Genomic DNA, 121,896 nt, shown 5'->3' on the forward strand with positions numbered 1-121,896 from the left:
TATTTATTCCTTGCACTTCGTTGATACTATCAAGATTTTAGGGGAGCTACGATAGGAATTTTCAAATTCCTGTCGTAACAATCATATTGAAATTTGGATTGTTGTTTATCAAGGAATTCTGAAGCCATCCCATTCTTCTTTTTCAAACTGCTCATCCAATATCCTGATCTAATATGCTCAGACTCCAAAGAGAACTTTCTCAGAGGCAAGAACTCGAAATTTAGTGCAAATGCACTTGAAGCAGTTTAAGCATTCTTATTTCATGCTCTTACAAACTGGTTCATCAGATACAGCTTTATGTGAAGTGAAGTAACCATCCTTAGGACCAATCAACCAATTTTTCACGAATATTTTTCTATTGAGGTGTATAAGGCCTTGAATGGGTTGAGCAAGCTGAATTCTGATGGGATCCTTCCACTTGTTCAGATTACGAACCTAAGGGGGCATAAATTCAAATTAAGAAAAGACAGATGTAGAATAGATGTGCGGAAATTGGCCTTTAGCCAGCGGGTGGTTAATTGCTGGAACAAACTTCCATCTGTCGTTGTGGAAGTTGATAGGTTGAATAAATTTAAGGAGGAACTGGATAGGCATTTGGAGGGAATGGTGTGATTTTTTTTTTTTTTTTTTTTTTTTTTGGTTGATGCTGCATAAGCTCATACACTTGCTTTCTTGCATCACATGCCACTACTACTACTATCAGACTGCATCCGGATGCCCACAGCTTCTTCCACTGCTAACTTCCCAAACAGCTTTAGTATAGTAGCGGAAAATAAAATCCCCACAATATAATCAGGAGGGTTCTCCTTGTAGAGAAGGGAAATAAATTCTTAACTTAAAGCGAAACGTGTTTGATATTTCAGGGCAATTGCAAGATATTTTTTTTATGATGTTTCATTTTTTATGACATTTATGCAGCTATTTGGGAATCTTTCCCACCATTCCAGTGCAGAATCCCACCTTGATGTCCCTAGAATATTTTTATATTTAAGAGTCGAATTCGTCTAGTGTCAGAGGCGCGTGCAATCATTACCCCCCCCCCACACTTTTTTTTCCTTTTTTTTAAGTCTGTTGCCTCCACTGTGTTGTTAATAAAACCTCGCTTATTTTCTCTGAAATAATAAACGTGTAGTTACTGTCGAGTTCTCTGTTACTTTAAAAATTATACAAATAAATATTCGAAGGAATAATAATCCACTGGTGCGAAGCTACAATGTAACGCAAGGCCAGAAATAGCAAATGTTTAAATTCATTTCGAAATATAACACGGCATGTTTGTAACTGAAACAGAATTGGAATACGGAAGCATCATATTTATCAGACATAAACAACATTCGTTCGTGTTGCAATAACAGCTGTGTCGACACTTTTAATAGGATGTTTCTAGAAAATGCCGATCCTCCCAACGGATATTATATCAGAATAGAAACTTGAAAACTCATGCGATTGACAAACGGAAAAGTTTCGTAACAAAATGTACACAATTACAAAAACAGGGCACTACTACATTATTACACTTAATGTGGTTAAATACAAGTAGTGCGCAATAGAAGCACGTTTTGAACGAACTACGAAGAAAGGAAAGAAGGTTTGAACGAATTACGAGGAAAGGAAAGAAGGTTTGAACGAACTACGAGACAACGCGTCGTGTAGACCCTCCCTTTACGTTAATTAATTAATATCAATTCTTGGGAAAGAATTATTCCTCGTATTCCGAAACTTCACTATCTTCTGTTTACAATTCCATGGGCATGGACAAGGATATTCACTACTTACCTTGCAGGAATAGCAGATATATTTACTACCGCAAATTGGTAAACAAAATCCTAGGATTTATCGAATTTCAGGCTCTGGCAGTAATATATATATAAATATTAATGCTTTTTAGGAAATTTGAAACTCAGGATCTCGCGCTATTTCAAGAATATTTCCCTATTTTGTAGTATTCACGTGTATTCGAACATACAACGATAGTGTCTCTTAACTCGCGTGCTGACGCGTGTTATGGTCAGTATATAATAATAATAATTCCTAAATTTTATTTCATGGCATGAATTTAGTAAATAAAGATATTTCATATCTTTATTTACCAAAATGTAAAAAATAGCTAACATTCAGTTTTTTTTTTGTTTTTTTTTTCATAACTCGAATAGCCGTTCTCTGCATGGATTATGTCCATGTATTGCGTAATTGGCATAATTAGTCAGTAATATGGGTAGCATGTGATCGAGAAAAGTGTATAGGTTTTGAAGCATGGTGCCCGGATAAAATTGCATAATTGTCATATTTGTTGGTGGTTTTTAGGAACGTCAGCGACTTAGGCCATTTTTGTAAGTACAAGTGTATGATTACGGCTGATGTGTACGTTGTGCGGTAGAAAAACGGGAATAACTCACAGGAAACGCTATTTCCTTTTGAGAATGGCTAACTACAGCTCCAACTGAAAAAGGCATTTAGAAACTCCTACGGACTCGAACCCAGATCTATTCAAGCGAGTGACGAAACCACTATACTGTGACGTGACGGAGGTCTATGTATTGTGGAGTAAGGTGTTGTTAATATGTGCAGTAAGGCGTTGTTAATTACTCAATATATACCTTGCGTTCTTTATTTTCTCAATTATTATTTATTTTATTTGCCATTGTAGTGTTTGGTTTCATTATTTACCTAAACCTAATGAATAGCAAATAAATGTTTATTTAGTTTTCACAGAATTCGCGTCTTTCCTTCTGATCTTTAGACTTTTTTTTTTTTTTTTTTTAAGTTGTTTCATCAGTGGTCGCTTAACTCTGAATCGCTTGCGGTGGCGCAACTCTGTTAAAATTAGTGACTGTGTGTCTAGTAGCAAAAGTCGGCTATTACCATTATGACATCGACTCCTTAAAATGCGCAAAAATAAATAAATAACAAACAAATTAAAAAATAAAGTTGATTAAACAGAGGCAAATAAAAATAAAGTAGATTAAACACAGAGGCGCATGCACAGAGGCGCGTGGCACCATGTCATATGACATGGTGCCACGGCTACATAACTATCAAGTTAAGTAGTAAAATGCTGTTTGATTATAACATCGAAATTCAGTCTAGGCTTATTTCTCAATAGGGGTTATAATGCACGTCACTTTTTTTTTTTTTTTTTTTTTTCTTTTACATTCTTTGTTTGTCCAATATGATTTACTTAAAGATGTAAACAAAGTTAGAGTACAAACCGTAAACAGATCTTTGGTTATGACGTTGGGAACTTTCCGTTCAGCATCAAAATGGAAAAGTACATGTTTGGAAATACCAAAATCCACAGTGTTTTGAAACGTTATCAAGGATATCCACCAGAAATGTAACAAATAATGAGAGTAGGCCACCCATCAAGTCAACTTATAAATAGATTAAGATGGGTGGGGGAAAACGGAGGAGCATCGGTGAAATAAAAGAGCACTAAATTCGATTCTGTGTGCATCAGTATCATTTAATTATATTCATAACGGTATTTTCTTTTTGTTCAAGCAAAGAGAAAGTAACATCCATCCATAAACGTTATCAATAATCTAAGATTGAGAAATTGAAGCAAAACCATCAGTATATATTGGAATTATCAGATAATTTAAAATGCAGAAATCTATAAAAACTATCTATAAAAAAACAAAGCCAGAAATGTCACAATACAGATATTTCTTAATACATTTAATCTCTCGCATACCATCAAGAGTACAGTACGGAGAGGCACCAGAAATGCAATTTAAAGCTGTCCAGAACACGGAAAATGCACAGAACTATGAATCAGGTTTTCTCCAGAACAGACATTGCAGGAAGTGTGGGCGAGTTGAATGGTTTAAAACTGCAATACAGCATAAGTATCAGACTCAAACTGCATTTTTCCTGACGTTTATGAAAGAAGGATGCAATTCTGAACCAACTGATGAACACAGACCGGACATCGACGGCAGAGGGCTTAGTGGATATGTGGAATTGTGTATATGTATAGGGCGGCACCAGGGACGTCTGTTCAACTGGGTCTCGTGTCTCTGTGAAGAACAGAATCAATTGTAAGAGGACCAGAAATATGTTGGCGTACGTTTGTGTGTGTTCTGTTATGTTCTGGCCTCTTGGCCACCCAGAAGCATCCGTCATCTGGACAGATAATTCTGGGTACTCGTCCACACTACGGGAAGGTGGACCAGTTCCAGTAGAGCATGTACTGTCTCAAAAGAGATAGTACGTGCGTCTCAACAGTAGTCTCAAAAGAGACAGAGGCTTAGTTCAGGCAATTTCAGCTGCACTAACCTCCATCGCGCACATTGGCGCTTCGAAAAAAAAGTTCAGATTACAGCACACATGTGACAAACGATGGTTCGGTCGAGACACGAAAGGTATTTTCATGAGTAAATACAAAAGTACAGGAAATGGCAGAAAACCAGATCGCTATTTGACTACACAGATCACAAGATATAAAAAGTCACGTTTCTTAAAATGAAAAAGCTAGCACATCACCGAATTATGAAAGGTAGATTGTCACTATCTAGAAGGACATATCCAATGCATCGCAAAGACGTGAAACTAGATACAAATTTGCTTTAGAAATGAAAGTCGCAAAGTCTTCCACATGTCATTTGATCAGGCTAATACGAGTCTTGTTTCTTCTTGGAGCCAATAGGCCAGAATTTTCCCTCAATCCACCTAGATCAGGAGAACCCGATTAAGGTTTGTTTGTTTTGTTTGTTTGTTTGGGGATTTTTTTGGCGCATGGGCGTCTATGGCCATAATGCGCCATACATAGGTTAGTATTTATGCTATTTCTTTATGGATCGAGAGTCAGGAAACTGATTGTTGACTAGCTAAAGGAGGTGGTATACATTGATTGCTTTGGGAAAAGTAAAAATCTTTGCGACATCTGTTTTATTGCCCAAAAGTGAACTAAGCGTTAGTGGTTCTTCAGTTGTGGCTGGATTGAAGTGATTCTGGCGTTCTATTGCAAATTTTGTGCATTCCACAAGGATATGTTTCACCGAAAGCACTGTTTTACAGTGATCACACTGGGGGTGAATCTCCCCTCTTAAAAGGTAACCATGAGCAATATTAGTGAGACCTATACGGAGACGAGCTAGTATTACCTCCTGTTGTCGAATTGCACTGAGGCTTGAAGGCCATTGCTCAAGATTTGGCTTGATACTTCGAAGCTTATTTTCAAGTTGGTTTTGCCATGTTGATTGCCACTGGTACATGCATTTTTCCTGTATTATTCGTCTATAATCTTGATGTGGAACTCTCCACTGTACATCAGGTGGTAAGTCGGCCGCTTTTGTGGCATTGTCGGCTAATTCATTTCCTGGAATTCCCATATGTCCTGGGACCCCGATTAAGGTGATTAATAAGCGACCCCATAAGGCAAACGCCGGCCCAGATGGCTTTCCGTTATTCATGGCGAAGTTGTGCGGTGTATTTATAATAATGTGTTTATTAAGATCCGAAACAGGTATTATACAAAGCCAGTTCCCAAAAATACAAACACGAAAGACCAGAAAGACTTTCGCCCGATATCAATATGGCACAAGCCGACCGGGCTAGCCAGGTGGGTTAAGCGCCTGCCTGGCAACCCAAAGGTCGCGGGTTCGAATCCCGCCTCGGACTTGGATATCACGATGGTGCCGCACCTCCGGTTACGGTTGGATTTCACGGCCACGATACACGAAGGAAGCGGGAAAAAAACTGGTTCCTTCATGTATTGCTCACATCATACGAAATAAAAATACGGCACATAATCTTAAAAATATTTGAAAAACTAATCCACAAAACAATAGCAAAACCACTCTTTTTGCACATCAGCAAACACATTTTTATACAGTCATTAACAGGATATCTATCACCCCTAATCTTCTTATACAAGTTCTAGAGTACGCTGAACACAAAATGCTAACGGAATGTCACATACCTAGAAATAGTTCGTCCTTAACAAGGCTTCAATACCGACTCTATTTTGAATCCCTGACGAATTCTATAATTCATTATAAAAAACAACACAATAAAATAAAAATAACTACCTAAAAGCACTCAACTATTTTACTATACCTGACAGTCATTCACCAAGAATACCAATTGGATTTCATCTTAACTAGAGGGACTCCTCTCTCCAACCCTATTTGCATTGGCATTACAGCCACTTACTTTACTTCACCTTTCTTTACTTCACATTAGGCTTGTCTCTTACGTTGATGATAAAACTTTTTTAAAGTCTTATATGTAAAATATCCAAGTCAAATAAGTAAAATATCCAAGCTTGGAAAATATGCGAAGTAAACTCTTCCGTCAATTGACGGAAGAGTTTACTAATAAGAAACAACGAAATGATGTTAAAGTGTCCATCAATATAATTTGTTAAACTTGTCAAAACCCACAAAGACACATCACAACTGAGAAGCAGCTGGTCAACATGACATCGTTACGATGTGCAGTACATTCCCGGAGAACATTATTGAAATGTATAATTCTTTAAATTTTGAAAGGATTGTCATAGACAGGATGTACAAAAACACCATGGTAGCTGAACTGTATAAAGTGATAACATTTTAATTTACTAGTAACCAATAAATATGAGACTTTTCTTTTGAAGCCGATGTATTTTTATAAGATGTATTGTTAAACCAGTATCAGTTGATGTTATGTATTTAATAAGATGCCCTGCTAATCAAACAGGCTTCCAGGGGTAACGTTAATTAAAATTAATAAATAATAAGCTTTGGCAAAACTTTCGTTCCTTGACGATGCAAATAGGGTTGGAGCGAGGACTTCCTCTAGTTACGATGAAATCCAATTGGTATTCTTGGTGAATAGTTAAGTACCTTTAGGTAGTTACTATTATTTTTTTTTTTATAATGGGGTATTCGTCAAGGATTCAAATGAATGAAAGGTTTTTATTCAACACAATGATTTATCTTCATAAATCATTCAAGGGCTGACCTGTAAATCGTTAAAAATTCCAATTGTGTCCACAAGGAACATATGATTGAGGCGGTTTATTTGGTTGAGAGAGAATCGAACCATTAATGTTTGCTGCTCTGTGATCCTGCTGTTATTCTTAGGAAAGATGATAATATGGCTATTTGGTTTGTCAAATAATAAGTTTAGAGAAGGTAATTATATTTCGAGTTGTGTTGATCAGTTTCCATGAGATCATCCCACGCAGCGATTATAGGATAACCCTAGGGATATCGTTACACAGGTTTACACATAATACAGTATAAAAAATAAGATATCTCTATACATATGCAAAAAAGAAGCAGACGCAGACTAGTGAAATAAGCGGAAGCGTCTCGTTGAAGTCGTTTATCATCACCACAGCTGATGTTGATTTAAAACGATATGAGTAATGCTTAGTGCACAATATCCTTTTCAAATAACCTTGAGAAGGATAAGAGAACAGATTTACAAATTCTTAAACAGTTATCTGATGTATTTCAAGGTTACGTTCAACTAGGTCATATTCAACACGTGGTTACACGATATGATGAAGTACCACATCATATATATTTCGCGAAATCAAAATGTCATGTCATACACAGAAGATGGGAAACAGCAAGCAGTTATTTTGCAAGTCACCGTTCTGCATTGTTTTTAGAAGGAAATGCAATGTGCTTTTTTATAGACACTTCTCCTCTTACCCACCCCCGAAACTTTACTTTGTGCTAACTATTCATATCAAACAATAAATAAAATTTGAATGAATCAGAAAATTCTAGGTAACGGCCATCAAAATTATCCTAAGCAGACAAGAAAACAAATTGGTAAACCAGCTAGATATGAATGAAATGTGAACCAATCGTTGGTTATTTTGGCTCGCAAAATAAAACGAAGTTCTGGAACCACTTTATTCACATCTGTGGCGCTCATTACACGAGTTCAAAAAAAAAAAAAAAAAAAAAAAAAGTTTGAAAAACGGACTGCCGATTGCCATGGCGAGTTTGCCGCCACTTCCGGTTTGTGCTACACTTTGGAATGTCTCTGGGAAATTCTGAAAGGGCCAAATTTAAAACCGGGAGCAGAATTAATTTATATTATTATTTTAACATCGCTCTTGTCGCTCACCATCGTATTATATTTTTGTGTGTACCAGTGGGTTCAGGGTCGATTTGCATGATGTGCGAACTGAAAAATCGGGAATAATTCACGGGGATCCGCTTACGATACTCGATTGAAAAGGGCTTTAGAAATTTTTCAGTCATGAAAAGTAACTGAATCCCAACGTCTCCAAATCGGCGGTAAGCGGTGTATCGTGCCAACTAAACTGCTCCAATGGACTGTTACGTGCGGAGAGAGAGAGAGAGAGAAAAAAACAGTAAAAGAATAGGCGCAATAGCATAATTCAGAATGCACCCCCCCCCCCGCCAAGGAAACAAATCCATTAAAGGCAAATGCTATTTACCTTAAGTGACCAGACGTCCCGGATTATGCGGGACAGTCCAGGATTTCAGTCGTTTGCTCTGCACTGCAAACCGTCCCGGATTGGACATATATCCACCATAATGCAAATCATTTGCAATATGTTTGCCGGGAACCATTGGTACAACTGAAAGAGTTTTTTCGTTGGTAAATAAGTTGTGGACGTCAACAAAAAAAAAAAAAAAAAAAAAACTGACCATAGAAACGCTGAAAGCAATACTACAAAATAATGAAGAATTCTTATGAAAAATTCACTCAGCGGGAAAATACATTTAATTATATTATTTAATTTCTCTTGTTTTTATTGTTAAAAGGAGTATTTTTATTATTACTATTATTTCACAGAAAAAGCCTAACCTTTTTTCACTAAAAAAGAGGTATGGGCATCTGCTGCCCCTAGCACAATTCGACCACTCTTTTCTAGTAAGTTTTGGCTCTTAAAATGGGCCATTAACAAACAAACTTCCTCCATAGTTAAGGACAACTGAAATGGCCGATTTGATAAAAATTCACAGGCTTCCCACAACTGTAAAAATTATCACTGGCAAGATTTCGGCACCATCATTCTGACCTGTGCGCTTGGAGAGTCCATCAGCCCTCCCTCAGAGCGACTCCAACTCTGTGCCCACATCTTAGCCGTCTCCACCTATCCGATAGGTTTCTGCTGTTTCAGCTACTTTCACATGTCCAGTCTTTGGATGTTGACCTTAAGTTTTCTTGTGACAGGGAATACAGACGCCGCATCCTTGAATTGTACTTCCCTGTCCCTGATCCTTCTCTTCGAAGCTCGCCTTAATGCCGCAAGCCAACGGCATTAAGCAATATGACATGAAAATAGCTTACTAATCTTTCAGTTATCCACCTATATTTTCTTTGTACATTGTAATATACAGTATATAATTGTATTATACTTTGAGTGGTGAGATGTATTTACTTTTATTCGTCCACATATGTATTTTCTTATGATTAATTTATTAATTTCTATTTCTTACATATTGTGCCATTAGTGTTAACCCCTGGCCTTGTGGCCGTGAAGGTCAACATTGCAATGTATCCATTTTTATTGTTATTATTGCAATGAAGATTTCTAAAAATGATTAAAAACATGACCCCCTCTAATAAGTGTTTTTACCCTCTTCTAATAACACCTATTTTTCTCAGTTCATGTCCTTCGTGCTGTTCCTCATGTAGCGTAACACGAGGGGTGCCTTCCTGACTTAAAATATAATATTTCAAAATTTTAATATTTCTTAATATCCTATACATTATATTTATTATCCTATTTTTATTTGGTCTAAATTCAAAACATCGTTGTAAATTCAAAATGAAGGTTGATTCTCTACAAGAGAAAATCACAATAAATTAGCATTTGTCCGATTTTACGACTATTAGCGGATCTCGGTTACACAAGTTGGCTGTCCAACATGAGGGATACCTATACTGAATTTCAAACTTTCTTTGATAAAAAAAAAAAAAAAATATATATATATATATATATATATATATATATATATATATTAATAGTTATATTAGTGATAAAAGGAAAGCAAGAAATAAAGCAAAGCAAGAAAGTTAAATGACAATAACTAATATTTATGGGTTAATGCAGTTGCAAGCAATCATGCAATACACCCACAATGTCTACAGAATATCAATAGAAAAAGTAAATCAATCCAATAATAAGAATACCATCAAGGACTTAAGAAAACGCAAAAAAAAAAAAAAAAAAAATTATTATTATCGAAAATATTTCAAAATTTTTCTTAATTAATTATCTTCATTCGATTTATTTATATTCGATTTATGTTCGGCCTATACTGGTTTATATTTGGTTTAGATTTAAATTACTTAGCATATATTGATCATCACAGAAACAGAGAACTTCTTGTCGTTTTTTGCCTTCATTCTGGGTGGTTGGCCCCAGTTGAAGTCATCTAGATTGTCGGTAAAAAGCGATAATAATAATAATAATTTTTTTTTTTTTTTTTTTTTTTTTTTTTTTTGCGTTTTCTTAAGTCCTTGATGGTATTCTTATTATTGGATTGATTTACTTTTTCTATTGATATTCTGTAGACATTGTGGGTGTATTGCATGATTGCTTGCAACTGCATTAACCCATAAATATTAGTTATTGTCTTTTAACTTTCTTGCTTTGCTTTATTTCTTGCTTTCCTTTTATCACTAATATAACTATTAATATATACAAAAGCTTTGCTTAGGTTAAGTATACACTACCTATGATTGCTTTTTCTATTATATTTCTTTTTTCTTAACTGCATTGATTGATCTTTCTTAATTTTACCTTCATGGATTTATGATTGCGCATCTTGATTTTATTTTATATTAACTTTGCTTTTATTTTATTTTATATTAACTTTGCGCTTAATCCTTAAATTACGTTCTCTGTCGGGTCAACGATGATTAATATATGCTTACATTTATATTTTACTTATATTTCTTACCTTTGATTCTAATATTTCAAAATTTTTCTTAATTAATTATCTTCATTCGATTTATTTATATTCGATTTATGTTCGGCCTATACTGGTTTATATTTGGTTTAGATTTAAATTACTTAGCATATATTGATCATCACAGAAACAGAGAACTTCTTGTCGTTTTTTGCCTTCATTCTGGGTGGTTGGCCCCAGTTGAAGTCATCTAGATTGTCGGTAAAAAGCGATAATAATAATAATTTTTTTTTTTTTTTTTTTTTTTGCGTTTTCTTAAGTCCTTGATGGTATTCTTATTATTGGATTGATTTACTTTTTCTATTGATATTCTGTAGACATTGTGGGTGTATTGCATGATTGCTTGCAACTGCATTAACCCATAAATATTAGTTATTGTCTTTTAACTTTCTTGCTTTGCTTTATTTCTTGCTTTCCTTTTATCACTAATATAACTATTAATATATACAAAAGCTTTGCTTAGGTTAAGTATACACTACCTATGATTGCTTTTTCTATTATATTTCTTTTTTCTTAACTGCATTGATTGATCTTTCTTAATTTTACCTTCATGGATTTATGATTGCGCATCTTGATTTTATTTTATATTTTATATTAACTTTGCTTTTATTTTATTTTATATTAACTTTGCGCTTAATCCTTAAATTACGTTCTCTGTCGGGTCAACGATGATTAATATATGCTTACATTTATATTTTACTTATATTTCTTACCTTTGATTCTAATATTTCAAAATTTTTCTTAATTAATTATCTTCATTCGATTTATTTATATTCGATTTATGTTCGGCCTATACTGGTTTATATTTGGTTTAGATTTAAATTACTTAGCATATATTGATCATCACAGAAACAGAGAACTTCTTGTCGTTTTTTGCCTTCATTCTGGGTGGTTGGCCCCAGTTGAAGTCATCTAGATTGTCGGTAAAAAGCGATAATAATAATAATAATAATTTTTTTTTTTTTTTTTTTTTTTGCGTTTTCTTAAGTCCTTGATGGTATTCTTATTATTGGATTGATTTACTTTTTCTATTGATATTCTATATATATATATATATACACTATATGTGTTTTTTTTTTTTAAAGTATGATATTTTATTTTATAAGTTTAGTTCAAAGAAGTATATGTATTTAATTTATATTTTGCATGTGAATATTTTTTTTATAAACAAAAAGAAAATGTGTATATTGTTTCTAGGGGGAGGGTTGTAAAATCTCCCCCAATGTCCCGCATTGGAATACTAAAGATCTGGTCACTTTATATTTACGGGTTCTTGAAAATTCTGTAATTTGATAAAAAATGATTAAGTATAAGCGTGCGCCCACACCACACATACAATATATACAGGGTGTTCTGATAACGGTGACTCAAAATTTACATAAGGGTTCCATACACCAGAACAATAAAATTGTTCATGTGTGCAAGTGTCCTTTCATTTTCACTTGATCCCTTTTAGTATCAGATTGGGACACGGACTTTCTTGCACTGTATGGCTAATCTATTATCTCCTATGGCGCTAGTGTCTAGTGTGGGAACTGAATGATTAAAAATTCTAACTTATGTTTAATTATATTTTTCTGTTCTACCTCCAGTTCACCTTGGAACCTCAATAGGCTGTTGCTGTACATTTAAATTCTAGAACAGAGGTCCTCACTTCCCTTCCAAGGTCCACAAGCTATCTGCTTCTCAATAAATTTATTTTATTTACCTTTTTCAACATCAGAAGATTCCATGTAATGAGGGTTTTCTTTTATTCTTCCCCAAACCAGGATAAGTCCGGTTATTTACTATAGAGCCGTGCGTGTATTTCTCTTGAAAGATGAGACATATATTATCAACATAACAAAGTTTATTTCACCGTATTACATCATACAGAAAATACAAACACTAAATAATTCATGATTATACTATTTCCCATAACCTTTTTCTACTCAACAAAATTAATAAACTCAGACATATCTTTCTTTTCTATTAAAGCGCTTTAAAATAAACAATATTGGGAACTTATCTCTTTCTCTCCTTTTACTTATCTGACTTACTTCCCTAAAGTATCTTACAACCGCCGGCCGGGCCAGCCGGTGGGTACAATGCCTACCTGGCAACCCAAAGGTCGTGGGTTTGAATCCCGCCTCGGGCTTGGATCAAAGTACTGCAAAAACCTTGGGAGGTGCATTATGGCCACGGAAGCTGATGCGCCAAAAACTACAAAAAAAAAAAAAAAACTTACAACCTAACATGTATTTACATACACATATCTATAATTACCTTACATTCCATCTATCTCCTGTTATATGGCAACATCAAATTTCTCATACAACCTTCCCCGGCCCTTCAAAGCCTTCAGTGGGTTATGAACAAACTAGTGGGTGTTTCCTCTGAGCACAGACTACTTGTTAATAACAATAACACCTCTAATACATTCTTTTAAATATGCTTCTAGTACAGATGGGTCTCTCTCTCTACTATTGTTCCCCCTTTTCTTTAAAATACAGTATTCAGTTCAATCTATTCATTGTCTAACACTCCTATTCATTTTTCCCGTCTCACATCGTTATCACATCTCTAGACTGCGTTCTTTGTTGGTTCTCTCCACAATAATAGGGTTTTGCTTCTGGGATGCTGCTTTAGCCATACCTTGGAAATCGAGCCGATTTTCTTCTGAATCGTTTCCCTCACTCTACTATTATTAATACCCACTGAACTGAGCCATTTCCAAAATTCTCCCTCCAAAAAAATTTCCCCACACACCTCCAACACCAGTCTCACTCCCCAAAAAAATTGTCTCACTGTCCAAAGATTCTCTCTGACTCCCGCTTTCACTCTTGTTTCTCCTTTTTGTTCATCTCTCTTCCTCCTTTTCTTGACCAATCACCATTAATTTCTCTTTTTTCATCTTTATTGTTATTCGCCCAATTCTTTTACCATTATCTCGGTCCACGTTCTGATAGGTCGGGCTCCTTTAGTCATAGCGGGGACATTTGGATGCTTTGAAATTTCTGGAACAGTTCTTCTGACCGTCCCTGTTCACTTACCCCTTTCATTACGTCTTTTTGAAGTGACCGCCCTTGAAATTTATAAGAGAGCACTTCGGGGTCGGTCTGTTTATTCATCGCTATAATATCAGATCTTGGCTTGCACTAGAATTCCGGGCCTTTCTTCTTTGGAGTCCTAACCCTTTCTTGGGGGGGGGTCTCTTTGTTCACTTTTTTTCAAGTGCAGCTCTCGCTCTATTTACCGTAAACAAAGCGGCTTCTAACTGACACTCCTATTGTTCAGTTTTAGTTCGAACTGGCCCCCTATTGCCAATGCTAATCCGCTCATTTCCACAAACAACTGTGGAAATGCAAGCAAATTGCCTAACGCTGTCTGTTTAAAAAAAATTTCAAAATTTCACAAAAATTTATTATTTTTCTGGAGTTGTAAGATTGGGATCTTACACTGGTGCATCAGGGCACTAGCATGTAACAAAAAGAAACTAGACTATCCAGAGAACAATCCTCCTCACCACAAGAGCACACCATTTCCCTTTCAGGTCCTTGCTGGCTTCAAAGTCATCAGACACGGCCTCTTCCAACGCCCAAAGAAAAACTTGCCTGCTATGATCTCCAGAATTACACTTTACTTCACTAATGACTATAAGCAAGAATGTAAAAGACCGACTGAAGATATCTACCATCTATGGCAGGAGCAGTGGGACATGACCACTAAAGGGGCTATCACTAAAAAAAGTTTATTCCAAGAGTCAATATTGCAAGCCCGAAGTCTCCGTCCTGGTTTCTTGGTCCTGGTCCCGCCACTTTCTTACTAAATGGCCATGGATCGTTCAAACAGAAGTGACCATTCTGGGTGATGCTGCCAACCCCTCTGCGCATCTTTCTAGTTTCGCCTAAAAAGGTGAGGGCCACAATGTGCCCCCCTACCTCGACTCACCTTTCATAAACCCCAATCTGGTGGACGCCTTCCACCCATGTATAACTATACTCCTCCCCTCTGCGCTCCCCAAAGCATTTTTTCTGGACGCTCCCTGGGAAGCTCAGGCGACCCCCAGGCTTGCCCCTCCAGAGTACTTATTACTACCTGCTACCTGGCCCGACTCCACGCACCGATGGACGGTAATAGCGGGTTGGTGGTATTTCACGGGCTCCTCTGGCTAAGCGATTAGATGAACAATATTACAACACATCCCATCACTAACACTACACAGTGTTACAGTTTGTGTAGTGTTAGTGATGGGATACCGTTACAGTGTTTGTATACGGCATAGCTCACTACAAGGAGTTCAGGGGAGACCTCTGGTGCCGCTTGTGATGGAACACTAAAATATTAAGTCCTTTTTTAAGGTTACAACAATTTTTGTCTTTGCACTTTTCAGTGATGTGGTAAAAGAACCTCACAAGTCCCCTGCAGATCAATCGAATTTAGTCATTAATTAAGGCGGGTGCATATTGCGTCTGTCAGTCTACTAAATAAGTCAAACAAACCTTTCATTCGGAAATTAGATCGCATTTGGGAGAGGTTGGGATTAAATCTGTTAGAGGCGAGGCCTGTACCATAATAGCAAGGATAACAGTAAGAATGACAATCCGACTACATGTTCAGGAGATCAGGACTAGTTGTGCAAAGAAAAGAGGTCTGAAACCAAAAATTATAATTTGATGTTTTTCCACACATAAATGAAGACGATTTAATGAGCAAAATTTACAGACACAGTTCAGTAAATATTAAACAGGAAGATTTTATTCGCGAAAGTATAGTTCGATTTTCGATGTCTAACAGAGGAAGGAACTCGATGGTGGAAACTTTTTTCTCGATCAGATGTAACAGAGAAAGGACAGGAAGGAACCCAGTGTTGGAAACTTTTTTCACGACCAGATCCATCCTTGAAACGCAACAGAGGATGTTCATAGGTTTGTCTAGTTATAGGTTCAAGCGATTTCATCTAACACTCTTGCCATATGGACATACTGCGAAAGGATGCACCAGTAAGGACATGTTTGTGTGCAATGTGCAGGGAAAGGGCATAGTTACTTAATGTAATATTCAAGGCAACAATCCAGTATGTGTTAATTGCTTGGCTAATAAAGTTAATTCTACCAGAGTACTTATTATTACGATCTAAGGAATGCCCAATTTATCTGAGAATGCCGAATGGTCAAAGAGCGGACTGAGCGTTGTATGTGAATACAACAGATGTCAAGAGGTGGAATTAGCATTTGCTAGAAAAGTTGTGAATCATACTTGATATTATAAATGCAATGAAGTGAATCATACTTGATATTATGAATGCAATTCTAATGCAATTAAGTGATTTCTTAGAATTCGGATCACATGCAATGAATTGGTATTACTTAAGGAACGATCCTATGCTGGATCTTAAACACAGATCAGCAATTTCTCTCATTTGGAAGTTGTATGGACTTACTGATTGGGGCTTGTGATTTGTAGGTATTACAGAATTGTGTAGTTTTGTAGTTCAACTGGAGCTTGAATTTGATCCTGGAACAGCAGCTTAAAATTGATTTTATGATTTAATGTAGGACAAGAATTGAAAGACTTCTTGGTATGATATGATATAGATTTTACAAAACGTTGTAGTTGGATTGGATTTTTTTTTTTTTTAGGAGCATTAGCAACTAAGGGCATATTGCTCTGGGAATATGCGGTAGTCATTCCCTGACCTTTCCGCATCCTCTGTATTTGGTGGTGACGGGCTCAAACCTCGGTCTGATCAAGAAGCATGTGCTACGCACTGCTGCTCCTTCCCACCTGGCTACGAAGGCACCAGTTGGATTGGACCATGAAGCTTATTCTGAGGCAATATAGGATTTTGCAATTAGGTTTAAGGGTATTGGCATATCATAGGATGTTAATTGTATGAACCTTTTCTTTAGTTGTTTCAATTATTATTTGAGCAAAATTTTAAGAATTATTTGGTGGAGCGAGTTATTATTTGAATGAAATGAACTGTATTAGGATCTGTGAATTGGATTAATAATGAGCTGGGCTTTATTTTAATTCTTTTATTGGACGTTAGTATTTTGGTGACCTGAGTTTTTGAGTAAATTTAAGACATGATTTGTATTGGGATCTCTGAACTGGATATATAATGAGCCAGATTTTAATTTTGGTACATTATTGAACATTAAATCTTTGTAAATTTTAAATCTATATGTTACTGTTTGTAGGATATCGTGCTTCATTCTTTTCGTTTTCTGTGTGATGTTTTAAATCTTAATCTGTTTGGCAGGGGCCGCCTAGTACAATAAATAAAAAAAAAAAAGTGGTTCTAAACAATGTATTTATTAAATCTTTATGGTTTTCACTTGTAAGTAATCGCAGTGGATTAACATAGAATGGTGAACATAAATATTTATTATATATAATATTGTTAAGTATATATTAAAAAAGGCCTCCTTAGCCGAGTGGTCTTAGAGGGTGTGCAGTAGACACGCTCTTTGAGTAGACCAGATTCAAGCTCCTGACTGCTATTGGGAGTATTGGCAGATTTTGCCATAATTTCTATATTGGATCTCTCTCTCTCTCTCGTGGAGAACTGGCTTTTAGTAGGCATATCTCAGATTTTGAAATAAACTCAAGACGAGTTTTTTATATACGATAAGGTTTTTTCCCCTCAGGTTGGGCAGCCTGGGGACACAATCTCGTCCATCGGTAATTGCACATCCATCAGAGGAAGTGCATCAGTATTTCACTTCCTCCTCTGATGGAAGTCTTCCTCAGTGCGGAAAGGTATTAGACGGTAGAACCTGACCCGAATCCATGTGCCTACATGTTCAAGTCAGTAAGTCAGGCCGCGGTATATGCGTAGCTATGGCCTACCTTCCCGTGGTGTAGACGGACTGGGCAGGCTTTTCAGGTGCTTTCCTGGTGACAAAATGGCCAGAAACAACTAAACAACACAACACACATTTCTGGCCTTTTATAGAGTTCTGTAATCATCACAGTTTACCAAGGAGGAGTTGAACTGACGTTCAGGTGCCGTCGTACATAAGATACCATACATGTCTACATCCCTACTGTTTGCCAGATTTCAGAAGTTGTATTGTAATTATTTATTTTAAGTTTATTTTTTGAAAATTTCCGTTTTGATTATAATTCAACGTAGTATGATAAATATCAGAAAAAAAGCATTTTTCTATGCTAGGCATAGCCAGCGAAACACGTGATACTGGTCCCATGCTAATGGTCAATTGCTAAGATGATTTTATTCAGCATTATTGTATGTGCATACTTAAGTTACTATTTGTGGCTTCAAGAATTTACCTGTTAACTTCAAAGGTTCACACCAACCCTGATACTAGATTAACAATAAAATAAAGAAAAAAACGTAATAGAAATGTTACTTTTACTGCAAAACACAGCACTAAAAATGTATTGTACCGTACTGTACTGTACAGTATAAGCAATACAGGGTGAATACTCTTTGCATATAAAGTACAGAGTATTTCAGTCTAATCCATTTTGCTATCAAAAGTAACATACTGTGGAGTAGCTGAAGTTGAACAACAACCATGAATCGAATTTGTGGTTTCAAAATTCTTATTCATAAGATCAAGATAAAACGTTCGTAAATCGGCTTTTCACCATTTCATTCGGTTTTCTTGTGGTCTATCGACAGTGATTGGCGCGAGTTTCCCTGCTGAATACCTCTCAGTTTTCCATGAGTTCTAAAATCTGTTATCCTCTATTTTGAAAACTAAAATTTCATAGTCAGAGACTCAGGAATATTAGTTTATTCTGATATTCTTTTTAAATGAAAATAAACAGAGAGGAGAGAGGAGTATCAGAAGCAAAAATAATTTATTAAAGACAGCAAAAGAAGAAACTATGCATGTCGGTCTTTCTCTAGTTGTTTCTAGAAACTCATAAGCGAAGTTCATAGATTGCTTGCACTTTTTTTTTTTTTGGTAGTTGTTGGCACATCGGCTTCTGTGGCCATAATGCACCCCCCAAAGCTTTTGCATTTATGCTGATCCAAGCCCGAGGCAGGATTCGAACCCGCGACCTTTGGGTCGCCAGGCAGGCACTTTACCTACCCGGCTAGCCCGGGCGGCCGCTTGCACTTATGTATTCTTTCTTGATAACGTAATTTAAGTCAAATACGATTAAGTGATTATTTGACAAGATAAATGCTTGAATATTACTTCAAACTTCGTAATTAGATAGTTTAGAATTCTTTTACTCTTGCTTAACGTTAAAAAAGAAGTACTGCCCTTAATTTGTTTTTTTTTTTAAATTTATATATACACGGTATTCATCGGACTGCGCGTCGTATGGTTTCCTGAAAAATGCTATCTAAATTCATCTGCATTTTATGGAAGAACGTGTCAACCCTATGGCATGCGCATCTCTTGTTAATTGCATACCTACTGATGTGGAAAAAAAAAAAGAACTAATAATATTATTAAATAAATAAATGAATAAATAAATAATTTTAAATATATGTAATAATATTTTTTTCCAAATATCTCTTTCTAAAATGTCGGTGCATCTTATGTCAGGAAAATACGGTATATAGATTTCAGTACCGTGTGCACGTGTGTGTAAACACTTTTTTTTTTTTTTTTTTTTTTTTTAGTGATAATTAATGATATTATTATTCGTTAAATTTTTAAGCATGTTTCTTCATAATTGTATCTGAAGTCCCTTTTATTTCTGGGGTAGCGTACGAGAGACATATATATATACGGTGAATTTTGGAAATCAGTCTTATTTTTAGGGCGCAGTGCATGACTTCGAACACTATACAGCTTTTTTTTCTTTTTTTTTTTTATGAAAACCCCAAACACGAAAGGTATCAAAACCTATAGTACTTAGTACCGTGCATGGGTTGAAGGAGAAGTATGGGGAGGGGGGGGGGGGATGCCGGAAACTTTGCTCTAGAGACTAAACATGGGTTTCACCACTTCAAAGTGGTGGTATTTCACCGGTTGATGAACGTCATCTACCACCTACAGCTACACCACTTCCGGCTAAAATTCTTAACAGCCTCTGGTTACACATTCTAATCTTTACTTCCTGGTCAATTGTTTGCTTTAAATCGTCACACCCAGAAGGCTTTGGTTGGATCAGTTGGTATACATGTCTTTTTCTCCATCTATGGGGAGAGAGACAGGAATTCTAGGACAGCGTAAGACAAAACTTCCTCCATTAGGTAATGAAGCGCGCGCGCGCGCGCGCGCACGCACGCACGCACACACACACACACACACAGTTCTGATAATGGTAGGCCAACGTTCAAACAATTTTCTTCTGTAGGAAGGTACATATCTGCAGACTGTATTAGCTCCAGCCTTATATATATATATCCTTGCTAGAACCTTGGGGTAAGGGTGGTAATTATGTTCCTGGTTTTTAGGGTTGTCTCTTATGGTAGCAAAAAGGCAGTTTCGGAGGTCATTACAGGCAGGATAATTATAACATGCTCCCAGTCCTAAAGAGTATCAGAAGGGTGTGAGAAAGATAAAGTCATAGGGCCAAGGCGCCTTTTGTGGGGACAGGTCATCAACCACCGATGACTGGGCCCACATAGGCCTGAGACAGGCCGAATTCTCCCACTAGTCCCCAGGGTGTTAGTATCAGCAGTCCCATGCCAGGCGGTAAGAAGACCAAACGCGGAGTCAGCCGTCATGATTGGTGGGTGTTGCTGGGAAGCGACGATCCACCGGTGGTGGAGGAGTGACTCTGCCCTTTTAGTATTCTTTGTCACGAGTTTAACAAGGATAGACAAGCCGATCTCTGGCGGATGGAGTGGGAGGACTTATCTATTGTATCACAGCGCAATATAACAGCATAGTGCACTGTTTTTACTGTGCTATAAGTGCGTGGTAAATAAAGTGTATTTTTCTGTATGCATTAAATAAATAAAAAAAATTTCTGTTTATACTCCGGGACGACCAAACAGTCAGGAGTTAACAAGATAGACAGAATACAAGAAACAGCACCGCATTCAGCAGTCACGGGCTTGAACCCCGGTCACTCAAGTCACGTGTACTTATATACCCGCGCGCCTGACCACTAGGCTACGGCGGCCTCATCAACCATACTATAACAAAGACGGGAAGAAGTTTTGGCATATATCCCTCGTTATATCATCACATGTATGGGAAAATCGATCCAAATTTACAAAATGTTTCTCAGAAATGCATGGTATTCGTAAAACTGGAGAGTACCATATATATATATATATATATATATATATATATATATATATATATATATTAAACTGCAGTATTGAAGGACGAATATATTTCTCCACAAGGAAATTTCAGTTATAATATGAGTGCGTACATACTTTAAAACTTGACCTTGTACTTTATTCATGGTACCGTAAATATCCATTCTAAATGCAGATCAGGGTGGTACTACTCATAGAATCCTTTCTTGCAAAGTAGTCGAAGTAATAATACATTACGAAGGAACTATTCTTGAATGAACATACGCGGTTGAGTAATTTTTTCTTACTTTTTTATGATGTGTTGTTTGAAGGTGATCATCACGTAGATACGGTACCGTTACTCGACTCACAGACTTTACAGTGAACTAAGATATCAAGAACCCTCATAAGACCTTAAAGCGCACAGGAGTCAAGCCCAATATAGTCAAAATTAGGCCGGATCCTCAGGGAAAATGATTTGAAGAGTTATGAAATTTGTGCGATGAGTGACGACAACAACGATTTTCCCAAAAAAATTCATTTTGAATTTTCAAAATAGTCATATCAATTGGCATTACTGCGTATATTAAGCAGCTGAAAATCCTTATATTCAATTTTTTTCATGATAACCCAAAACACGAAGGGTGAAAGAGCCATAAGTATTTCAATACCATGTATGGGTTGGAGGCTCAAAGGTAGAGATACCTATCAACATCACACTTTAATTTCCGTAGAATGTAATTTTCGGGAAATATGTGAAGGAAAGCTATTCTAGAGATGAGAAAGAGAAAAAGTTAATTCTGGAATTTGACAGTGAATGGATGCTGACTAGTTCAGCCACGAAGAGAGAGGTGGAATTATAAATGCAAACTCGGAAGAACAGTACCCATAAGACAGGAATGCAGCAAAAAAAAAAAAAAACTGAACCTCTGTGAAAGAGTAGAGAGGATCTGTAAGAGAAGGACCATTAATTAACCTAACTGCCCTCTTCTGGATAGTCGAAGCTTAAAAGTTTTAGGAACACCACCCTAAATGTATGAATAATATTCCATAGTAGGGGATTTGAGATTTATACAGTAGTGTTCTATCATCGGAAAATTATGGATTAGAATTCTAGTCAATGGAAGAAGGTCATCAATAAACAAGAGGAAATGACTAAGAGAAGGAACCAAACTTTAGAAAACACCAGCGTTGAAAAGTTAGAAGACAGAGCCATATATCATCAATCACAGTGAGTGGCTGGAGAGAAAACTGGCTACTCGGTTGCAAATGCAGAAGACAAATCTTAGGATGGTAGTTTGTTTAGAAGACCTTTATACCAAAGATGATCAAACGCCTTGAAAATGTAATGAATAACTGAGTTTCACCAACTTTTCCATATACAGTAATTTATCCAAAGGCGAGTAACATAAGACAAAGTATTTTCAGTGGATTGATCAATATGGAATCCATATTGGTGATCAGGGTTTCAAGGTTTTAAGAGTTGGCGGTTGAGGGAAATTTCCATTACTTTGGAAAGAGAAGAGATTAGCACAGTGACATGATAACTGGGAGGGAGGTATTCGCCATCCTTTTTTAGGAATAGCTCAATATAAACAAATTTTCATGCAGAACGAAAAACATTGATGAAGTAAAATAGTGTAAAAAGGAGATACAAAACGAACAAGCGCTGAAGCGCAGGTTTTTTTAAAACAAGTGGTGAAATATAACCAGGACCTAGAGACTATGTGCTTAGATTGTTCAGGATTCTTCTAAAATCGTCTTATTGAAAGATCGTCTTATTGATGATATTGTTTGCTACTTGCCATGGAAACGCCATGTTGGTCCTTCACAAGAAAGACAAACCGCTTCTGAATCTGTAAACAGCTACCTAAATGCATTCTATAAGTATGCTAAATTTTTTGGCCTGTCAGTCAATCCAGAGAAGTCCAACTATCTCATCTTTACGCCAAGTCGGATGACTTCTACTGATGCTGCATCTTCTCTACTCCCGGTATTGGCAGGAAATGTCCTGACTCCCACAGATAGTGTCAATTTCCTAGGAGTAATCCTTGATGCCAATCTCACCTATAAAAAATAAACCCAAGCTCAGTATTCCAAAGCCCGGAGAGCGTTCTGGGGAATGAAAATTGATCTATGCAAAACGCACAATAAGAAAATAATCAAGAAGTACCTCACAACTTACTTCTGTAGTGTACTCTCCTATGCCGTGGAAATTTGGTCGGCGGCACCACCCACCAGCCTCAGAAAACTATGGGGCCTCGAATTCTGGGTGCTGAAGTGGGCCAACTTGTGGTCGCACCAGATCTACACAACATCTAAATCTACTCTCTGCTGCAACCTGCAATATACGCCCATAGTCCACAGAGCCCATGTGCTAAAAATAAAGTCATTCCTTCATCTGTGCTCAGCTAAGCAGGATCACATCAACATCTGGAACACGGTTGGTTGGCGTTTGCCAGGCAGACATCTCCGTAGTACTCCCTCCTTATGCTCAAGGCTCCAGCGGTTACAGAATTTCAAAAGACGCTTCCCTAATGTGACTCTGGATACTCTCAACTCGCTCAACATCGACCTGTGGTCTGTAGACAAGGCATATCGAGATGGCATCTTGTCCCATCTTGCGGTTTGTAAAGGACATTTATGTAAGTGTCGATCTTAGTTAGTCGATGTCATTTCATGTTCTGCTCAACTTGTAGTCCTTTTTCGCTGTAATTACTACTTCATTCATTTTTACATTTTGACTATTATCTTTGTTTTGATCTATTAATTATTATTTAGTTATTATTATTATTATTTATTTATTTATTTTTATAAATCAAAATCACTTGTATAAACAACTAAATGTAAGATTCCTCTGGCTTTTTGTGTAAGGAATCACTAGTGTATAAAATTTATGTTAATAAAGAATCTTATTATTATCACCATGTGTTTGATGTGGTGGGAGGTGATCATCCATGATCATCGATGCATAAGTTAGATCGGTGTTTCCCAACCTTTTTTTTTACCATGCCCCACCTAAGTCTTTCTAAAATTCTGATGCCCCCTATGTAACATATTTTTTATATTCAAAAATTGAATTATTCCCTAAATGAAGCCTAATTACAACTTGTTCAGGACACAAGACTTAGGTTTTAGGAAGAAATCATTAGGAAATTATTAAGAAAAAAACAGTAAGTAAATTTTCTAAACATATAATAGACAACTAAAATTCAAGTACAAAATAATTTATATGAAAGATTTTTCTATAATATTTTAATTTTTAATAATTATTATTTAATTGTTTAATAATTTCAACATTCCATGTGAAGTCACTTCCAGATGAGGGCACTAAATTTAGTGAGACCCATGTGCTTGATGCTTGCCGCAGAGAGATTTTATATTGGGCTCCAATTTAGTCAGCTTCAGTCTCAAGTCTCCCCATTTTGTGATATCCAGTCGATTTCTTTTCTTTAGTAACAAATCATTTATGGCACTAAATCCACATTCAGCTAAATATGAAGATGGAAACGGTAACAATAGCTCTCTTGCAAAGTTGGTTGAATTCGGGTATTTAATTTCTGTTTCATCACAAAGCCATGCCATCGCTCCTTTTATATTGAATAAAGTTTTAACTGACTCATCATTTTGCATTTCTGAGAGGAGTTCTTGTTACTGCATTGATACATCAGACAAATCCATTAACATTGATTGCATCATCCAGGTTGGAAAATCAATTTGTTTTAAATCAGAGGACAGACAATAACAAGTACAGCAGTATCAGTCACTTCACATTTTTGCAGCCAACGAAACTGTTCAAAATTTTTGTTACAATTCAATAAATGTAATGAAACCAAATATCTTCTCTTTTGCATCGACGAGAGTTTTATTTGTTCCTTGAAGTTGTTTATTTAATATATTTAGTTTTTCAAAGATATCGGCTAAACAACTCACAAATGCTTTACCATCGACCGTTAACAGATGCTTCATTTCAGGTCTGTCACTTAAAAAGTCACTAATAGTATCAAATAGTTCCATAAATCTTTTCACAAGCAGTTCCCTTTCGAGAACCACCTTACTTCAGTGTGAAGTAAAATTCTCACATGGTCTGCATTTTGTTCTTCACAAAAAAGCTTGAAGAGACGCTCACATTTGGCATTAGCTTTAATAGCATTGACACACTTTATAACTGATTTTAGTACTTCATTAAGAACAGGCGAAATATTTTTAGCTACCAAGTTTTCCCTATGAATAACACAATACACAAGAAGCATTTCTTGATTCTCATCTTTCATCAATTTTAAGCAGCCATTTTTCTTGCCCATCATATTAGGAGCACCATCTGCAGCACAAGATGTTATATTTTTCATTGGTATATTACTGTCATCTAAGTAATTTTTTAGCTTATTATATATATATATATATATATATATATATATATATATATATATATATATCTTTGGAGGTAGTGGTGCTCTCTAATGATTTACCGAATAACATTTCTTCAGCAAAATTACCTTTATCTTGCATAAGTTATCAGCACGGCTTCACTGTCTCTCAAAGTTGATTCATCCATTTGCACTGAGAATTTTCTTGTTTTCAGCTTTCCAACAAGTTGTATTTCAATATCTTCACTCATTTCATCTATTCTTCTGCTAACAGTATTGTTATTGAGTGGCATAGCTTTCACGTCTTTGTCATCTTTTTCCGTTCTGTTTAAAGAAATGCTGATATTGATGGTTTGATTAAATTCTCTCCTATAGTATGATTTTTCCCAGATTTAGCAATGAGTAAAGAAATTTCATAACTAGCCTCGAGAGTACGATTGACAGTTGCAGTATGAGCAATAAACAGAGACTTTAATGTTGCTCTTTTTTCAAAATTATTCTTTAAAGTTTGAAAGTAATTTAAATCTGAATTTACACGAGCATTATGTTTCGCCTTCAAATGCGCCTCAAGACGACCTCGCTTCATTGATTCGTTGGGCAAGCATTGTTGGCATAAAAGACAAAAAGGTGACCTTTGATCGTGGACAGCGGGTATGAAACCAAATTTTAAGTATTCCTCTGAATACTGACGAACTTTTTTTTTTACTTGCACTACTCATTTTACTGTGCAACTGAAATGAAATAAATATAAGATAAATCAAAAACTAAAAATAAACTACGCATTAAAGTTAATTTAATTTTATTTTAATATATCAAAAGTAATTATTAGTACGCTTCTGAATGAATAAATCACACAAATTACTGAATTCGGGCTATTAAATCTGTGGTCTCTGTGAACAAGCAGATAAGTCTAATTTGTCAAAAATGTGATAAGTGCACTATAATCAAGTATTTATTATTTACTATTATGTGACACGCAGATATCCTCGTTATTGTAGTTTTAGCGTGAGTAATAAATATTTGTATATTCGAATATATGCGTGTTTATATGAGAGTGTGAAGTTTATTTTTCCTCTCCCGCAAATTCGAGTTTTTGGACTTATTTGCTTATTTACTGAGACCACAGAAATATACATATACGACAAATATATACCATTGTGTATCACGGTTCTTCATTAATAATAATTCTGTGCGCGGACAAAGTAATTTTTTATTTTAATCTGAAATCGCCAAACCTATCCAAATGTATAGTCACGACGCCCAAACGAGCGTTTCTATGAAAGGAATTACCTATTTCATATAACATGCGGAGTTTGCAGTAGGCTACAGTAGACACTTTGCTTGCGCATTGCGCATGCCATAAGCAATCGTCCAATACAGTACGTACTATTCCTTCACTAGGCATAGTAAGCAATACTCTCCGAGTAAACTGTAGTTGATATTACTCCAAACTTTCAAGTGCGGCTCTATAGAAAGTAGAATTAACGAATGCTTATTTCAAATTGAGATACCAACAATTCTTCTTTTGTACAAGTTAAATCATAGTAGGCGGTTGTTTTAAACTTTAGACAAGCAATTTTTGAATTGCCCCCCCCCCTGAACAATCAAATTTTCCTCATGTGGGGCGTGGGACCCACGTTGGGAAACACCGAGTTAGATGATAAGTAGGATACTAGTAAGTTAACTTTATCTTCAGCTGAATCCATAGCAGAAGAATTAGGTTATAACAGAGGCGAAGGCGCCTTCGTAGTCAGGTGGGCAGAAGCAGCAATGCATAGCACATGCTTCTTGATTAGACCGGGGTTCGAGCCCGTGACTACCAAATACGGAGAATGCGGAAAGGTCAGGGAATGACCACCGCATATCCCCGGAGCAATATGGCCTTAGTTACAACAAACAAAGGCGAAGTATGGTTGGACAGAAATTGATGAGTCTTCGAAGCAAGATTAACTGAACCACACTTTAAGCAGTTACAGACAAGCACAGATTGTGTGCTTGTCTGTAACTGTGTGTTTGCTGGAAGATATCACTATTTGCATATTATGATAATAAGTATTACAACTTATTATTTTTTCAGGTTTTTATACATTCTGTTCCGCTGTGTGGAGGAGAGAAAGGGCCTTAGGATTATTTCCTTAGGTAATTATTATCAGGCCTTTTCTCCCAAAACTTCAGAGGAGATGGATTTTGCACGCATGATGGTGGCGCCACTCCACATTGTTTGACTTGATTTATTATTATTTTTTATTTTTATTTTTTGCTGAACATGTGGAGGATAATGCCCAAATGCCAAACTAAACAGTTTTAAATTAGTAAACGATCCCCGCTGTGTCTGTGTGGAAGTGAAGACATGGTCTCACATAATGTACAACTGTGAAAATTATGAGGATCTCCGCTGCCTCCTGATGACAAAGCTGACTTACTTCCCTCGCAACAGGGAATCAAACCTGTTGGACTCGCAAGAGGAGTATAAGGAGTTGAAAAAATTCGCCCAGGGACTGTTCACCCGAAGGAGGACACTTATTGCTATCTACAGGGATCAAGAACAGGCACCACGACTAAACTAACCATTCTTGGACTGATACAAGACCTTCCTTTGGGACTCTATAGATTTTTTTTTTTTAAGCCACGCTCCCTTGCGTGGCCCTTTGCCTCCACTCCCCGCGCGGGAGGGGGAGGTAACTTCTGGTCTCCTCCCCCCTCGCCGCCCCTCTCTTCCCTCTGGTGGGGCATGGGCCTGCTCCACTGATTTGGGGGTCATCTTCTCTATGGACCCCTTATTTTTGTCTTTTCCCCCCAGCCTTCAGTCTCCCCACCCCTCTCTCTCTCTCTCTCTCTTTTAATTATAATTACTAGTGTCTGAACCATTGTTAAATTGCATGAGCCCTACACCCAAAAACTTAACATTTATTTGCATAAATAGTACTTCATTTTGGCTGACCCATAACTATAACGGTTTTTTTTTATTATTATTTTATTATTTTTTTTTTTTAGGTCCTTGCCACCGAAATCTCAGGAAATTAGGTGGCAGGACCTGCCAGAGTAAATAACTCTAATACTGGTGTACCTGGTCTGCCTCCACGAGGCAGAGTGTGGACAACGTTGAGTCCCATTGGGGCCCAGCGGCTAAATGACCAGAGGAACAACGGTACACGACACTACACATGTACAAAATCCATACACTTTTAAACCTCTGGCATTGACAGTGTTCTGTTTCACACCCACAATGTATAGCCCGCGGAGATGGGGGAAACCCCTGGTGCCGTTTGACACTAAACACACTCTACACTCTACGATAACACGTGCTGCGAGCTGTGATCCTGCAGTTATTTAAGGGTGTACCGTGACAGTTAAGTCTTATTGTTGACTAAGCAGACGGTCGCCTCTGAAAGTTATGGTTGTTTTTATCGCTTTTAATTCCATATAGTGTAATTTCATATTTTATTTTTAATTGTACAATCAGTGTGTCTTATTTATATATTTTTACAAAATTTTATCCAGTCTTATATTATTATTATTAATATTTTAATAAAGTTTCAGTTATAGACAGTTGGTGTGTTGCATTGCAGTCATTATGAGTCAGAACTTTCCCAAACCCCAGAGGCCTATTTGAAGAAAAAGATATTGGAATAAAATATTTCTTAGTGGCCATTCGATTATTATTTTTTTTTTTTTTTTTTTGGAATTCGATTAATTAATTCGAGTATATCATGTCTATAGTCCAAGCTTACAATAACATAGCTTATAAAAAAAAACATAAGGACATGCTAAGAAGAATGGAGAAGTTTTTAAATTAATCCAGCTATATTTATTAAAATTTACCAAAATGTGCATAAAAATTTACTATATATAGGTTAACGCCCACCATTCTGAGCATTAATCATACTAACTTGGATTATTAAAAACTGTAATAAAAGTTTGATCAAAGTTACTTTATGTACTTAGCTGAGATGTTGCTTTACAAGTAAGTTTATGTATATTTTATGATGTAAATTGAGAGTGAATTCAAATTTAGAGGAAACTAAATTTTAAAAAAATAATTAGATTTATTTCTAGGGACTCTTTCCAACATCAAAAAGAACTATTTGTAGAACTCAGATCTAAAATGACATCAGTACACAAAGTTTACCGTTACTGAAATACGATTAATTTTTATAGCTACACAAGAGGTAGTTAATTAAAGATCGATACGCATTATTTCTAAGAATACCTCACGCTATGAGCACAGCTTATTTTTGAATCAGCGTGGTTTCTGTATAAAATGTTTTCACTGAACAGATAGTTAAAAACAGAAAGTTGATAACAGATGGCACCACATTACACTTTGAAAAACAATTGTAAGTGACCCACATTTTCCTAAAAATAAAAATAAACAAAATAACACAACAAAGCTGTATATTAATAGCTGATCGTAGGGCAAGACCCCCTCCTAAGATACTTTTACTAAGTATTTATGAGGCTTCATATATCCAGATGATACTCTAATACGGTTATTACTCAAGGGGTTCGCAAAAAATAAAGGATTGTTCCCAACCTTTATTCTTCTCTCCTTAAGTTTTTGAAAAGACAATACTAGCCAAACTTATTGAGCATTGTTTTCATCACAGACCTTGCCACCTTCACAGCGTTGTCCCTGGGAGAACTATCTGGCATCTCTCATTGTGGAGTTATATTTCATAACTGGGTTGTCACTCATTGTATCACCGGGGTACCTATCTACCTGCCCACCAATGAGAAGCCAACAAGCCTCAAAACGATATAAATAAATTTTCTCTTTATACGTAATATAATAAAAAACTGAAATAAAATAATTTAACTAAAATTAAACAGTTTCTGACCGACTACGTGTCAGTACAGGAGTAGTGGCTTTGTCGTTTAATGCAGTTTATAAATTTCTGGGTTCGAGTTCCGTTGTAAACCGGAGGAACTTCTGATCTTTTTCTGGGTTTGAGAGAGAAGTAGTCAATCAAGCAGAAGTGCACAGTTTTTCCTTGTGAATTATTCCGGATTTTTTTCTACCAGTAATTAGCGTTGAGAACATGCGGAAAAAAAGATACCACACACAGACGCAGAAGGCAATATCCAGTTTAAAATTCTCCGAGAGTTGAATTCTGACTGAAGGCCGGCTCATATTATCAATGTGTTTCTAAACTCGTTTTGGAGAACAAAGTGCTTTCGAGTTCGGCTAAACAGAAGAATCACGATTTTTGCTCTGCATCAAGTTTCTCAGGGAATATTGATTTTACCAGGGTGCAAGTTAAAAATACTTTAAGGTATGTAGTTGAAAACAAGATAAAAAATTTAATTGTTTTTTCCACAAAGGAAATAATATTGTCCACCATAGCTGAGTGGTCAAGCACAAGCGTACGGAAATCCACGCATTTGGAGTAACCGTGATTCAAACCCTGCATGACTACTAAATAACAGGGTGCTGTTTATTGTATTCTCTATATCTTGTGAACTCCTCTGACCGTGTGGTCATCCCGGAGTTTAAGAAAATTTATTTAAAAATGTTCTTGTTTATACTCCGGCACGAATCAGGTCAGTGGAGTTTACAATAAATCAATCACTACAAATGTTAATCTCATTTAGCAGTCACGGGCTTGAATCCCAGTCCACTCAAAGAGCGTGTGCTACTGCAGGCGCGCTCCTGATCACTCAGTTACGTTTACTCTTGTTTCCACTCCAACCAAACACTCAGACTGGAACGAAGTTTAACCCAATGTATGTTGAAATATCCAGCAAATTATTTTCTACTGAAATCTTTTTTTTTATATATAGGCCCCAAAAAAAGGTATTTGAACCTATAATACTTACTACTGTGCATGGTTTGAAGGTTGAGAAGATGAAAGAAGATACTTGTTGACATTAGACTTGAATTTCTGTAGATCATTTTCAGGAAATACGTATGAAGGTTTTTCCAGCAAACGGGAGTTGAAGGAATAAATGAGGAAGAAGTTAAGTTGGTTCCATGCTTTTTAAATTGTACAGTAAAAGGGTGCTGACTGGTTGCGGCACGTGTTCTGACTGGCTTGGAAGAGACAGTGGGAATTACAGAAGCCAATTCAGAAGAACAGTGTCCAGGGAAGTATCTATAGAAAAGGCATGCAACAGAAATAGAATGCCTATGAGACAGAGAAGAAAGACTTTGAAAGAGATGGGTGATTAATTAACCAAACTGTCCTCTTTTGAATGGGGTCCTGTAGTTTGAGAGAGGTTATGGGCACCGCCCCAGATGTGGGAACAATATTCCATGGGGCGTATTTGAGATTTGTGCATAGCTGTTTAGAAGAAAAGTAACGCTGAGAACGAAAGAGATTTTTTGATGTAGAAGAAGCAATATTTGTGATGTGCATATGCCAACGGAGATTAGAAGTCAGGGTAATCTCTAGTAGAGATATGTTATCTAGTCTAGAAGTCTGAGTGTCCTCGAAGACAGGCATGGGGGCAAAAGAATCCTTTTTTGCGAGATATAAAACAGACAGCTTTAGAACGATTGAAACGAATTAAGTTATTTTTGTCCCGCTGGAGATCAGCATTTAAGGAATTGGTAGTGGATATTTGAGAAGTTGAAGCTGTTTGGGCAAGGCTTCTCAAACTGGAAGGTGGAATGAAATGTGCTATCAGTAAAACTATAGATAGGTTTTCCAGTCAATGGAATAAAGTCATTAATATATACAAGAGGAAAAGAATGGGAGAAAGAACTGAAACTTAAGGAATATTGGCGTTTGTGGTGAAGTTAGAAAACAGAGAGCGTGTACCAACGCCAGCAGGGAGCGATTAGAAATAAAACTGGATAACCAATTACAAAAAATATGATTAACTGTGAAGAAACTCTTTTTATTTACTCTTAATGACAAAGACAGAATTTCCAAGTTGCTGGTTGCAAGTAGTTCTGACACTGCAGTTGAAAATGTCATTTATCCTAAACGAAAACCGAACTTGATATAATCATATTTTTATTACAGTGATATTTGTTTTTCAAAGTTTGCCTTTTCGATCATATTTCTTTATACACGAATTTATAATGAATGACTACAATTTACATTTTTTAATTGTATCAGTTTGTGACAAATTTGAAATACTGTCATAAGGTCTAAAGCACCGAAGTCTCATTTTGTATACTAACACTTCAGACTTCGAGTTTTAAACCAACAGTTAATGATTGATAGAAAAAGAAACGATTTGTGATTAAATACAAGAAAAAAGACCAAATTAATTGTCTATGAAAAACGGAGGTGGGTGCTACATAGTTGATTAAATTAATGAGTAACGATATTCTTTACATATATTCATACTACTAACTTTCATAACGTCAGATGGAAGTTTGTTTCAAAAATAAATTACTCTAGCTTAAAGAGAATTTTCGCACATCTATCCTGCAACCATTCGTGTTCAATTACAAAATCTCGCCCAGTGTGTGTTGTCCAAGAAAGAGCATTTAGTTTACTCAACCCATTTGAAGTCTTTAATCATTTCAGTCAAGTCTCCCTGCAGCTGGCTATTTTCGAGATGCTTAATGCAACAAAGTTGTATGGAGAAGTTCTGACACCTGAAACTCAACAGTTTAAACAAACCAAACAAGAGGGGGAAAAAACTAAAAAATTAAGAAGCAAATTAACATGCAAGAGCCAGTACGCACCCAGGGAAGCACGGAATCCTGCAAAGCTATGGCGCAACTGCTGCACTAAACAAAGCTAGAAAAATCTACAAATGCATCGATCCATAAGCGATACCAACTAAGAAAATTAAAATAGCACAAAATAAAGTTTTGTAGAACTGTAGTGATGACTTATATTCATTTTGGTTTTCCAAAATTTTGCAAATAATTTTGGCTCCAAAATGGGAGCCAAAATGGAATTTTGGCTCCAAAGAGGAGCCAAAGTGAGCCTAAGTGAACTTGTTTTAATTGCTTGGTTTCAGTTATCACTTCAAGTAAACTCGTTGCATTTAGGACAGATTTTATAAAAGTTATAAAGGTGTTCAATTTGAGACCATTAATTGATTACATTGTGATGTCTTTATGTTTTGATTTAAGTACATTATCTCGAGCGTGCCTCCGTAGCCGAGTGGTCAGGAGCGGGAGTGCAGTAGCACACGTTCTTTGAGTAGACCGGGGTTCAAGCCCCTGACTGCTGAATACGATCGATCTGCCAATCCGCACTGGACCAGCGTGGCAGATTATGGTCCATTTCCCTCAGCATGAATTGTTGAGGAGGCTTCCATCCTGCAGTGGGCTGATAATGGCTGCACTTTACCTTTTACATTATCTCGTATGTAAGCAGCTGTTTTAGAACTCAGCACATGTTCCATCCATTACACTAATTTTTAAATTAAAAAAAAAGTGTGTGCCGAGCATGCATAGTGGAAGTTAAGTGAAACTTCTTTAGAATCTTTTGAAACGTTTATTTTTTCAATGTTAGTGGTTTAATATTTTACAAAATTTATTACAGTTTTTGCATAGCTCTCCTTTGTACTCAATGGAGGTGATTTCGGTGGTCGCATTCCGCGTATACGTGCTCTATACGCCTTACAACGCTTACTATTAGTCTTCCGCATGTTGAATTATAAATCTTTTTATGAAATACGGTGCAGAATGACGAAAGAAATATTTTGGTTTTTAAATTTTTAAAATCCGACTACTAGGAGCTGAGATAGCGATTTAGGCTGACTCCAGCTTATGGGTACACCTCATCACTGCGTTGCGGGCATGGCCAAATTCGGGACGGATTCAAGCAAAAGAAGTGTGTTTTTTAATAGACTTTCATTTTTGGCTAGTGAAAAAAAGTTAGGTTTGTTAAGCCAGTAATTTGGGGTGGATTCAAGCAAAAGAAGCCGCTTCTTTTGCTCCGGAGGTGTACCAATAACTGGAGCATAACCACGATTTAAAACGTAAACCCGACACACGTTTGATCGAGTTACACCGTGGCCGCGCTGTAGGGGTACTAACTGTATCATGCATTGCTGCTACGTATTTCATTTCGTGTCGAATTTTCGTGGCGATTTTTGTCAATCCACGGATGCAAGTTACTTCCATGCAAAAACTACCTGGGGTTCGCCTAAAGATGTTTCACTTCAAAAATGCTGTCTCAAATTAATGCTTCGACTTCATTATTTGAAAAAAAAAAAAAAAAAAAAAATATATATATATATATATATATATATATATCTGTTCCATCTGTAGAAGACGGCATATGGATATTGTGTCTAAAGCGTACAAATTTATAAATATACTATGTTGGTATTCTTCTGCATTGCCTAAAATTGGGCTCTAGAGCATTAATTTAGATTTATCATTTGATGAAGACGTTTCTAAATGCGACATTCTCCTTTCAGTTTGAAGAAAGGAGTACTAAGCAGTATCGACCAACACTTTGTATATTGACACTGTCGTGAATAACGCGATGATGTTAGGCACGCAATTTTCTCTATAAGTTATGTTACAGACGTAATCTGTTATAACCAGCCATCAGAATCGTTGTTGAATATATGTTCCCACGATCTCAATGTCGAGTTTTGCATTCTACAAAGATGTATCATTCGAAAGGCCTTGACGAGAAATAACATTTATGCTATTAACCAGAATTTATAAGATTACTTTTGTATATGTTAGATACAGCCTCCTTTCTGTACGTAACGGTGAACAAATTGGGTTTCTACTTAGTGCATCCATCTCGTATTGAGGAGGTGCATCACCACGAGTAGCCTTGGTATTGCGCTACTCTAAATAAAAGTACTGCTCCAGTGGAGAAGTTCATTTCCAACGGAAAAATATTCTCCACTAGTGCAGAATTAAGTATTAAGCAACTACACTTAAATACTTAATACTCCACTAGTAATGCACTTTTTATTTAGGGTAGAGCAATACCAAGGCAACTCGTGGCGAATCCCCTCCACATTATGAGATCAATGCATTAAGTAGCAAACCCAGTTTGCTCACGTCACCGTACAGAAGCAGGCTGTGCCTGACGTAATACAATGACTTTTTATAGCTTGAAGCTTTGCTCCGAACTTAATTATGTATAGATTAATTTAATTGCGAAAATACTTAATGAATGAGACGATGATCACGTTTAGCAAACATTCTTAATTAGGCCTCTTCGTGAATGTTTTAACCACGATAATAACTATGTATTGTACAGTACTGCGTAGTGTTTGCTAGTATGCAGGATCAAACCTAACTGAAAACGAATGAGTTTTTCCTACTTTTTTAAATTCTTTTTTGAAAAAAATTAAATAAACTGATTACAAAATGGGCCATGAAGCTTCAGAACATTTGCAAATCTTAAGTAAAAGTAAACGGTGGCAAGCGTTACGAGTCAATGTGAAGACTAAGAAATCAAACGGACTGAGTTGAGTTTCATGGTATCCATGGCCATCGAAATAAATACAGATGGCAATGGACTACGTCCAAAGTTTTTCAGAATCACAAGTCAGGTAACCCTTACAGTGATAATTACCTCGGGTTACATTAATTAAATTAAATGCACAAACGAATAAAAGTAAATGCCCATTATGCAATGCACATTTATTTAACTTATTCAGGTTTGTAAACCTGAATAATTTTATAGCACTCTGTCTTAATTATATTACATTCGACTACTGAGATTAGAACTGCCACCTTTTTTCAAATGACTGACTCGAAGATCATTTCTCGGGGGTAGTAAAGACAATACTAAATTTTTTTTATACACATATTTCAGATTACTTTGTAATTAAAAAATATATTTCTTAACTGTTATTATAAAAAAATAAATAAATACTGCAAGGTCCAACGATCTAATTTTGCGCAGATTTTCAATTTCCACCTTAACGCCATAGTTTAAAATCACTGCGGTAAGTGTTACAAGTGTTTTTTTAAGCTAACACATTCTTAAAAAAAACAAAAAAGTAACATTCACATCAAAATGACATTAAAATTATTTTTCTCTAATTTTTCCAGTTTCTATGAACTGGAAAAATTACAACAAAATCCGGAAACGTTTGACAGGTTATTATTTGCTGTCCAACGTATACCTAGGATGAATCATATTGGCACGAGGTATACCAGTTTTTTTTAATTATTTTACTATGTTGGATAGTAAATAATCGATTTAATAATGATTGTCAAAATATTTCGCAGTAGCACTCCTGTTCAACTTATTCACTTCTAATTTCGATAACATAACATATCTGTACTAGTTATGTCTCGGAGAAACCCATCTGTGCAACATGCTTAACCAATAGTGCGAATATATCGTGGCAATATGATTCGCACTAAGCAAATTTTGGCACGCTGTATGCTGAATAATAGGGGAAAGTTTTCTATAACCCATTTTCATTACATTTGGCGTATAAAATCGTAAATAAGTTAAAATCTAGTAAATATGTTTTTTTTTTACTGAATTAGCAAATTAAGCTTACAAACTGAGTTTTAAAGTCCATCACATTTATCCGAAGAAATGTAAAGAATTATATTCATGGGAGTATGCATAAATGAATAATTATTACTTACAGTTGCAACGCGGGCTGACTCGGTTTGTCCATTATTTAAAACGTTTGATTCACAGAAGCTGGTGTCAGAAAAGTCCTTATCTACATAAACTGCTGAACTGACACATTGAAAAAACTACTTTTCTGTTAGCAGAAAAGTTAAATTCTTCGATATCAATAATTGATTTAAAATAAAAAAGACCTTACGAGCTATCGGAAATTTTCAGACTCGACATCTACTGTACGCAGCTAACTAGTATAAAGCACTGACATCTGGGAACTTGATTGATTATTGTTCAGAGATGTCGCTAGTGGAAAGTATTTATTTAACTGGACAATTATTAATTTTACAGTGATAAATATAAAATTAATAATTGTATTATTAATTCAGTTGAAATACAGTAAAACCTTGATTTAACGGGGTAAAGTTGGGAACAATCAGATTTCGATTGTCGGTGAATCTGATTTTTATCTAAACTAGGAAGTAATTTGCTGAAGTTGCCAGAATACGTATTACGAATATTACGATACTCTACCATGAAATAAAAAAAAAACATGAACTGATATAAACCTGTCCGTTACTGCACGTACCAGTTGAATGGCGTAGGAGAGCTTCAAAATTTGTTTTGTTGTATAGTGGCATGGAAACTCTGATCGAAGTTTATTCAGACTCTGAAGAGCTCTCGAGTACTCTTGAGAGCTCAGAGTAAGGAGTCATCCCTTCAGATGCCTCCTTACTGATGTCTGATATGTTCTTCCGACTGATAGAAGGTGGTGATTAGGAAAATCCTGGCGTTCTTGTGCTTTCTAAGATGAGAATCTTATAAAGGGCGCAAATGCAATGATCAGGCCACATCTTGAGTACTGCATACAAGACTGGAGGCCTCATTTTAGGAAGGATGTGGAGCTGCTGGAACGAGTACAGAGAAGGGCAGCGAGATTAGTGAGCAGAACAAAGGGGATGCATTACCAAGAAAGGCTTAAGTTCTGTAAATTGCAGTGTCTGGAGACTAGGCACCTGCGAGGTGATCTGATTGAGGTGTATAAGGTTTTGATCGCCCTGTGACATGGATGTTCTAGAGAATTCTCTGTGGCTATAGTGGTCTAGGAAAGAGCACCTCCTAAACTGCAATTTCATGCATCTTAAGGACATAGACAATCATTATGTCCTTCAAATGCTGTTGTGTTTCCATTAATTTTGCTGTGTGACTAAGACCTTATTTGTTTACTTATAATAATCATCATTACTTTCACCTTATTCAGTTATTTATATACCTTATATTAATATTAAATCACTTACTAATTACGTATTGCAATAATAAATTTTAGAGCAGAAAGCCCCAAACTGTGATGTTGTTTAGTGAAATTGCATCATTACTACATGTTGGATTCTAAAACAAACCAAAGTTTGTATGTTATTTGTTATTATATATGGGAAATGTGCACGGGCTCCTTTCACCTGCACTACAATAAAGAGTACAGTATTTATTCATTTAATTATAGAACCACTGTGACGAATTCAAAAGATAAATGAAGGGCTGTTTGTGAAGATTGACATCACTTAAAACTGTAAATTACGTGTTGTTGTAAACTGTAAATTACGTAACTTATAATAACTCCCAATTATGCTACGCCTATATTAAATGGGAGGCGCAGCATAATTCTTTGTAAAAAATAGGCTCAACATAAACCCTTTGGAGCGCTACAGTCAAAATATTGCATCACCAAACTGCATGAACTCTTATTGGGAAACCACTCCTGAGAAGTAGTTAGCCCTCGTGGGTAGCACAGTTGGTATAATTACCGTCATTCCCACACTGAGTACAAAAGGCCTGACAATGGCACGGGGAATTTTATAGGTCTTTTTCATAACGTGGCTGAGTTAATTCTCAGGCGAGGGTAGTATAGTTTTTATTCTGGGAACTCCTGTTTTGCTGTTTGCTGCTAAGCTTTTGCAGCAAATCGACCACAGAACACTCGCAATTTAGAGACATATTATACAGGGTGTTTCAGTTAAACGTTTCAGAACTTCTAAGAGGGGTAGGGTACATCCTGACAACTCGAAATCATATAGCAATGTGGGGTCGGAAATGCTTTCCTGAAGCGGTGTTGTACACAGAAGTCGTCGTGCGACGTCGTGCAGCACAGATTCGATTTTCGGTCAATGTATGGGCCGGTATTATGGGAGATCACCTCGTCGGACCTTACCTGTTACCGTGTCGTCTAACCGGACCTATCTACTTGATCTTTCTGCAGCAAGTATTGCCACAACTTTTGAGAGATGAACAGATTTCTGAATCGACGCAACATCGTGTGGTTCCAACACGATGGAGCCCCTGCCCATTATAACGGAGATGTTCGTAACTACCTGGATGTCACATTTGGTCAACAGTGGATCGGACGTGGTGGTCCCGTGCGTTGGCCTGCTCGGTCACCCGACCTATCATGTCTTGATTTTTATTTCTGGGGTCATATGAAATCGCTAGTTTATGACACCCCTGTTGACAATGCTGAGGAGCTGGTTGCAAGAATCGCAGTAGCTGCCGAAGAAATTCGAAATTCGCCTGGAGTATTCCAGAATGTTCGGATGTCCATGCGTCGGAGATGTGAGGCGTGCATTGTAGCCCGTGGAAGAAACTTCGAACACTTACTTTAATCCATGTACCTTTTGCTTCTTTTCATGTATTATTAAAACGATTTCTCACTTACGGTCTCTTTTCTTTATGGTGCTTCTGTGTACAACACCGCTTCAGGAAAGCATTTCCGACCCCACATTGCTATATGATTTCAAGTTGTCAGGATGTACCCTACCCCTCTTTTACAGAGGTCACGTGATAGATAGATCTACTTGCTCTCTACTTACTCTTGCTCTTCAATAAATGCCTCATGGAAGGCATATTTCCCTCTTTTGGAAGGTTTCTTTGCTCCGTCGGACCAATTGCGCTGCTTGCTAATCTAGGGAAGATCTTGGAGCGCGGCGTATGGCTCTTCGACTAACAGCTCTGTTTCAATAACAAAATCTCTTTTCTCCCTGTCAATATGGCTTCACCCCAGGTCATCCTTGCGAGGAGGCCTTGTCTGACTTTGTCTGGCACATTATAAATTCTAAATCCAAGTTTGAACTAGCTATTATGGTCGACTTCGAGGGCGCCTTTGACACTCTCTGGTGGGACAGCGCCCTTGAACGTCTCCGGTCTGCCAGATGCTCCTTTCATACGTACAAATTATTTCAAAACTATTTCTCTGACCGCTCAATAATTGTCAAATCCAAATTCCTCCACGTCTCTAGGAAGGTTTTTCGAGGGTGCCCCCAAGGTTCAGTCCTGGGGCCCCTTATCTGGAACATTGTGCTTCAAGGCTGGCTGGGCCACTCTCTCCAGAATTGCAAAATTTTTGCTTTCGCCGTTGACCTGACAATTGTGGTCTCAGGCAGTTCTCGTGCAGTGTTGGAGGTGAATGCAAACCGGATTTTAACTGACCTTTCCTCCTGGTCATTGGCTAACAAACTTAAAATTAATCCAGCAAAAACAAAAATGATGCTTTTTAAATCCAAATTGGATCTCAGGCGGCTTCCCCAAGTCAAAAGTTTTGGCAAGCTGCTTCCTATAGTCACTGAGGCAAAACTCCTTGGGGTCATTATTGACCATAAGCTTTCCTTCTATCCTTATCTGATTCACATAAGTACCAAAATCAAAAAGTTCACAGTGTCAATTATTCGAATTTCCAGAGGGGGAGTGGAGTCTCTCTAGGAAGTCACTCTTTCTTTACTATAATGCTGTGTTCCTGCCCATAGTCACCTATGCAGCAGGAGCTTGGTTTCATCGTGCCACTAATTCCAAAATGAGTTTAAAACTGAATTCCATCCAGCGGAGCATGCTCCTCTCTATTCTCAGAGTCTGTAGAACAGTTTTCACCGCTGCAGTGCAAGTTATTGCGGGGTCCCTCCCATTGGATCTATTTGTCATCTATCGTGGCATCTGCTTTCGACACAAAAAACAAATACCTTCAGAATTACTTGGTATCCAGCTAAATTTAAATGAAGATCTTAAAAAAGAGAAATCCAGATGGTTTAACGAGCTAATTAGCATCTGACAGATGCTAATTAGCTCGCACTTGGAGCGACGACAAGAAAATTCCTGCCTGATGTGACCTTCTTACTCTCTAAATCGGTTAAAACCTGATGCTCTTTAACTATGCAAACTTCCTTTCTGATAACAGGACATGGCTCTCTCAATCAAAAACTCTTTCAGTTTCGCTTGCGTCACATCGATCTCTGCAGCTGCGGGTATACAGAAGATTGGAGTCACGTGCTCTTTAACTGTACAGTCTACGACGATCTTAGGGTGAAGCTCCGAACTGACGTTCCAGATCTCTCTCCGGGGAAAGAGGAAATGCTTCTGCATAATAAGAATCATCTCTCAGCTCCTCAGAACTTTGCCTCCGAGGTGTTTGCTCGCAGAAGAATCAACGCCAGATTAGCGCACCAGAACAATCCACCAAATCCAACTGTGTAAGCGGGACAATAATTTGCTTCTCTGATTTATTTTCTTCTATGGATCATGTTTGTATAAATTGTCATTGCACTGATCCTAAAGGTCATCAGCTCCACATCTGAATTATTCTGGATACAAGAGTATTTATTGAAGACTACCCTTTTTTTCTTTCTTTTATTATTAGTTTGTTATTATTTTATTTTATTCTTTTATTTATTTAGTATTTTTTTTTTTATCGCAACGTGTCTTCTTTTTTTTTTTTCTCGCTAATGTTTTTTTTTTTTTTTACCAGCACCACGGGTTGTGTTTACTTTATTATTATCATTACTATTATTTTCTTCTCTTTTTATTACTATTATAATTATTATTTTTTATTTATTTATTATTATTTTTTATTATTATTATTTTATTTATTTATTATTATTTTATTTTTTTTTTCTTTTCTCTCCTTCCTTTTTCCTCTGGAATGGGCCCCGGAGGAATCTGGCCCACCTTTTGGCAACATCAGGTGGGTCAGAGTCTCTTTTGAGCCGTTACGTGCTCTACTGGAACTGGCCCACCTTCCCGTGGTGTGAACGAGTACCCAGAATCATCTGTCCAGGTGACAGATGCTTCTGGGTAGCCAAGTGACCAGAACATAACAACAGAACACACACAAACCTACGTCACACACATATCTGGCCCATTTGTAGTGATACTGTTCTTCACAGAGACACGAGGCGGAGTTGAACAGACGTTCTAGGTGCCGCCCATTACATATACACATGTCCACTTGATAGATAGATGTACCAGTTAAAAGTAGGATATAAAGGCATATGTATTGAATAACAGCTAGATAGTATAGAACAGGCCTTGATCTCTTTACAAGTGGTGGGTGTAAGTCAATGGGTCTGTCAATACCATTGACTGTCAGTACCCATTGGCTTATCAATAATCAATGGTGTAAGCCATATAGCAGAAAGAGTGCTACACCCAAAATTAACTACTGTAAACGCCGTATGCCAATAGATGACAGAGGCAAATGCGCGAGTCATCCTAACTCAGGCAGACGATCATTGAAATTTCCAGAGCATGTCAACAGTTGAAATAAATAGCGAGAGAAAATTGCAAAGACACTCTTAATGAGCTGACTCGAAAGAGAGTTGAGTAAACAAGGACCAATTACTTTTCTAATGGTAAATTAGAAAAATGCTTCATAAAATCAGTTACCACGGTTGAGCAGATGCTCCTAAGCCGAAGTTTTCTCCCGCAATGCACATCACTGCCTATTCTGGTATAGAAAATGGAAAATGGAAGCATTAGAAAGTATAGCAGTAGCAGAACGAGATGTGGCATGGTGAATCACGTTACACAGTGACGTGTCTGACGTCCATCTGATAACGTGTAACGTTATCAGATGGACGCACCCGTATGTGGTGCCAACCCAAATAATGGCTTCATCCAGATTGTACCGCACCAAAAAGTTCGGCGCTGGTAGGGTGATGATGTGGGCTTGTTTTACATGGTTTAGATTTGGTACACTGTCATTAATAAAAACTATTCTGAATAATTCTGTCTGGTATTTTCCATTTTTTGGTAATTCTTAGGAGACGGATTGTATTTCATATCACAAATTCGACCAGTAAAATAGAGTTTTGAGGAAAATAATGTGGTGACCTTTCCATTTTTCCCAGAACTCAGACCTGAATTCAGCTGAACACCTTTGGGATGTTTTGAAATAAGTGAAAACTAGAACAAGACATCTTTCAAGAAGAGAACTAGCTGCAGCCATACGAGAAAAAATGGAGCAAGACTCCAATTTCCATACCATCATCATCAGCCATTTTCAATCCACTGCAGGATGAAGGCCTTTCCAGCAACTTTCCAGTTCCTTCTGTTTTGTACAGTGGCCTTCCATTTACTGCCCATGAACTCTTGAATTTCATCTGTTCATCTCCGTTGTTGTATTCCAGGTTTTCTTTTAGCTCCTCTTGGGTACCATTCTGTTATTTTCTTAGTCCATCTGTCATCATGTCTTCGAGCTATGTGTCCTACTCAAATCCATTTCAGTTTCTAGTTTTGATAAGAATGTCCTTGGCTTGAGTTTACTGCCTAATCCATGTGTTTCTCTTCTTATCCAACAGTCTGATTCCTAATATATTTCTTTCCATTCTTCGCTGTGTAGTTTTCAGCTTCTCTTCCATTCTCTTTGGTGAGTGCCCAAGTTTCATTTCTATAAGTCATGGTGGGGAGTACACATTGGTTCGTTATTTTACGTTTCAGACAAATTGGAATATTGCTCCTCAATATGTAACCATATTTCCTGAATGCTATCCATCCGAAATTTATTCTTCTCTTGACTTCCAGCCATTTATCATCATTACAGCTAATGACTTATCCAAGATAAGTATATGAATCCACTTTTTCAATTTCTGCGCCTTCAATGATTATATCCCTTCCTGTGGCATACTTGTTCATTATTACTTTTGTTTTAACCATATTCATCTTTAGTCCAAAATCCTTACTAACTCTGCATAACTGATTAAGATTTTCCTTTAATTCTTTGGGATCGTGGCTTATTATCACAATGTCATTTGCAAATCGTAAATGGTTTAGGTACTCTTCATTCACATTGACTCCTTTCTGTGACCAGTCCAATCTTCAGAAAGCTTCCTCAAGGACAACAGTAAACAACTTCGGAACCATTGTGGCTCCTTGTCGAACGCCTTTCTCAATTTGAAATTTGCTACTGTCTTTGTCTAGTTTAGTACAGGAAGTAGCGTTCTCTTCTATTTTCTTCAAAATCATAATGTATGGAATGTCATGCCTTGTTTTTCCAGTGCTGAAAACATTGCCTTATGTGATATGGAGTCAAATGTCTTTTCGTAATCCACAAATGCCAGGCATAATGGTGTTTTATATTCATTTGCTTTCTCCATTAGCTGCGATATTACGTGAAGGTATCCATAGTTGAGAACCCTGTCCTAAAGCAAGAAAGCTGGCTTTAGGACAGATTCACAACAAACACAGAATTCCTAACAATTTCCATATACCAGACCGCAACTAGCTTATAAAAATTCTTCCAGTTGAATCCAGACCTTTTCTTAATGATATGGCAGAACAGTAATTGTAACCACTTTACTACACAAGAGCTTTTACTAAATGAAAACGTTCCACTTATAGTTATAATATTAAGTTAAAATAGCAATTATAAGTTAAAAAAAAGGCACCAATAAATGAGAATACATTCCGCGAAACCAAACTCATAAATATGACTTTAGTGCACTGTCAAAATATAAATATAATTTTAGTGAGCGGTCAACAGAACGGTGAGGACAGGAACAAGCTCGAACATCATTTCGTGTTGTTTACCCTGAGTAGAAATTGAAATCATGAGATAAGCTAGTATGGTTATTATTGTTTGGTATGGTAAAATATTTACCATACCAAAACAATGGTAAAACATTGTTTTAGTATGGTAAAATTGGTATTGCATGTTTAGTACGGTAAAAATAACAGGTATTACCTTTAATTTCAAATTATTACTGTATTTCATCATCAACTTTGTGGCTATATCTGGTATAATTTCATACAAATCGCAATTCAAAAATATTTGCTCAGTTAAAACATTAAATTTATGCAGTTAAAATTATGTTTCAGATAGTTTCAGTTATTCCCTATTACTGATATAATGGCACGAGGTCGAAGTGTATAAATAAATTCCTCAAATCAAAGAATAAAAGACTCAAAGCTGTATTTTATTCCCAAATTATTTCCAAACCTGCTGTATATACATTATTGTTCAAGACTACATGTACACAAAATATTGCAATATTATGACGTTCAAAAAATAAATATTGCATTAAAGAATTAAACTTTTAAAAAAGAAAACAAATTATATGAGAAAAATAAAAATTTATTTTAAAATGATATAAAAAACAAAACAGTAAAGCAAAGTATACATATCGATTGTGCTTTGATCAATAAATATAAATACGTATATATTTGTACTTCTATGAAAACCAAAGAAATTTGCTTTCAGGAAAAACAACAACATATTTTTGTACTTCATTCTAGAAGACTTCTATAATATAAATTCAGCAATTTTGAATAAATTAAAGTAGGCATTACATTAACATTAAAATTTGTCAATGTTTTCAGTGTGCAGGATGACATATTTTAATGCTTCCTTCAAGTTCACTGTGTGTTGCTTGAATAGAACGAGAACTTCTTGTATAACGATGGTACTCGAAGTCTCCGCATCCAGAAAAAAAAGTTTGAGATAGATATAGAGATTCAATACCATCGTTACATGTAGAGTAAAAATTTTTATATAAATTTAATTATATTTATCCAGTCTCTATCTGTCTGAATATTTCAGTGTATTGCTTTAGCGCCCATTAAATGTTAGAAGGCTATTATTTGTAAGTTATGTATTATCGCATTTCTTATGCTTATTAATGGCATCAATTCAAAACCATCAAGGGGAATGTACAGAATTATTGCATATAATGCGGAACTCATTATTATTATGCATGATTCTCTCTCTCTCTCTTTCGCTGTCTTTGTCTCTATCTCTCAGAGGACCAGGACCTTTTTTACAAGTCAAGGCAGGACAGTTTGACCGATAATTGGTCTGTGATGATTTTCTATATAGTATTCTGTAGTTGGACAGGTGTAAATATTATATAATTTTATTTTTAATGAAGTACTGTAATAGGATATGGACATGGATAAATTTAGTGTGTAGGTTCGTTGTGAGCATAAGAACTTGCTTATAACAGTACTCCTACATAAAAGCCTTTCATGATATCTTTATACCAGTCCCTTCGCTATAAGCATATTAAGAAAGCAACTGGGTCACAACCTGGAGTTTTTTAGGCTTCAATTACAGAGGAAGGGTTTTTCATTTCAACATTAACATACATTTGTTTTAATAAATTTTTGTTAATTCTGGTTCTAAGTTGCTTTTCACTTGTAGTATCCCTAATAGATAAATTCTTGCGTAATCTCTAAAGAGTCATTGTATGGAGGGATCTGAATGGAGTATATTCCAATCTTTCTGCGCCTCTTGAAGAAGCTGGCGGAACAGCAATGTACCGCAACGCGCTAGTTGTAAGAACAGTTGCACGAATTCTCTGCTAGTGATTAAAGTGATATACCAGGACGCACTCTTACACAAATAAAGTTTCGGTTGTGAGTGTCTGAGGTTATAGCGGCTAAATTATACAAGGGAGTGATCTGAAATTTTGTAGCGATGTTTGCTGTGAAGAGGAAGAGAAATCTGCATGTATTTAATTCGAATATGATAAACATTTCTTTAGAAATATGCCATTATTATTTTCCCATATTCTTAGTGAAGGTAATACAGTGGGACAAATCTCTGGGAAAATAAAGGTGATATTAAACTTTAAATTATAAGAGTGAGATTTGAAAAGAATCAGGAGAAATTATAAGTGGGGCCTAGTTAAAAGATGTGGAAACTGAACTAATATGTAATGTATTTGACCGAGAGCAAACGAATAAGCTAAGCTTCAAGCTCCTGAAAAGCTGATTGGTTATTTGTTTGAGAAGTGGTCCGAACCATGATCCCAGAGCACCTTATGCTAATCTTTAATAAAGATGTCTGCTGTTTATGTAATAGCGGCCACCTTTAAAGATTGTACCCTGTCTGAAATGGAATAAATAATCTGCCTTTGTCATCCGCAATGTGCACTGTTATTCATAATTACAGAATGCTAACCCTAAAATTTCTTTAATTAATTTTCTATATCCTTAACAATATTCTGTATATACTGAATTATATAGTATCGGTGTAAATACACCATAGTTAACCCATAAACTTGAGCTACGTTTGTAGCGTATATACTGAATATAATGAACGGCTTAAGTTTCGGTTATTTAAAATGTGCGCCCAGGTAGGCTACTGGCTGTTTGTTTTCGTTTCTGTAAATTACACTATGGTCAGTTTCCCAGTTGTTGGATGAAAAATCAGAATTTCTGGGATAAAAGTCCTTTGAAACAGATGAGGGGTCTCTCCACTTGTCACTCATCTGAATTCGAATCTTGTCGGTGACTGAAGGAACTCTTCAAGGGGTCCCATTCTATCCCTGCTGTAGTCAACCGAGTTCAGGAGAGTAGGGTTCACCCATTACTTCGAATTTTTCCGCCCGCCCTTTTACTAACATAACACTGGCGCAATATCATTAAAGACAGAGTTTCCTAAATCTTTTATGACGTTAAAACGTTTTTACTGGCGTTATTCCAAAACTTTTGTAACGAAAAACCGTCATGTGAAAAGCGTTACGGTAGTGACATCATCTTCAGCTTCCGCCAGAAATGAATTATTGTAACTTGTATTATTAGAATCATACTTGTATGATGGCAACAATAATTTATCTTCTACTGGACCAAATTTAATGAAATTTTGCACGGAGCTTCATCTTAGCTCTATACTAGAGGAAAAACTTTCAAACCAAACCTTTGAAAATTGCAGTAATTTTTTCAGGATAGTGGAAAATATGAACATGTGATCAAGGAAATTTTCTCCCGTAACAAACGGGATAATGTGGACATATAGCATATCGTTGGAAAGCTAAAGAATTTAGAAACAGAAATATTAAGGTTTTAAGATACAAAAAAACTTTCAAAAAATGCGTTAATTAGAAAACGCATCTGGTTTCAAGTCGCCTGGTTTTTCAAATTGAATGTAATTTTTTTTTTTTTTACAATTAAACTCTGAGGGAGGTTGGAAAAGAGTTCTGCACATTTATGAAAACATTCTTCAACTTGGACATATCATCAGATCTTTCGATAAATAGTACACGTAATGGAACAACTACATATGGTGTATTTAGTCGTGAACTAAAATCTCTTAAATGTAAAAATTATATATCCTACTTTAATCATCACAGACCAATCCTTTCAGTAACCGATATATAATTATTATTAATAAAATAAAAACACTGTTATATTGTTAACCATGAATTTTATTAATATCTGAAAATTAAAACGTTTTTAACGCCTGCCGATGGCTCTTAAATGTAAAACACGTTAAATATGCTAGTTGTAGGACACATTATGTATCTGGTACAGAATTTTTATATAAGTTTTTATAATGCGATTTACCTAAACTGAAAATATTCTAAGATCCATTATTTTACAAGTTGTATTCCCTGATATAGAATAATTCGTTATTTGAGCTTCTCAGTTTCTCATATATAAAATTTAAACATAATTTACAAAAAAAAAAAAGTATTTATCCGTTATTACATGTTTTAATATGTTATATTTTTAATGTGCTTCCTCTGCTTTATCAAAAATTTCGAGACCCACAAATTTTTCTGCAGTCTATAGGTTAGTCGCCACCCACCGGTGGGCCATAGAAACGCAGGTCTAATTTGCTGATGAAAAATGCGAACGTGCAACCTTGTATCTGCTCGACTATCACAGCTACGCTGCGCAAAAGTCCATAGAAATTCGTACTAAGTTGATGACAATATAGATGGGCAGTGATGAAAATCACTGTGCTAATCGGAAGAATTCAGGCTATCAGGCCTCTTTTATGTCTCTTTTTATCTGAATAGCGTGTATTCTGCAGAAAAATTTCCTGTTTTGTCATTGGTCCTAAACCCAGTAAATGAGATAAATAAACTACAAATTGTGCGAATATGAACTAGACGAACTGTAGTTTGGAAGTTAACTGAAATCACTTTTAATAAAATTAGTTTCCTTCATGCTGAACGCTACTAATGTATGATAAGCAATAGTGCTACAGAAGGCTGAGCAAATGAAATGCAGCATGAGTAAACCGTTCTTTCAATGGCTGAGAGGTTAAGAAATATCACTCAACCCTTGTTTAGATGAACTTAAGTACAGGCATATCCCATATTTTCTATTTGTTAAAAATATAGCCTTTTCTTTGTGTCGCTTTTGGAATGCGAGTATATTTTTCTAGATCTATGACTTATGGCACTAAAAGATTTGAGTTTATCAGTATAGAGTGAATAAATGAAACTGAGGGTAGCACAACCCACTCAACCGTTGCACAATCGAGCAATAAATAATGCAAATTTTTAAGAATAAAAATAGAGAGATAATAACGGTCGTTAGTTATTGGCTGAGATCTCTGAAAGATTCAACTTCAGCGTTTCATATGAAAACTGGTTCTTTCTTTGTCGTGTATCGTGTTATGCTATTTGGGTTCTTATTATTTTTGAATTTGATCTAAACAGTTAGTATTACAACCGAATTAAAATATTTTTCTTTTCTCTCACTGTATGGACACAGTAAGAAATAAACCTAGGTGGTATAGCAGCTTATACTCTATAAAAATAACATTCTGATGGATACAGTAACCTATTCTGATTGCTTTGTATTATTGAAACAACATCCTTTATAGCTTCTTAATATAAACATACCCAACAGGGCAGGCTCCAAGATTGAAGAAATAAAAAAACCGGGATTGGGATTAGTTCATCAGCATGATTATTGCACATGTGGTGAAAAATTCTTCAATAAGAATACTGGTGAACTAATCCCGCAATTTTTTTTTTTTTGTTTTTTGTTTTACGTAATGTTAGGGATATAGCGCTCTAACAACACTGGCTCGCGGCATTATAAACAGGATAAAAAGTAGTTATTATTGCTTTTTAAAATAACAAAATTTATTTTAAAATCTGCAAAAATTAATTAATAAAATGTTATAGGCAATAATTAAAATAATATTTATCTGAGATCAAATGACCACCTGGAACGAGAAGTCGCATAAATATGGGTATTCAACTTCTTAGAAGAGAGCTTAAGTTCTGTATACCAAGATTCACTCAGTGGCACCCACAACCAGCAGCTACCATATCGTCATATTGCTTCAGTATCACATTTTCATGCTCATCATAATACAGCAAATTGACTGAATATAGTTTATTGGGAACACAGCAGGGCATTCCTACACCGGGTGTTAAACTTAATTCGTGGACGATACTCTGAACAGTTGCGTGGTTAGTTGGCCACTGATTTTGCCCGAGGGGGAAAGAACATTCTCCTTTACAATAGTAAGCATGATAACCTTTTGGAGATATGATCCAAGTTGACCACCCAATTTTTTCAAAATCCACATACAAAACGTGTCGTGTGCATCCCATTTGTTCTGTTCCTGATTCTTCTGAGTCTTCCTCTTCTTGTTCCTCACTTGACAGAGTGCTCTCTTCTTGTTCCTCACTTGACAGAGTGCCCTCTTCTCCTTCTTCGACAGAACGCTTTTTTCTAGAAATTTCATTACTGATGTTAGCATTTGAAGAAGCAACGTCATTCATGGCTAAGTCATTATTTTCATTCAATTTAATCGAAAATGTTCGAGAATCTGATAGAGAATGTTGGTTTCGTAAATGTTCTCTGAGTCCATAATTTCTACTATCTGAAAAGGATAAATTACAATTAGTGAATATTCATTTGATAAGTTTATCAATATCTAAAATATATGTACTGTAGAAACATAAATTATACATATAATATACATATAATATAATATAATATAATTTGTATTATAGATAACGAATAGAAAAATGAAAGAGAAACCGCTTAATATTTGATATTCTTATGAAAAGGATCACTTTACCTACAGAATTATTTAATATCAGAAGATGGAATCACTTCTAGAAACTATGTGGTTATACAGTTTGTAGAAGTGGTTACTTCTTCTAAGCCTTAGAAACTTCAGATTATGTAATCAGTTGTTGTTGTAAGGTTTAGGCGCATGAAGTGCCATATTGTGTCGTATATAGTATGTCTGTAATTTGTGATGTGTTCTCTGGTCGATTTGCTGTTTACTAGAGGAAAAGCCATGCAGTCCTTGCCTGAGACCAATAACTCAGCCACGTTGTGAAAATGGAGCATAAAAATTTCGTCAATAACAGGATTCCTGAGTTGGAGTCCCTTTATTGACGGGATTCCAACTCAAGTCTTTTCCACCCAGTGTGGGGAAGACGGTGATTATACCAACTGTCCTACCCACGAGGGCATGTAAGTCAGGTTTTAAGTATAGATGTTATTGTCATGCGCAACTAGCCTTATAAATTTGGCATCTGTGTAAAACAAAGCTGTACTGATGGCGAATTACAGAAGTTTATTGAAAAAGAAATTCAACAAAGTATTCCTTTTGTTTGGCTTTAATCACATCATATAAATAACACTGAGTTGTCTTTGCATTAGCAAAATCCCTTGGGTAGAAATGGGCTAGTCTGTGATGCTGATGAAGGCTCAAAGTCGAAACGATAAATATAATATCGTACAGTTGGCAACAGTTTTGTCTTCGAAGAAGAAAAGGTCAGCGTTGAGATCTTTCCGACTTCAAACGGAATGACTGTGGGGACAACACGTGCAAGCGTTGAAGTGCCAGTATTTTGACAACAGCCAACATGATTAAGTGATCGCGTTCAGTGAATCATGAGTCTACTGTTACTAGCTCAACAACAGTCGAACAACCCGCCAAATGTCGCGCGTGGGTCGACCTCCGTGGTGAGGGTCGAGAGTCGTAACACAGGAGCGACGCAGCACAGTGGGCCAGCTAACCGCCCAGTACAACGTAGGAACGGCAAGACCAATATCTACATGGACTATGTGCCTGATATTAGCACGCATAGGCTATGACAGTCGACAGCCGTCAGACACCCTTGCTCACTGCGAGCCACAAGAAAGTGTGCCTTGCATGGGTACGCACCAACACTGGACGTGGAAATCTGATGAACTTGGTTTGATGAACCCCTTTCTACCTCTGTTATGCTGATAGGCGTATCCTCATTTGGAGAAAGCAACACGAAATCTCCGCCCTTCCGTGGCCACTCGAACTTACCAATCTCAACCCAATTGAACATATTTGGGACCTAATAGAAAAATCTATTCGACTTTTCTATTAGGTCCCAAATAATAGAAAAACGAATAATAGAAAAGCCAGATGAATAGTCGTAGCATTCAATGCTACGACTATTCATCTGGCAATGTGCGGACATTAAGGTACGGACAACTTGTGCAACGCATGGGTAGCACTACGACGGGGTACCTTACAACACACCTTGTGGAGTTGATACCAAAACGTATACGGGCTGTATTAAGGGCAAAAGATGGCTCCACGAGGTATTAGTTAGGTGTTGTTAATGCAAAGCCACGTCTATCAATTAGTATGTCTAACATCAACTAAGAAGTCTGTCATTAATATCATGAGATCAATGAAACCACATTTATTATTATTAAAATACTGTTCGACTACATGGTTGCTCTGGTTCTCACAAAAATGGAACATGAAGATAGGTGTACACGTCTGGTGTTCTGGAATTTAAAACTTATCTAAGGAGGAGAAATAATGTAACGGATACAGGCAGGACAGATACTCAAACAATTTTAGTTCATACTTTCTTAATATTATTTATAATAAATAAATAACTTTTTATTTGTAAATTTATCATAAAAAAACACACAAAATCTACAAATTCGACAGCCCAGCAATTAATTCCAGGAGATTAATAATAAACTTATATATTTATACATTTACATGGATTTTTTAAATTTAATTAATTACAATAACCAGTACAATTAGTTATACACACTAAGATAGTTATTAAGCACAATTAGTTATCTCGTATAATAAGTTATTCATATATTTACATGTCATTCTCTTTTCACAACATAATTTTAAATTTTAATACTTTAAGGTTGTCCAACAAGCGATAGTCAATATACATTATTGTTCATAATGATCACAGTCTGATGGAAGCACAGTTGTACTGTAGGCGCAATATGGCTTAAGTAGCCCTTGCGCCAGAAATAACAATAACAACCAGAACAAAAACAGTTATACTGTTATCAGCTTAGAAGGCATCGTACGCCAATTTACCACTCCTAGAAAGCAGCAGGTGACAGCATCTTTAGATCAGCAAGTACTTTTTTTTTCTTCTACTGGGAATGGGCAACAGCAATATTCAATACTCCTATTATCTTGCCGTTGAGACTAACAATTCATAAAATCCATAAAAGAAGTAGCTGCCTTTATTTTAGGTGTTTTTTAATCTTCTATCTTCTGGAGACTCTTTTTCTGGAATGAATCAAAAATCAGCAACCACTTCCTAATCTTATTATCGATCATAACAGGCTGAGTTCATTCCTTTGTTTGAGATATGTTTATGTTTTTAATTTATTATGGAACGTCGACACACCGTATATAACGAACCTTAGGATATCAAAAGAAAATAACCATTTCTTTAGCGAAAATTATCCTGGATGTAAACAGAGGAATTCTCATTCGCCTTTTCTGTCTTTTCCCGTTATTGTGTATTAGTTATTATACCTCTTGTAGCACAAATCACATTGCTTTTTTTCAAAATAACGATTCACCGCTCTACAGCGAAACACTCATAACGTTAATGAAGTATTCACCGGTCTACTTATACAATTATGTTTTTTTATTCAAGAAATAAAAAGCTGTCACAAAAAACAACTCTCGGTAACAAATATTTCCTTTAAAAACCGGTGAGCATATTAATTAAAATTCAACCTATGATTCGTAATTTTACAATTTTTGATGAGGAAAATATTCATTTCCTTCAGCAATGAAAAAAAGTTATATTAAAATAAAATCACAATTTGCCCAAATGTCTATTAGTCTTCAATGACCTTTGAATAGCGATAGAGTATTTGCTTGCTCTCTTTCATCTATAAATGGATGCAACGACCTTAGTTGGAACTGATAAGAAATTCAAACCCGCCCAAGTAGCATCTCGGTCATGAATAAAAGATCACTTTATTTCTTTTTTCTCCGGAGCTCCCACGATAAGTTGGATGTTGGCAGACAGCTCACGTACAGTTTGCTTCTCTTCACATATATCTGTCTCTAATAATCTTCTGCCGCTAAAGCGGTTGTCCACAGTTCGAGAAGTAAGACTGCTTGAATAAATATCCGGCGGGTAAGTTCCGTCTCATTTGAACAGGTGCACCTAAACCAACATCTGATTGCCCTGCGGTACAGAAGGGCATGTTCGCGGACACATTATTAAAGACCGAAAGAAGCCGTTCCACCTGTGTTCAGATGGTAAAAGGCGATAAGTGCACTTCAGATAGTTTGGTAACAGGTGTTAAACCTTGAAGCAAGAAATGATACTAAGAAAGTAATGACAAATGTCTTTCTTTGACGGCTCATGCAACCGGCTGGTTTACGCTGTTTACTTTGAATGACACATCTGCAGTTGAAATATTTCAACGATTAGAGTGAAATTAATGAATCAAGAGATTTCATTTCCGCACCAAGAATACTGCCATTCGATCGAAAAAAAAAAGGTGCGCATTTAAATATTAATTTCCATACTAGAAAAATATCCTTATTCGCAGTTGTTTTTTAGATGAAAAGTTGAACTCTGTTGAACGAACATTTGTAAAACCTCTAACATTTATTATTATAAACGACTAATAAAACATTTATTTATTAATGCATTATCAGAATGCTGACCTCGTAACAATACCATATACTGGTTCCTTTTTGTGGCGCATTTGGAGATGTTCGAGTTTGAATCCTGTTGGAGACTGAAGGAATTCTTAAAGGCTTTTCGATAGAGGATGTGGTTAGTCGATTTGTGGAGGGGATAATGTGGCCCTCCCCACTAGTTAGTTTGGATATTTTATCCCACACAACCACTCAAGAATTTCAAATATTAATATTTGAAATTCTTGAGCTGGCATTTTTTACTTCATAGTAATGATAAAGTGTTCTCATTATCAGAAAGTGTATTTTGGAAATATGAACTTTGAACTAAGGAAAGTATTTTACTTAGGACCTAAGTAAGCAGTAAGTGAGTAGTAAGGTTTTAGGAGCGTCAGACTGGCCTTAATCTTATGCTCCTATTGTCTGTAATATACATGATGCTCCGTGTAATATACATGGAGCATAAATATACACGATGCTCCATGTATATTGTCTGTAAATTGCGTGTTCTGAGGTCGGTTTTTTGTTTTCTGGACGAAAATCCCGAGTTTTCGGGAGAAAAACCAGTCTGAGACCGATTAATTCAGCCGCGTTGTAAGAAAGGCTCATAAAAATTCCTCATGTCATCTACGGGACTTAAATTCAGGTCTTTTCCACGCAGTGTTGGGAGGACGGCGATCCTTCCAACTGTACTATCCATGGGGGTTATTAGGATGTGAAGTGAAATAAGGGTTGGTTAAAGTTAACAATGAAAAATAGCATCTCATTTAATTCATTAATATCATAACAAAGATTCTACGCCGATTATGAACTATAGAGATCAAATTTTATTGTCTCTACCACCGAATTTCGCGTTAAGTTTTTGAGTTATACCTTAAAGGCTAAAAGAAGCCATTCCGCCTATTATCAGGTAGTTCTAGTGATAACCATATCGCATAGTTTGGTAACAGGTGTTTGGTTTCTTTAACGACTCATTCTTATGTTGTTTATTAGCATCCGTCCTCAATAATGTATTGTAGCCAACATTTTCTGTTATTATTATAGAAGAAGAAGAATAACAGAAATCCTTGTGCGTTAGTCATGGCTGACTAGGACTGCCAATTTTTCAAAAAGGATAATCTGTGAAAGGAGATGGATTGACAGAAACAAGGCCAAAATCAAAATATTCTGGAGACTACACACCTGAATATGTAACACCGCTTGCCACTTGAAAGCGTGTAGGTTAATATATCTATTCGCTAGAAGAATTCTAAAGGCATATCTAACGCCCTTGTGGGTAGTATAGTGAGTAGTATAGTTATAATCACAGTCTGCCCAAATCGGATGGAAAAGGGTTGAGTTCGAACCCCGTCAATGGCGTGAGGAATTTATATAGATTATTTCACAACCTGGCTGAGCTAGTTGGTCTCAGGTTTGTGTATGCTTATTTCGGAAACTCATGCTTTTCGTCCAGAAAACAGCAAATAAACCGAAGGATACATGTAATTGCAGACGCAATATACTGACTGCTCATTATCTTAGTTACTTTATCTTACTTTAATTTAACAAATGCCTACCCTAGCGTGACTAAGCCGGCGGATACGTTCTTCCAAACAGAAGGTAAGTAGACTAAAGTGTTAACAACTTTATTTTTTCTATTTCCATGTATTTATTTTCTATTTCCATTTCCAAATTTTAATGCAGTGGTAGAATAATATTTGTCTCTGGAATTATATTACCCTCTAAGTTTTTAAGCCTCCGTAGCCGAGTGGTCAGGAGCGGGAGTGCAGTAGCACACGCTCTTTGAGTAGACCGGGGTTCAAGCCCCTGAATACGGTCGATCTGCCAACCCGCACTGGACCAGCGTGGCAGATTATGGTCCATTTCCCTCAGCATGAATTGTTGAGGAGGCTTCCATCCTGCAGTGGGTTGATAATGGCTGCACTTTACTTTTTTTTTACTAAGTTTTTAACAAATAATTTGTCTGCTCTACAAACCTAGCAGTGAAAAACTTTTCAAGTAGATTCCGTTTTAATCCAAAATCTGTTTCATTAGTTTACACCACTGTGCTTCTGGCAATCGACCCTACAAATTATGCCACTTTTATACCTAGCATATATGGTAGGTATAAAAGAGGAGTTACTTAGCTTAGAGCAAAAGTTCTTGCATGGAATCTGAATGCATCGAAAGTTACAGGTTTTATTGAATTCTGACGATTTTGTGCGGCGATGCTTGGATGAACACTAGTGTCCTGGTGTGTGTGTGTGTGTGTTCACGTACAGATCATCGGTGGTACTAATGGGGAACTGATCTCATTTTGAGTTATACCTGATTTTGTGAAATTTAAATTCTATGTTCATGGCTGTTTGCTACAGTAACCTCCAACAAGCACGGAGCTTCAGTTTAAGAAAACCCTGATAGAGCTTCTTTGTTGATAGTTGCTTGTGGACTAGCATATAATTGAAGTATTTTTGGTTTTGTACTGAACTGTTAGTTGCAAATGGAAACCATTATATCAAGGAACGTCACTCAGGAATATTTTCTATTTCAAAGGCAAACTGCATATAGGGGAAGGTGGCACATGTGCTCATGTGCAGTAATAATTCAGACACAGCATACGTTTTTAAGGGAAAGTCTTATTTGACAAATTTTATTGGATACTATGATGTGGTTACAAAGGAACTGGATGCAAAAAGTAATATTGATATCATATACTTGGATTTCAGTAAAACTTTTGACACTGTTGCGCATGGAAGATTACTGTACAAATTGGAGCAGAATCGTATTAAGGGTAAGTTGCTAAAATGGATAAAAGGGTGTTTGAGTAGGAGAGACAGAGAGTGGTAATTAATGGACGCTGCTCTTCGTGGACTAATGTTATTATTGGTGTCACCCAGGGTTCGGTGTTGGGCCCGCTGTTGTTTTGTATATTTATCAATGATATTGATAAAGGTATATCAGGCTTAATGCCGAAGTCTGCAGATCACACAAAGGTTGGCAGAGTTGTTAATGACAGTAATGGCAGTGTGCTACTGCAAGAGGATCTAGGAAAATTGGGCAGATGGGCTGAGAAGTGACAACTGAAGTTTAACATTGACAAATCCAAAGTACTGTATATGGGAAGAAGTAACCCCAGAGAAATGTACCAACAGTGTGATACTACGCTTAGGGTGGTAGAAAATGAAAAAGACCTGGGAATAATTATGCAGTCAGATATGAAATTTTCTGAGCAGTGCAGACAGGCTGACAGAGCAGGTCATGGGTATTGTCAATGATATACAGGAATTTTGCTAGTAGGGAAAAGAAGGTGATCCCTTTGTATAAGGCAATGGTCAGGCCACCTCTTGAGTACTGCATACAGGTCTGGAGGCCTCATTTTAGGAAGGATGTAGAGTTGCTTGAGCGTGTGCAGAGAAGAGAAACAAGATTGGCGAGGGGAACGAAGGGGTCCTCTTACCAAGAAAGGCTTAAGTTCTGCAAACTGCAGCGGCTGGAGACTAGACAACTGCGAGGTGATCTGATTGCGGTGTATAAGGCCTTGAATAGGTTGGGCACGCTGAATTCTGATGGGATTCTTCCGCTTGCTCAGATTACGAACGTGAGAGGGGCATAAATTCAAATTGAGGAAAGACAGTTTGTATAACAAATGTGCGGAAATTTGCTTTTAGCCAGCGGGTGGTTGATTGCTGGAACAAAACTTCTATCTGTCGTTGTGGAAGTTGATAGTTTAAATAAACTCAAGGAGGAATTAGACAAACGTTTAGAGGAATTGGATGTGTGAATTTTTTTTTTTTTTTTTTTTTTTGAGCTGATGCTACATAAGTTTTCTTTCTGCATTACATGCATCGATTACTACTGCTGATAATATTACTTCGCTGGTGTTATGGTGGATAATGAGAAATGCAATATCTGCGGACCGCATAAGATCTTCCGGGTTTCCATCAGTATGTAGGAAAAAAACACTTGCAATTTATAAATATGATGTGAGTAACACAGAGGAGATAACATTCTGAATATTGAACAGGGAATTAAAATATTATGTAAAATTGTAAATGAATATATCAGGTCACTGAAATGTCTTTAAATGCAACGGTAAGATATTTTCGAAAACTATCAAACATTGAAATTAAAAATAAAATTTCCGGCAGTCATAATTATTTAAATTATTGAAATAGTGAACGTACCTATAACTGAATAATATGGTGTACGCCTGCTTCTTCCGTCATCAGAAAATAATACTAAAATTGGATGCTTATTCATATGGTGTTGATGGCGTTTAGCAAACCTTAAAACGCCTTCCTGCACAGGAGATCCCAATACAGTTCTGATGGTAATCAGTAACCCTGAAACAATATTATTAACATTAGAATCAATTTATTTCTTAAACCAGTTCGCTACAGCACTGCAAAATGGCATATATATGATACTGTGTATGCATAAGTATATGAAACTGAGATCTGGAGGAGGGTCAACAAAGAAGCGAAAGTTAAAATTGCATCTTTCTTGAGAAGTCGATGCTTGTGCATCGACTTCTCAAGCACTCAGAAAATATTTCGAACCATTCCTAGGAAAGTCTACTTTCCCATTTATCATGATCTTACCGCAATTCCAAAAGCAAATAGTGGGAATACGATCAGTGTCCTCGGTAATATAGTAGTTAGTATCCTCGCCTGTCACGCGGGATACTGGGGTTCGATTCCCCGTCGGGGAGTGAAACTTTTCCTTTAGGCCGCCGTAGCCGAGTGGTCAGTGCCAGTTTGCATAAGTACACGTGCTTTGAGTGACCGGGGTTCAAGTCTGTGACTGCTAAATACGGTGCTGCTTCTCGTATCTTGTGAATTCCTCTGACCGTGTGGTCGTTTCGGAGCATAAACAGAAAATGTATTTTATTTATCCTTTGTTACAATTTCACCTCCCTTCTACCTGAAAACTAGTTGTCCCAATTATAAACACCGTGATATGACTGCGTACTCAGAATTATTATTAATGAAAACATAATTTAATTTTAAAATCTATACCGCAGCAACGTGACAGAAATACTTTTTTAAAATAATCACTTATAATTTAAAACTTAGGCAGATATATTTCTTTAACTAGAGAACTCAATGTTACACTCTCAAACATGCTCCTCTCCAAGCATCGTGTGTTGATCTCATGTTAGATTAAATAGATGCAATCCTTATTTGTACTTTCTTTTCCATTTCGACTGTTTCATTCCAATTCTTTAGAATTCACCTAAGAATCATAGCATAAATGTATACTTGAGACACGGTTCTATAATTCAGGGAGAGGATACATAGAAGGTACTACTCAAAAGTTTCCCGATTCCCTTTGATTCCGAAATACGGATTATAGTATGTAATTTTGCCACCAGATGGTGTGTACCTTTGTGAGTAGTTTGACATCAACCTTGCGCATCTGATTTTTATCAATACAATAAAATACCATTACAACGAAAACTTCACATATTTTAACGAAAATATTTTCAGGTCTCGATGATTTTCCTTATCAATAATGCTTCATAAATCTCGTTTGAGCGAAATAGTTCAGGTGAAAAATTCAGTACGACTTATTTTCAAAGTGCCCCTACTGTATGCTTAAATTATATTTGTTTGCAAATGTGAAAATTATATAAATGACACTATATATATGACTCTCTCATCGAAAATACAAGTATGGAAGGATTTGATTGCAGAAAAGAAAAGTTTTAAAAGATGCGTCAACAGAAATTTCAGACACAATTTTGCGCTATTTATTAGGTTTTTCTATAGTTTTGATTTTGAATGATTTCCGGTATGTTGAATTCCAAACGGTACCGTCTACCGGCAGCTGCTTCCCCTTCCCCCCAAAAAATCCCAATTAATCGAGAAAAATGGTTCACTGATTTATCAGGAAAAAAAAAGCCCTAGCAGTAGTAATGTACATAAAATTAAATATTAAGAGCAAAAATTGATCTGCAAAGTGATGGAATGCTATTTTTACTGTACTGTATTTCTGGAAGTGTGGTTTTTAAAATTTTTATGATGCAGTATTTCTTATAGAGTAAAATTCTGTTGCAACAAATTTCTTGGGGTACATGAATCATTTCATCCTTCCAAAATTTCGTTCTAATGAATATCATAAGCTCGATTCCTGATTGAGAATTGTTGATTGATTAATGATTTACCATTGTAGATTCAAAACTCGAGGAAAGTATCGTAAACAAACATTTATTCAAGAACACTGAAGATTTTTTCGTGATTTATTCAAGATCACAATAAAATATTTATTCAAGAACACAATAAAGATAATATATTACCGTGATTCTTATTTTGGTCCTTTAGCCAATCAATGACAGCGCTCTTCACGTAGAACACCTCCCAGCCCGACGAGTGAAAGCTTATTCTTCTAACATCTAAGAGACGGTTCCCCTCTTCTTTATGGTTAGAATCTGACGACATAATTTGATAAACTCGCACCTGGAAATATAGCAGAGAATTACACTGAAATCAGTGAACTTTTAAATAACGAGTATGTATTTGTACAGTATAAAATTTTCGTAATCATATGTTTAATTTTCGTTCAGCCCTAATGATTTCCTGAAAACACGCATTTGCACAAGTGACCCTGGAAAGTACTACTTCAGTAGCAAAGGAGGGACAGATTAGTTAAGGAGAGAGTGGGGGTGAAAAAGAATATGAAAGGGCTTAGGTAAATCTACTAGGTTTTAAAATATTAATAAAAATAATATATTTCCTGCCTTTAAAAGATTTTATATGTGGGATATAGATAGAACGCAATTTTTTCGGTACGGGGGGAGTACCATATGATGTTGCCCATATTTGTTACTTATTATTACCGTACATTTCGGTAAAAATTCAGGTGTATTTGGTTCCACTCCTGAACCACGCAGTGCGTATAAATTACAGATAAAACACTCATCATGGATTTCACATTATAGATTTCCATACATCAGTCCGTATAATTACAGACAATATACATAGCCCTTAACATACCCCTTAATTTTGAAAAAAAGACAGCTACTCAGCGAAACGCCTCGATTGAATGGCTAGGGTTGGAACTGACGGATCACATCAGCTTTGTCAGTGGCAAGAATTTTAAGCGTAACTTACTCCTGACCCCTTAAAAAAAGTCTTTTCAGGAGTGGTCAGGTACTAACTTTAGAATAAGAACAAGAGGGATATTCTGGAACAACTCCATATATTACTATAGTCGCAGTAATTGCCTTTATGAATCCAAAAAGACAAGAAATATTGACTTCCTAGATTTTCAATGCAAGGAAAGTTTAGGACGGAATACACTCCCGATATAACTTATCCGATACAAAGCATTTCAACATCAATTTTTCCAAAATCAGAAATGAAAGCGATTTTGATTAAAAAAGGAAACATCCCAGGCGAAATGATTTCATCAGCTGTTTTACCGGTGATCAACTGTATGCAATGTGTATTGTAAACGTTATTTGCGGACGTATCGAAGGAATGTAAAATTTGTGTTGGTAATAAAGTTTTCTGACAGTTATTTCGTTGTAATTTTTTGATTTGTCTTAATAGCACGTCCAATATCTCGAAGAGTTGAAACAGCGAATATTGCACTATTTTAACCCCTCCCAACGAATACCTTGAGAGATAAAAGGCCTCAAACCCCGGAAGTTATTTATATAATCACCCTGTATTTTATGGTGACAGCACTGATCGTTACGCAACGTACTGGAATTTCCTGCTGCTATCTGTGAAAGGACACCGGAACGAGATTTAACATTTAGTCTTCGTATAGCTATAAGGCAGATGGTAAATTGTGTGCTATCATCTGTTTGTATTGATTTGGCTGAAAAGGAAGATGACCGGTACGTCACACACTGTACCAGGTGCGGACATTAAATAACGATACCGTTGTAATAAGACATTATTTCGCATCTTTCAAGTTATCCGCCCTCGTGGGTGGGTAGGATCGCCGTTCTCCTTACACCGGGTGGAAAAGACCTGAGTTCGGATGACGGGAGGAATTTTTATGGGTCTTTTTCAAAACGTGGTTGAATTATTCGGTCTCAGGCGAGGATAGCATGGTTTTCTTCCAGAAACTCGGGTTTTTTCTCCAGAAAACAAAAAATCGACCTCAGAACATATGCAATTTACAGACAATACACACGAAGCAACATGGCCTTAGTCGCCGATGCTACTAAGGCATCCTAAAACCCAACAACAAGTCATCTCCTTCAAAATAATTGCCTCGGACTTGCACACCTGTTCCATACGTTTCTTCCAAGCACAGAAACATTTCTGGAAGTCATCTTCTATAAGCCCTTTCAACACTTTGGTAATTTTTTTTTTTTCCTAAATATCTTCAATGGACCGAAAATGGACACTGATCCCTTAAGTACACTTTTTAGTTTAGGGAAGAGAAAAAAGTCACAAGGTGCTAGCGAGCAGGGTTCATGGTCACACACAGAGGTTTGCTTTTTTTTTACCAGAAACTGGCGAACAGAGAGCACGTTGTGTGCTGGAGCATTGTCCTTCTGGAACATCCAACCATCCGTTCACAATTCAGGTCTCTTCCTGCGAATTTTTTCAAGCAGCCTTGTCAGAACTTCAGTGTAGTATATTTTATTGGCAATTTGTGGCACGTATTCATCCATAATAATTCCTTTAATATGGAAGAAAACAAGTATTATGGTTTTCGTTTTTGAGTTTGTCATTCTTGCTTTTTTTTTGGTCTGGGAGATTGTTTGGTCTTCCATTGCATTGACTGTTTTTTAGTTTCCGGGTCGTACTGGAACAGTTGATTTTCATTGCAAGTAATTACAGTACTCAGAAAGTCTGGATCTTCTTCAGTTTTTTTTCAAAACATTTTCACAGACTTGGAGTCTTATCATTCTTTGATTTTCATTCAAAATTTTTGGCACTATCTTGGCGCACACACACTTTTCTCATGCAAATTTTCAGTTAAAATGTTGTCTGTTTTTTTGTCCATATTGAATTTTTATGCAAGCATTATAACGCTTAAATGACGATCACTTCTAATCAATGTTCTTACATGGTTCACATTTTCATCAGTTTGCATAGATATCGGAAGGCCTAATTGTTCATTGTCTTCCACATTCTCTCTTTCTTCTAAAATTTTTTATGCCATTCAAACACGTGAGCTCTTGACATAGTATATTCCCATTAACTTGACGTAACAATCCTAACTTTCAGTTAGTGTTTTCTTTAGTTTTGTTAAAAATTTGAGGTTGATTCATTATCTGATTTTTCCGACAAACTGCAAAAACACAAAGTAATGAAAACCTGTCTCACTGTAAAGCGAATGAGTTGGAAAGTGACTTGGCACACAATTCGGGAAAGGTTCAAATTTTTGTTGAACGGTTCAAAGGTTCAAACCAGGTGGCGCATGGTGAGGTGAGGTGAGGGCAAAATCTCGTTATTTAATAGCCACACACCTTGTATTTGTAGCATTCTTAAAATTTAAGCAAAGTCCAGTGTATTCAGGCTGCAAAATTGACATAAATGCAATAATTACCTCTCTTATTAGCTAGCAAATTGAAGGAAGTTACGAATTTTAATTTTCAGAATAACAGCTCGTACACAGTACATTTTACTGCGCCCAATAAACAAGATAGTAAAGTGCAGCTTATTTTCAGCTATCCTTAATAGGTAAAGAAATTCAGGAAGAATATTTTACTTTAATATTGCGCTACATGCTAGAGCAAGGGATTGGGCTCGGATTTATGCATAGGCAAACTAGGTGGTGATTACTGCTCCAAATAACTTTCGTACTTTCAGTAAGCTTGTCTAGAAAGGCCTAGAGAGGCAGCATTTCAGCGCATATTGGGGATGAAAAGTATCTCCAATATGCTTATCTCCGCATCCCGTGAATGTGCGTATGAGATTTTTGCCTAATAAGTTCATGCGTATATTCACGGTGAAAAATTTTAGATCTCTGAAACCTGATAATACGTAATCATCCTAAAAAGAAACAGTTCTCAAGGAAAGTCAGTTTTTTTAATAGGAAGCTAATTATTTCCTACAAGTTTCATAACGAGGGTTTATCAGTGATTATCCTTTATAATTTCAAGGAGGTCTACTCGCTTTTATTAAACAGTCGAAGCTACTGCAGGTGTGGTGTTATGTACACGAATTACATAAAATCTGGTCACACTTATGATTATTCGGAAAGGTAAATCGATCGGTCCACATTATATAGTGATAATTAAGAAATATGTCTCACCTCAAGCAATTGGGAATGCATATCTGGAAGTCGTTCTACATGCCAAGGACGTGGTTTCAACTTATATAAATGGAACTCTGCTTCTAAAATTTCTTCATTCTTTGGAACGCTTGAAGTTAGATTGAAGAAAAAGTGATAATGGTGCGAAATGTCTAAACAGAAACGAGGTATTTTATTAATTATTGTCTAATGGTATAAACTGTTGTATATTATTAATTATGTACACCGGTTATTAAATAACTGAATTATGGCTATGAATAACTGGCAGTATATTTGGCAGTTATTCATCTAACTTTAATAAAATGTTATTTGTCTAATCTTTATGTATATTATTGTACTCCTATAAAGAAATTTTTATTTACCCGCAATATGTAAATATACGTTAAAAAAGATTCCTATTTTCAGAGAAACAAAACACATTAAGGAAACTCGTTTAGTGCTCCCAATGTATCCCATAATCAAAAAGATGGAAGAACACCCCTGTACATTTTCAATATTGACACATATATATATATATATATACACTGTGCTGCCACTTTATTAGGTACACCTACCTAGTAGCGTGTTGAGCCTCCTTTAGCCTTCAAAACAGCCTGAATTCGTCTAGGCATGGATTGAACAAGATGCTGAAAACGTTGTGCAGGAATGGAGTACCATGCAGACATGAGTGTGTCATGCAGTTCCTTGAGATTCGACGGAGGTGTAGGCCTGCAGCGAACAGCCTTTTCCAGCTCATCCCAAAGATGTTCAATAGGATTGAGATCCGAGGACTGAGCGGCTCACTGCAGCAAAGAAAAGTCATTGTCATGTTCCTGGAACCATTCCATAGTGATTCGGGCTTTGTGCACCTGCGCGTTATCCTGTTAGAAGTAACCATCTGATTGAGGATAAAATGTCGACATGAACAGATGCACTTGGTCAGCAACGATGTTTAGGTACGATGTGGCATTCAGAAGTGAATCTATGGGTATCAATGGATCCAAAACGTGTGACAAGAAAACATTCCCCACACCATAACACTGACACCCACCATAACACTGACCCCCACCACCTTGCACAGTAGTTGTCAGACATGATGACTACTGTGCAAGGATTCATGTTATTTTCGCCAAATTCTGAGCCTTCCATCAACATGATGCACCAGGAACTTTGACTTGTCAGACCAAGCAACTGTTTTCCAATCCTCGATAGTTCAGTGCTGGTGTTGCTGTGCCCACAGGAGACATGCTTCTTGTTCTTCATTGATAACAAAGGTACGCGATGTGGCCGTCGGCTGTTGTAGCCCATTCGCGACAAAGTGCGACTAGTGGTGCGTTGCGATATTCTGCGCACCAAGGTTGTATTTTGACATGATGTGCGACACTGTGGCCCGTCTGCTTGCTTGCACAATTCTAGCCATCCTCCTTTGACCTCTCTCATCAACAAGCGATTTTCTTCCACAGGAGTCCAGTTGAGAGGATGTTTTCTGTTCGTTGCACCATTCTCGATACACCCTTGAAACTGTGGTGCGTGAAAAGTTCAGAACTGCCGTTTCAGAGATGCTTTGTCCAGCACGTGTTGCACCTACTACCATGCCACGTTCGAAATCCGTTCGATCACTTCTTTCCCCCACTCTTGCTACGGTTTGTAAGTTTAACTGATACTAGAAAGGTTGTTCTGCTGCATTTATATCCACAACTGTGGTCATGTGACTTGCAGCGTTGTGGGAGAAACCATTTGTGTGCACAGCAGGGGTGTACCTAATAAAGTGGCAGCACAGTGTATATATAAATACATACAGTATTAGACAAATAAAACTTTGCTGATATCTCTTACCTAGAAAGTTAATTCTCTGACTTTTCTTAATAATAAAAAAAGGTTGCTTATTAAAATAAACTTGAAATATTACATTAATGGGGGTTTACAATAAATGTACTTTTTAATGGACAACATGAAAGTTATAAAATACAGTAATTTTAACATTATTGGAAGTTTAGAATCACTCTTAATAGACAACGCTTTATGTCACAAAGCAATGATTGCGACTGCGTAGTTTTTCGGTCGCTTGCTGTTTTCTGGAAGAAAAACCACGCTATTACTTTATTTGGATAAAAAAAGCGTTATTTTTTGTTGTTATTAATCGGTACAAGGGCTACCAAGGCCGAGATGTGCCTATTAAGTTTAACCGTGAAGCAAACCAGTTCACTCAGTAAGCTATATGAAATCAAAATTTATGACGTAACTGCACCTGTTTTAAATAATTGAAAAAGTCAGGTTGGCATAAATTTCTATTATTATGATTTAGTGCCAAATCTTCTGTAAGTTCGATAAAGATTGTTGAGTTCCTACCAGAGTATTGCGACGTTAACTGCAGTCAATCAACAAGGAAGTATTTAACTATTAACTGTACAGTGTACGTATTGGAGAGAATTCTTTACTCTTAACAGATACATATGAGTCAAATACAAATTTTTTGTATGTATGGCCCATGTGCCATTGCTAAAACTTCCTCTTCCTGCTGATTTTGCTCTGAAACTAGGTTGCCATCGTTGTGGTTTCTGTTTTATCTGAAAAAGTTTCGCTGAAACTTTATTTGAAAGCGAAACTTTTCGCTACACAAACGGCATCACGTGTAGCGAAATGGCATCACATTTCGCTACGCGTTTGTGTAGGGAAATGTGATGCCATTTATCTTTACTAGTACTTCGTATTAATATTTTATAATCGGTAAGGTATGGGGAGCTGAACACTGTTTACGGCAGTTGGATTTTTGACAGCTTTGTCTACCTGGGATACCAAAAAGCGCTGGAATCTAACAGAACATGACTGTCTAGTTTTGTGTTCTAAGATGACATAAATAAGCTTGAACATGTTTCGATATATTATGTATGGAGGATGAACTATATTTCAAGGCAGCTACTCTTTACTCTTACGGGCCATTTGGTGATATCTTTGTGGAACAAGGATGTCACCAAATCAATGTTTTCAATGGGTTTCGCGTAAATGATGAATTTCAGATGACCCAGCAGGTAAAGTCGAGTGGATTCGGGTTCGGGAAACAACCAGGCTACACAACGGGATCTCCACGGCCTATCCATATGTCAGGAGGGAAATTCTCGTTCAAATCGGGTCTAGCTACTGGATTAAAATGTGGCAAAGCATCGGATTGCATTAGAGATCTGAATTAATATATATCGCGTAAATCATTCCTTAAAATCAGAATAAGATTCTACAGCTAATCTTCCAGATAAAACAAAGGATCGATTAGGCAGTCGACAATAATTCGTGCCCAAACATTAGCGTTAAATTGTTTCTTATGCTATGGCCGGATGATGGAATGCAGTTTCTCTTTGGCCTAGTCTTGAGGGTTGTGAAGCTACTATAGTCAGAAAACAACTCCAAGCATAGAAAAGAGACTCGTACCCTGTTGCAGGAAAATCCAAGTATAAAAAAACTTCTCGTGATGGGAAACCAATTTCAGTAAGTCATTGTAACCTTAAATGTGATATGGACACTGTTGTTGCTGCTGCTTTTTAAGTTGCTGTTGTTGTCAATCAGATGCTGTCATCTGGTTTCCCTCCACACAATTCCGGAACAGCTCCTCCAACCTAACAGTTGTAGTGCTGATTAGTCTACCGCCATTAGACACTCCCTTGTTGAGAGATCCTATGTCTCCAAGATACAGGATCTTTCAACAAGTGAGTTTTTACAAACGCCTTGTTCTGGCTGTGTTACACTTCGCAAGTCCACGCATGAGACGCATATTTGTCATTTCTCAATTTGAATAATTCTCCACTCTCACGTCAAATGAAAGCACACTATCACTTAACAGCAGAAACTTATAAGATTTTTAAGCAAAATACTCTCTCGAAATAAATTCCAACTATACCCATACCGAAACAGTAATTAACTTTTTTATTAAGTGTAACAAGCGTTTTTTTACTGGATAATTTCTGGAATAGAGCAAAAAATAAAAAAATAAATAAAAAAACCGGAATTGTGGAACATAGTAATTTTGCATATGTTTATATCAACTTTTTTTAACTGTTTTACAGATCCTGAATCGATCCAAGGTGTGGATCACGATTTTAATATACAGGTTACGAAATACTCTGTATATTAAGATCTGTGAGATAGCCAAGTTATATTAACATGTTCTAAAGCTAGTTCAATAGCCTATAGTTTAGCGGAATAAATACTGCATTCTACAGAAAGAGATACAGCGATATAAAATGTATGAGATACTGTTGCTAGTTCAACAACAGTATCTGTTTTCAAGCCATCAGAATAAATTTGATAACAGTGGAATGTTCTGCGTGTAATTGGTGGATGAAACAGGTAGTTATTAAATTCCCTCCCCTCCCCAAAAATTCAAAAGTAGTCGTCAGAGGAGATAACTCTAGTACCAGGGTGGATCTGGTTGATCTATTTCTTGGTGAATGTTGTCGCAGTGAATGTTCTAACTTTTCATCAGCTCTTGTAGTCGGATTCCAGTTGTATTTTCGTTTAGTTTACTCTCATAAAACTGCATCAACTGTGAAACAGAGAAGTGTTTCAGAATGGGACGCGAAGAATGGGATACTCTTAATTTAAGCTGCGTAATTAAGCAGTAATAATTTTCTCCTGGGGTACAGTGGAGGTTCGGTTGCCTCTGTATAAATGCTTTTGACTGGAGATGTTCCAAAAAATGTTCAACAATTCCAGTGAACTTGAAACATCAGATTTGTTGGATGCATCTGTGGACTTCCGAGGAGTTGAGGGCTTGAGTTTCTCAGACTTGGATTTATTCTTTTTTTGGAGAAGCAGAGACTTTGTCCTTTATATCCGTGTCTTCCTACGCAAAGAGGTCTAAGACGTGTTTTACGTTGCTTTTTTCTCCTCTGTCTCCATTTTTTCATGTGTTGCCAGGTGCGAACCAGGTTTTTGAATGTTTCGTGTATTCGTTTTGTCAGAGGTAGAGAAGAAAAAGGTATTGATATGGGAGTGTCAACTGATTGAGTATTTTGTACTTGCTTTTGATAACTCAATGATGGGCAATAGGAGCAAAAGACTCTTTTGGTGAGATAGTTATTTCGGTTTGGGCTCCAACATGTGTGTGTATGTTAAGCACCATTGCAACTACCAGATATCATATCAGATATGTCTATAAATAGCGAGTATTCTCCGTCGATTTGTCTGTTTTCTGGACGAAAAACCCGAGTTTCCGAGAGAAACCCATACAACTGTACCTTAAGACCGACTAACTTAATCACGTTGCGAAAAAAGCCCATAAAAGTTCCTCGTATCATTGGCGGGAATCGAATCTAATACTGTGTTACATGTAAAGGTTTTGATTCCGGTGGAGTCCCCTACAGCCTTCTGAGTGTATGCAGGCTTATTGATATTTATTGGCATTGCCATTTTTCTGGACTCCTGATATAGAATATTCAGGTCTGTGTCGTTGTATTTCCTTTTTTTGATTTCACTGCTGGAATGACCTAGAGTATTTAGGGTACTCACTTTGACAATTGATAAATGTGGGTTTTGTATCTGAACATCCCATGCTTATCGTGGTCCTTCGCATCATATCGAGCACACAAAAATGATTACAAGGATACCATATACAAATATCCATATTTTTTAAAAATTTCACAATATGTTTGGGACGTAGAGCCTCTCTGTGAATTGTAGATACTCAGTGTTATCGAGTTATGAAACGTTGGAGATTTAAAGATGAGTTTTCTGGTCGGTACTAAAGTCTCTTCCCTACATATGAATATCCTTTTTACTATTAACGCTTCCTGAGACTTTAGTTCAGAGCAGAAACATCAAGGAGGTCCCATTCTGAGAAAACACATCTTGATCAATTTAATGTTTCGTGTGGTGTCACAATGATTAATATTTCTGAGATGGAAGATGTTCGGAAGAGCTGCTCAGAGTACCTATTTCTAGCTTCAATTAAGAGTTGTCCAGGATGAAGTCTCTTAAGTGATTTCGAAACTTGCTAGTCCCTTCTAAATCCGTCAGTTTAAAAAAAAAAAAAACGTACCACTTTCTCAATAGATGTCTCAGTTTTTGAGTGCAAGAACTCTGATACTAATCAGTTCTGGGTCTCTTCGGTGCAAAGCACTCTCTGAATTAATATTTACATTTTTTGATGGGGATCTTGTTGTGGTCCTAGAAGAATAATTTATATTATCCGGATTCATGGGATTTTATTTATGATTTGGTGAACATAAAACCATAAAGAAAATCTTATGAATCATGATATCATGGTGGGTGGAGGAGCCTAATCAGACTCCCGCCCACCGCGGATCCAAAAGGGGACGCCCAAACAATAATTGCTCTCGGGATTGGAATCAACTACTCAAGGACTATACTGGCACCTCAACCAGCATGAATCTATCCTTCGGACGAAGAGGGTAGGAGCTCGGCATCATCACGGTTGGCCCTTGCAGGCAAGGCTACTAGCCGACTGAGCCATTCCAGGATCTTCCGTCTTGCTAAAGCTACCTTCCTCCCAAACTACTAGAATCTCTCATTCCAAATTTCCACGTGTCGCAGAGAACGGCAAACACGCTAGATTCCTAAGACGTTAGCCTGGAATCTAGACAGGAATCTACCATGGCAATTGCAGTATTTTATATTAAAACAACGTAAATCATGAAAACAATGAAGCACAAAAGAAGACCAAAAGATGCACACATTTTTTTTTTCTTTTTAAACTGAATGAAAAGGCTGAAGCCCGAGAAAAGAGCCTCGACTACAGCATCATCAGTTAGTCTGAAAATAGAAAATGTCTTCTGATACCGCCTAACTGTGAATTTGTGGATCCTGATATAAATATACGAGCCGAGGTATAAAGCATTCGGGACTATCCTTAAAGGTTGTTCATTGTTAAGTTTCTTCTAAGAGGAAATTCTTTCTGTCAAAGCTGCATTTCCCGTTCATTCAACCCCAGAAATTATGTAATGTGTGGAGTGGTAATATTCTGTATTATTTTATCATTTGTGTGTGTGTATTAAAAATGTGTCCAGCACCATGTCATAGTGATTCGAATTCACAGTGAGGTGGTGGAGGCCTTCTGGTGTTTCTCCCTCCATAGAATTTTTAGCTTATCAGCAAGCAGTTCATAAAACATTCCCGTGTGATGAACTTCTACCCCTCCCACAGGTGAACGTTTCTCGATATTTTCGCTTATGGAAACTAGATGATATCAAACTCTCGCGATTCATTCAAGGATTAAGAGACAGTTTATTTATTTATTATGAGAAAATGTGCAGCGCATATCTCCACGTTAAATGTGTTGTATATTAATATTAATTAAATAGTTAAAACGCAAACATCAGTTTGAATATCCATATTAATGAAACATTTATAATTTTTATAAATCAAATTCTAGAAATACAGTGGAATAAATAAACAGATCTAAAGTGGTGCACAATAAATAAAGAACAAACACAAAAAAGCGAATATACTTTTGAATAAATGAAAATAGAACCAAAACGTTCGTCATTTTGTTAAAAACAATTTTTGTCTGACCCGTTAACAAAACAAATCATGAACTAATCGCTTGCACTATCAATTGAAAGATAGTTACCATTGTGAAAATGTCGCAAAGGTACCATTAGGGTGATTCGTTGAAGCAAAGAGCAATAGGGAGAATGGAGACAAGAAACTCAAGGCATGATGGTGTGGCTGAATGTGGCACGCAGTTTTATAAACAGACTGCGAAATCATTTCCAAAACATGCAAACCGTTGAGCGTATGTCACGTAATTATATCTGATGAAGTAGAGCAATTGTAAAATCTACAAAACGTAAGATTTAGATACGTGTACTGTTCAGTTTATTTGTTAGCACAGGTATTTGTTATCGACTAATATCTATATGTGGACATTAGTCACTATATTTTTGAAGCTAAACATAAGAAAGGCACGTGGGGTGGATGGGATCTATCCAGTTATATTAAAGGAGGCGGCAAAGAAACTAAGCAAACCCTTAGCTATAATTATGAGAGCAGCCTTGGACCCAGGGGGAAGTCTCCATGTACTGGAGATGTGCAAATGTATCCCCAATTCACAAAGGGGATCAAAGGGTGACATGAGTAACTACAGACCAGTTGGTTTAACTTTTGTTCCTAGTAAAATAATAGTCACTGGTTAAAGATGCATTGCAGGATCATCTAGACAAGACTGCAGTAATAATTCAGACACAGCACGTTTGTTGCGGGAAAGTCTTGTCTGACAAATTTGATTGGATACTATGATGTGGTTACAAAGAAACTGGACGCAAAAAAATAATTTTGATATCATATACTTGGATTTCAGGAAAGCTTTTGACACTGTTGCGCGTGGAAGACTATTGTACAAATTGGAGCAAAATGGTATTAAGGGTAAGTCGCTACAATGGATAAAAGGGTAGTGGAGTTGGAGAAGACAGAGTGGTAATCAATGGATGCTGCTCTTCGTGGACTAATGTTATTAGTAGAGTCGTCCCCCAGGGTTTGGTGTTGGGCGCACTGTTGTTTTGTGTATTTATCAATGATATTGATGAAGGTATATCAGGCTTAATGTCGAAGTTTGCAGATGATACAAAAGTTGGCAAAGTTGTTAATGACAGTAGTGGGAGTGTGCTACTGCAACAGGATCTACAAAAGTTGGGTAGATGTGCTGAGAAGTGGCAACTGAATTTAACATTAACAAATGAAAAGTACTGCATATGGGTAGCAGTAACCCCAGAGAAATGTACCAACTGTGTGGTACTACACTTAAGGTGGTAGAAAATGAAAAAGATCTGGGAGTAATTCTGCAATTAATTTTCTAAGCAATGCAGACAGGCTACCAAAGCAGGTAATGGGGTATTGTTAGTGATATACAGGAATTTTGCTAGTAGGAAAAAGGAGGTGATTATACCTTGGTATAAAGCAGTGGTCAGGTCACGCCTTGAGTGCTGCGTACAGGTCTGGAGGCCTCATTTTAGGAAAGATTTAGAGTTGCTTGAGCATGTACAGAGAAGGGCAATAAAATTGTCGAGGGGAACGAAGGGCTCCTCTTACCAAGAAAGGCTTAAGTTCTGCATGCATCGGTTGGAGACTAGGCACCTGTGAGGTGATCTGATTGAGATGCATAAGTCCTTGAATGGGTTGAGCACGCTGAATTCTGATGGGATTCTCTCGTTTGCTCAGGTTACGAACCTGAGGAGGCATAAATTCAAATTGGGGAAAAACAGTTGTAGAATAGATGTGCGGAAATTTGCCGTTAGCCAGCGGAGATTAATTGCTGGAACAAACTTCTATCGTTGTGGAACTTGAAACCTTAAATAAATTCAAGGAGGAACTGAACAAACTTTTAGAGAGTGTGTGAAATGTGTGAAATTGTTTTTTTTTTTTTTTTTTTTGGCTGACGCTACATAAGCACATACACTTGCTTTCTTGCATCACATGCCTCCATTACTATATCAGCATTATTTTCCTCCTATTAAATAAACATCCCACGCGTAGCTGAGAATGCCTATTTCACTGACTAGTTTCAACTGCTATGTGGTGTTCAAATCTCAATATTTTTTTCCATTTTCAATCAGCAATGGGAATTGACTCGAGCCTTTTGCATCCATTATGAGAAATCAGCGATGCTATCCACTGTGTTGCGTGGAAAGGTACTGTTTAGATAATTTGAATTTAATGTGAGTTGAAAACAGAGCATGCTATTAAGATGCAAATAGCTAAGAAAACCACTTGAAGAATTTTTTATAAAAATTCCTAGGAGAATTAATAAAACTCTAAAAGGATCATTCGATCAGAGACATGATTAAGATTCTGCCAAAGTGGCCACATATGTCGAAGAAATTGAGCTTTATAAACTTTTGAATATGGATACTGAAGAACAGCTCAGAGTCGCAGTTAACATTGAGATCTTTGTGAACTTTTCCAAAGGTCAATAAAAAATTCGAAAAGAAAGGTGAAACAGATTGGTTCTTGTTGATGACTGCTTCTGAAACAAAATATAAAGTCTCAAGGAGATAGATCAAAGTCAAGACATTTTTTTTCCATGATGAATCTGAGAGAAAATAAGAGGAAAGAATCTTGGCAGTCAAAGTGGGAAGGTGAGTATTTGAGTCCTTTAAAGAAAAAGGAATTACAAGGGGTCTACAAATCTTTCAAAGACTTCATTACTTTCGGATTTGGAATTTTCAGGACAGGAAAAAACATTGAACGGGAAACATGGCATAGAGGAGAGGAAGCATAATAATTTAGTATACAGTACTAATAGGATAATAATTAAAATAAAATAATAGTTAAATAATTTATGAATCGTTTCTTGAAGGCAACGGTTAAATAGACTAGTAAATACAGGAAGAGCATAAAATAATTTCCCATGAGGAATTTAAATTTTTATGAACAGATATTTGTTGATTACCTTAAAATATTGCAAATTTGTTTGGGGAAGTAATCTGCCTCATTGAAGTGTATATAGCCACATTTGTTTCCAGTGATTGCGAATGTATTGGTATACTGCTTTGGAACAAATTGGAAACCGCTCTTCTAATTGCATGTTTTAACTCTTACAAATTCAAAGAGTTTATAAACTCGGTATTTTTAGACACTCCATAGCCAAAAGTTGAAGGAATTTAAATCGGAAGGCCATTTCATATCAAAACTTCGGCCAATGAGATTATTGTCAAATGATGTCTTTAGAAGACGAGCTACATTTCGATGGAAATGAGGTAGCAATCCATTTTGCTGGAATATCAGGCTTTCCAGGATGCTTCATTATCTAATTCAAATAAAAAAACAATGCTTGACATCATCTTGGCATATCCTTCCTCAGTTACTATAATAATTTTGAGTATACCATTAACCTCTCCATCAAAGAAATACGGACTAATCAAAAATCGCGACGTAAAGCTTCTCAGCACAGTAATTTTATCGATATAAAGAGGCGGTTCAAAGTAAGCGAGGGGGAAGGAGCCTCTTTCGATTTAACGATAGCCATCGCTGAGAAAATTTCACAAAGGCATCATTTAGGTGATTCTTTGAATTGAACAGCAATAGGAAGAATGTAGACACGACAAAGTCAAGCTATAGTGGCCTGGTGGTAGCTAAATGCAGTACGCGGTGTTGTTAGTTGACGGCAATGCTAGTTCCAAAATAACCTAAACAGATGTTGAATATGACACGAAAGTAGAAATGAACCTTGTCTATTCACAACTCATTTAACCTGTCTGGGTCTTCATCTAATTCCGATTAACAACTGTTAGCAAAATTCATTCCAATTCACATGATCATTAGGAGTTACTGATTGAACAGATCTGAACGTAGTATTAATATTATAATTCAAAATAATACAAGAAGGCTGGCTTTTTCTGCACTGCCATAAAATATTCCAAGCAGTCGTACTTTCCCTATCGCCAAAAAAGCGAATATTCATCTCGTAAGGATGCAATGTTAACTTTTGCCTCATTACTTTTAAAACCATTCTCTGTGGAATGTCCAAGCATGAAGTGACATATCTAGCATTGCAAAGGCCTAAATGTAATGTTGAAGCAATCTCCTGAATAGTGGTACAAATTCGTGATATTTAAAAATTTCTGAACAGTTTGGTACAAATTTTGATGTAGAATCAATTTTCTAAGCAGTTCTCTCTCATCAGGAGTTATAGAATAACTACGTGCATTATGCTTACTCCCCATCCTTTCAAATTTATTCAAGAGGACGAGTTCTTTAGTGGAGTATGGTCTATAACTCTTCTCTCTCTCTCTCTTCTATAGGATTTAAAGCATTTGAGGGCATTAAGAACTATTCTTATAATAATGAATGGTGAGTAACATGTTGTTTAACTGTTAGACTAACTTCACTTCAATTAAATGGCGGACATAATATTAATCCAATATTCAGTCAGATTTCTTTATTTATTGAAAAGGCCTTCTACGTAATTTTGCATTTAATGGCGTATTGTACAATGATTAACTGACATCAACCTCAAAAATTTAAATTCGTAATGGGAAGTTATTTTTTGCTCATCCGGTTAATATTATAATCAGAAATGAAATTAGACAACTGAGTTTGTAAGCGGAATTCAGCTCGTTTGTTTTTTAATGAAGACAGAAATAACGGTAGCTGAAAAATTGGAAACAACACAGTTAGAATACAAAGATCACCGTAAGTTGTAAAGAGGATGAGAGACGTTCTGGTATCTACAGACAAATTCCAACTGTTGGTCAAGATCAGGCGGGAAAGAGTGGATCGTTTTAGAGGACAGAAGTTTTTAACAAGTTGGAGTTTTGAATTCAAGAAATTTCTTAATTTTCTTTCACAACAAAGAAGCAGGTTTTATGAAAAAAATGCTGAGATGTTTCATAGAAAAGGAATATTTAAGAACTTCGTAGAGAAGAAAAGCATTTAATTGGCAACCTTAACTTTCTGAGAGAAAGTCTTTTGAATGTTTCAGGCATCAGAGAAACAAAAGCGACATAGATGACTGCAGATAAAGGAAAGAGAGAGAGAGAAAGATCAACAGTTTCAGAGTAGAGTTAATCCAAATAAGAGGGTGAATACAGGAACCAATGTTTAAAAATTTTTCATCAGTAAAGTATTGCATTTTAAATTACTTATCGCTATTCAGATGAAAAAAAAAATTAAAATTATGAAAGTTCCTTAAACCATACGGATTTCGAGAATAATAAAAGAGAATATAAAATGATTAAATGACCGCTTATGTTCTCCCGTCTGGGAATTGAATAAAAAAGTACCAGGTAAGCAGGGCCATCTTTTCCATTATGCACTTAAACACTATACCCAGGGCTTGCGAATTTTTTAGGGGTCTGCGAAAAAACAGGGACCCGAAAAAGTATAATTCAAATAGCATTAAATGATTTTATTCCAACAATATAATTCTACAAACTAATTTTTAAACACAGAATTATAAGATAAAGTCTTCGACTTTTTTCTTTAGAAAAATCACATTAACAACTTCATCAAAGTTCGAATTTCGAGTAAGTTAAGTGTTGTAGAAATAATTTCACAATCATTTACGGAAATGCTTTCGGATTTATATAAAAAATAGATTTAACGCAAGGATATGTTAATATGCTTGACATAATGCAGTGAGGCTTCGGAATGAATTGTATCTAGGACCTATGAACCCGATGGCCCGGTATGTAAGATATGTGTTGTAGCAAAAGCTGGACATTTTCCCCAAATGAAAAGATTTTTCACAGAAATTTGAACAACTGAGAAAAACACCGATAACTATTCTACGATATTTAGACTTCCATATTTAACATTATATAGCTGTTACACTTTTCACATTTTTAGGACAATTCAATTCTCCACTCATACTTTCCATCCACATAATAGACTCCTGTAATGTCTGATCAACATTTTCTGCTATCTTTCTTTTTAAATCAGTGGCATCATCTGCAAGTCTTCCTTAATGCCATTTAATTAAAAAGTAATCCTGTTTTTGTTTTTAAGTTTCTGTGCGCAAAGAAAATATTTATCATCGGTTTATTTCCAAATTATTAACATTTTATTCTTTCTTAGAACAAATATTGAAAATTAAATTCTTCTGCTTGTGCTGTACTTTTAAGGAAACGATGCTGTAGTCAAAGGCAAAATAACGTTCTGCGCACTACAATTAACTGAATGACTGCTCTGCAACGCAGCCCTAACCTCCAGGGTATGCATCCGCAATCGCTATTAACTTCAGCTTCTAGTTTAACCAGTTATATTTGTCTGCATTTTAAAGAATGTTAATAATCGGTTTCTTTGGGCATGATGCCGACAAATAAATATTTTAAAATGCATTTTATCACTACAATTAGGAATTATGTAAGACGAATTTATTCAGAATAAGAACACTTTATTACTTTCAGTGAGAATGGGATGCAAGCTGTCATAAAAGATAGCGAAGTAACGAAGGCCACGATAAAATTAATTGCCTAGCTAATGATTTTTTAAACATTTATGTGAAACTTATCTACATATCATAGAATGGATAAACATTAATAGAAAAATTAACCCGATGTCGATTATAAACTCAAGAAAAAGTTAAAACAGAATTCCTTAAATAAATTTTTGCCAGAGTTCCACTGCAATTGATTTTATGATGAAGAATATAAATTTTCGATAGGTCAGGTTGTGACCTGTTGAAAGTTTCTTTTCTATTTTCCTATTTCAGGGGATTTTAAAAAAGTTATCGCGTTTTCCGAAGCCAAGATGTTACTCTATTCTGCTATGAATTAGTAAACGAATTCTTTCCCACGCGTAGATCTTATGGTACCTTATTGAAGATTCAGCTTTTTTAATGTTTTATTGCTTTTATTCTTTGCGGTTATCAATAGTAACAGTAGAGATACCAGTTGAATTTTAGCAAAAGTTAAGAGATGAGTAACGTGCCACGTTCTTATTTTAAAATTTCAAGTTGAAAGCTTTCTAAATTAGTTATTTACATCACTGTATGATGTGGAAACTAAGTCTATTTATTACTGCTAGGTACGATACCGCACGAAGTTTTTCGAATTTAAAAGAATCTTGAGCGGATTTCATCATTTCGAAAATTGATAAGAATCATCCTTATTTTCTTGTCTTACCTTTATACTAAAGCTGTTGTCTAAGTGAGATCGAAATTAACAGCGAAACTTAGCTAAATATTTAAGCAGTCTCAAACACTCTTACCTCTATCTGGAAAGCTTCGAACAATATTAGCTTGATAAGGCTGGGTGGTACGAGAGATTCCACTGCTGTCGGCTATTGCGTTATAGAGATCAAGCATGTATTCTGGCGGAGAGTGATGCCTCTCTCGGTGACCAGGATGTTGCATTCCGAACACTTGGAGCAGCCGATGAAGCGCCTCCTGCTGCACGTCGTTACTTAAGTCTGAAGTTTCGTTTTGCATTCCGCTTAACAAAGACATGCTGTATGCAAAACTCTGGATTGCAAACAGCAAAAACATCATCAGCGATAAATAAAAAGTACGTTCCCTCTCCATGGCTTGTTTCAGATAAATTACAAACATGATTCGGGATTATCGTAATTCGGTCTGTTCGATGAACACGATCACATCGATTTATGAAATCGACTGTATATCGTTAGTTCGTGGTATATATCGAGACTGGTGAAGGCTCTTTGAATCCTGATGTGACAAATACTCCGTTATATAGATAGAAAAATCAAGTGGGCGATATAGATTCACGTCATATTATATCTCCCCTATGTGCATCACTCCTCCCCTTCTCAATCGGGCGTGGTATCCCTTGATCTAGTCGGGCCAATCACAAACTACAGTCAAGCGCATAGTTTGTAGCGGAGAGTGCCAAATGTGGTGAGGCACGATGTTTCTGTGTCGGACTTTCACAGTATGGACTTCTCTCCTGGCCAGAGAGCCTTGAATGGAATGCATCCTCCTAAGACGTGCACACTAGTATATTTGCAGAACGCCTCCCCCACTTCCCCCTCTTTTCCCACTGGATACTTGCTATTTCATTACGAGATATATGGGAGTTCTTACACTGGTGACTCATAGTCTGTGTTTGGCCACCTGTTCCCTGAATGGTAACGTTCAGAGCTGTAATGTTTTTTTTTTATTTTAAAAACACATAAACTTCAACTCTAATTGAAGAATGTCAGTGAGGCTATGATCATCGAATAATTACTATTTATATGGACACGAAAGCATTTAACTTCGAATAATGAACATTTCCCTTTTACATGTTTTTCATTAACTAAAGCATTTCCTTGTTTGTAGATTGAAACTACGGTTCCGTATCTGTCACCCACATTGGCGCCACTGCTGCTGAAGTGATGAATGGCAATCGGAGGAGTCTATCTATCTTTCCTTGGAATTTCCCGTATGCGTGGCGTATGGCTAGAATGCCAACGTTCTTTTCCCAGATGGACGCGAAACATTCCAAATAATCTTGCTGCTTCAGTTATACAAAAGGAGTCGCTAAGAATTTCGTCCCCACAGCTCAGCTGTAAGCTGCAACAACATTATAAATAACTATTATGTGTAACAGTTATTTATAATACTCTTATGTGTAATTAAGGAAACAGCGTTATAAATAACTATTATGCATAACAGCTATTTATAAGCTATCTTATGTATAATGAATGAAACTTAGACACAATTAAAATAGAGTTTAAGTACATACAACTTTCATCACGAGACCACTTTCAAAATCAAACATTTTTGATGAGTTAAGTTAAATTTGACAATTTGTGGGAATAAAATTTTTCTGAAGCAGAATGTAAAAATATTATTCTATAATAATACAGTATTTAATAATGTAAATGATTGAATTATTAGGATGAAAATAATTCATAACAAAAAATAACATTTACAGTGGCATGAGAGAAGAGCAATTAATAGTGCAGGATGATTCACTTGCACTCAATCATAGCATATTTTCAGTTTTATTTCTATTATTATTTATAAACATAAATTATAAGAGGCTACAATAAATTCTGACAGTGCCCTTCTGCGAATTCTTTTTGCCATGTTTTATGAGACTTGACGTAATGTTTGAACAGTTATTTTTGAAATTTATAATTCGCTGTTGGCTGGCCTTAAATTTATCCAATGTGGGTTGCCTGTATATACCAGTCTTTGCAAGTAGTCTCAAAGATAAAAAATCTAGGGGATCTTGGTGGTCACGCATTTCTACATATAAGACGACTGGGAAAACAACATGTTGCACTCTATGTAAACAAAACACTACTTGTGAGTAATTGAAAGCAGCAGAACATAAAATCAACGGCTGTCGTACATCTGGGGCTGACCAGTGACTCAATTGTTGCAGAGAATCGAATCCTATTAAGTTGTCAATGATTAATTTATACTTTCAATTTGGTTTGCATGAATTCTAAATCATCCTACAGCAATCAGTTCAAATGTTAAAAAGCTGGAATGAATGAAGTGTCGTACTTAAGTAACTACTAAGTTACCAGTAATCATTTCTAAATGCAAAAATGTTTACTGCTGTGATTTGTAAAGCAAAAGAACCAAATACCCACCTTAGAATTTATTTTTTATGAAACCTTCCCAGAAAAAAACACGAAAGTTATTAGAGTCTACCTTTAACTCATGAACTTAGTACCATGAATGGTTGAGACGACAGTGGATACTTGTTGATATTAGACTTGAGTTTCTGCAATTTGAGAGAAAGACATGTGAACGAAGGTTGTTCCGTAGAACAGAAACAGAAAGGATAAATGAGGAAGAGGATAAGTTATTTCTGTGAGTTTGGAGTCGGACAAACTCGCAACAAAGAATCTCACCTGAGCTAACCTAAATCTACTTTCAAAACAGGAGAGAATAAATTTCATAAAGCAAAGCACTCTTAAAATACCAAAGAACTTTCTTTAAAAGGCAGAATTTTATTAAGATTCCCCACTACGCCTCTATGAGATAACATATAAACTTAATAAACAACCCTGAACGCTGCAGAGAATGTTTAGTATTTTTTTTTTGAGATGAATAAAAATTGTCATTATTTATATATTTTATATATTTAATTAATTATGTATTTACTCCGATTTATTTTATTTCGATATTGTGCCTCCTCTTTGACAAATACAAATGTATATATTGCATAATAGTAATTATTATGTTTTCCTTATAATCAAAATAAAAACTGATTGCTACATTATACCCTGAGTTACGCTTCAGTTTTTATTCTGTAGTCAAAGTAATCAATGTGATTTAAAATGGCTATATTAGCAATAAAATTATAGAAATACATTTGGTAAAAATAAAGAATTTTTGCATACAACATACAGATATGAATTTATAATTGTAACATCTTTGGGTCCTTTTCCTTTACACACTCTAAATCTCCTTTTCGATTTATCTATTCTCTCTTAGCATAGGAGAAAGCTGGTGAGATTCGTATTTCACTTCAATTCACATCTTATTCAGTAAATTTTAAAATTACATTACGATGGATAACTGTATATCATATAAATTTCAATCTTGCATCAAAATGGCCGATGAAAATAAAAATAACCGTCAGAACATTATATACCCTCATTTCCATTTCTGGAAAATAGGCTAAAATATTTATTTAAATTTTTACTTTATTTTTTATTTGTTTTTTTGAATTGCCAGCAAATACTACTCGTACAGGCATACAACTGTCATTTTTCAATTGTATTCTTGTATGAGTTTGAAAATAACCGCAAATGTTGCAAAGCATCACTGAGTGCATCACCTTTAAGCAGGATGCATTCCTAGGCACGCGGAAGTATACAAAAGCACAAGGTGATCAAAATTTGAGAGCGGCCAATCGGTCAAATATAGGAGAAAAAAGTTAAAGGAAAAATCTGTCAAAGAAATATAGGCAAAGATGGCTAAATCTGCAATAAGAACTAGGAATACTCAAAAGTTGTTGGCACGATCTACGTTTTGCTCAGTAATATGGTGGGTCCAGTTGAAAGAGGTGGCCTCCTATATTTTGCACTGGTGGCTAAATCTTCACAGCCAAGTTCTGCCAAATTCAACAGTCAAGTAGACTACGCAAAAAAGTCAATTAACTCATTCTTATCACATATTTAGAAAAGCACTTAATATTTTTGTTGGTGTGCGTCCAGCTAAATCCTACTCGGGTCGCCAGCAATGAGAGTTAATAAGCTTAAGTGGCAATTACAAATTGTGGGGAAGGGAAGTGAAGTGTAAGAAATTTCGATTGGTATTCAAATAATATTCAGATATGCCGACGAAGTCTTATTTTTTAAAAATAACCTAAAATTCTACAATTACAGAAGTTTGTAGCCAATATTTGGTTTGATTCATTAATTTATTCCACATGACTTAAGCCGTACTTTAGCTTCATTTACAGTACCAGACTGTGCACTTGTATTTCAGAAAAACAGGAAGTGGCAGTATCATACCCATTTGGTGAATGGAGGAGCGTAGATTGGTATCATGATTTGTTCTGCGCATGAGCGAACATAACTAGGAAAACGAAGCTTCACTCTGCCAGTCAGTTTAAAGGATCTGAGTAAGAACGTGTGCGCTCCAGAATGCAGGTGTCTGTACAGATGTTTTTAACGGACACTTTGCCATCTAAGAAACGTAAACCAATTCATCTGAAAGATCCCATTTAACTTAAATATTTGAAACTAAATTTACTTTCTGGTTTTACTGTTTATTTATTTTTTAATATTTTTATTAATTTTTCTAGCTTAATGTGTTGGCGTAGTGTCTATAATTCAAGTATCTATTTTTTGGAAACGGTTTCTAATCTAAAAAAAATTACTTTTATGTATATTACTGTGCCTATGTAAAAATTTAATGTAAAATTTACGTGAAATTTTTACTGGGAATTTGACATCGTGATGTAATTTATTATTATCGGACTTGATATAGTGAGGGTATGCACTTAATAACAGATGCAACCCAAAACTTTACATAACACTCATTAATGCATATAAAAAAATGCAGAGCAATGAATATGAAAGTAAAATAAACAACCAAAAATATGCGCGTTTAATTACTAAAATACTGGTCAAACTCGACATTTGTCTCTTCCATAAATTTCCATTTTAAAGAGAGAGAGAGAGAGAGAGAGAGAGAGAGAGTGCAATGTATACTAGGTCTACAATCCACAGCAGTTGCAAGAAACCTAATAGTTTTGTACAATATCATTTAAGAAGAGTTCTTCGAATACTTTTACCATGTTCATTTGTTGTTGGTGGAGTGCGAATTTTTTGAAGCAAAGGCTGATACCGTGGAGTGAAGATGAGCATGCGTTATTAAAAGAAACGTAAATGTATATACAAGGTAGTTATAAAGTCCTATCTCACTTTTAAAAATTAATAACTCAAAAACAGTTTTTCTTGAATTGTAATCAGTATATATGTGAATTTTAAACAACAAAAATAGTTCAGAATTTTCCCACCAGGGGCTAGGCGATTTATTTAATCCAATAAACAAATTAGCTTTTGATTTCATTATAAAAGAATGACTCTAAAATCAGAGAACTTGACTGTTTGCTCACGGTGATTTAATTCTTCGCCTTCAAAGTAAAAATGTTGAAATTTATCTCTAACTTAAGTAACTAAGTCCAGTCAAGTTCGTTTTACAACGTTGCCTAAAGACAAATCGTTTTTAATTAAACCTGCAATAACACTGTCACCACGTGAATGGTGACAGTGTTATTGCAGCCCTCAGAAGATATCAAAGCCAGAAAAATGTCTTAATAATTTCATGTTCAAGAAGAGCCGTAATAAATACCGTAAAGCGTTTCAAAGAAGGCTACCTAACTCCTAAAGCCTGGAAATGGTCGTCCAGCATCATCACAAGAAGTAATTCAAAAATTGATGAGGAGCAAAAACAGTGTTTTCAACTTCGAAGGATGCAATCCGTCGAAAGTTAGTGAATATTCCGTGGCAAGTTTTGAAGGCAGCAATGAAGAATACAATATTTGATTTTGATTTCTTATTAAAAAACAATGGTGGACATTCTGAGATTTGATCGATAAAGACTGGTGAAAATTTTACCCGTACGTTATTTTTCTAAATTAATCGCTTTGGGCGTCCCTCTAGTGATCAAATTTAAAATTAATTTTTTGTTTAAAAACTTCCAAAAAAGATCCTTTTCGGTATGATTTATAATTTTGGAATTATTAATTTTTAAAAGTGGAAAAGGAATTTATATAAAAGCCCTCTATATATAATTTAATCAATTTCAGAAAAATGAAAACCTCGTTTAAGACATCATCCCTACCTGTTTAGTTTAATATCCATCAGGTGTTCCTTATTAAAGATGAGTTTGTGAATAGGCCAGCCCATATGGTGAAATGATCATGGAAGATCAGATTAAGGAGAACTCAAAATTTTAATGAGTGTATCGTAGATTGTCTGTTGACATATACTGTGCTTCCACTTTATTAGGTACACCTACCTAGTAGCGTGTTGAGCCTCCTTTAGCCTTCAAAACAGCCTGAATTCGTCTAGGCATGGAATGAACAAGATACTGAAAACGTTGTGCAGGAATGGAGTACCATGTATTAGGTACACCTACCTAGTAGCGTGTTGAGCCTCCTTTAGCCTTCAAAACAGCCTGAATTCGTCTAGGCATGGAATGAACAAGATACTGAAAACGTTGTGCAGGAATGGAGTACCATGCAGACATGAGTGTGTCACGCAGTTCCTTGAGATTCGACGGAGGTCTAGGCCTGCAGCGAACAGCCCTTTCCAGCTCATCCCAAAGATGTTCAATAAGATTGAGATCCGAAGGACTGAACGGGCTACTGCAGCAAAGAAAAGTCATTGTCATGTTCCTGGAACCATTCCATAGTGATTCGGGCTTTGTGCTCCGGCGCATTATCCTGCTGAAAGTAACCATCTGACTGAGAATAAACTGTCAACATGAACGGATGCACTTGGTCAGCAACGATGTTTAGATACGATGTGGCATTCAGACGTGAATCTATGGATATCAATGGACCCAATGTGTGCCAAGAAAACATTTCCCACACCATAACACTGCCCCCACCACCTTGCACAGTAGTCGTCAGACGTGACGGGTCCATGGATTCATATTGTTTTCTGAGCCTTCCATCAACATGATGCACCAGGAACTTCGACTCGTCAGACCAAGCAACTGTTTTCCAATCCTCGATAGCCCAGTGCTGGTGTCGCTGTACCCACATGAGGCGTGTTCTTCATTGATAACAAAGGAACGCGATGTGGCCGTCGACTGTTGTAGCCCATTCGCGACAAAGTGCGACTAGTGGTCTGTTGAGATATTTTGTTCTGCACACCAAGGTTGTATTCTGACGTGATGTGCAACATTGTGGCCCGTCTGTTTGCTTGCACAATTCTAGCCATCCTCTTCTGACCTCTCTTGTCAAGAAGCAATTTTCTTCCACAGGAACCATTGAGAGGATGTTTTCTGTTCGTTGCACCATTCTCGATACACCCTTGAAACTGTGGTGCGTGAAAAGTTCAGGAGAACTGCCGTTTCAGAGATGCACGTGTTGCACCTACTACCATGTCACGTTCGATCACTCCTTTTCCCCATTCTTGCTACGGTTTGTACGCTTAACTGATACTAGAAAGGTTGTTCTGCTGCATTTATATCCACAACTGTGGTCATGTGACTTACAACGTTGTGGGACAAACCATTTGTGTGAACAGCAGGGGTGTACCTAATAAAGTCGCAGCACAGTGTAGAAAACTTCATACTGTTATCACTGTGATATCTCGTACTGACCGACTTCAGTATAATTATTCAAATCTTCACAATTTTTGATGATGATGTTGGGAGCTGCGTTTGATGAAAATATATCTCAAGATTATCTTCTACTTGTGAATCTTGTAAAGAACTATATTTGAGACATTAGAATTCTTTCAGTTCTCTCAGTTGTAGCCATTTAATTTATATGATCCTTGTAGGTGTTTGGATCCATAATGAGAGAAATGTCAACGTGAGGGTTTCAGTAACTTTTCCATGTAGTTATATACTTCAAATCGAGTAAATAAATAAATAATTTACTGAAAAGGCCATTGTCTTATGATAAAATTTAATTTAATATATCATCAGATTTGGAAATAAAGCATTTATCAATTTGCTTCTTCGGAAATGCTAAGATCTTTGGGTAGCTTTATCCCAGTTTTGTCTTATGCGAGTTTAAAATTTACACTGATTCACAGTGAATTTGTGCCGTCAATCAGTTTATCAGATTTAACACGTTCTGGCAAATTCTACGAAACTGGTTCTATCAAGGTTCTATCAGAGTTTAAAAGGGTTTTGCTGAAGCCATTGAGGGAGCAATAGGGGGTCAAGGAAACTGCTTGTTCGGGGGAGGGGGTTAGGGAAGTCGGCATACGATCAATAGCATGGGACAAAATTACACAAGCTTTCTTTCTGAGATTACCCTAATTTCTACAAGTATTACAGTTTCTCTTTCATTTTTAAATTAAATACTGTACTGAAAGGAAAACTGTAATACTCGTAGAAGTAAAATCCATCAGTAATTTACGATTACTTGAAAAAACACTTCTAAGAAACTATACACGGTGCATCAGGGGATAAGGAAATCAGAGTGAAAACAATGCTGCTGTGAAACATTATATCAGCGACAGACACCCTTTAGGACATAACGTGACATCACCGGAGTATCGCTAGATTCATTTTGGAAAGTTCTGTTGTGTGTGTTTAGCTTCGTTTCTGATTTTTAAAATCGGTTGGATAATTTTTTTACGTTCTGTTTTTTTTCCACATCGGGAGGCATGCTGCTAACAAGAGTTTCGCAAAGTCGCAAGTGGCCCGCGTTTTGGAGGATTAAGCACCCCCCCCCCCTAGTTTAAATTATTAATAGCAGATGCATTTTAACAGCAGTGCGATTGTGTGGTACGTACCTTTTGTACGTGCGAGGTAATCTAATTGAGGTGTATAAAGCTTTGAATGGTTTGAGTGCTGATGGGATTCTTCCACTTGCTCAGAATAATCGCCTGAGAGGGCATAAATTCAAATTGAGGAAAGACAGTTGTAGGATAGAGTGCGGAAGTTTGTCTGTAACCAGCGGGTGGTTGATTGCTGAAACAAACTTCCATCTGTGGTTGTGGAAGTTGATATTTTAAACAGATTCAAGGCAGAACTGGACAAACATTTGAAGCGAGTGGACGGGTGAAATGAGAAGGGATGCTTTTTTTTGTTTTGTTTTTTTGGCTGATGCTATATAAGCTTTCCTTCTTGCATAATGTGCCCTTGTTAATGCTAATATCAACAGTATCTTGTGTGGTATGCATCTTGTTTGGTACGTATCTTTGGTACGATCTTAAAAGCTGTCAGCATTTTGACCAAATGGCGTTTTGAAAAGTCGCATTTTACATAGTCGGCATTGATACAAATGGCACTGCAAGCACGTTGTGGAAGTGGACTAGCTTCCCAAAGGATAAAATTACTTATCTAATCTGTGATTGATATTATTTCCTGCTTTCCCCAGTATGTTCCATATTTGGCTTACACAGTTTATTTTAATGACTTAAATACACAAGAGGCTAAAACACTTCCATTGACATATTAGTATATTAAAAAGTAAGAGATTACATCAATCTTTTTCGTGGAATGCTTCCAGTCAATTCTCTCTCATATGTGACGAATAAAATAAGATAAAAAATTGGAAAAAAACGAATTAATGAATTCCTACACTCACAGAGATACGACCAAATCCGATGCGCAACGGAACCGAAAGCCGAGAGCCCCAACCCGATCCCGAAACACATCAAACCACCGCAGCAAGACCATGGGTGCGAGAAGATATTGTGTCATAATAAATAGTTAAAACTCGTTCCAATAATAAATAATTAAAATCACTGGTTAAAAACGCTATTAAAATCACAATTAAAAAGATTAAAAACTATTTAAAATTAAACGGATTAAAAGTTACGATTTGGATGAATACTCAAATTAAACGAAATGCACAGCTGTTTCTCTTCCTTAAGCAGACCACGCTTTTCGGTTGATCGCCGTGTTCACAGAATGGGAATATCACGAAGTGTTTGTGTGCCTATTAATACACACACACAAACGTGATGGGAATATCACGAAGTGTTTGTGTGTGTATTAATACATACACGTTTATTTTTAATCTTTTTAATTGTGATTTTAATAGTGTTTTTGACCAGTGATTTTAATTATTTATTATCGGAACGAGTTTTAACTATTTATTATGACACAATATCTTCTCGCACCCATGGTCTTGCTGCGGTGGTTTGATGTGTTTCGGGATCGGGTTGGGGCTCTCGGCTTTCGGTTCCGTTGCGTATCGGATTTGGTCATATCTCTATGAGTGTAGGAATCCATTAATTCGTTTTTTTCCAATTTTTTTATCTTATTTTATTCGTCACATATGAGAGAGAATTCACTGTAAACATTCCACAAAAAGATTGAGGTAATCTCTTACTTTTTAATATACTAAAATCGTGGAAGTTATTAAGCCCTGTAGCTCTGATTTTTTACTAATTCACATATTAGTGAAATATCATTATTCACGGTTGTAGCCGTAGAGGGATTAAAACTGGTTTCTCTAAACGAAAATACAGGGTTGTTAAAATTAAAGTATCCCTATGTAGAGGGCTCTGGAGCGAGTTCTAAGGCTAGTACTGAAGAGAAATTTGGACAATAGGTGCAATAAATAATGCGCTCGCTTTTTATTGGGAAAAAAATAGTTATAAAATTTGTCACTATATGGCGCTGTGACAATACAAATCACTTGAACAGCGCTACAATTGTTCAATGTGTCCTCCATTTTAGCCAGTTCTAAATTTTCAGTTTAGCGAAGATTCCTTTTCTGTATATTTCGTTGTTGACCACTTCTTGAAGGTCACCGTCGATCGTTTGCAGTGAGGGCAACATTTGCTTTGGAAGGAATCTGTCGGTAAGCACTAGTCGGTTATGGTCTGCTAGCAACTGTACTGAAGACTGGAGATAAAGGGGCGGAACGAGTCAAGGGCAGTGATCCCAGAAATTCGTCTCTGCAATTTTTCCGGTGGCCATCTTGATTGTGAATAGCAACCTTCTTTCTCCTATATGTGATCAAAGCATGCGAAGTTGAAGGGCATCTGCTAACACATTTAGCAGATTAATAAGCTCGTAAATGGCCTTTGACGAATTCATTAAGACTTGAGTTCATTGAGATTTTCGTCAATTTCTTACGAATTTATGAATTCTATTATTCGCGTTTTCAAGAATTTATTAATTCGTGAAAACGCGATCTGGCCATACTCCTAGCTGATGCTCCTAAACCCATAATACAACAATAACAGCAGGACGTGAGACAGAGAATTTCGTGAGGATGCCCATCGTAGAGTTTCGTGAGGACGCGCAACAGACAGTTTCTTGAAGAAGCGCATCCGACAGTTTCGTGAGGACGCATGACCGAAATTTTTTGTTCTTACTGTGCAATTTGGCCAACAAAATAGAAATGTTAACAAAGTTAGCAATGCAGCAAAGTTTGCGAGATTTTATTAAGGGGGCTATGAAATAAATCTATTCTAAAGAGCTAAATTCATTAGAATTTAACTTTTTTTCTTTAGAACGTAACTGTAGTTAAATTCCTGCACTTAAGCATACTAAAACTGTAATTCATGGAAATAAAGGGGAAGCAGGTCTGGATTTAGAGAGGAATGGCTTCAGACAATCAACATTTCCAATATCAGGTCTGAATTGTTTTTTAAATTTTTTAATGAGAATGTAAATTTATAAACCAATTACAAGATTCTAAATAATGTTTCTTTTAAAATGCAGTTTGTGTTCGATGGGATCTTCTTCAATCTCCCTACTATTCCATACTGGAATTCAATATTAAAGAACTTATTCAATAGGAATATTATTGTGAGACAACATCATAAATACAAATGACAAAATATCGGTGTATTTATAACGATAACATTAAACTTAATGATTAAACATTATCTTTCACAAACGGACAAAATACAGAGTATTGTATTTATTTATAGATCACACAAATTATACGAAAATAAGTTAACCAATTTGAATTGACCAATTTTAGATAATTTTAGATATTTATTCATCAGTTCATGTCGATTAATTTTAAAAGAATTAATTAGATATTTTCCTATTTGATATATGAATCCACAACAAATAAGTGCATTGTTTATTAACTTGTAGGGTTCATCGGAATCTGAAAATATTTGTTTTTTCTGTTAGTTCGTATGTCCAGCTCTGTTGCAGTGTGCCTTATAGGAAGAAATCGGTGGATGTACTTATGAATTGTACTCCAAAACCATTCTGTGTAACGCAGATTTCAGTGTTTATTGGCAGAACTCTGCTGATATTCTTTTCTGAAAGCTCGTCGTGCAGTACAGTCTTATTAATTTGTTTGACTAACAAATTGGGATATCAGATTTTCTCAGAAATATTTTAATTAAAAGATATGTATAATCTTTTCATACGCATCACACATCTATACATGAACTGAGTAAAATATAACGATAACAATCTACAGTTTTTAAAATCTCTGATTGAAAACGTAGTCACTTGCAGCCACAGTCTTCTATTTCTAACACAGTCTTTTTGAAATTTCGAATGGTGAAGGTATGGACTTTGAAGCTCATTGGAACACATTTCGAAACCTCCTTTGTAAGCGACATCAGACACCTCTCGGGGTGATCATTGTCTCTGAAAAATAAACCAAATTAAACATAAGTGAGCATTAAATTTTAATAATGTGGTTTAATAATGCGATTTAATAATGTGGTCCTATATTGTCAGAAAGCATCTGCTTTTAGATCTGTCATTATTTTGAAAAAAATACACAAATCCTCTTTCATTACCATATGTTGTTTATCCTGATAAAAACAAGCGTGAACTTGAATAAAGCATGCCTTCGGTCTTGCGCTAACTTATAATTTTTGTCAGATTTAAGACCTTTTAAGAGGTCTTAAATATGACAATAAAAAATTCAAAGACAACAACAGTTATGATATCGGTTCAAAATTGCGATTAATATTGTTTTCCCTCATCACTTCATATGAAAGGCGTAGGTCAGAATGAATTATCACATTCATGACCATATCCAGGTATGGCGAAAACATTCATATTTGTCACAAATAAAATATACGAAAGTGTACATTGGGTAAACAGGCAAATCCAATTCTCTCTCTCTCTCTCTCTCTCTCTCTCTCTCTCTCTCTCTCTCTCTCTCTCTCTCTCTCTCTCTCTCCCTCTGTTTCATCTTACTGTGCTGTGCTGCTTGTTAGCTTGTGAAAAGTGCTACAAATCTTCGCAGGAGAGTTGTTTAGGCGCCATGATTCTGACAGGCACCTGTTACTGTTCGCATAAATTGTCAATGGAGACGTGGCTTGTGTTATATCGCGTTTCTTCAGTTAGATAACATTATTTACTCCTTTCAAGATAAAAAAAAAAAAAAAAAAAAAAAAAAACGTCAACCAGATGAGACGAAATCTTAGGTACCGATAATGAATATTTCATAACAAAGTCTAAATTATTAACTGAATAAATTGATTAAAAGCGTTTAAAACTGTATTTAAATCATTATAGCGCGCAGTACAATATAATTAACTTAATAAATAAATATTAGAGCAAGAAAAGAAATTTTTCTAAGAGTCAACGAACGAAAAGGTAGATCAGGAATTCTGTATCTTTAACATCGCAAGTTTCAACTTTTCTTCCATGTTAATGCACTGAAACGTTCCTAAATTAAATAGAGATTTATTCTGAAATGAACTGTGCATTATTTCACATTTGAGAGAGAGAGAGAGAGAGAGAGAGAGAGAGAAAGTGTGTTTATTCCTTTTTCGGTTTAATGATGCCTTCGTGTCAAAGACCCTTTGCTCTAATATAAATGAAAGGGTAATATATATCCTTGTTCAAGATATATCAAGGAAGATTGAAAGATTCAAGTTAGGGTGCTGCTCTAGTGGCAATTCTACGAAGGCTGCTCAACAAAGAATAGTCATAATTTCTCATGAACAACCATACTGCTTGCTATTTACAGCTGAGATGCAGAATTTAAGACCAAACCAAGCTGCATCACACAGCAACTACGCAGTTGACTCTTGCGCACAGTGTGACTTTGGCGCTCGGTCAAGTTTATGCCTGTTCACTTGTGCCTACGTAACAATGGACGTTACACGCGAGGAACAGCATGCTGTTCTCAAATTTTGTTTCTGTCTCAAGAAAACATCAGCTGAACCGCATGAAATGCTAAAAGAGGTTATTCAATAAGGGAAAAAAATTACAAGTTTTTTAAACCAAAAATGTTCTCAGCATTGCGCATTTTGCATTTAAATAAATGTAGAAAATCTTCACTTTAACGGATCTTAATTTAATGGACTTAAGAAATAAAGGAGAGCGCCTCCATTGAACCAGAATTTTCGCCTTTACGAAATCTGTTGGCATAACTACCTCAGCCTGATAGTATTTACCATCAGTTAACAAAGAGTTAACAAATGGTCAGAGCAGTGTGCTAGGTTTCCTCATTATCCATCAGCCTGTCGAATATGTCAAATGTCGTTTTAGAGGGTCATATGAATCTCCAATGAGGGCACAAGTGCGAACTTCAGACTCTAAATAGGCCTGAACAGAGTTTTTATTGCCCCTATACAAGACAAAAATTTCTAGTTCTTATACTCCACATAATTGCAGCATTAAAACATTTAATATTTTAGGCATGTTCTCATATACACTGGTGTTCAAAGTGCATCACCCCTTAAAATTGTAATTATCCGAATAACGTAAGTATATGGCAATATTTCTTACAGATTGCATCAGATAAGATTGACACGCGTAGGTGATAACGTAATATTGCATCAGCTGTTACTTTCAGCTATATAAGCACGCTCTGCAAGAGTTGCAGTCATTCCTTGCTTGTGTCAGGATGGCGAGTTACGTGCAGTTGACGCCACGAAGAAAGAGTGCTATTGTTGCTTTACGTGAGGAAGGATGTTCTTCCCGTTATATTGCTTCTAGAGTGTCTTGTGATCGGTCGACAGTGAGTAGATTTCTTTCCAAACTCAAGAATACTGGTTCTGCTGATATAAAAAAAGGAACCGGACGCAAACGAGTCTCTACGCCATAACAGGACCTCGTTTTGAAGCGCTTATGCCTTAAAAACCGTAAAGCTTCTTCGTCTGAGCTGAAAAGAGAATGGGAAGAACATACAGGAGTGGTAGCAAGTGCAGTAACAGTCAGAAGACGCCTCTTCAAAAATGGACTTGTAGCCCGTTATAAGAAGAAGCCTCTCCTCACACAAAAAATGAAAAAGGCCCGATTAATTTAGTGTAAGGAGCATGTCAAATGGACCCCCGAGTAGTGGAAGTCAGTTATTTTCTGGGATGAGAAGAAATTCAACCTGCATGGCTCTGATGGAAGACAAATGATTCGCCGTAGACGTGGTGAAGAATACCATCCAGACTGTATGGTTTCTACAGTGAAATTCCCTACCAGCCAAATGATAGTGGTGTGCATTTTGTATCGCGGAGTAGGTCACCTGCACTTTATGAAAGGTTCCGTAAATACCAATGGATACCTGGCTATATTGGAAGGCAAATTGCTGCCAACCATTAGAGACCATTTCAACCTGCCAAGTAACTGCATCTTTCAGGACGACTCTGCTCCTTGTCATCGGGAGAAAAGTGTAAGTAGGCACTTCTGTAGTTACTTTAGCTTCATTTCTGCATTAGAGGTTCGACAGTAATGTGTTTACATTTGTTACAGGTGAAAAATTGGTTGGAAGAACGGTCCATTACAACTCTTAGTCGGCCAGAAAACGGCCCGGACCTGAATCCTATAGAGAACTTGGCATCGTGTGGAATCTGCAGTTGCTAGAAACAAACCAAAGACTCTTCGTGAACTTCATAATTCTTGTTTGGAACCACGAACTATAAGTTGATTATCTTCAGAAATTGATCTTGTCAATTTGTCAATGCCTCGATGGTGTGCTGCTGTCATCAGGGCCAGAGGCGGTTCAACTAAATATTAGTTTGCACCTGGTGAACTTTTCATTTTGTTTTCCATTTAAAATGATAAACTGAAGCAAATTGAGGGCTTCTGATAACATTTCAGCCTCAATTTTCGCGTTTACCAAAACTGTTGTATAAAGGTTGCAAATGCTCATTTTGGAATATTATGAGAGCAGCTTTCAAATATTACTTAGCTTTGCCTTAACTATTAATAAATATCTTTTGTTTATATTTCTATTTGTGATGCTAGTCATTAATGTAACATACCATCGCGAAAAAGAGTTACAAATGTGAAATTCCTAGGTGATGCATTTTCTTTGAACACCAGTATATTTATAAAGCGCCTACGTCCGTCCGTCCCACTGTCTGTGTGTCTAACTGTCCGTGCGCATATCACAACTTGATTATAATATAGTTAGGGAAGGACGTTAAATATAGTAATTAATCTTAATGGACAACTCGATTGATTTTCATGAAATTTTATATTTAGCTCTTTTAGAAAAATTTGTAGAGCTATCCGAAAATTCGTTAGCATCAGGCAAATAGAAATCTGGTAATTATTATATTTTTATTATAAATATCACATAGGCCATCCATATAATACATATTGTAGCTGGAAACACTGGACATTATGTGTGTTGTCGTGCGATGATCGGAGGAATTAATAGGCAATATAATCGAACGAAATATTCTCTGGTCGCGCATAAAGTAGTTGCTTTTTGAGGAGTTCGGTTTTTGTTATCAGTTTACTAAATATAAATATAAATCATGAATCTACAATAAATATACCATATAAATCATGAATCTATAATAAATATACCATATAAATCATGAATCTATAATAAATATACCATATAAATCATGAATAACAATAAATCATGAATCTATAATAAATATACCATATAAATCATGAATAACAATAAATCATGAATCTATAATAAATATACCATATAAATCATGAATAACAATAAATCATGAATCTATAATAAATATAAATACAAATCATGAATCTATTTGCTTATTATGCATTAATAACAGCAGAAACGTGAACTACGTATTACATTTCAGTCATTATTAAAATGCAGAAAGAAATATGTAAAGTACGTCACAAAAATGCTGATTGCATACTACGATCTGAGGTAAGTGTTGATATTTATTTTCTTAAATCACAAAATACCAGTGAAATACGCGTTGCACTCATGTGCTATAATTATGAAATGATACAAAACGTTGAGGCATGTGCAAGGAAATGAAAACAATTACTTTTATATATTATCAGTTAATCAATTAACACTTAATTGTCAAAAAGATAATTAACTTTAACTTTTCATTTCTGTTAATCACAAAGAAATATATATATATATATATATATATAAGAAATAAAATACTTCGAATACTATATGTATTTTAGCAGACATGCCTTTCTTACCCCCATATAGAAACTTAAAATGATTGTGTTTCGAGAACAATCAGAATATCCAATAGAACAGGATATTGTTTAAAGGACTGGAAGTGGGATTTAAAAAAGGAGAAATAGAAGAATCCATGAAGAGCATGCAAAATAGGAGCATAGCAAGGCCGTAGGCGTGGTGATTAGACGATAAGAGGCTAGCAAAGTAAACGTAGCGTAGCTGTAGAAACTGCTAAAATATGAGAAGAGGAAACATTACTAGGGGCTGGAAGAATGCCATATATGAACACTCTTAGAGAAGAATAAAAAATTATGTCATGTATATATAGACCTTGGAAAATAACAGATAAGATACTCAGTATTTATATGGATAAAAAAGGAAGAGGGGGAGGGGCTTTAAAGAGAAGTTAATAAAGAAAAAGATAAATTTGAGAAGTTAATAAAGAAAAATATAAATTTGAGAAGTTAATAAAGAAAAATTTAAAACAAAAGAAATACACAAAACTAAAAGGGGTGGTAGAAAGAAAAAGGTCGAAATAAGATTGGAGAGAGAGATACTACCTTAATGTTACGCGTTATAATGAGAAATAATTTTACATTTTTAGCTTACTCTCTGTTGCTTACATAATGTATTCGTATTCGAAGTCAACAGAAGAACGAAGCGACTTGCCATTCTGAAATTGGCTCTCATGCTCACATATGGCAAATAACCTATGCATGTGCAAAGCGGCACTTTGGAATTCCTCTCCTAAGTGCCATTGGACGACTAGATTTGCCAGAGTAAGGCTGTCCAAGTTTCGCGTGCTTTCGTCAGTAATCATTTTATTTTCGACGAATAAGATAAGTAATTTATGCGAAAAAAAAGAAGAAAATACGGCTAAAAGGTTTCGTCGTATGACAGCGACAAAATTTGTTTTGTTTAATTGAATACAAACAATTAGACATACCTGATTTCAATAGTGTGGAAAAGCAACGTTCTAACAATTTTTTTTAAATGTATTTTTTTTATTTTATTTTATTATTATTATTTTTTTTTTTGTACTACCAGTTGAAATCGTCAGGTGGCGCAAATTTTCAAGTTGTTATTTCACCGACTGTTTGTTGAAATAATCAGACCTATAATTACTGCACTTTCCAGCGCACAGTAATTACACTTTTAGATAATATAATTTTACAGCATCTGTAAAAAGATGCTGTAAAATTATACTGCATCCTATATAGAAGTAAAGAAATATTTTTCATGAATCCTCTCTCCTCGTTGCTTTCCGCACTCCATATGAGAGAGAGAGAGAGAGGTAGAGAAAAATCAGAATTTATGATCCATAAGATGTGTGGCGTCAACGGAGATTGTACTGAAGGTAACGCTGATTGTAAGCGGAACAGACTAAAAGGGAAAAGTTGCTCGCCGTCGACCTTAACTACTTGACTGACTAGTTACTTGTAAGGCTCTTTCATTCTCCTTTCCGCTGATAAAATACAGAACGCTTTTCACTGGTGCTGTCATGTATATCCGAACAGCAAGTAAATAAAAAAGAGATTAAATCAAAAAAACACAGATGCCAACTTTTGAACTCAAGATTGTCTTCATGAAGGTAATCCGCTGTATAAGTAAAAGACAGTATTAGTTATGCGCGCTGTTTCCCAGTAAGATTAAGCGGTTTAGCGCTGAAGAATATTTGGAAGAAGAGGCGACCACCCATAATATGTGGCCTTTCGGGTTGTAACGTGACTGAACCCTAAACCATCAATCCTTTCTGTGAAAGGACCTGTTGTCTTTATAAGGAGAAACGATGACCATTTTCCTTATGGAACAGCTACTTTGATTAGTATGTTGCCAACTAAAATATGCTTAAAACTTTTCGTTTCATAGATCACAACAAGTAAAAAAAATCAAAAGTTTTAACAGTTGAGCCTGTTTAGAAACTGCCGGTGTAGCACTGCTGAATTCGGCATGGCAATGTTGAATCCCTTATATTTTTACCTCACCGACGAGATTAAGGCACTCAAATAATTAGAAGAAACACTTATCTCCATCATTCGGAAGATTTATAGAGCCTTCCAGTTGTTTGAAAACCACCACAGTGATACTAAAGTTTTAACAGTTGAGTTTTTTAACATAGCGTACTGTATATGCTGTTCCTTAATAATTTGCAAAGTTATCAGTATTGTACAATACTGGTGTCACAGTGTTGTGCGATAATTAGTTTTTTCTATCCCTATAGTTTTTTGTGAGTGTCGTGATGGCGATCCACCCTAGATTTTTTCTTTCAAGGGAATTATTTCTTTCAAGGGTTTTATGACTACTTGCTGTGTGTTGAAAGAACCGAACTGAAATCTGTTACGGATTTCATTCCACCAATATCAGTTTTATGGAGTTTATTCGAAAATGTTATGTATCTATGTGTTTTTCACAAATGTAAAAGTATAAAAATGAAAATCAGAAAGTGACAAATTGTTCATGGATTTCCAAAAAAAAAACCAAGGTGTACGTCTCCTCTTCATTCAGTTTTTCACTAAAAAAAATAAATTTTATCAGCTTTCATGCTTTAATAAACATCACCAGTCAAGAGCACACGAATTTTCTCGCAATTTTTACATATTAAATCATTTCTGGAGCATATTTCTTTATTTTAACAACTGTTTTATTAATTTATTTTCATAGTGGATTAATTAGCTTATTGTCTGATACAAAAGCATACGCGAAACGAAAAACTAGACAGGTAAGGTTTGTCTTTCAAGTCATGTACACGTCTATCATAAATATCAGTACTCTGAATAACTGATCAAAAGAAAAATGAAAGTATTTCGTGCTATTCCACGGGAAAAACCCAAAATTAATTCTATGAATCACGAGAGATTTAAGAGGTTGGCAGCGATAGTGGGAATGTTGTTTTGGACACTCTTGACACTGCCACGGTTTTTTACCTAGGTCGTTCACGCAGGCGTCATAGGAAGAGGATGAGGAAAACAGAATGGAATTCAGACTCACCTCCTACTCTTGATGTGAACAATCGTTTACTCCTTGACAGTGGAGCCATATGATTAACGGATTGTCTCTGGTATCTTTGCGGCAACACAACACATGCGTTTAAAGATTAAAAAATGTGGTTGCATTTGATCCATGCTATAGGTCATGGCAACCTTGCGAAAGGAATGTAGTCCTTCAAGGAGAGGCAATAAACAGTCTCCATTTTAAGTTACGTGCGGTTAAAAACATTATCTCTAATTTAAAAATAAGCCAATTATTACTAATATTTGCATATTAGTATATGCAATAGAGGCTAATAGAGGCTGTACAGAAATGGCACGCATTCCCCATTCAAGTTCCATTACTTTCTGTAACATATGTATTTCCTAATTAGAAATGCGCTTGCTTGCCGGGTCACATAAGTGTTCTTTTGTAACTTTTCATTAAGGATTATTTCTAATTATGATGTTTTTATTCTCAACATATTATGCATAGAAACATAAGCGCATACAGACAACACTTAATTTTTGAAAAACAAGATTTTTTTCTCTTTGTTTGTTAAATGTCCTCATTAGATACACCTGACGACTTTAATGCCAATGATTATTATGTCCCAAATATGTATCTCATTTATTTATGATAGGAAATGAACGTAAAGGCTTTATTTCAATTAGCATACAATTCATCGGTGTAAGACTTCACTGCACATAATGCATTTCAATTAGCATACAATTTAGTGTTGGGTGTGCTCACTCAGAAAAATCTTTAAGAGTTTTAATTTGTACGCATGTGTACAAAGTGAGAGAGAGATTTTATTGGCAATGAGACATACACAGTATTCATATTGTCTTCTGTCTTCAAAAAATAGCATTGGGCTTATCAGTTCTTTGGTAAAATTTTGGTAAAATTACGGTTAAATTTCCGGTGTATAAATTTAAAAAATACATAAACTAGCAGATGAAGCAAGTAACGGTATGCTAATCCTCTTTTGATAACATAAAAAGGTATTATACTTTTAACGCATCTGAGTGAGCACACCCAACACTAAATTGTACGCTAATTGAAATGCATTATGTGCAGTGAAGTCTTACTCCGATGAATATGCAAATAATACAATCTTCTAACAAAATTATACTTTTTTGCAAAAGGTATATTTTTACCTTAAAACGCAGTGAAGTCGGTCGGTATTTTCACAGGTTCCAACACATCTTCCAACATCTATTTCCTTCAAAGAAAAAAAAATTAAATTCAACATTCAAAAAGTGCTTGATAATGATAAACACAAATTATTTGCTTTATACGGCATAATCTGAAAAATCTTTAAGAGTTTTAATACCAGAGTTTCTGAAAAGCAGGATTTCAATTTTATAGCGAAATGACTCTGAGCAAATGACGTATGAAAATTTGGATTCCTTCATTATTTCTAAAGATATCATATTCAACAACCAATTATATATTATATATATATATATATATATATATATATATACATTAAAATGTAAAGTATTGAATATTCAGAATTCAATCTGAATTCAATTATTCTGCCATCTGAACTTTCTCCCACTTTTCGCCATTACCTATAGAAACAGTAAAGCTGCGTTTGTGAAAATCATGAAAATCAGCCATTATGATTTATAAAAATCTGGTGAATAAGACAGAGTAAAACTGAATAATGAAAAAACATCTAGGAAATGTCCTGCTCTCTATCTTAAAGAAAGTTAATTACAATATATTAGTGCTCAAAAGCAAATGAACAAACACAAAAGAAGAAAGAAATTAAAAAACATATATTGGATTATGACAGAACGTTACAGACACATTCTTATTGTCCCAATAACGCAAAGACTGGAAAAATTCAGTTTTAAATTACAGAATTATACAAATTACTTAATGAGCGGTCGCCAGATGTCAGTAATCTGTAGAAGCATACCATAATAATAAGGTGTGACATCGATTGAAAAACGAGACTGTTAATTAGTGATAGAGATATTAATTCCCACTCATTGCGTAAGGGCTAACTCGGACTCACGAGGATTTTGAGAAAGAGCCTGTAACTGTTGTTTTATTAATCTATTTTTTTTATTCAGTTTTAACTCCTGTCCAGCGTTTACGCTAGGTGGGTTAGCCTGTTAGCTTTCCTGCTTACAGAGCCCGTGCCAATAAAGCATTCCAGCCATGCTCTATTAGAGTATATCTGGCAATCTGGTTGGTTATTCCGCACAGACTATACTCTCCTTGAAGCTAGTGGCTATCTAGAAGAGCTATGTGTTCAGTGAACTTTCTTTTAAGATGATAGTGTATGTGAACAGTGTTCACATACATTATCATCTTTAAAGAAAGTCTAGATCAATTGCTTCTGCAAAAGGGAGAACATAAGGATCAAGGATCTCATCCTTAATCCTTGTGTTCTTTTTTTGCTGGAATGCATAGAAATGTATATAGTCGGCCATTGAAAGCAATTTCAACTGACACCATTAAAGCCCTTGTGGATAGCACAGTTGGTAGGATCGCACTCCTCCTCACACCGGGTGGAAAATACCCGATGGGAGGAATTTTTATGAGCCTTTTTCAACAACGTGGCTGAGTTAGTCGGTCTCAGGCGAGGATAGCATGGTTTTTTTCTACCGGAAACTCGGGTTTTTCGTCCAGCAAAACAGAAAATGCACGGAGGAATATGGCCTTAATTGCCGATGCTCCTAAAAACCAATTACAGCAATGACACAATTAAATCACAATTAAATATCTCTTTCAGCGATTAGCAGGACGCAAATTGTTCCCCTTTCTTTTGTCCTGAGAAAAGTATGCCGAAAATCCGATTGAGGACTTTATCTCGGCAGTGAGAAATACCATGGCCACTGCTCCTAGGTCCATCCGTCATGTTATTGGCACCAATTCAGATGAACTGTTTTGTGTATAGGAATCAAGGGAACACAGAACAATAGTCGTCATGCATAGTGATGCATTTCGTGAAGTTTTCTATAGACGGCCTGGAGCGATACAGCAAATTCTAAAGAAAGTTGCTATGCTATGAAGTCTCTATGACGCCTTCCAGTTCTGGAAAGAAAATAGTTGTCTTGCGTGAAGGTGACACAAGATCGATTTGGATAACTCTGCAAGAGACAATCTGGGTATTTTGGAATTGATTCCACAGTGTGCTTACAACGCTGCGAGTCACATACAGGTCCTGTCCCTATTCTCCCTGTTGCTTTCCACCTGAATCTCCAAGTGTGTTTGTGATGTTTTCGTAATAATGGCTATTTTGAAATCGATAGTACGAAAAGAGGCCGTTTTGATCTGGTTGCCAATTTTCATATGTGTGTTAGCCAGTCTGAGATGGAGCGAGCAGGGTTTCCGCCTAAGCTATTCCAGGTTTTTAACTCGTACAACATGCAAATCGACCTGCACAAACAAAACAAAACAAATATTTTCTATTAGCCCGAACCTGATTAGTACTTAATCGTGACGGAAGAAATTTTATATTGCTTTTCATATTTTCTTTTCACCTTTTAAAAATGGCTAATTCGGCAGAATTATTCGGTCTCGTATGAAGTTTGCATCATGACTTCCCACTTTGTAAAATTGGTTTTTATTTCATCCAGAAAAATAGACAAACCGACCGTAAAAACAGGCAATTTAAGGACGAAATACTCTGATGTCTCATGGCTTTAGCTGCATTAGGTAGTGAAGTTAGATAAACGAACCGACACGGTAAACTGTGGTCTGGAGGGGTCTTTGTAGCGCATTGTAGTCAATGTATAGTTCTTTCTGATTCAGTGGGAGTGAGTTATATCATCGTCACAGTAGGATGATCTCATATAAGGCTGAATAGTGAAATAAGAAGACGATGAAGAAAAAAAAGAAGCGATCTATATAACAAGTAGGAACAGTAGGTGTCATTTCCAATCTTCGTTGTCATTTCTAACCCCAAGGAGACATCAATAAGGCATTCAGCTCTAGGATCGATCTTCAGATTATGAATATCAATGGAGTACTAAAGTTATGTGCAGGGCATGTAATATTTTCTTAAAACTAAATCTTTTCGTCATTAAAATGAAAATTTGAACTGATAATACAAATATTTCTATTTCTTAATCTGAAGACTTTACTTTGTAAGAAACGATAGCATAACCAATAAATATCATACATTTCTATCTGTTTGTTTTGTTTTTTTTTTGTTCTTTTTTTTTTTTGTTTTAGAAACGTGACCGAACTGAAAATTTCCGATTAAAGATACCGCTTTCAGCAGAGCTAGGTATAGATCATTAAATTCATCTCATGGACAAAATCTCACTGCAATAAATTTCAGTTACAAATTCTTCTAGGTAAGTACAGATTATATCTACAGCAATTAGCAGAATTCCTAAGCGACTATATCATTTTCCATTTCATACACATATACGTACACAAACACACAACACACAAATGCCAAAAGACAGAGAGAACTAGAAAATGGTTTCATTTAATATATTTTGCCTATTAAAATAATACGAACAGAATTATATAACCAAGAATAGTTGTTGGTTATATAATTCTGTACATTTGCATAATCGTCATATTAATTACACTTAAAATGAGCTTAACTTTTTGCGAAGTGGGAATCATAATTTGAAAAATGCATGGTTCAGTATAAACCAATCTCCCAGTTCTAAATTATTTGTCAAGTTAGAAAAACAAACAAACAAACATTACAGACTTCTTGGAAATTTACGGAGCAGTCAGCAAGTAAACTGTTCTCTTGAATCGAAGCGAAAAAGTTTGCTTTGCTAGTTCCGAAGGCTGAAACTGTTGTTTTAACATAACAAATTAAGAACTTGGTTTAAAGAACTAAGTATTTATCATGAAAGAACAGGTAAGTAAAGCATGAGTGTTACAGCTCTAAATTTTAATTGTCTCAGTTTCATTTTAAGCTTTACGAATTTTTAAAATTCTTGATGTTAATTTGAACTTAGTATTAGAAACAACTCCTTATGCACCAGAACAGAAAAAAATGAGATTCTGAGATTAATTAAATGATATATAATTGTATTAAATTAAACAAAATGAGAAGACCTACATCTTTGCATTAAATACTTTAAAGAATTTAACAAGTCCAAAGTAAAATATTAAAACCGAAATAAAAACTTACCAATAAATCATCTTCAGTAGAATTGGTAGTTTCATTCCATACTTCCTGATAATATATTTCTTTAGAGTGCATTCTGTAACAATCCTGAGAACAGGCACACTCTTCAATCACCTCAACGCACCGCGCTCCTATTAACAGTAATAAAGTTTTAGGAAATTACACCATACTAGAGCTTAAATATGTTTATGAGAGCTTAAATATTAAAAGTTGTTTATGGTGATGAAACTCTAAGTCGTACCAGTGTATGACATTAATATAATATCAAATAAGAAAATTTCAATTCTTACCGTTTGGTCCATCAATGCTGACAGTTCTGTTTCGAAGAGGACGGCACTTTCTCTCTAAAAGTAGAGGTGTATCAATGAATTTCACGAAGTTTAATCAAGATTACGAGGTGTGGCAATACAGTTCTCGGACCTGTCATATTCGATGAGTTCAAAAATAAACGGAAGTGGTATAATGTAGTTTAAACTTCTTGTAAGAGATGGAGGTACAGATATTGTCCAGTAGGCTGACAAGTTACAAGTAACAACGAGTTTTGTTAGTAGTGTTGACGTTCCGTGTTACGACTTTACAATGGGGCAACGAACGAATATCAAATTTTGCTTTAAAATGGGAAAATCTGAAACAGAAACGTATGAAATATTAAAAGTTGTTTATGGTGATGAAACTCTAAGTCGTACCAGTGTATGTTTGAATGGTATAAGCGGTTCAAAGAGGCGTGAGGATGTTCGCGAAGAAGTGGGCATCCATCAACCTCTCTAAATGAGGACACAGTTGCAAAGGTTCGGAATATTGTGGCAAGAGATCGTCGTTTGACCCTCCGAATAATAATTGATGAGTTGGATATCAATAAGAGACGATTCGTCAAATTCTGGATGAATATTTAGGGAAAAGGAAGGTTTGTGCAAAATTTGGGACGCGCAACCTCAAGATGACCAGAAGGAATGAAGAGTGTAAATATGCGAAGACTTCATCCAGACTTGTCAAGACAGTTCTAATTTCCTGGACTGTATTGTCACTGGAGACGAAGCGACAGAGCATGCAGTGGACTTCAAAATTATCACCAAGGCCCAAAAAATTTTGTTTACAGAAGTCCAGGATCAAGACAATGCTGATCATGTTTTTTCGACAAACAGGGTGTGATTCACAAGGAATTTGTACCTGATGGGGAGAGAGTCAATGCTGCGTTCTAAGTACGGGTGCTCCGAAGACTATCGAAGTGCGTTTCCCGAGTTAGGCAGCAATGTAAACAGAAAGGCAACTGGTATTTGTTGTACGACAATTGCCCCTGCCCATTCGCACTTGTTATAAAGACATTTCTGACGAAACATAGCATTGTACAGATCAACCATCACTTTATTCTCCCTATCTAACACCAGCGGACTCCTTCCTCTTTCCCAAAGGTGAAAACTGTCCTCAAAGGAAAGAAATTTCTGAATTTTGAGAACATAAAGAAAAATGTAACCGCCAAATTGATGTTCAGTTTGGAAGTTACGTTACATCATCTCTTTGGGTGTCTTCGCTGACTGTTTTCAGAAACTTTTAGATTGGTTTAATAAATGAATTCCATCAACTATTTTTTAGCACTTTCATTTTTTTTTATTGCACCAGTCCGGGAACGTTATTGCCACACATCATAGGAATATATTAATTTAGTTATATATTATTATTTTAAATACTACTATTATTAACGATTCTCGAGATCAGTGGAGCTAGTTGGAACGTGATAAACCATCATTCGGCTACTGTACCATATTTGCGTAAAGGACTTTGAAATTCCATCTCGGTACTGGTATTTAATTTACCAGTATGCATTGTTAATCTTGGGTGCAAAAGAACATAATTTTTGCAATATTCCGATGATAAAATCTGTCCTTCATGGTTCTTTCATCAATTTTTATTACGATGCGTTGTGCTTCACGTATGCCTTCAGCAAATAGATGCAGCAGCCAGTTTATAAAGTATTTTATGAGCTTATGAAGGTAGTTATATTTAGAGCCTTTCTTTGGGAAAAAAGGAAGTGTTGAATTATTACCTGCTACATCTAGAAAATAGCAAGATACAATAAAAAGGTAGATTTCATTTCCTGTTGCATCTTGCAGTTTTCTATAGTTTCGTGGTGAGAGGGTTGAGAAATTAGTCCTTCATCTCTCTATCAGTTTTCTTCTTTAGATATTTATCAATATTTTTTTTTTGTATTTATTATTTTTATTCAGTCAGTAACGTTAAACATCCATCCATAAACTAAATGACTTCCGTAATCGAATTCATCCGCTTTCTTACATATAAAATAACATTCATATTTTGAGTTACTTAATATAGTTTTGAAATTTTGTTTCTTTTACTATTTCCCCTAAAGATCTGATTGAAAGGTTCAATGAAACACCGAAATTCAATAAATCCGTATTAAATTTATATCGAGGTATGATAACATTTCAATAAATAACTTATACTAAATTCTCACTTAGTATAACAGTGTCTATTATCTTAATTTAATTAACTAGTAATTGAATTAATTCTTAATCAGTGATATCTGCACACTTTCTGAATATATTACGGCGCATATTAGCTGTTCATTTTAAAATTACTGTTATATTGCATATTGTATACTGACTTTATAAAATAGCAGACTTTAAGAGATCTGAAAATGTAATTGCTTCCAAGCACACGAACTTAGATCGAATTAACAATAACGGATCTATATATTGGTGCAATTCAAAGTAACTAAAATTAAACAGTATTTATTGAAAGTACTCATCAAGATTATGTTTATATTATGAACTTATATTACATATAAAAGTAACTACAATTAGAAGGAATACGATAACCTCGAGAGCCCTACTTATACGAAACACTAAAAACAGATCACTGTTTGACTTGGTAAGGCACTTACCTCCATTGCACGGGCCTCCACATTTTCCAACATCTATCTCAACCTGATACGGCGTATATTCAAAAAACATCACTCTCTGTGAAAGGCGGAGACAAGTAGTTGGTTTCTCAGTACAGTGACAGTCCCCTAGAACTTTTATATCGACAGGCCCATTTAATAAGTGATAACGCTCAATCTTCATACCAACTGGTTCACAGTCATGATCAAAGGTACAGCTGAAAGCAGTTGCATTTTCACTGGGGACCCACGGTATTTTCTAAAAGCGAATAAATAATCCTGCGGCCGAATTCATTTTTTTACTTGGAAAGTATCTTATAACAAAATACCACCATCAGTAATAAAATTATAATATATAATAAACTACTTGTTCTATTTGTATGATATTTTAATTTCATTACTTTTAACTTATCTGGAGGCCAATCTACAACTTTTTTATTGTAAAGTGGAAATGAATACATGTATTTAGATACATTTTACATGTCAGATCATTATTTAAATATGTTTAATACAATATAATTAATTAAATAGTCGATAAAACTTCCAGCAAGGCAGTCTGCCTTTTATTTGATTCCATATACTGTACGCAGTTTTAATCGCACTTGTATATAAAGTGCATTAAACCACTTAATAAATCACAGAAAAACTGTATTTCTATTCTAAAGGCAGTTACGAATGTCATATACAGATAGTGACTCGTACGTTAAAAGTCGAGATGTTTATTAAATATTATTATTATTATTAAATCCAATTATTATTTTAGCAAATGTTTGCTTTCACTCCTTTTCCAGAGTCGAAGGATGTGCAAAAAGGCAAGAATAACAATTATTTATAATATTTTAAAAAATGCAATTATTTACCATATTTACAAAATGTAATTATTGACAATATTACAGGAGGCAATTATTTACAGTAGCTTACAAAAATTATTGGTTCAACATGATTTTATGTTGCATTTCACTTATTACAGGTTGTTACCTCTTAATTATAGCATTATATCTAGTTCCATGCTCTTTATCCGAGGAGTTTATCAGGGGTGCTCCCGTTCTATAGTTGAAGTAAGTTTTGGGATTCAGAGAGGCCCTTCACTCTGTATTTCTTGCTTTCAGAGTATTTCACAACCTCTTTTGCCAATGAATTAAAAAGGTTACGTTGTTTGGAAAGAAATTCTTTAGACAGAGAGGCTGGACAGTACAGAGTGTAACGGTAGGCAGGGGTTGCCATTACTGCGTCCAGCACTTGGAGTAGAGATAAATCCTTGAAGAGTGTGGTCATCAATCACACTGGCAAGCATCTGAGAAAGAAGAAGAATGTTGGTGGATGCTATGTGAACTCTCCAGGGAGTGATATTTAGGTTTTTTATATAAAACAGCCCTGGAGATGGGTGAATGGGTTGCCAGTGACCGTATTCATGCAACGCATTATCCCTTACTCGACTCTTCTCGTACTCCTGAACAAATATTTGTTCAGCGTGTTTTGAATAAAATAAAATAGGCCACTTTATTGAGCAGCATTGAAACATAATAAGCAAAAATGCACTCTTATTTATATATTTATTTCGTATAAATGTAAGTATCATATCGGGAATTGGTCAAACCGTACTTCTTATATAGTAAAGAATATTGCCATACTTCTGCACCTAAAATAAACAGCACTTCTCTGTGAAGAGGCTTATACTGCTATGTATTTCTACCAAAAGGTAAGTGCTATTATCCAGATGAGCTATTTCAGGGCTTATTATCTTTTCATCGGTAGGTAACACTAGCCAACACGATTTTTACCTCCAAGAACTTAAATGCTATTTTAATTTGCAATTTTTATGCCTAGATTTCTAAAATCACCGTGATAGTTTCACATCACGTCACAGTTACCAAGTGTTGCACTACTTATTCGAAGTGGTGCAATACCTGGTATCTCGTTGTGAAGTTGGCCACAATACAAGATATAATTAAAACGATGCCTTTACACTACGTATGTAGTTTAATTTTATGGGTTAAATATGGTGTATCTACACCGATATTATATAGTTAATTTAAACTCATATGGAATTATGCCTTGTGCATTTAATCTTTAAATACAGTATTAATCTACACATAAGAAACATAATATTCGTAATCAAATTTGATTGTGGGGCTTCAAAGGAAAATATTCAATAAGGAACACGTCGATCAAAATTATGCAAATTAATTTGCATGTAAAAAACACTACACAAAAGTATGACAAGTTTAATAATAGGAAAAAACATATATTAAATTAAATACATACAAAAGCTTTCGGTTAATTTGTTAGCCTTCCTCAGTCAAACTAAACTTATTAAACTTGTCATATTTATCCTGTCTCCATTTCGCTCTGTGTCCGCAGAATCTATTAGTAATAATGAATCCAGAGCGCACAGGCCTCTTTAATCATAATACACAAAAGGTTTAACACATTACGCTATGGTTTGCATATAAGAACAGGAGGAAAAGCAGCGGAATTCGTAGTTAGCAACTGATGCTTTCTTTGGAATAAAACATTTCTCTTGTCCTCTGTTTTTTTCAAAACGGTAATAATTCTTCATCTGCTTACCTTTCAATGAGTATTTCAAGAATGCTTGCTGCAGCCTTAAAATCACTAATGGATATTTTATTGCATTTGCACTTTCAGATTCCACAGTACTTTTTATTTTGGAATAACACTGGAAAGTTCTTGCAGTGGTGCTTTCTTCTGACCACATTATGTAGTGGTGAATGCCCTCAGTAGTATTTGCTCAGAAAACACAACTAAAAATCTTAAATGTTGTATTACCTTTTTTTGACATTCAAAAGCACCTACCTAATCATAATTAGAATTAGAATTCGAATGTAACGTAATACCAGAAACTACTCGTCATCTGAGCGTACAACATTAAAAGTTATTGGATTGACGATGTTACGATTCCACGAAGGTCAAGTTCACCGTGTGATCAAAACCACGCCTATTCCGAACATCTGCGCATGCTGCTCACCCTTGATTCACACTATCAAATGATTCTGCTCGTGTATTGTATACCTCGTCAGGACCTTTTGCAATCTATTCTAAGTAATCTTTTAATGGGATCTCTACTCATAACACATTTTCATTCCTAATGTCAGGCATTTTGGGTGGATTCTTCAGTCACAGTTGGCCAGATGGAAATCTCTTACACCAACTTGCCTGAACTATTGGAATAACCCGTCCTGTGGAAAGAATAAGATATCACCACGACTTCTCTGACAAATACTGTATAATGATAGTGATCGGTTGCCATGGCAACATGCCATCATTGGTGTTGCTTATGTTATACTCAGTGTGCGACTTATTATCAAGAAGCGCTTCTCCTCCTCCCTCTCCATCAACTTGGTAATAAAACAAACCGCTATAAGACAGTGTCACATGTTTATGATTGCATATACTTGTAGATGTTACCAGCACAAAAGTGTAGAATCCACGTGTTGCGTATAATTCACCTCCATATATATGGAGGTGAATTATAGTTTTCTCCATGTATGCTGATGTGTAAAAGTCGGGAACTGCGACTCACTTACGTAACTGATACTCTGATGTAAGTGTGATTCACTCTTATGTAAGTAATTTACTTAGTTACTTACTGCACTTACTTATGTAAGCGAGTCACAGTTACCGACTTTTTATACACGGGCATATCAGGGAAATACTATTCCCCCTCGATATCTTGCTGTTAAAATTTTCATTCTGACAGCGAGATATGTGGAGATGTGTTTCTCCTGTATGCCCCTGCGTAAAAATCGAAAACTCATTCAATCAAATTGTCATTTCACATCCTTCCAATTCCTTTACAATAAAATATGGAAGAATAGAATTTCCCCATAGAATTCTTTATAGAATAGGTCGAAAATTGCAATCAGATGTGCGAGCTTATTTGTCACTATTCAGGAAATGAGGGAGATCAACTTTTCGAATGTCTTGTACTGGAAGAATATTATTTCTTCCTGTACATCGCAAGAAATAGATCAGATTGTAAAAAGTTCGTACTCTCAGTTGTTATTAATAATAACAACATATTTTTATTAATATTAACACCAAATTGTTATTATTAATAACTAATAACAAAAATTATGCAAGGCAGTCAGATCTATTTGATATCTGTCTTGTCTTGAAATTCACCATGGGTTCCTTTTATTTGCTTTATTAAAAGCTTTAAATACTCCTAACAGTTTCCCACACAGACTTCTGTTCTTCAAATTTTGCGACCTACAAAACTAAGATCTCTTTTTCTCTCTCTGTAAAAATATTTTTTAATGCCAATAACAACTTCATGCGTTTCGCTCCATCTTTCTCCTGAAATGAGGTCTCCCATCTTATATTGCTATTATGGAAGACTGCCAACAGGGGTGTACGAAAAGCGCCCCCTGAAAGTTACTCAAATCCAGAATGAGATATTGTATAAAGCAAGTTCTGCATACTCTTTTCATCATTTTCTTCCTGAAATGTTTTGCATACAGAAAGTGAATAGATTCAGTTTTTTATTTTATTTTTTTTTATCATGCATTTAAAAACTATTGAATGTTTCATGGGAAAAGCGAACGGGTTATACAAAATCCCTCTGTGGATTATCAGTTGGCCATCCATCCATTTACATTATCTTAAAAGTATCAAATAAATTACCTCGGCCAACGTGGGTAACCTTTATTAAAAATTTATTCACTGTAGACCTACTTGCCTGCATTCATGAATAGATATTTTTTCAGTTAGATTACGGATGTCAAGCGAAGTAACTAAATCTATGAGGCGTTGGTAAATTGCATATATTCTGTAGTCGATTTCCTTGTTTGCCAGATGAAAAACTCGAGGTTCCGGCTAATGAAACCATGCACCCTCACGTGAAAGCCACTAAAGGGACCACATTGTGAAAAAAGCCTATAAATATTGCTCACTTCATTGATGGGATTTGGACCTAGGCCTTTCCGCTCAGCTTGGGAAGAATGACGTTTATATCCACAATGCTACACGCGAGGGTGTTTTTCGGACGTCCATCGGATTCTTATATGAAACTCTATATTTGATTCTTTAAGCCGTTTTTAATTCTTGTTTTTACATGGTAACACAATAGCATGGAAGAATTTTAATGAGTTATAACTGTTTGGTTTTGTTTTGTTACTAATTTTCACAAATAAGAAGTTTGTATTCTTTAAGTTAATCACTGTTTCACTTAAAGAAGTTTGTATTCTTTAAGTGAAACAGTGATTAAATAAGAACTATATTCTTAAATAAATAACAGTAAAAAGCAAATTTCTTTAGCTACCTTTTTTTAAGTGGATCGGCGTATTCATTCATTTTACAGTTGTTTAATTTTTACAATGAGAGTTCTGTGACTTCGATGTTTTGCCCTTCTTATAAGCAATATTATTATTATTATTATTATTATTATTATTATTATTATTATTATTAGTCTGTACACCCTCACCCACCTGGTGTACATGGATGATGTCAAGCTCTACTCAGGAACCGAGAAGTAACTCCAGCAACTACTCCGGATCATCGAAGAATTCAGCAATGATATCAGGATGGAATTTGGTCTAGACAAATGCCAGATCCACGGGTTGCATCAGGGGCAATTAGTTGGCCAGAACTACCAGTTGCAGACTGGTAAGGACATCAAAGCGACGACAGAGGGAAAGCCCTACAAATCCTGGGGATGATGCAGGCTTAGCAGTTACAGCAAAAGGAAATCAAGGCCTACCTCACCGAAAAATACCACCAGAGAAAGCCTGCTGAAAGCAAAGCTGAACGGAGGAAACACAGTTAAAGTCATAAACAGTCCCAGTATTAACGTACTCCTTCGAGATCATAGATTGGACTAACACCGAGCTGGAGGATATCATGAGAAAGATAAGGACAATGATGATCAAGAGCCGCCAACAACACCCGAAGTCAGCCGTGGAGAGGCTGACAATAGCTCGGAAAGAGGGAGAAATAGGCCTGATAGGCCTCACAGAGCAACAGAAAACAGCGATAGCTAACCTGAAGGATTACTTCCAGAAAAATACAGCAGCATTCTACCAAGCCATAAGGAAGATAGACAAGCGGCACATTCCATTCAACCTAAGCGAGGAGTCCCCTGCGGGCCAGACGGCACAAAATATGCTAAAAAAGGTGGGCAAAGAAGACGGTCCAAGGCAGACACTACAATGACCTCCATCAAGATCACATATATAAAATGGCTTCCAATGCATGGCTCACGAGCGGGACACTCTTCCTCGAGACTGAAGGATTCATGCTCACCATCCAACACTAGGTAATCAACAACAGAAACTATATAAAATACATTGCCAAAGAGCTGGCAGTGTCAGATTACGCATGTCAAAGATGCCACCTAGTCTCAGAAACGATCCAACGCATCACCGCGGGATGCACGGTGTTCACCCAGACTGAGTACACTCGTAGACACAACCAGGCAGCCAGGATAATACATCAGAAGCTAAAAAGCAAGAAAATACTAGTTGATCAAAGAAAGTGTACCGTATTACAAGCACGAACCACAGGTAGTACTAGAGACCCCAACCCACAAGCTGTACTGGGACTGCGCCATAATAACGGACAAGACAATCCTGCACAACAGACCAGATATAACCCTTGTCGACAAGAAGGAAAAGGCTACCTATCTGATTGATATAGCGGTGTCCAACAGTGCCAATCTCCAGAAAACCAATGAGGAGAAAATCCGAAAGTACACGAACCTAAGACAGGAGATCAAAGAGATTTGGCATATGCAACAAGTAACGACCATCCCGATTATCGTGTCAACTACCGGTATGGTGCCAAAGATACTGCATAACAGCCTAGCGGCAATAGGTCTCCCAGGGAACATCTACAAGGAACTCCAGAAAGTCGCAATCCTGAACACCTGTAGCATAGTCAGAGAGTTCCTCAACCAACCGTAACACCAGACATAACAACCATCCCCGTGTACCTGGTAGCAATACCCGTCACGGGGTGGAATCCCCCAATCAGGAAGAAATCATAAAAGAGAGCAACAAATAATAATAATAATACACTTTAGTACTGAAAAAAAAAACAACTTTTTAAAATTAAACAAACTGCTTGCAACGGTCACAAGTCATTGCCTGAGATAAAATCATTAAAACATAACAAAAACATAATAATTATAATAATTTCTTCAAATATTAATAAATCATTATAATTATTATTACATTAGAAAGAATTATTATTAATATTATTATTATTATATTAGAAAGAAATTATCATGATTTTAGACAATCAGTATCACCTGAAAACTAAATTTTGCACCTTAGAATTATTAGTGCATTATTAGTAAGGTGCTTACTGTGTTTGATGTTTCGTCGAGTTCAGTATTCGAATTGTGATCATGCCGATGACGTCTACGTAAATGGTGGTTACACACACGCCGACAGTGACCGATATCGACATATTTGTAATTTCCTGTTAAATCTGGAAAAGTAGTAATGAACAAAAAATAAATAAAATAAGTGATGCTTATAAAGATGGAGTTTATAAAATACAATAAATACTAAAGATAGGCCAAACATTAAATATAAACCTCATAGCGCGCGTTTTTCATTCTCTTAGTCATTAGGGCACGGATAACGAGGCATTTCACAAGAAATTAGAATAAAATTCAGCAAATCCACAATGTACTGTCGCTCTCGTCCTAAAATTCGATTATATAAACTTTAAATTAGTTTTAAACCTCAGAATACCTTTTCCTGATTTTTGAATGAATGAATTTGTTTTAACTGAAGATGAACTGAATAGTCTTAGCTTTCCGCCACATACATACAGTCGGAATAAAATAATAATTTATTGCGAAATTTCTGAATTGAAATTCTTTTGTGTTTTTGTTCCCACCTGATGAATAAAATCCAATCAGATGTAAAACTAACTGTTTCTTTGTCTAAGGCATAAACTTCTTCCGAAAGAAGTTTTTGCATTATTCTTTAGAAAGAAGTTTATGCATTATTTTTTAAAGAGAAATTTATGCATTAGACATTCTTTATCTTCATCACTGTTCCAACCTAAAGCTGGACCAGGTGAGTCAAAGCCTTCCATCTTTTTCTGTCTTCCCAGATCTTGCCTTCTATCATTCTCTCCCACTCAGTTCCCTTTGTTTCCACATCTTCTCTAATCTGATCTCTCCACCTCTTCCTGCCTCTCAGCCTCCTTGTCCATTTTCATCTCAAATATTCTTCTTGGTAATCTGTCCAAGTGTAATCTGTCCAAGTGTCTTGGTAATCTGTCCAAGTGTCCATCGCAAACGTCATGTAATCATTTTCTCCCTCAGACTTTCTATTCCCAAATTAGACATTCTATCCTGTTCAAATATATTTAATGAAAATGAGAGATAAAAATTACTCATTCTCATCATTCTCATCATTTCAGAAGTACGTGGAAAAGAAATCTAAAACGTATTCTGAGGTTCAAAACAAGAGAAACAAGTCATATCAACATGCGCCTGATTCTGAACAGTTACAGGGTTATGGATTCTTGAATTTAAAAAAAATGGCTGTGGAGTCCTGAACTGTAAAATATAATAACATAATAAAATATAAATGAGATTAAACCTAGACGTGCCAGTGAAATGTGTATTCGTACTAGGTACCCATCTGCTTATTCATTTTTATTATTTTTATTATTATTATTTTACCATTCAAATTGCTACAACCATATTGCAAACAGCACGTAACCGAACATATTTTGGAACCTAGAATGCGCCCCAGAATTTTTTGCACATTCCTTTGAAACACATTGTAAAAAGTTACCACTCGTTTTTATATAAGGGCTGCTGCTGCTTCCATTGTATTCAGTGAATTCGCAATTTGAAATTATACAAATTTTTCTTGTCTGTCAAAAAATATTTCTCAAAGTTCACTTATTTCTCCAAACTGTAATAAAAAGTCTTAAGTTAAAAAATGCAATACTTTCGTGTACAGCTTTTATTACAGTAAAGCCTCGCTAATCCAGATTCTCTATAATTCAGAATGCCGTTTTTATATATGCACAAAAGTAATTTTTCCTAAACAAGAATTTAATGATACAATTGCAAACTTTTTTTTTCCAGCATAGTTCGGCATTTGCTTTGCAAAAGAAGTAAAACATTCAAAAGGGAAAAAAATAAATACAGAGAAAATAGTTAAACTATGTTATTGTTAGACATTGCACCTGCACATCTGCTTTTATCAAGCAATGATGGCAATATCAAGCGCCTTTCCTTCCCTTCCAATAACACAACCTCATACAGTCTACGTATGAGGGGGAAACTCACGTGTAAGCGTTTGTATCGAAGTAAAACACTGAAGGGTTTCTTTGAAGGCTCCGAGAGTGAACAGGACACAAGAAGAAAAAGGACAGCGGCCAATATTAAAAATTATAACATAAAAAGCGTTGTTTACAGCTTGGCTGCTAGTCGAAATAAAGTAAAGGTTTTAGATTAAAAAAAAAAAGATGTTATTGTGTCATTTAATATTTTTTGCTGAAACATTTTGCCTTCATACGCCTTCAAACGGCCTTCAATCTTCGCGGCATTCTCTCAACCAGCTTTTTATAAATGGCAGGTAATATGTTCCTCCACTCGGCCTTTAACGCAGCCACCAGTTCGGCCTTGTGCTTTGAGCAATCTCGACGTGCACGTACCCGACGATCCAATGCATCCCAAAGATGCTCGATAGGTTTCAGATCAGCACTCTGGGCTAGCCACTCCAACTTTTCCACACCTATGTGCTCAAACTACTCTGTTACGACCCGAGCAGTATGGCATGGCGCCTTGTCTTGCTGATACTGGTATGGGCCTTCCCCGAAGTATTGCCATAATGTTGGAAGTGCATAATTGTCTATGATTTCCTGGTATTGCACAGCATTCATGGTTTTGTAGATAATGACTAATGGGCCCAAGCCAAACCATGAAAGGAGCCCCATACCATGACCCTGCCTCCACCAAACTTCATTGTTGGGAAGATACAAGGAAGGAACTGTTCCCCTGGCATTCGCCACACCCAGGAAGTGCTATCAGACTGGTAGAGTGTGAACTTCGATTCGCGCTCCTTACACCATGTTAATCGGCGTCTAGCATTTGTTGAAGTGACCAATTCTGTTGAACGTGTCACCTTGCATGCCACTTTTGCAATTGTCTGTTCGAAGCCCAGTGTGCATATTTATAGCAGTTTCTGTGACGTGTTGCATGCATAGGACCTGTTTCCCCATCCATGGAGGGGGGGGGTGTCCGGATATTAATGGTAGGGCAGTGTATATCATATGGAAACGGAAGAAGAAACAGCAACAGTAGTTAAGGGAAAATCTACAGATGAAGCGGAAATGAAGAAGAAGGAACACAAGAAGTAAAAATTAAATTACACGAAGCCACATACTACCATTAAATTTGCTAATTCTGACAATGAATTCGAAATATATTTTTCGAAAAGACTGAGGAGAAACCGATTGTGATTAAATATATTATTATTAACACTTACTATATTAATCAGAATTAACTGTTTAAAAATATCTTATGTTTCGTATAAGTCATACGTCCATTCATCTGAATATTCTGTTTCAAGTTTGTTTTTAATACAACACAAGAATTTAAAATTTTTAGTTGTTTTTATGAACTACGATTTTAAAATAGTTACACATCATTGAATTCTATAATTTGTACCACCAGAAACCCTATCAGTCCAAATTACTAACGTTTTATTGTGTCTGTGTACTGATTGTGTTGGGTAAAAGCGTAATTAAACCAAGCCAGACAGTGCAGGCAGTGTTTTTGAGAACAGGCATAGATATCCGGTAGTTCTGTGTTACCTACTTCTTTAGTGAATTGAAGAATTCTAAATCAGTCACAAAATTAATGATATGGAAACTTACTTGCTTTAAGTCGTTAACCAATAAGTAATAGTTTATTATGCTACTATGAAACCAAACACATACCAAAACCAACTGCTGTCAGTTTAGGCTTCCTTAAGCAACAAAGATGATGCGGGTGAAATGAATGGTCACGAAGTACAGTTGCTTCTCGACCTTTAATGTCTTCTGAAGATAAATGATCCTGAATCAGTAGGCTTTCTTCTCGGTAATGAGGCAGTTGTAAAGCAGGAACTTCATTTCTTGATGGATGATGCTTCAAATCGTTTAGACTAAAATCTAGGAAGTAGAAAAATATCATTATATGAAAAAATAGCTCTAGAATTCGAGGATCTTAGAAAAAGAGTTTACCAAACAACCATTCTCTTATGCAAAACTGAAAATCAAAAGAATCTATACGAAATAAATTGTGAAAACCTGAAGTTCTTTGAAAAATATAAAATTATAAAATAATAGATTAAAATTCATTCTGGCAAATTTGACAAACAAAGTGGATGAGAACATAAAGTATGAGAACCAAAGGTTCTCATGATTTATGTTCTTATATTTATCTGGATATCTGCTTGTTTTTGATATGGTAATTTCATGTTGTCGATTCTATATATAATATAATACTGGACTATTCTTTTAAGTTTGTACGAGGATGCTCAATTTGGAGCACAGTGAAAACTGTAGAAGAGCTATATGGCAGTATATTGTAGCTAAATTTCCGTAATCAATTAGCAACCACCAATTTTGATGAAAAATCTGTCAAACAGAAGTTTTTTGTATGTATTTTGACATTAACGCCAAGCGACACGCGTAGTGGATAAGTTGTATCGTATTTTATACGTACAATGAAATTCATGCAATAATTATATTCAATATGTACTTTTATATAGAAACAATTTAATCATAAAAGAAATTTTTATCCCATGAACAAAAGTAATTGGCTAGGTTAAAAAATAAAACAAATACAAAAGTATTTACGTAACCAGATCTTTGCATACTATTATATTTTATAATGTTTCGTATTACTACTAAAGAACACGCTAATTTCATTGTATTATTTTATTATATGTTCACCTTCAGCTGAATGTTTTGTTTATTTGTATTTGCATCTGCAAATAAACCACCAATAAGAGATCTGTTGTGTAGGAAGTATTTTTTTTTTTAATTTCTTCGCATTTTTTTTAAAAATAATTAATTAAAATCAACAAATAAAAATAAGGAAAAATTATATTCCTTCCATGAAACTGTCAAGCAAAACATATATAAAGATTTTTTAAATTCTCAAATAATGTATTTATGTTACTAGAAACTATTTTGCATGCGAATATTCAAACTATTCAGTCTTTAAAGTATTTTTAAAATCAAAATATTTTGAAAATCGACAAACATAAAAATCATGTACTGTTTTGTCAATTAATGGTCCCGACGATGCAGTTTGTACAGGCGTTAACTGTATTTGGCAAATCACGAAGGCATGAACTACGGTCCACTCAAACGTGTGTCCTACTGTCCTCTCGTGTTTGGCCACTCTGCTGCTTATCGATCTCACAGTTGGTCTAACCATTCATAGCTTTTGGTCTGACCATTCTTAGCTTTTATTTTTTGAATAAATCGGTTGAGAAATTTCCTGTGTTCAACCTTGTAGTAATACATTTAATATAAGCCTATATTGCGACAGGAAGAAAACTACTGTTTTTTTTTTTTACTACATTTGGACTACGAAATGTAAAACCAGGAATGATGGTGATAATTTCCTATGCTCTGTAGTACAAAATTTCATTGGAACGACAGCTAACACCACTTATGAATTATTTTATGAGTATAGAAGCAGTAATAATGTTATTTCATAACACTACTAGCCTCATACTATTTCCATAAAAATTATTTGCTTAATATTAACTATAATTCATAAATAAGTGATATTTATAGGGATCCACATTGTAATTCGAGTATCATTTAAAGAACTTTTTATGAACAAAATAATTAAGAATATATAATTATATTCTAAAATAAAAAGTGACGGTGCCAATATTCACTTACTTGAAACCGGAGTGTACCAAAAAATAAATGAAATCAAAATGATTACAAGCCATTTAGAGTTAGTTACCATTTTTACGAACACAAATATTTACTTGTCTTTATTTCTTACGAGTTATCAGGTGCTCGGGAATCGTAAGAAGTGACTCAGAGGGAGCGCTGACGTTAAAGAAACCCCCCTTATAAGCCTAAGGCATTCGTACACGATGTCCCCTTAGCTTGTATGCCATAGGCGTAGAACTGAAGAAATTTAGATGTACACGATTAGGCTGTTCACGCCACCCTGAATGGGGCGGGACTTCATTTGCAGGATCCGCCTCCACTAAAGGAAAAGGCTTATTTTCTTTTATATATAGAATACGAAATGTAATATGCCTCAAACTATCGTAATACATGATTCAGAGAATGAGGTACGTGCCGGTTTTAAAAGTTATTGCATGATTTGATAAAGATGAATTTACCGCTCCAGCATTTGAAATTTTTTCAAAGTATAACTGTCCATCAGTAATATAATGTCATAAGAGACATTGATTAAAAGGCAGAGACAGAAGCACACACCACAGAACTGATAAGATCAATTTCAGATAAAGAGTGTAGGAAATATCATTCAAGATATAAAAACCTGGGAAGACGTTAACTTCCCCCCCCCCCCAACTTCTTCAGCGAGAAGTTTTATAGGTTTTCTAAGATGAAACTGCTATGCATTTAGAATTTATCCAAACTCAATAACACACTGAGTAATAGATAAATTCTTATGAAAGAAACTTCAGTTATAATTGTTTACTACTTGTCGATCATTTCGATATTTTTTACCTATTTATTTCATTTTATATCGCTCATAATTTTAAGCAGCTCACTGCTTGTAAGCAGTTTCCGTGCATCGGAAAACTGCTTACAGTTGGATTCAAATGGACAATGTATATGAATTGCCCATCTTAAAAAATAAACTGAAAACTTTTCTTTTAGAGACTGAGTATTCGATAGAGCATAATTTAGAAAGTCTCATTTGTGACGGTGAGAGGTGTAAATATCCTGGAAGATGAAGTGTACAAGTCAGCTTACATTCTGGAATATTTCCGTTTCACTTTGCAAAAATTTCTAGCTGCATGTCCTGGTAAAGCAGTCTTTTTTTTTTTTTAT

General features: G+C 35.9%; 2 protein-coding genes across 2 annotated transcripts; both read right to left on the bottom strand.

Annotated features, from left to right (window-relative positions):
* Positions 1–50,137: 50,137 nt before the first annotated feature.
* On the bottom strand, positions 50,138–80,368 carry LOC150088140 (bone morphogenetic protein 2-like). The gene is made up of 5 exons (XM_090370587.1): positions 79,686–80,368; positions 65,052–65,203; positions 61,126–61,285; positions 59,012–59,170; positions 50,138–50,798 (listed from the first exon to the last, which is right to left on the bottom strand). The coding sequence occupies exons 1-5, from the start codon at positions 80,023–80,025 to the stop codon at positions 50,209–50,211; spliced, it is 1,401 nt and encodes a 466-aa protein (XP_090226713.1). The 5' UTR covers positions 80,026–80,368; the 3' UTR covers positions 50,138–50,208.
* Positions 80,369–92,012: 11,644 nt separating this feature from the next.
* On the bottom strand, positions 92,013–120,885 carry LOC150088141 (uncharacterized). The gene is made up of 8 exons (XM_090370042.1): positions 120,760–120,885; positions 118,795–119,007; positions 115,184–115,308; positions 107,863–108,118; positions 105,254–105,307; positions 104,967–105,094; positions 101,002–101,066; positions 92,013–92,157 (listed from the first exon to the last, which is right to left on the bottom strand). The coding sequence occupies exons 1-8, from the start codon at positions 120,827–120,829 to the stop codon at positions 92,013–92,015; spliced, it is 1,056 nt and encodes a 351-aa protein (XP_090226168.1). The 5' UTR covers positions 120,830–120,885.
* Between the last annotated feature and the right edge of the window lie 1,011 nt (positions 120,886–121,896).

Source organism: Mastigoproctus giganteus, chromosome 3, assembly GCF_048544385.1.
Source record: "Mastigoproctus giganteus isolate SK-2022 chromosome 3, ASM4854438v1, whole genome shotgun sequence".
Lineage (NCBI taxonomy): Eukaryota > Metazoa > Arthropoda > Arachnida > Uropygi > Thelyphonidae > Mastigoproctus > Mastigoproctus giganteus.

Excerpts from the sequence above, each read along its gene's own strand:
- LOC150088141 (XM_090370042.1), bottom strand. The coding sequence starts at position 120,829 with ATGGTAACTAACTCTAAATGGCTTGTAATCATTTTGATTTCATTTATT. Across the intron at positions 108,119-115,183 it reads TCGACGAAACATCAAACACA|AAAATACCGTGGGTCCCCAG; the intron begins GTAAGCACCTTA and ends ATTCGCTTTTAG. Across the intron at positions 101,067-104,966 it reads CTACTGAAGATGATTTATTG|GAAATAGATGTTGGAAGATG; the intron begins GTAAGTTTTTAT and ends TTTTCTTTGAAG.
- LOC150088140 (XM_090370587.1), bottom strand. The coding sequence starts at position 80,025 with ATGTTTGTAATTTATCTGAAACAAGCCATGGAGAGGGAACGTACTTTT. Across the intron at positions 61,286-65,051 it reads TGCATTCCCAATTGCTTGAG|GTGCGAGTTTATCAAATTAT; the intron begins GTGAGACATATT and ends CTATATTTCCAG. Across the intron at positions 50,799-59,011 it reads ACCATATTATTCAGTTATAG|ATAGTAGAAATTATGGACTC; the intron begins GTACGTTCACTA and ends TATCCTTTTCAG.